Genomic DNA, 111708 nt, shown 5'->3' with positions numbered 1-111708 from the left:
GAATTTTGAATGCTTGCTCTAAAAAATTTCCAGTTGTCCTTATTTTCTGCTGAATCTTTCACCTTGGACTTGCAAACTTCAGGAAACTGGATACATTACAACGATTCCAATGATAGTCATTTAAAACAACAAACTCTGATGATTTCACCATCAGCGAATGGCCTCATGACCAAATCAGGCGAATTTAAAATCATCTTAAAAAACTACGTAAGTAACAACTCACAATATTGTTTTATAAATTTATTCATTTTACATAGATTTTTATATTATTATTTTACCTCTTAAGAATAATTCAATTCTCACTATATCATCATTCACTTATTCCCCCCGTCGAGAGCATGTGTTCTTTATTATATCAAACATAAACACATTAAAGAAAATTCACGCTGAAACCATTCCTTGCAACTGGCATTAGACAAAATTTCATATACAACTTGTGAAAAATGATTTGTTAATAAAATGTATTTACACTAATTTCATTCATAATTTTCTTATACCAATTGTACTTATCGTTTGCACTGGGTGCATACTCTAGTCCTACAATTAAAAGACCATCTTCTTTTACAGTGCTTTCAATTATAAATTCAATTCCAGGTAAAAGGATTACTGTATTTTCTACAGTCGAATGAGATTCTTCTATTGTTGCTCTCATATAGGGAGGGGGAAGCTTAAATTCATACAAAATATTTATAAATCCAGATGTTGGAGTTGTAGCCAATTTTAATGCAGATCCTTTACTTACTGAGGCTGTAGTAAATTTCTTTAAACTAATCCGTTTTCCAATTGTTAACGTTCCTTTAACAATTTCTTGAGGTTTGGATTCAAATTTGTATAATGTTTGGTCAAATCCTTCGTCTGGATCGTCCGATTGCCTTATTGCTAATTTATACAATGCTGTTTTCATTTGTTTCGCTTCAAATGTATCGCCTGTTATTCTCGTATATCCAGTTGTCGCAAAGTTTCGTATGGCATAGTAATCTTCAAATGTAGCAACATAACGTGCCTGCTGTTTGTTAAAATCTCTAATTATATTCTTTATTGGTTCTCCATTTTCAATTTGTTTCCTTTCTCTGTATGGATAAATTGAAAAAATTCTGAACGTACCATTGTAGACTGATAAATTATTAGTGTCAAGAGAGAATTGGTATCTTAATTTAGAAAGAAGAGGAGTGTTATCTATTATGTATTGTTCGCCCCACGCGGGAATTGTTAAATTTGTATTGTTTGTCCACTCTTCTACGAATTGGAGGCAAATGCTGTCTCCATCTGGGAATGTGTATTTTCCTATTGTTTTCAATGCCTGATCGTGTGTAAGATTTGCGCTCCTTGCCAAGGCTAGTTTTAAACATGCATCTAGATTCCATCGTTTTTGCATGCTACGTGCATGTCGTGGACAACCGACTAAAGATATTATATGTTCCGTGTGTGAATCACTATTACATTCTTTAATATTGTAGTCATGTACATATAATCCTTCAAACCATTTTCTTGAAGATTGAAGGTGATTGTTCGTTTCATACAATAGATGTGTAGGTTCTTCACCGTGTCCACTACTAGAAGTAATTTCAAAGTATATCTTTTCAACTTCTACTTCCGGATTTAGAGGTGCAACAAATATTTGTTTTTTAAATTGATAATCAGTTCGTAATTGTACAGTGTGATTATACAAATATGCAAATTTATAACCATAACCAGTATCTCCTTTGGTGTTTTCAGTTCTGATGAACAAATTTTTATTCCCCTTTTCTGGAATATAACCAATGACTTTATAATCACTTTTTTTAAATATTCTCATTTTATTGAAAATATTTATTACAAACGAAAAGGAATTATTAACAACCTCTTTTAAAGTATTAACGACGCTTTGCATTAAATCTACATCTTCTTCAGTCAGGTAGGTAAGATCATATCCAGGTTCTTCCATATGCAATACAAGTTTTTTCATAAGGCCATCAATATCTTTATTTGCTGCAGTAACATTATATTTCTGACTAATTGTTAAAAAGAGTTGGGCACTTTTAAATGTCGTGCTTATCGTTTTCAAAAAGGATCTTATGTCTGAGTTGGTCAATTGAGAAGAAATATCGTCATCCCCTTGATGCAAAAAATTGATTTCATTGAGTTCGCAGTAATTTTTGCTAACAGTTTCTGCATTTTCTGGTTTTTCTATGCATGAATAGAACGGCATCAAGGATAAGCCAAATTCTCTCCACCATTCACCTAGTGACAGATCTCCGCCTGAATACTTGAGATAAGATGTCAACCTTTGTAGTTTAAATGTCATAAAATTTTCCCAAAATACGTCCATGGACTGATTGGCAGACTTTAAATTTACTCGATGATACCGATGACTTAATAACATGTCAACACTCAGGCCAGTTTTTAGTTGAAAGTCCGTAGGATCATCAACTTCTTTAATTAATGTTGCCGTATAATTTTCTCGAATTAATGCATAGAAATCTGCATTCGAATTTTCTGGATAATAAAAAACAAACAAATCGTAAGACATTCGAGTATTATTATCAAAGACACCTGAAATTACTTTATCATCCGGAGCTAGTAATTGTATAACTACTTCGCTGTCATTTAAAGAACTTAACAAATTTTTTCTGAATAATTGCTGCATTACTTCCATATCATGAATTTTATACATTTCACCTATTCTATTCACGTTATTCATAAACTCTTGGTTCAAATTCGGTAATAAATATCCTTTTCCACATTGCGAGTGTTCTGGAAAGTATAAATATTCTTTGACATTTGTTTTTATTTCTTCCTCATTTAGATGTTTGCAGTGAATATCTAAAAGGTATCTAGCTATTGTCGGCTGACTCTTAAATTCTAATAATGCATTATGTAATTGATACTTGGTGTCTTTTTCAAATTTGTCTTTTATTTCATTAAGATTCCCATCTAGATATGAATAAAAATGAAGAAACGACACTTTCCAGAAGTTAACATCAAATAAGACATCTTTCACTTTTTGCTTGTCAAGATAAACGTAATAAAAAAGGGCTGGTAGAGCAAAAGCTTTAAAGCTTACGGAATGTATGTATGTTCTCACTGTTGAGGGTATTTCTTAATAGATGTCCAATTACCAAATATTGTTCAAATAATTTCTCTTGATCATAGGCAGCTTTATTGAAGTCCTGCGACTCAGTGTAAAAAGCAGTATTCGGTCTACCAGTTCGAAGGAATATAGAACCAGCCTGTGCGTAAATGTAATCAATAGACAAAATGTTAATGTCAGATTTAGTTTGAGGAAACAATGGCAGGATTATATCAGCAAATATTTTCCTCACTGCTAAACTAGAAAGTCTCGAATTCTCGCCATACTCATTTTTAAACCTCGCATTTTTTAGGCTAGCCACTATTTCCTCGAGCAAAAAATCTAATTGAAAACATTTAGTTTCTTGAACAACGTGAGCTAAAAATCCATAAACATTTCCATATTTGTCAAATACAAGAGAACTGACAATATATTCAAACATTGCATTGACAAAAGTTACATCGAAATTTTCATTATTTTTTTCTCCATATAGGTCACTGCCTTGCAATAATTTTCTTGCCAATTTGACTTTCATTACTTTATTATCATTATTGTCTTCCAAGTAATCATAGAGTGCGTTGACCACCGGGATTTGTTTATTTTGATCCTCTTCTATTAAAAACTTTTCAATAAATAAGAAGTCACTGAGTGAGTTCAAGTAACTAAAAATTGATACAAACTGCACGGCTTCCAATGGATTTGTATATAAAAATTGATCCATTCTTTAAAAAAGATTATTTTAATAGTATCTTCTAATTGTAAAAGTTCATAAGCATTAGAAGGAACTGGAGGTGCAAAAAGTCCATCAAGTTCAGATGCACTGGAAAACCTGTTAACAAAAATAAATTTATTTATTCAATTTGTTATATTTATGAACATATACGAGTGCATTTTATAAATTAAAAGAAACTTATTGTTTGAAAAAATCAAATCTCAATCAATCAAAAACTACATTTTAATCATTTTGAAGTAAAGTCGGAGTTTGATTTTTAACAGCGTGAAATGAAAAAGTTCATTTAATTAATTAAACAAATAGCATCTTTCTAACTTTATTACTTTTTTATAAATGCACTTCAAAGAAGAATACAATGACTTGTCAATGAAAAAAATTAAAAAGTACAAAATAGAATTAATATTCATAAAATGATTCGACAATGTTTATTATTTTTTTTATTAGTTTGGTATTTCAGCTTAATTTTAAATTTAAGAAATAAATACGGCACTCAGGGGTCTTCATGGTCGTTGATTACGAATTTGGTGTCAGAACTTCAAAATAGCAGATTCAATATGGCGGACATTGAAATTAAAAATTTAATGAATTTTAATAAAACATTGTGTCTATAGGAGCTTTAAGTTGTGATTTACCTAATGTATTAATTATTGAAAAGCTCTATAACTTTTTGAAACCTTTTATTTTAATTAGTAATAATTTATAAACAGTATAGATTTTACCTGACTTCAGTTAGCTTTTTTCAATTATTGACACAAATTTTTGAAGCATAACTTCACTTCTAACATGCTTATATATTAATCTACACACGCTGGTTGAGAAAAGTTTTATTGACACAGTTTTTTCTTATTTACTAAATTACGAAACTTTTACTATTTTCGATTATTTTTTTAAAACAACGTAATAAAAATAATTATTTTAATATTAGTTCTAGCTTTCTGAAACAAATATATAATACTTACATAGAATTTTGAATTAATATTAAGTTGGTTCATTTGAAATTACGTAAATCTCATGAAATATTCGTCGAATAAGAAAAATTAAGTTTTTCAATAAATCGATATCAATGAATTTCTTGTAACTTACTACTATTAATATTGTTAATTCAAATTGCAATATATTTTCAAAAAATTAAGTTTTTTCTATTATTAAAAATCTATTAGAGAAAATTAATCGAACTCGGTGGTTTTCGGAGTCACATAATTACAAATATGATGTTGACTTTTTTAATTTGAATTTAAAAAAAACGCCAGATTCGTAATAAACAATTTTAAAAATCCCTGAGTAACGAGCATCATGCGAATCCAAATATTTTAGAAAATTCGTAATTTTATGGTTTATAATTTTTTTTTAAACATTAGCTTTTTCATATTTTTTTAACCTTTGGCATATTTTTGAAAAATTTTAAACTTTTGTAGGTATCTATCTATCTATATACGTATATAAAATCAGACTTTTGTCTGTACATTGCTCAGAACTTTAAATTTCGCACATAATTATTCGTTGTATAGGCATCAAGGATTTCAAATATACCAATAAAAAATTTCGTGTATGTATGTATGTATGTGTGTGTGTCGGTATGTCACAGAATCTTTGTTCGCGCATCACTTAAAACCGGCTGGACCATTTGAAACCAAATTTGGCAGAATGTTATACCTTGGGCCAAGGAAGGTTTATAAATTTACAGATTTGAAAAATATTAATTAGAACCGGAGATATTCAATTTTTTCAAAAAATTCAAAAATCAAAAATTTTTTAAATTTTACATTTTTTTAAAAAATGCTTTCAAACTTTCTATAATTGAGTATAGCATGTTATTTAGTCACATTTTAGCAAAAAAATATATTATTAGTATTTAAATATATTATCAGTATTTTTTCAAAAATACTGTCATATAATTAAAATGTAAGTATAAAAATTAATGATTTCGAAAAATTTAAAAAATCGCAAATTTCTAAATTTTATATTTCCTAATGGACTGCTTTTAAACTCTCTATAATTAAGTATTACATGTTATTTAGTCAAATTTTAGCATAATTTTTTCAAAAATACTGTCCTATAACTAAAATGTAAGTATAAAAATTAATGATTTCGAAAAATTTAAAAAATCGCAAATTTCTAAATTTTATATTTCCTAATGGACTGCTTTTAAACTCTCTATAATTAAGTATTACATGTTATTTAGTCAAATTTTAGCATAATTTTTTCAAAAATACTGTCCTATAACTAAAATGTAAGTATAAAAATTAATGATTTCGAAAAATTTAAAAAATCGCAAATTTCTAAATTCTATATTTCCTAATGGACTGCTTTTAAACTATCTATAATTAAGTATTACATGTTACTTATTCACATTTTAGCATAATTTTGCACAAAAAAAATCCCATGACTAAAATGTAAGAATAAAAATATTTTCGATATCAAAAAATGGAAAAAATTATAATTGTTATTAATTACTATCAAGCTTAAGTCAGTAATATTTTTGGGGTCTCTGACTAAGATTTTGATGTCAAAATAATGCAGTTCATAATTATTTATCCAATTCATTCTAATAAAAAATTACGTTATTTTACTTTTAGATTAAACTTATAAAAGATGTTTTGAGCAATGTAAAGACAAAAGTTAAGCAGGGTCTCTATGTTTGTTTAAAAAACTTCCCGGCGGTGTCCAAATTTTACCCGGTTTTTTTTTTTAAACAAATTTAAATTTACTTGATTTTAAGTTTTAGCCATAAATAAATCTGCAGATGGCTGCAAAAATTGACTTATTTTATGAAAATACTCTTTTTTAAGAAATTATGTTATGTACCAGTCTTTGACGGGATTTAGTTTCTACCATAATAGATTTGACAGAGTGTCTACTAATTGCGCGGGGAAACCGATAAATAGCCGGGAATAATGAACTTATTCAAATAGTGATATTTTTCTAACAAAATAGTTCATGGTAACTAATTATTAATTTTTCCCAGTCAAATTTAATTCCCGGCTATTTCCCGGTTGGTAGACACCCTATAAAATGTATTACCAGAAACTAAAACCCGTCGAAGACGGGTCCGACAGCTAGTATATATAAATATTATGACAAATTTAAAATTTGATACTAGTCAAACTGACTGTAAATTTAATCAAAAATGAGAAAATATTTAAATATAAATTTCTTCAAAAACATGGGAAAAAGCAATTAATTCAAAATAAAATGAAACGCTGTTTAAAAAAAAATAATTTACATATTTAATACGTATCAAATATATCCAGTTTGAATTTGAGAAAAATCTAGTTTCAACAAGTTTAATTTGCATTCAGTCAAATCATATGTGAGTATACTACGCTACAATTGTTCTCTCTAACTTATAGATAATAAAATATTTGTATAACCTAATTAAGGCATATGTAATGTGTGTACTAACCCTATTATTAATATTTGTAATAATTTTATACTATGTAAATAATTCGATTATGGAACCAAAACAAATAACTCCTCTTTTTAATATGATTCGTTTCTCGTATCCCTTGGTAACGCCAAATTTTGTCAACTTCATGTTTTTATCACAATGTCAATAGCCATAATTAAAGATATAGTATTTTTATATTATTTATTTTTAGTACCTAAATATAAACTACTTAAAATTCTAATGTATAGTGGCCCATAATGGAGGAAGTGTTATAATTCATTTTAGATAATTTCAATTTTCGTTAAGTAATTGAAGTTAAAGTGTCAAAATCTGTGAACCAGGCCGAAAACCCTTATACAAGATTATATACACAAGAACTTATGCAAAAACAAGGCGCATGATTATTCCTCAAATGTCATTTGACCGAACTGCATTTAGCCGAACTGTTATTTTTACGAAATGTCAATTAATCGAATTAACATTTGTTCGAAAAAGCTCTTTGGTGAATTGTTATTTTCACGAAAACTATACTCATTTTTTAAAAATGTCAAACTTCCGAACCGCCATTCATGCAAATTGTCATTTTTGCGAATTGTCATTTGACCGAATCCCTTTTTTTTACGAATTTCCACTCTTGAAAAAGGTTATTTTTACGAATTGACATTTTGGCGAATTGCCAATTTGACAAATTTTCACTTTTTTCGAATTGTAATTTTTACCAAATGGCATTATTATGAATTGCCACTTTTACGAAAGATATAATTTTTACGAATCGTTATTGTTGCGAAATGTCATTTATCCGAATTGACATTTTAACGAAATGCCACTTTTGAGAATCGTCATTTTTACGAATTGTCACTTTTGCGAATCGTAATTTTTACGAAAATTGATACCGTAAATCTGTATGGGTATGGATACAAATTTACTATAGCATTTTTCGCAAAAGTGGCAATTCGTAAAAATGACAATTTGGAAAAATGATAATTCGTAAAAATGATCTTTTGCAAAAATGACAAGTCGTAATAATGACATTTCGTAAAAATGACAATTCGTAAAAGTGGAAATTCATAAAATTGCCAATTCACTAAAATGACATTTCACAAGAGTAAAAATTCACATAGGCTTCACATAAAGTGAATCTGGCCCTTTAAAATTATATTAAATAAATTCTCTACATTTTAAACTGTCTCATATGTGGAAACGCAGGGCATGCGTGCTGCCAGACTTACATTTCTGTAATGAAGAGTGAAGAAGGCATCTATCATACAAATTAAATTATATATTATAAAGAGTAATTTCGAAAAGGGCTCAACTTTGAAAATGGTTTTCAGAGTTGAGCCTCTTTCAAAATTTTATTTATGATTTTATATTTACTATATCCTTATATATATAATATATATGAGGTAGTTTTCATAAAATATAAGAATATTTTCAGGCAGAATTAGTGAATCGATACTATTAATATATAATGTATAATAAATATACATACTTTTTTAATTGAGAATTCAAATACTATTCTTGAATAAATTTATCACATTCCACATGTATATGAATGTTTAATAAAATTAAAATATTTACTCTTATAAAAATTTATTGAGCAGTTTTTATTTACTAAAAGATAACAAAATTATATAAATGTATATATTTAGAATATAATACAATATCTTTATTTGTTCAAGGAGAGCCATGAGAACAATTTTACAATGTATGACAGTAAAGCAAGATTCAATATTTCAATATTTTAATTAATTGCAAAATATAAATTAAGCCTTTAAAAATAAAAAAAATAAATAGGATCAATCAGTTTTTTTTTACAATTTTAGAAGAAATTAATATTTTCTAAAAACATTTTGTTATTGTCTGTCAATGTGTTATTTATTCACATCTTCTATAGTGAAGAACCCAAAGAATATTAGTAAATTACAAGTATAACATTTGTAAAAAAAATTTATAAAATTTATTTTAACAATATTCGGTAAATTTCACGTGTGAAGAAATGTATTGGAGAGAATTATTGGGTACCGAATTGGAGAAAATTATTCTAAAGTTATTCATCAATTTTATTTAATTACCTGGCAATGTTTATTATATCCGCCTAGTTCCTAGTATTACAAATATAAAAGTCAATATCTGATGTTCAGTAAAACAAATATAAATATAATAAATTAAATTGGGTCAAACCAGCTCAACTGTGTTAAAAAATTTCATTGATTTTCTAAAATGTTAAAACTTTTATGAAAATCTGTAGTTCACAACAAAACAAAACACTTTTTACCGTTTTTTGAAATTTGAAAATTTTTTTTTGCTTTAACAAAATATTACAACATTTTTTAAAAAAAATAATAACTCAAAAGCCGTTTACAATAAATTAATGACAATTACGATGTTTACACAATATTGTTCACTCTCTTCAATGAAAATAATTGCATGATTGTAAATTTAAAAATTTCGTATTTTTAATAACAATTTGAATTTTAAGTGTTTTACCCCTCCAATTGCAATTAAACTCATAGGAAGTGTACTAAAATTGACATTTTTAGGCATTTGTTAATTAATTATTGTTTAAATAATAAAAATGTCATCTTACAGAAAATGACCATAACATGTATTTATAATAGCTTTAGTTCATTAGTAAATAATATGAACTATAAAGAACTATTCATCTTCCAAATTGACATTTTTACGTACATTCCAAATTAAAGATACCAAATTTTTTTTTGGTGCTTCAAGAACAGATAAATAATTCAAATTGTTATTAAAAATATGGAATTTTTAAATTTACAATCATGCTATTATTTTCATTGAAAAGAGTGAACAATTTTGTGTAAACATTGTAAGTTTCATTAATTTATTGTAAACGTCTTTTGAGTTATTAATTTTTTTAAAAATGTAATATTTTGTTAATGCAAAAAAAATAACAAAAATTTCAAAAAACGGTTAAAAGTGTTTTTTGGTTTTGTTGTGAACTACAAATTTCATAAAAGTTTTAACATTTTAGAAAATCAATGGAATTTTTTTAACACAGTTGAGCTGGTCTGACCCAGGTGAAAGAAATTTAAATAAAAAAAAATTAGAGATAAGTGAAATAATGTGACAATCATCCATAAACTTGAAAAAAATAAAAGGGAGAAGTTTATAGTCAAAAATGAAAATAGAAACTCTTCTCCCTCCCAATTTGCAGAATCAACAAAATCTCGCGTCTTGTTTTATTTTCTTTTTTTTAAATAAACCACATTTTACAGCGATGTGAAGAAAAAACACCCTTTCGGGTAAAAAAGGAGAAATACTTTTAAGTAATAGTAGAAATTTATGTATTCTTGAAATATATGTACAAAATACTTTAAGAAAAATGTTTCTATCCACTTTTCTTTGGTCGTGAAAAAACTCGTGAACGTTTTTGTTTCTGTCGTGATGATTCTAATTGATGGATTTTCGAATAGAGATCCGCATATATTTCTTTTTGTTCTTCTTCTGGAATAGTTTTTCTGTAAATAGAGAAAAATGTATAAAAACTCTTTTTATTTCTACTTTTTTTATTACCTTAATCAGACAAGAAAATGCAAAATGTGATTGACAATACTTACCGGTACATTTTCATCAAATCATATTTCTCCCAAGGCTGAGCTGCATTCTTAAGTTTTCTCGTGCGATTTCTATTAAGAACAATTGATTCCGGCGTAATTCCTTTTAAACCCAGTAATTCATACTTCGATATCCATGGCGGAGGTAGGAGGGGAATTTGAATAGTATTCACTGGAACTTCCGTTCGACCGACAACAAATTCAGGTTCTAAATCAAATGGAAATGTGCTGTGTTCAAGTGCACAATCTCGAAGGTATAGTAACTGATCATCTAATCTCTTCTCCAATCTGAAAATATATTCAATAAATTAACAAGTTCCACAGCATTAACCCCTTTCTTTTTTTTAACAAAAGTAAATTACTTTAAACATTCCATTTTTTGAATACAAGGATCATAGAGATGGTAATCCATTTCCACTGGCTGACCGTCTACAACATTTCTAAGCAAAAATGAAGCTTTCAAACCACATCCTGCTCTGAAGATGCAAATGCCAACGAATCTGGTCAACTTTCCAGCAGCGTGAATGTCAGAATGCGTTACTGCCAAAATGGATCCTACATAAAACTCAGGAATATCTATTACTGTCCTCCTGGCTATCATATCGTTCCGTTCAAGTTGTTCCTTAATTGAATTTCTTCTTGATGCAAGTGGAAATGGTAAAAATTCTGGATATACGAATCGATATTGTGATGGGTGTGATTTTGATGATAAATCTACTTTCTTCTTTTGCTCTTCAATTTCTGACCAACTTGTATTCACATCTTTCCTATAATTCAATGATTCCTTAAACGCAAGTTCATCTTTCGTTGAGTGATCTATTTAAAAAAAACAAATTCAATAAATATTTAAAAAAGAAACATTCAATAAATATTCGAGTAGAAATATCCTTCTTCTACCCTCAACCAAATAATTTTTTTTACATTTCCATTGTAATTTAACCTCAGGAGTACAAAATAGTGTTATATTCAAAAAATGTGTGTATTACTTGAATTAGGTAGTAATCAAATTTAGCTAGAAAACAAAATTATAATTATAACCTATAATTCATTTTTTAATAGGATCGACTTTAACGAGCAAAAAAAGTCGAAAAAGTTGTTTTTATTTAATTCAGTTTTGTCTCAAAAATTTTATTTTGTATATCCCTGATTCTTCACTGATTTCTAAATTCAATTAATTAAAACTTGAATAATTTTATTGAATAAATATTTAAATACTTCTTATTTCTTTTTTCATAGGAAATAAAATTAAAAAAATTTCAACTTCTGAAATTTAATAATTACTAAAAATTACAACTATAACCCATCCAAAATTCAATTATTTTCTACAATTTTTAAGGGGGTCACACCGTGTGATGGGTTCAAAAAATCGAAAAAATTTTTTTTTCATAAATCACATCTACAATATGTATAGAATATGTGGGTAAACAGAATTTTTTATTTTTGATATCCTAAGAAAGTTACAGCACTAAGAAGACAAGGAGTTGCCAAGCGAACAATGTATTACTTAAGCTTTGATAGGCGTTTTTCTCAAAACTGTGTTTTTCAAACTGGCGTCCATGATATCTCGAAAACGGCTTGACCAATATCGCACAAATTTTTAGGGCGTGTTCAGCACATATGTGGCTATCGGCCGAACTAGGATAATTGAAAAAGGTCAACTTGTTTCTTTTTTATACAACAAAATAGACCAAAAAAATCACGTTTTTTTGAAAAAAAATTTTAAAGCAGCGTAAAAAATTCAATTTTTAATATTTTCAAATAATCCTAGTTCCGGCGATAGCCACATCCTCACAGATTAAGATGCCTTTTGATTTGTCGATTTTAGTTTATTCAATTAGTCAGTATCGTGGACGCCGATAGACAGCGTTTTTATGATCATCATCACTTTCCAGTTTTATAATTCGGAATCAGTAAAATATTTTTCCTTGCAAAAATTTTAATTTGTTGTTAAAATGGAACTGAATATATGGTAAAAATTTTAAGTCCTAAGTTTTCATGGTTCTTAAAAAGAAAATCCCAAAAAAAAACTCTTAAAAAACGTCTGCCACACGGGGTGACCCCCTTAACTAAACTTCATATCTCAATCAAATATCTATAGGTATTATTTTTTAATAATTTTCCGAAAGTTCTTTGAGAAATCAATTATTTAAATACAAAAATTGCATTTTTTATAATTGAAACTGTCCATTTTTCTTTTTAAAGATATTAAGGTAGAATAATTTCGAAAAATTTTAATAACAAAATTCTTAATATTAATTTTTTAAAAATATTTTAAAATAATTTTTGAAAGACAATAGTTTTACAGTTATACAATTAAAAAATGTCCAAAAAATTGAAATTTGGTAATATCTTTTAAGAAATAATTGATATTTGGTAAAATTTTTGAAAAAAAATTGAAATTTGATAAAATCTTTGAAAAATAATTTAGTTTTTGAAAACTATAAAAAAAATCAAATTTTTAAAGTATTTTAATTACAATTCTCCAAAATTTTAATAAGTCTAAAAAAGTCAATTTAAAAAAATTTTAATTTAAAAAAATTATGATAAAACAATTCTAAGAATTAGTTTTTTATAAATATTTTAATGTAATTTTTCGAAAATACTTGAATTTATAAAATGAAGTTTTGTATATTTAAAAAAACTAATTAATTTTTAGAAGAATTTTATTTAAAATTTTGAATATGAATATTTTCTCCAAAATGTTTTTTTTTATTATTATAAACTTGAAATAATAATTGAATAATAAATTTAAATGATTTTTATACTCACATGTTTGCAATCTTAGAAAGAATTGACTTTTACTTTTTAAATCTCGGATAAAAATTCTGCTAGCAAATGACATTTTTGTATCCTTTAGAATATTAAATAATCACTGTAACAAATAGTAATGAAAATTTTAGTTGGCATTGAGAAATTAATAAATTATACATAAAATTTTATTAAAATTTCGTTATAATTTCGAGGTTATAAATACTGAAATACACACAATGTACATGGAGTAAATATATATAAATTAATTTTCTCTTACATATAAGGAATCGAACTTTATTGTCAATTGGACATTTACAATGTCATTTTAAATTTATTCTTCACGATCGAGTAAATGCAAGTACTCTAAGAATAAATTTATAATATTTTTTTTTGTAAAAAAGTTTATATTTTGTTTAATTTCACTTCCATCAGGGATGGGAAGTATGAATCGAATGAACTTATAAGTCATGAACCATCAACATTTTGATAGATGTGTCACGACTTTTTAAAACGTCTTCAAACCGGAAGCATTACGGCACGGTCTGAAGTTGAAATTCTAAGGCTGGAGTCCCATGGTAGCGTTTTGCGTTGCGTTTTGTAACTAGGCAATGAGTGCAAATAGAGCAAACCTATATCTGTATCTCTCTCACACTCATTGCCTAGTTACAAAACGCAACGCAAAACGCTACCATGGGACTCCAGCCTAAGGCTGGAGTCCCATGACAGCGTTTTGCGTTGCGTTTTGTAACTAGGCCATGAGTGTGAGAAAGATACAGATATAGGTTTTCTCTATTTGCACTCATTGCCTAGTTACAAAACGCAACGCAAAACGGTGCCATGGGACTTGACCCTAAGTTGGCGTAAAAACATCAAAGCGTAAAGGTGCCGTCCCATGTCGGCGTAAAAACGTCAAAGCGTCGGCGTTAAAGTATGAGAGTGAACGAGATAGAGATATAAGGTTGTTTCTTTCACTCTCATGCATTTACGTTTTGACGCCGACGCTTTGACGTTTTTACGCCGACGTGGGACGGCACCTTAAATTTATGAGAGGGAAATTCATATCACTATCTCGTTCACTCACATACTTTAAGGTTGAGTCCACAATAGCACCTTGAACGGAACGTAAACGGGTAAACGTAACGCAACTTAGGCTACGTCCACACAACTTTTGGAAAAACTATTCTTGTCTTTTTCTCTCCTATGACAGAGGTAGACATAAGTTTGTCTCACTCTACATTTTTCGATTTTGGAAAACGTAAGAAAATATAGAGTGAGACAAACTTATACCTCTGTCATAGGAGAGAGAAAGACAAGAATAGTTTTTTCAGAAGTCGTGTGAACGTACCCTTATAAATTTCATTGAAATATTTCAAGATGAATACACGTAAGTTTATAGAATTAGTAATTTGTTTCTAAAAAGTTTAAAATAAATAAAGAAATAATAATAATATAGTAAATAAATAAAAAATATTAATAATAATAAACCTTATTATGTCTAATTTAAATTTTCCCGCCAACTTATTTCAAATATTTCGAATTTTGCATGAAATATTTCACTAAAACAAAATTTCATGAAATTTTACATTCCATTTACACGGTGTAAATGCTCCATAACCTTTTTAGCTGACATGCGACCGCACCCTAATCATCAAGCAGCAGCCATATGTTTCTCATATATATGAAGCGGTGTGACAACACCTTTAGCCCTCCTGCTGTGCATTTATATGTAAAAAAATTAAGGAAAGATGTGATGATACCCTTATACTATATTTCTGTGATTTTTGCACATTAGTCACTTTATTTAAGACTTTTTTTTATTAATAACACATATATATGTATAATTTGTATAAATTCTTAAAAAAAAGTAAAGGATTTACACTCAGTTCTTTGTGCATAATTTTTTATTTTCCTATATGCTTTACATAAAATGGTTGCAAATTTTAAATTAGTGACAGTCGACAGTGAATTATTAGTTAACCTGTAAATTTATATTTAATTATTAAAATTATTATGAAGTCTGGAATTACAATGGAGCACAGAGGGTCTGTTCTTTTGAATGCAGAAGAGAACAAGCAAGTTTTTGAACTAATTGGAAATCGTTGTTTGGTAATATATTTACTTCATTTGTTTACAAAAGAGAAAAAAAAAGTTGTCATTATCTGTCTGAAATTGACCTACATTTTTGACATAAATACACGTGATGTCATTATCTTTTCACTTTTGATTTCTATAATTTTTTTTTTGGAAAAATTATTTTACTTTTTCAATTGTCTGTTTTTTTTATTATATTTTCATTTGGTTTTGGAAAGGAAACGAACTATAATTTTTGTCCACACTTTGAACAGTATAATATTTTATTGTATTTTGGTTAATAATAATTTTCTTTAGTATACATTATTTTTGTTGTAAGAATAGAAATAAGAAAGAAATATAATTAAAAATTTAACTTTTAAAATATAATCAGTTGGAAAAATTTTTTATCAGACTGGAAATTGCTTTATTATAATTTTTTTTATCAACGTATCCTTATCTAATGATTGTAGACAATTGTTATATTTTAATAAACTAACGTACATACGATAGTCGATAACGATAGTCGAATGTACAGTAAAAGCTAAATTATACTTGAAGTTGCTTCGAAATAATGGAATCAACAATAATTTTATTTTTTACACTTACAAAACAGTTCTTTTTAATATATTAAGCGGATTTTCCTTTTAATATTTTTTTAAGAGGGATTCCTTTTCTATTAAAAAGAAAAATTTTATCAGTAGTTTTATTTATTCGTATCATCAGTAATTCGTTAATTTATTTATTTAATTATAATAACAATTTATTTATTTGGTACTAAAATTTATAAAATATTTGAAATTAAATTAAATTTAAAATAAAATAATATAAGCCTGCAAATAATACATTGATAGGCAGGTAGAATATATGAAAATAAGAACTAAATTTCTTTCATCATAATTTCTATATATAACCTTTTATCAATTTTTTTAATTTTAAAAATTTATGAGAATTAGATTCTATATTTTTTAATAAATTACATTATAGTTTTCGAATATATAAATAATTATTATAATTATCCAAAATGTTTAGTATTTTATTTAAATTTTGTATATTGTTTATTTTATTAAATTTATTTAATTTTATTTATTATTATAATTAATCATTAAATTTATCCAATATTATTTTATAAATAAATAACCCCCACCTTGCCCTTGAAGCGCAACATAGTTAACGGACATTATGAAAAATACTTTAAGTAAAGACGATTATAATTTTTTCAGAACTAAAGATAGATGATTCATTAAAAAAATGTTGTTCTGAGTGTATTTCTAACATATATGTCAACAAATAAAGCTTTGCGCTTATAGATTAAAAATTTCTATCTTTAAATCAAACAGTTCCGCGAATTTGCCCATATACTATTGAATTAGTCATATTAATTCAATGTCAAGCAATTTTTCTTAAACTTTCGATGTCTTATTATGTATGTAATATAACTGGATCGTATAAAGATTCTACAACTAATAAATAACTTAAATGTCATTTTATAAAAAGGCATATAACAGATTTCAAAATAAACAGAAGCTTTTTTCTTCAAATTTGGTTCATATAATTTCTACCCCTATGAATATAAATTTCTGCAATTTTGAACTCGAAATTCGCTTTTTTACTGGAGTTATGGAGGGGGAAAAAATAAAAAAATTATAAATAAAACTTTGAGGTTACGACTACCGAGTAATAAAGTCAGAAAATTACATTAAAAATCAAAAAACTTATTTTTCTCGGAAACTGATGGATCGACTTTAACCCTTTAACGCCTGCTGGACATATATGTCCCACTTACAAAAACCACTGTAACTTTTTTAAATATTAATATTTTTTAATCGGGTTTGACTTGTTTTCTTCAGAATCGGTCAAGGTACAAAAAAAAAAAAATAAAAGTAAAATATAAAAAAAATTGTAATATAAAAAAATAATAAAAAGTTTATGCAAATAGGAAAAATTGTTTAAAAAGTCCGTTAGCTAATGTAAAGACGCTAATGTCAAAGAAAACTTTTTGAAGCACACTATCTAAAGTTTTTTGAACCAGTGAATACAACAATTATTGTCCCAATTTTGAAAAATTCGCAAAAATTTAAAAATGTCGTATTCGAGATTGCGCCTAAAACAAAGAAAAAATATCACATTACCCGAACAGTAGAAACATTAATAAAAAGTTACAGTTTTAATGAGAGGGATATTTAAAAATTTGTAAATCCGTTTTTCAGTGTTTAGCAACTGGTATAATTCAATTGTACCTGACAGAACCTCCAACACATAACGAGTGGCTGAAAAGAAATACTGGAGTATTAACATTAATAAGGGACAACCCAAAACGAAGTTTTTTCCTAAGATTATATTGCCTGCAAAGGAAAGCCATGCTTTGGGAACACGAAATCTACAATGCCATAGAATATAAAGCTCCTGCTCCATTTTTCCAAACATTTGAAGGAGAGGAGAGCATGATGGCCTTCAATTTTGCAAGTGAACACGACGCATTTGTTTTAAGGTACATTTAAGGTTTATTAAACTAAACTAACGAATTGACTTCACTTAACTCCGCTGAGGTCTCATTTTGAAGGGGTGAGCGAGAGTAACAAATACATATGGGGCATTCCATGCCAAGTCGGAAATCATTTTGCTTTTGCATCTCAAATTTTTTTTTAATATTTTTTTTTAGTACTTCTTGAAATTAGCTACCTTGATTTTTTTCAAATTATTTCATAAAGCGGTTCAGGAGATACAGATTTTTGAAAAGTGACGTTTTCTACGTAATTTTTTTTTAAATGCTTATAACTCGGTCAAAAATTGATCAAATTGGACGTTCTTATAATGAAAAGTTTTGTTTTCACACGTAGTATTTAATAAAAATGTTTTTAAAAAATTTTTAAATAATTTACGATAAGATTTAAAAATTTTTTAAATAAAATTTCATTTTTAACAATGTATGTATCGATCAATTTTTTTAAAAAAATTTTTGTAAGAAACTAGCACTAAATTAACAAGTTTTAAGCCTTGTCCGATTGTGGGCAAACGGTGGGATCTATTTATTTTGAAATTTTTAATTTTTATATACGCAGTGGTTGCCAAATGCCTATCTTGACATTTGACAAAATCACAAATTTTTCACAGCAAATGTGTTTTCAGACTGAGTCTCTCCAAACTTAGCCTTCTTTCTGTGCAAAATTGTGATTTGGTCAAATGGCAAGTTAGGCCTACCGTTTTCACTGTGTATATAAAAATTAAAAATTTCAAAATAAACAGATCACATCGTTTGCCCACGTTCGGACAAGGCTTAAAAATTGTTAATTTAGTGCTAGTTTCTTACGAAAAATTTTGAAAAAATTGATCGATACATACATTGTTAAAAATGAAATTTTATTTAAAAAATTTTTAAATCTTATCGTAAATTATTTTTAAATTTTTTAAAAATATTTTTATTAAAAACTACATGTGAAAACAATAATTTTCATTATAAAATCGTCCAATTTGATCAATTTTTGACCGAGTTATAAGCATCTAAAAAAATGTACGTAAAAAACGTCATTTTTCAAAAATCTGTATCTCCTGAACCGCTTTATGAAAAAATTTGAAAAAAATCAAGGTAGCTCATTTCAAAGAGTACTAAAAGAAAAAAAATGTTTAAAAAAAATTTGAGATGCAAAAGCAAAATCATTTCCGATTTGGCCCTGGAATACCCCATATGCATGTTATTTTCCAAAAAACTACCCTTTTCGAAACACAACCCTTCAAAAAACGCGAAAAATGACAAAAATTAAAAAAAGGTATAAATTTAAAAAAACATTTTTTTTTGGCTTTCACAGTAACATATTAAAAATATTGTAAACTTTTTAGAAAAAAATTAATAACAAAAATTTACCTCAGGGTAAAAAAAATTATTGAAAACTACCCCCCAAAAAAAAACAATTTAAAAATCTACCAAATTCGCCTAAAATTTGTTACTCGGGGGTTTTCGGGATCGCTGATTACGAATCCGCTGTCAGTTTTTAAAAATTCAAAATGGCGGAACCAATATGGCGACAGAAAATTATAAAAATTCACCAGATTCGCGTGAAACTTGTTACATTGAGTAGATGATAATATGACAATAATTAATGGATATTATTTTTTTGATTGTTGAAAACTAAAGTCAGTATCTAATAAGTTATAAATTAGGGGTGGGTTTCAAGGGTAGGTGATGTTATTATTATAATTATCCATATCTGTGGAACTTTGAAATACTATTTTACAATTCAGAAGCACTTAGAATCCATTTAATTTTTTTTATTCATTCACAAAAACTTTTATTATTAAGGGGTGGTTATTTGACTTTAGGGTTGTTTATATATTTAATATCAATACTTAGTTATTACAGAAATATTATATTTAAGATAATTTTAATAAAATTTCTCTAACTGGTTGAATTATTTTTAAAAATTGTAATAAAATTTTTCTAAACAATTCAGTTGTTCTCAAAAGTTTTTAATAAAATTCTTTGTAAACAATTATTTTCAAAATTTTTAATTAAAATGACATACTTAAAAAAATACATTATTTTTACGACATTAAATAAAATTATTTTTAAAAATATAATTATTTACAAAAATTATAATAAAATTGTTTAAAAGAATTTAATTTTCTATGAATAATTTTAGTATAATTTAATAGAAAAATTATTAACTACAATTAATAGAGGTGTGCAAAAAGCTCGAAAAGCCGAGCCGGGCCGCAATTTTTTCGAGTCGAGCCGAGCCCGAGCCGGGCTCGATGTATCGGGTACCCGAAATTTTCGAGTACCCGAAACATTCGGGTACCCGAATTCACTCGAGTACTCGAATATTTCGGGTACTCGAATGAATTCGGGTAACCGAAATTTTCGAGTACTCGATTTAATTCGAGCTTTTAAATTAAAAAAATTTTTTTTTTGAAAAAAAAAAATTTAATTAAAAATTAATGTAGAAAATTTTGGATTTTCTCAAGGGCTCGAATCAAATCGAGTACTCGAAAATTTCGAGTACCCGAAAGTTTCGGGTACCCGAAAAATTCGAGTACCCGAAATTATTCGAGCCTTTTATAAAGCTCGGCTCGGCCCGAGCTCGGCTCGAGCTCGAACTGAATAGGCTCGGCTCGGCTCGGCTCGAAAAATGAAAAGCTCGAAAATACCCGCTCGAGCTTCGGGTTTCGAGCTTTTTGCACACCTCTAACAATTAATAATAAACACGATTATTTTAAAAAATTATAAGAAATTCTTCATAAAATTCAATTACTTGCAAAATTTTCAGTAAAAATTATTAAAAAAGACTTCATTATTTTCAAGAATGTTGAAATAAATTCTTCAAAACAATTTAATTATTTTAAAGAATTTTAATAAAAATTTTGACAAGAATTAAATTATTTTCAATAAAATTTTAATTACATTTTCTCGAAAGAATTCAATTATTGGAAAAAATGTTGATAAAATTCTTGAAATGAATTCAATTATTGTTTTCCAATTTTTTTTATAAATACTTTACAAGAATTCAATGATTTTCAGTAAATCGACTATTTAATTATTTCTGAAAATAATTGGATTCTTGAATAAAATTTTATTAAAACTTTTTTAAATAATTGAATCCTTGTGTGAAAATTTATTATTTCAACAAAGAATTGAATTTTTGTAAAATTTAAAAAAATACTTGAATTTTTGAGAAGAATTTGATTGAAATTGTATTTAAAGAAATTGAACTCCTGTGAAAAATGTACTATTTATTGATATTATTGAATTCTTTCGAAGGATTTTAAAAAAATGTTTAAAAATAATTGAATTTTCCCTGGAATTCAATTAAAATTGTATTTAAAATAATTGTATTCCAGCAAAAATTTCATTATTTCTAAAAATAATGGAATTCCATCAAAAATTTTATTATTTCTAAAAATAATTGAATTCTTGAATTGAATTTTATTAAAAGTTTTTTAAATAATATTGAACTTCTGTGAAAAATTCAATTATTTTTTTAAATAATTGAATTTTCTCGGAGAATTTTTACAAGATTTTTAAATATAATTGAAATTTTCAAAGATAGCATTTAAAAATAGAATTGAAAATCAGTGAAATTCTAATAAGAATTTTATTTTTTAAATAAAAATAGTAATTGAATTTTTCATAAAATTCCATTATTTTCAAATTTTTTTTATAAATAGGTATTTTACAAGAATTCAATGATTTTCAGTAGATCGGTACAAAGCTCATGAGAAAAAAATACACTAATTGGATTATTTATTAACTATTAATGTGCAATTAAAAAAATTGAAATTTTCGTAAACTTTTGAATTTAAGGTATTAAAATAAATTTTAGGAATGCACTGGTTGGCATACTTGAAGCGAAACGACAGAAGAAGCAAAAACGTGCATTAAGGTCTTCAGAAGCAACGGATAGCACAAAATGTGAGCCACCAGTAGAGTTATCATCGTCGTCTGGAAACTTATTCAATGGTTCTCCTTTGACTACTTCTCTTAATAAAAGTATATCAAATAGTTCTGTATTCGAAAAAAAGAAAAAACATCGAGAAAACGAAAAGAAACGTAAATTAAGAAAAGAAGATATTGGCCTTCCTCACAATTTCAGGTAAAATATGTTTGCAAGTACCTTTTTATAAGAACTATAGATTTTTAGTTACGATTCCTTTCTTTAAGTTTAAGTAAATCTAACGTGATATTTTTAAATTTTATTCCAATTTCTCTTTACAGACATGTTACTCATGTCGGATGTAATGCTGACAGCAAGCATTTAGAACTGGAATCAATTGATCCCCAACTTAAAGAAGTATTTACCACCGCTGGTGTGTCTGATAATCAATTAAAAAATCCAAAAATGAGAGATTTCATTTATGATTTTATCGATAATCATGGTGGAGTGCAAGCATTCGTGAAAGAAAATGCTCTACTGAATGTTAAGAAAAGTGAAGTTCATGATTCTAAACCGCCAAACGCCTTAGAGCCTCCACCACCCGTACCTCCACGAACTACTTCTGCTGTTATGTTCTCGTCGTCTAATAACGTAAGAATTATGATATCAAACTTGATAATACTTCTATCATCTTTTTACTTTTAAAATTTACATAAAATTCATTTACTTTTATTACAGTATATGTGTTTTCTTTTCTTCAGGGCCAAACACGAACAGCTCCACCATTACCTCCGTCAAAAACATTATCTCCCGCTACACCAAATGCTCCACCAGTTCATAAAGTATTACCAATGCGTCCTCCTCCCCCCAACACAAATTCCGCTGCATTTTTCCAACCATCTCAACCACCGCCACCACCTCCTCCTCCACCATCTTTAAAAGATGCTACTGCTGCCTTTTCGATTCCACTGCCTCCTCCATTACCAATTTTCAACGATGTTGAAACTTCAACTGAAAGCAGTAGGAAAGTCGAAAATGAATCAAGTAGCACAAGAAATAATATCAGTCAAGGTGAAGATTGCCGATCGATGCTCATGGAATCTATAAGGAGTGGTACTACGCTCAAGGTTAGTTTTCACTACATTAAAAGCAACTTAGTGGTAAACTATTTGTTCCTTTATTTTTTATATTTTTTTCTTCCAAAACCTCACACAGAAAATGGTAAATATTTGCAGCTTGATAATTATTTTACCTTTTTTAACCCCCTTAAGGACGGGAAGGCCAGATTTTTTTTATCGAAGATTCAAGGTCACTGTTCTCTGTATTCACGTATGGCAAAAACAGTGTTGCCACAAAAATTTAATTTTGTTTTTCCTTAATTTACAGACAAAATTTTCACTTTTTCCCTGACCCTAAAGAATATTCTGCGATTCACTCTAAAAATAATTAGATACTAAAAAAAATGTTCTATTACATTTATTTACGAATTTCTTTGATTTTATAATTATTCGAAAGCAACAATAACTGTTTAAAAAAAAAAAATATTTAATCATTATTATTTTTCCATGGGAACTAAGATTTTCAAAATTTCTAATTCGAACCTTTTGAAATTCAATAATTTAGGTATAAGAATATTATTATAAAACATGAAGATATCGATCACTCAGAGTCTTCGACTCGAAGTGATCACTTTCTTCATGTTTTATAATAATATTGAGGAGTAATTTTTCAAAAGTTGATAAATCCATTTTTCAAAAAAATTGTGATAAATATATAATTATTTAAAATATTAAAATCCTTAGAAATCAATTTATCACTGTTCTATTTAAGAAAAAAATTTATTACTAAAGAATTTTCAATATAAAAAATATTTTGGCCTAACCTTGATGATTTTTAATTTTAATTTTTTTTAATAGAGAAAATTTTCAAAACTTTTAAATTCCCTTATTACAATAGACTTTAATTAGAAACAAAGCGTTTTAAATAGAAAAAATATTCAAAAATAAATAATTTATTACAATTTTTCTACATTAAACTTAATTTTAATGGTTATGTGAGAATTGTTATTTGTTTTTTCTCGAAATGACAAATATGGATTTATCAGGTTTTTAAAACGAGACGCATGATTATTTTCCAAATGTCATTTGACCGAACTGTCATTTTACCGAATTGTATGGCTTCGTCCATAAATTACGTCACACTTTTTAAGGGGGGAGGGGGTCTATAAAAATGTGACTAATTGTGACAAAGGGGGGACCTTTTATTTTGTTATGTCACACTTTATACTCTATTTGTTATAATGAGAAAATTGTAATAAATAAAAATATCAAATATATTTCTTGTTTTTAAAATATTAAAAAATGTACTAATTATATAAGTAACTTTATTTATGTAAAATTAGATATTGACAGTGAATCATTTTGGAAAAATTTTTTAAAGGGGGGTTTACGAATTGTGACGTAATTTAGAGGGAAGGGGTTCCTTCAGATGTCACGTAGTGTGACAAAGGGGAAGAGGGGGTCAAAAATGGGCTAAAAACGTGTGACGTAATTTATGGACGAAGCAGCTATTTATCCGAATTGTTATTTTAACAAAATGTCACTTTTGCGAATCGCCATTTTTACGAATTGACAATTTTAGTAAAAGTCATTTTTGCGAAATATCATTTTTACGAATTGTCATATTTACGAATCGTTATTGTTCCGAAATGTAATTTTTACGAATTGTCATTTTTGCGAATCGACATTCTTACGAATTGTCACATTTGCGAGAAGTCATCTTTGCGAATTGTCATTTTTTGAATTTTCATTTTTACAAACTGACACTGTTGCGAATTGTCATTTTTGCGAAAATTGACATAGTAAACTTGTATACATATATAGATTTACTACAGCAATTTTCGCAAAAATGACAATTCGCAACAGTGACAGTTTGTAAAAATGAAAATTCGAAAAATGACAATTTGCAAAAATGACTTTTCGCAAATGTGACAATTCGTAAAAATGCCGATTCGCAAAAATAACAAATTCGTAAAAATGACAATTCGAAAAAATTACATTTCGGAACAATAACGATTCGTAAATATGACAATTCGTAAAAATGATATTTCGGAAAATTGACTTTTCGCAAAAGTGTCAATTTGTAAAAATGGCGATTTGCAAAAGTGACACTTCGTTAAAATAACAGTTCGGTTAAATGCAATTTGGTAAAATGACATTTGGGGAATAATCATGCGCCTTAAAATTCATATTTTCAAAGATTTTAATTTGAAACCTTTACAAAATTCAATTATTTATAAAAATTTATTACTTTTGAAAATTGCAATTATCAGTAACTTCTCTAAAATTTAATTATTACCTAAAACTTTAACTGAAATTAATTTTGAAATTAATTTTTATTAGAAAATTCTACGAGAATTCAATTATACATAATTTTATCGACAAATTTTTAAATAATTGAATTTTTCGATGAATTTTAATAAAATTTTAAAAAATAATTACATTTTTCGAGGAATTTGATTAAAATTGTATTGAAAATAATTGAAATTCTACAATGAGTTTTATTATTTATGAAAATAATTAAATTATTGCGAAGAATTTTTAAAAAAGTTTCAAACAATTATGATTTTTAGCGAAAAAATTTATGCAAATTCTATTTTTCATAATTGAATTCATTTGAAATTTTCATTAGTTTAGAAAATAATTGAATATTCGAGTAGAACTTGGTCAAAATTGTTTTTAAATAATTGAATTCTATTGGAAAATTTTATTAAAATAATATGTACTAATTATTGAATTAAGAAAAATTTTTGAAAATAATTTAAATTTTGCCATGAATTTTATTAAAATTTTTGAAAATAATTGAATTCTTGTGATGAATATTGTTATTTGTGAAAATAATTGACTTCCTCTAAATGATTTTATTATTTATGTAAATAATTAAATACCCGAAAAGAATTTTAAAATTTATTAAAATAATTGAATTACTGCGAAGAATTTAATACCAAATTTTAAAACATTTGATTTTTTCGAAAAAAGTTTGCAAATTTTGTTTTAAATAATTGAATTCATGTAAAATTCTTCCTTTTTTTTAAAAATATAATTGAATTTTATTACTTTTGAAAATAATTAAATTCTTGTGATGAAAACTATTAGTTATGAAAATAATTGAATTTTGCAACGAATTTTATTAAAATTCCTGAAATTAGTTAAATTTTGTTGAAGAATTTTGCAATTCATTTATATTTAAATGATTAAAATGTTGACAATTTTTTTTAGATTTTTTGAAAATAATCGAATTTTTGCGAAGAATTTTATTAATTTTGAAAATAATTGAATTCTTGTCATGAATATAGTTATTTATAAAAATAATTGAATTTTACAATGAATTTTATAAAAAATTCCTGAATATAATTGAATTTCGGCGAAGAATTTTGCTATATTATAATAATTGAAATGTTGACGAGAATTTTTTTTTAATATTTCAAAATAATTGAATTTCTGGACGGAATTTTAATATTTGTTAAGATAGTCGAATTCTTTCAAAGAATTACGTTAAAATTTTTTAAATTGAAACTAATTTCAACAGAATTGAAATTAAAATTTTCCAAAAAAATACTTCATTAAATGATTTATAAGTAATAACTTTATGACAGTTCTTCAATAGAATTAAATTGTTTAAAATTATTTTTTTGTCTCTTATTATCATCGGAATGTTTTTGGTGTCGCTGATTACGAATCTGATCTCGGGTTTTTAAAAATTCAAAATGGCGGATCTAATATGGTGGACAAAGTTTTTAAAAATTCGCCGTAGTCACTTAAAACTCGTTACTTGGGGGTTTTTGGGGCCGCTGATTACGAATGTGAGGTCGGTTTTTCAAAATTAGAAATGACGGATCCAATAAGTCGAACAAAGTTTTAAAACAATCGGATTAGCAAGAAATTCATTACTCGAGGGATTTTGGGATCGCTGATAAGGAATCTGATATCCGTTTATCAAAATTCAAAAAGGCGGTTCCTTTTTGGCAAATGAATTTAAAAAAAATTTTTTAATTGCAAAAGAAATTATCAAAGTAAATTAAGGAAAATTAAACGAAAATAATTATCAATGTACATGTGATAATTAAGCTACTTTTTGGGAGTAGTCAACACAAGTAAACTTCGTATTAAATACATAATGTGTAATGTTTATTATAAATTTGTATAATTTTTGTCAACAGAAAGTCACTAGAGAAGAAGTAAAACCGAAAGTTCAACCAGATTCAAGGAACGATCTTTTGTCTCAAATTCGGCAAGGAATCGAGCTGAAGCCGGTTTCAAATGAACAAAAACGTTCAACTGTATCAGTTCCTCAAGATGGTTTAATAGGAGCACTTTCAAGAGCATTGGCGGAACGATCAAGAGCTATACACAGTGACAGCGATGACTCCTTTAGTGATTCTAGTGAAGAAGATGATTGGGATGATTAGCAATATAAAATTAAATTAGAGTAATTTATAGTCTTCCGTTCAAACTATACTTTCTTTTAACATAAAATGTACTTTAAAAGTTTAATGGGTATGTAGATCGTGCACAATTGTTGAAAATTGTAAATAATTTGACAAATGAAAAGAATAAATGAATGATGAAGTCTTTTCTAAAAAAAAAGTTGGTTGGCTATCGACATGTCGTTTTATTTATTTGTTACCGCCATTTTTTGGGGTTTATATACTGAAATTTTGTTCACCTACAATTTTGTCATCGGTTAAAAAAGTTCCTGTGAATTGTAATAGTCAGCAGTGAATTTAAACGATTTTTTTTAAACAAAAAACATTAAATATTGTATTATTAAATAATAATTTATGTTATGTTTTGGAATTTTTCATATTTTGTCACTTGAGTGAAAATACTTACTTAAAAAATAAAAAGTGATAATGTCATTTTACTAAGAACTTTTGGCTTTTGTTATTATTTTGTTATTTTGAGTAGCTTTTGCTTCTACAACCTTTGTGTGACTGACGTCTGGATTAACTGATTTGTGAATTTTTTTGTATTTATCTTATTAATTACAATTTAATAGAATTTTTTGACGAAAAAATTTTAAATAATTGAATTGTTTTGTGAAATTTGATGAAAATACTAGATATTAGAAATAATTGAATTTCGAATGTGTTTTGAAAATAATTGAATCGTTTTAAAGAATTTGATTATAGTTTTTGAGAATAGTTTTTTGATTTGATTATAGTTTTTGAGACTAGTTTTTTGATTTCTATTATTAGCGAATTTAAAGTAGTGAAAATTCTAAAAAAACAGAAATAGTAGCTTTTAGTGGCTGAAATCTAAAAAAAGTTCCCAAATAGTAGCATAACGTAAAAAAGTAGTAAATAGTAGGTTTTAGTAGATAGGTGCGAAGCTTGACGAGGGCCAGTCTGATTAATTATTTTTCAATTCTCGTTACTATTTCCTATGATTATTTTCTTTGTTGCACATAAACAAAATTATAATTGTTTAAGATAAAATTTGACATGTATGTAATTAGTAAGTCTTAGTGCTTTGAAATTATAAAAAAATATGTGTGATAACTGGTACATCTACTCTATATTATTAATGCCCTCGTTAAAGCATATGACATCAGTTTTTGAAGCGATATATTTGATCTAAATATAATTTTTAATTTTAAATTAAACATAAAAATTTTTATTCATCACACAATCAATATTCAATGTAAATAAATAAATATTTATTTATTTAAGTACTTACCTAATTCATTAATTAAAATTAATAATAATAATAACAAACTAATTTTGGCATAAACCTGAATAAATATAAACAATGGTGTTAGTAATTAATTAACGAAATAAATTGTAATAAATTTATAATTGAGGCTCTGGATCTTAAAAGTGTCTTTTTAAGATCCGCAGCCTCAATTATTCAATATTCAAGAAGTAGTTTTTTTAAAAAAATTCTAAAGCTACGAAACTTAAATTGATTGCTCCCTCTTGGTTTGAAGCTATAGGTAATTTTTACTGACTCGCGGTAACGTTTCATTGATTTTCTACCGACAGAGTTTTGACGAGGAAGAATGTTAAATATTCTCATTTCTCCCGTTCTAGGGCAGCACATACTCCAAAAAATCATTTAAGTTTTATGAAAAACAGTAAACTTATTAAATATTTTTGTCAGACATATTGGATCCGCCATTTTGAATTTTACAAATCTGACTTTAGATTTATAATCAGCGACCAAAAACCTCTTAAGTATTAATAACAGTACCTACTATTAATTAGATTAAACAGAAAATTCAATAAAGCATATCATATAATGCAATAGGATTAGTTGAGTAAAAATACATATAAAACAGAAAGGGGCAAATTTGGCCAAGTTTTGTTTATAGGGTTTTTTAAGGGACGCTTAATGATTAATTGAAAAAAAGAACTAAGCCAGATCTTACTGAACTCATAACTTTTTCAATTGCTTTTCAAAAAAAAATCCATATACTATTTTTTAAAAGTTTTTATTGACTTCATGATTTAATAGATCTTTTTCTTGTTAATATTATGAATGATAAAACATGGGAAAGTGTTCTATAGAACTCATCGTGAGAGGACTCCAATTTAGAGAATGAAAATACTATCAAATTGGGGCTTTTTATAGTATTTTTACGAGCGCGATGTATTTCTAATTTTAATTTGTTAGTTTTTAAAAATAAACAAAGGCTACATTTCATCAAACTGATGGAGAAGAATAAGATTGACCTTCAGGATAAAAAAATAAATAAACTTCCCGAAGCCCACAGATTAATGCTATGTATATCAAACACACTTAAAAAATAATTTAATTTCAGGATTTTCGTCAAATTCCAATAAAATTTATCTTTATCATTTTCTAAGTCCATATTATAAGAAAATAGTATTTTAATTTATAAAAATTTTTCTATTTTCAAAGTTTAAAACAAAAAGACGTCTTTCAGACATCTTTAAAGATAATTGGTTGCAACAAAATCCCTAGATCCAAAATTCAATCAAGAAATTCCAAAATTATATTCAAATCACAGTAATTCAAATCTCAAAGTCACATAGTTATAATAATATTGATATATAAGGGTAAAAATTAAAAAATCGTTGAAATATTGTCCTGAATAAATAATAATTTGGTTGTTTTCTAACAACAATTCATGATTTTAAATACAAACATCTTACAGAGTACAATTTTTTCTACAATATACCACGTTATTTAATTTAATTTTTTATTGATACAACAGGTACAAAATCGTAAAAATACTTCCAAAATGTCATCGTGTCCTGTGTTCCTCTATATATTTTTATAACATAATATTGTTATATTTATAACACTAAATGCGAAATTTAAAGAATTTTTAACGTGTCCCTTGATTTGACATTTTTTAATGTCATCATGTCCTCACACACATATTTACCGGTTTTCAAAAATTAAAAGTTGTATAAAACTATGAAATAAATGAAGTACGATATAAATTTGATAATACTTGAGCATAGAGAAATGTCAAAATAAATTTAAAAATCAGTAAAATGATATTTTGATAATAAGAGCACATCTTCGTCATCGCGTCCACAACTTTTTTAAAGGCGAACATTTTTAAATGGTAATTAACGCATAAAAAACTCTTTAGTATATGTATATTATTTGTGTAAATGTCCAATTAAAACTCAATTCAAGTTTTCGAATAATAAAAATAAAAATTCATGTTTATTATTTTTTGTCATCGTGTCCCGTCCGACATATCTTTTTTTTAAGAGTGAAGTCAGTCGTTATATTTTGACCCATAAACTATTAATTACATGGTTATTATTATTAAAATGAAAGAAAAGTTACTTTTAGTCACAAAATACATTTAAGTTTAGATTACAAAAAATACGTTTATTCTCAATGATTTTTCACGTCGACGAGTAAAAAATGATTTTGTTTATTTGTCTCTATAGGAAGACTTGTTAGCAACCAAAAAAATATGACAATCAGTTTTTAATTCCCGACAATAATAAAGTATTTTGTTATAACAAAAGGAATATTCTCTTGATCCTTGACGCTGACTATTGGAAGAGAAATTTAAATGCATAAAAGCACGAGAAATTTTTAAAAGACTGAATTGTAGACTCCAAAAAAATATAAAAAATTTTTTATGATGAAAGTTAGATCGCCAATACTCCTACAATACAATTGATTATCAAGTACATAGTATTAAAATTGAAACTTCAAAAGGAGAAGATGGCCAGTCTTAACTCCGAATTCCGAATTGACGCTGCAAATGTTTGGCGAAACCTTCCAAGAATAGGATGTGATTTGTGATATTAAAGAAATTGACATCAAGAATTGTACATGTCTGCAACTTGATTCTTTATTCGATTTTAGAAGAATGTAAATTGCTATAATAATATCTTTCTTTTCTGAGATGCATGCGGAGATAAAAATAATAACTATACGCAGTAAATTTTTACAAATTGAGATTTAATTTTAAAAAAAGATGGATTATAACAAGAAGATTGACATTATTAATTAGGATTATATATATGCCGATTGGAATAAAATTTCAAGTTATTAAGACATACGTTTTAATTCGTTAAAAAATCAATTTAAACTTTTGCGTTTATAAAGTTAAATCTTCATGCTTGGGCAAGACAGAAAGTTTGCAAACATAGAATACAGAGCTAGGGATGAAATCGTGGGAAGTTTTGCAGCCGTTGACGCCATCACTTTGTAACGTTGCGACGCCGCAATATCGAGTTTCCGCCCATTTATGTTCTCACCTCCAAATACTACGTATAATTTCGACAAACGTAAGCTCTTAAAAGCTCGTGGATTTTTGCATTGCGATATTTTATATTAAACCATACCACTATATGTGATAAAATACGCTCGCATTAGACTTTGATAACCATTAATATATATACGTATATTCTTAGGAATATCAACTTAATCTATTATAGAGGATAAGTTGATCTCAAAATATAATACTTACATTTTCAGGTCCATATTTCGAATGCTGAGTGAGATAAAAACATTTTTCAATTTTAAATTAAAATTTTGTTAAAAATCTTTAAAAATAGGCAAAATTTCAGAAATTTTTTTTAATTCTATACACTCTAAAAAATTTCGTTGTTAATTTACAACGTCGGACGTTGGAAATAATTTGCTTCACGTCCAACGTAGTAAGTTTACAAGCTGCTAGTACGTATTAAAAAATAATCTGAATGCAATTTAACACGCTGATTGTAAAATTGCATTCAAGTTATTATGTTTTAATACGTACTAGCAGCTTGTAAACTTACTACGTTGGTCGTGAAGCAAATTATTATTTCCAACGTCCGACGTTGTAAATTAACAACGAAATTTTTTAGAGTGTACTAAATTTCCAAGTTTTTCATACCCTTTTTTAAACTCCATAATTTTTCAGGATTTCCAGGCTCTGTGGAAACCATGAGATAATATTTTGAAGCGACTTACTGCAAACTTTCCAGACAATATATTCTAGCAAGTTTACACGGCAAACTTCCTGTGTATATGATATTTTAAGCTTCCAAAAATCATTTTGAATTTTTTAAATCTGACTTCAGATTCGTAATCAGCGACTCCGAAAACCCCTGAGTAACAAACTTTATGTAAATTTGAGCAATTTTGAAAAAATTTCCGCCATATTGGATCGGCCATTTTGAATTTTCAAAATTTTGAAAATCTTACTTCAGATTCGTAATCAGCGACCCCAGAAACCTTTGAGTAACCAGTTTCAAAAAAATTCAATCGCTGGGTTTCTCGGGGGCACGAAAGGGTTAAATTAATACTTCCTAGATAGCACAACCTTTTTTAGCAAGTTTGCAATGTAAAGTTTAAAAGTTTCAATTTTCAGGGCTTAAACTAGGTCTGTAAATCCCGTAAAAGTCCGCAACTTTGCTTGAAGTGCGTAAAAGTCCGTTTTTTTTAAAAAAGGTTCGTAAAGTCCGTAATTTTTAATTGAAAAAGGAAGAAAAGTTCGTAAATTGTACGATATAATTTGGATAATTTTAGAGAAAATACAAATAATTGCAGAAATTCAATTATTTTCAAAAGTAATAAAATTCTTCGCAGAAATTTAATTATGTTCAAAAATTTTTTACAATTCTCCTCAAAATTTCAATTATCTTTAGAAATATTAAAATTCTTCTCCGAAATTCAATTATTTTCAAAAAATCTAAAAAAAATTGTCAACATTTCAATTATTTTTATAAATAAATAGCAAAATTCTTCGACAAAATTCAATTATTTTCAGGAATTTTAATAAAATCCATTGCAAAAATTTCAATTATTTTCAAAAGTAATAATATTCTTCGCAGAAAATAAATATTGTTCAATATCTACTATTTTCATAAAATTTACCAAAAGAATTCAATTATTTAAAAGAAAAAATGTGAATAAAATTCTACAAAAACTTTTAATTTTTTTCAAAAAATAATAAAAATTTCACAAGAATTTCATTAATAACAATTTTTTTTTATAAATTTCTTCGCAATCATTCAACTATTGTCATAAATAATACAATTTTTACGGGAATTTAATTATTTTCGTAAATAATAAAATTCTTTTTAGGAATTCAATTATTTTCATAATAGAATTTTAATCGAATTCCTCGAAAAAATCTTATTGCGAAGAATTTTATTACAAGACTTCTGAAAATAATTGAATCTCTGCAAAGATTTTTATTATTTCACGAAAATATTTAAATTCTTGTGAAAAATTTTATTAAAATTTCTGAAAGTAATTGAAGATCTGCTAAGAATTTTGTTATTTTTAATTTATGCCAATAATCTTATTAAAATTTTTAAAAATAATTGAATTCCTGTTAATTTTTTACAAGAATTTAATTATTTTTGAAAATTTTAATAAAATTCTTTGCAAGAATTCTATTATTTTCATAAATAATAAAATTCAATGGAGAATTTCAATTATTTTTAATACAATTATAATTGAATTTCTCGAAAAATGTAATTATTCTTAAAAATTTTATGAAAATTCGTTGATAGAGTTCAATTATTTGAAAATTTGTTGATAACGATTGTTTAGGGGAATTGAATTTTTGAAGAAACATTCAATTATTTAATAAATTATTCATTTTCATTTTATTTGTATTTAAATAATTGAATTCTAGTAGAATTTTTTAATAAAAATTGTTTTAAAAATGAATTTTATTTTATTTTCTAATATTTATTTAATTAAAATTTCTTAAAATTGAATAATGTAAACAAATGGATTTGAAAATTGTCAAAGAGCTTTTTTGAAAATTATTAAAAATAATCCATTTAAAGAAGATTTTTAGTTAAAAATTCTTGTAAATAATAATAATTGAATTGATAATGATTTTATCACTCGATAATTTTTAATTATTATTATAAAACATTTAATTTTTAGTTTTAAGTGATAAAATGTTCTCTTATTTTCCTCGGACTGATTATATTTTTGTCAGTTGGTCCGTAATTTTTAATTTTTGGTCCGTAAAGTCCCTATTTTTAAATACTTTCACTGCTTCGAGCCCTGAATTTTTTGTTCAAAAACATATATACTTTAGAGAACTATATGCATAAAATTAATTTTTAATTTCTGGATTTATATATATTTGATAGAAAATTAGGTAAATTAAAATATTTTGAAGAAAAATAGAATCACATTTTAGTGCAATTCTTTTGTAGGGGAATGAAAATAATTGCGTTGAAAGTTCATTCACCACATTTGTTTTTATTTGGACCTTTAACTGAAAGAGTGTTTTTATGCAGACCTTATTAATTGCTTGTAATATAAATCGAATTTTTCCCTCGATATATATATACCCCAGTCGTGCAGTGTGTAAACCCCCTAGCTGCGGGGAATCAAACCTTAAGTTTTCATGCCATGCCGAATGGGGTTACAATTACACTTCATTGTTCGTCAGTATCCATAAATAACTGTGTTTTCGCAGCTGATAGTCTTTTTCACCCTGGTTTCAAGTTCATACAAGTAGATCAATCAAAAATATTTTTTATTTCCCTTCTTGTTTTCATATCGTTTACATACAGGCAGATCATTTTCTTAATAATCACAAATAATAATATAATGTAATATATAATTTTTTTTTAGAAAAAAGAGGTAATGCACATGAAACGAAATAGTACATTGTATACATCACCTGCTATAAGAGGTATATTCATATGTACGTTACCATAGGAACATAATTATGCATTAGACAAGCCGATGGTTTGAATGAGCCATCGGATTTCTCACCGACGTGCGGTGCGTGTGAGGGCTCGATGAGAAGACTAAAATAAAATTAAAACATCTAATTCCCAAAATTTTCTCTTATTTTTAATAACTCCACTTACAGCCACAGTTTTTCGAACTTCGAAGGATAACAAATTGAGACCAAAAAACGATCGAAACGTTGCTCGGTTGCATCGAAACAATTTTGATACGTTTTTTGTCTCACCTTTATATGCTTAAAAAAACTGAGTATAAAAATAAGTGAATTTCCTTTTCTGCGGGCAAGAACTCATACATTTTCTTATTTAGTTTTTTATCAGCAAAACGATTGCCCAAGCTTCACATTAAAAAACGAGAAATTTTAAGCCGAAACGAAGATGAGTTCAATTCTTTTCAATACCGTTTTAATATTTTACGCGAAAAAAAATTTACCGGTTTGAAGATTTGAACCCACAAGTTTCAGTATTGGAGACGAACATATTTATCGCGCAGCTATAATTTTACTTGTAAACTCCAATATTTGCGAGGAGTAATTTTTCAAGACGATAAATTCATATTTTATTATTTCGAGAAAATTTAGGCTTCGTACTCGATAATTAATTTTAAAAAAGTAGCAAAAAGTATAGCTTAAAGACAGAAAAATAAACTAGTAAAAAAGTAGCTATCGAAAAATTAAACTTGACGACTCAATTTTTTTTATAATTTCTTAATTACATTCAAAAATAGAATAATTTTTTAAAATAAATATTTAAATTCCTATTTATTTGCTCTACAGGAATTAAAATATTTCAAATGATTTCATTGTAACGCATTTTTGAAATTTAACTATTTCTAAAAAATAAAAAAATTATTCTTTCAAAATTCAATCCTTTTTTTGTTGAAATTTATAAATATAATTATTCAAAACTTAAATCATTTTATTTTATTCAATTCTAAATCAATTCTTATTAGAAAGTTCTACGAGAATGCAATTATTTAAATACAAAAATAAATAATTTATGGAATAAATTTTAAATATTTCTTAAATTTGAATTCTTATAAAAAACTTTATCAACATTTTTGAAAATAATTGAATTTTTAAAAAGAATTGCCTTAAATTTTTGATAATAATTAAATTCATTCAAGAAATTTTTTTAAATAATTGAATTTTTTCGAAGAATTTTATTCAAATTTTTAAGAATAATTGCGTTTTTAGCGGAATTAATTTTAATATTAAAAATAATTGAAATACAGCGATGAGTTTTATTATTTATGAAAATAATTGAATTTTACAAAGAATTTTATTAAAATGCCTCAAAATAATTGAATTTTTGGGAATAATTTTGTTATTTATCGACATAATTGAATTCTCTCAAAAAATTATTTATGTAAATAATTGAATTCTTGGAAAGAATTTTATTAAAATGTAACAGAATAATTGAATTATTTAAAAAAAAATTTAATTAAAATTGTATTTAAAATAATTGATTTCTTTCGACCAATTTTATTAAAATATTTGAAAATACTTCCTCTATGAGGAAGTAAATAATTGAATTTCTGTAAAAAATTATAATATTTTTGTAAATAATTAAATTCCTCCAAAGAATTTAAAAAAAACAATTTTTTTAAATAATTGGTTTTTTTAGCAATTCCTGTAAAATTGTATTAAAAATAATTAAAATCCTGCGATGAATTTTATTATTTATGAAAATAATTGAATTTTTGAGAAAAATTTTATTAAAATGTTTAAAAAGAATTGAATTTCTGTGAAAAATTTTGTTATTTGTGAAAATAATTGAATTTTTTGATTAATTAATTTAAAATAGTATTAAAAATAAAAGAAATTCTTTGATGAGTTTTATTATTTTTGAAAATAATTGAATTCTTGCTTAGAATTTTTTTATAAACAATTTTTTTTAAAAATTGAATTTCCATAAAAAATGTTATTATATTAGTGAAAGTAATTGAATTATTGTGAAGAATTGTATAATAAATTGGTTAAATATTTAATTTAATTGAATTGAAAAATAATTATTTTTATGAAAATAATTGAATTTTTGTCACTGAACTTTAATAAAGTTTTTAAAATATAATTGCATTCTTGAGAAGAATGTAAAAAAATAGATATTAAAAATCATTGAATCACGAAAAATTGTTGAAAATAATTGAATCGTTTTAAAGAATTATAATTAAATTTTTAAAATTTTTTCCTATAAAATATTTTTAAATAATTTTTTTACTCCAACTGTTAACAAATTTAAAGTAGTGTAAATTCTCAAACATGGAAAAAAGTAGCTTTTAGTGTAACAAATAAAAAAAAGTATCCAAATAATGGCAAATCGTAAAACAAAGTAGTAAATAGTATGTTTTATTAAATGAGTGCAAGGCCTGGAAATTGAATTAAAAAAATTATAAAAAAAACTCTTAATAAATTATTTCTATAACAATGTATTTTATATTTAAGACGTTAACTGGCTATTCGACATAGACGTTAAATTTAAATTCTATTTCTTAAAAAAAACTACCATTTGAAACTATACCTATTAATAAATAGGTTTGAAAAAAATTCTCAAATAATCATATAAATAACTTGTTACAATATGTTCCAGTGGATACTAGTTGACATTCCCACCCTTCTGCTATAGAGTTGGAGGGTTAAAGTTATGGCTTATGAATTTGAAAATGCGTTCTGCAAACGTCACACTCTACATTTTTGACAATTTCGAAACAACTATAATTATAATATACAGTCCTAAAGATCAATTCATTAAATATTGACTTTTTACTTGAATATAGAGAATTTTTAAAAAAATTGCGAAATAACCGTTATAACAGCTAATAATTTGCTATTTTACATAAGACCAGTATGTTGCTTCATTTGCATTTAAATCAATATTACTTAATTATTTATACCAAGCAATTTTCTATATAATGAATATTAATTTATTATACATGGGAATTTTTTTTTCCATAAGTGACTTGACAATAAAATAATACTTCCAATAATTGCTAAAAATAGTCATTATTGTCAGGACTTGTATTAGTATTAATTAAAATACCATTTTCTTTTTTCCGTTCAGGAAAACAATGAAACTTATGTTAAATAATATTAGGGGTTCATCCATATATTACACGTTATAGTTTGCGGGATATATAAGAGGGGTCTGAGCGAAGTAACACGCTCTATATTATAACTGTATAATATAAATACAAAAGAAAAATAACACGAAGGGAGAAGGGAATTATAAATTTCCTAAAATATATAGCACATATCATTCGTGAATGGACCCTCCCGCTAAGAAGTGGTTGATTAAAATATATACAGATATTAAGCTGTTCACATAAAATTTCAAAAATGAAAAAAATATCATAACTAAAAATTTTTGTCATAGTACCAGTCATTTTACTGCACTTTTTAATATTAATACAAGTTCTGTCAAACCACGTCAACTCGGACTAAAATTTTTAAAGTTTTTTGTAAAAGTAAAAACCATTTTTCATATATAACAAATTTTTGCATCATTTAAAAAAAAATTAATAACTCAAAATTATTATGTTAGAAAAATGGGGACTATTTTTATTAAAAAAATGCTTTTTTCAATGTTTATAAATAAATAAAAAATAAATAAAAGCCTTTTGTAAAAAAATCGACCTTGATGTATATTTAAAAATATTGGTGTACCCTTCCCTTAATATGTTAAAATACGATTATTTATAGAGTGATTATATTTTGCAACTCAGATTGCAAACAAAATTTAAAGATTCTTATGATATAATAGAGAAACATTGTAGTTTTTTACACTATTTTTTAAAAAAAATTTTTAAAAAAATTTTAAAAATTGAAAAATTCTGTGAAAAATTAGAAGTTAGAATATCCCATAAAAATTATTTGTTAAACATTTATTAGACAGAATTTTCATATAGCTGATTTAATAAATTACGATTTTAAATTAACGCGAAATTTTAAGTAGTAAAAATTTTACTTTAAACAGAATATATGGTTTAGAATAAGTTTAGAATAAGAATTAAGTTTTAGAGCAAGTTAAAATGAAAAATTTATTTAAACTTGTGTTTTCAAAAAATCTAGTTTTTTTTGCATTTTTCTTCAAAAATGGTAAGAGTTAGCAATTATTTTTATAGAAATTTTGTTTTTCGAAAATTGATTAAATTTGCTTCAATATTGTTACTCAGTGGTTTTTGGAGTCGCTGATTACGAATCCGATGGCAGATTTTCAAAATTTTCAAAATTCAAAATGGCTGATCCAATATGGCTGACTAGATTTAAAAAAATTGCTATTTGGAGTTTTCAGTGTCGCTGATTACGAATTTGATGTCAGATTTTCAAAATTTATAAAATTCAAAATGGCTAATCCAATATGGCTGTCGTTTTTCTTAACTGTCAAAGATGAATTCGTATTAAATCTGCCATTTTGAATTAAAAAATTTTTCTAAATCTGTCATCTGATTCGTAATTACGACCCCAAAAACTCCCGAGTAACAATTTTGAAGCAAATTCAAGCAATTTTTGAAAATCTGGCCCGCCATATTAAATTTTCAAAAACTAACAACGGACTAGTAACTAATTCAAATTTAGAGAGTAACGGTTTTCTATTAGAAATATAATGAATACAACTGAATGGTACTTTTTCCACCTGTTTTCTTTTGATATAAAAAGAAATTTCGATATGATAACTTTTGAACTACATATTTGTCAAAATACATAATTGTAATTTTACATCCATGTACTTTGAATACAATTTTCGTACACATGAAAATATATCATTATATGTAGTTTAAAAATATATCTGTAAGTTGTTTTCACACCCTTCTGAAAATTAGTAGACACAGAAAAGATAGAGAAGAGTATATTTATATAGTTGAAAAGTGTCATTAGACCAGGTGTTGCACTCGATGATGTTACGTAGGGGTTCACCATAGAAAATCACTTATCCGTAGGGTGCTGCTTGATGAGTTGGGGTGTTTGATGCATTGGGGTGAGATTCCATCAGAAAAGCCCTTATCCTCCCTTTTGGGTACTCAAAAACCGCTTATCTGAATTAGTACAATCATCATGGGCGTGAAATATCAATAGAGTTTCAAAGGAAGTAGAACTGATCAAATAATTCCTAATTTAACAGGAACAATTGTAACGGACTGAAAAAAAACAACTAACATATTTTTATTCACCTTTAATATAGTTTGCATTCTCTCCATAACACACAAATCTAACATTTATAAGTATTATTGTAAATTAATTAAGATTATAAAATTAAGAATAATGTATCAGCTATTCTTCGTCAATAATTACTATAGTTTCCATCTATTAATTGTCCTTCATCACTAATATTATATTTAAAATAAATAGAAAATTTTAATTGTTTCAACGATTACATTAATCCTTTCGTGCCCCCGAGAAACCCAGAGATTGGATTTTGTTGAAACATGTTACTCGGGTTTTTGGGGTCGCTGATTACGAATCTGAAGTCAAATTTTTAAAATTTTGAAAATACAAAATGTCGGATCCAATATGGCGGACATTTTTTTCAAAATTGCTCAAATTTACATAAAACTTGTTACTCGGGGGTTTTCGGGGTTACTGATTAGGAATCTGAAGTCAGATTAAAAAAATTAAAAATAGTGATCCCGAAAACTCCCGAATAATAAGTTTCAAGCGAATTTGAGCAGATTTGAAACAAAATATCCACCATTTTGAATTTTGAAAATCTGACTTTAGATTCGTAATCAGCGACCCCGAAAACCCCTGAGTAAGAAGTTTTAAGCGAATTTTAGGAAACATTGAAAAAATAGATTTCGCTTTTTTCTTATAAATATTTTACCTTTTGTTTATAATATTATAATAATTATAATCGTACTATGTAATTTTTTATTTTTTTACAAATAGTAGTAACGTTCGAGATTAAAACAAGCTAAATTAATTGTTAGTTGGTTCAAATTTATAAGAATTATGTCAGATTCTTTAAGTGGGACATATATGTCCCGGAGGCTCAGAAGTGTTAAATTTCCGCCATGTGAAATCCGCTATTTTGATTTTTTAAAATCTGACTCCAAATTTGTAATCAGCGACCCCAATAATACAGGAAAACGAAGTGTTGTTAAAATATATTCACTAAATGTTAATTAAATAATTAGTTTATTACATAACTGTTTTTTCCACAAACAGTCAATGTTCTTCATATTGTTTAAAATAAATATTATTATTTTTTGTAATTTATTATTTTTTTAATTGTAGTAGAGGCCATTCGGAATAGAAAGGAATTTACCGCAAATTAATTGGTTGACTTTTATAAGAATTACATAAAATTTTCTAAGTGGGACATATATGTCCCGGAGGCACGAAAGGGATAAATACAGAACATTAATAATAATAAAATTTATTATTTTTTAAATTTAATAAAATTTAACATGTTCCTTAATATTACTTACTTTGGACATAAATTGGCCAAAACGGTTTGAGCACTACGGTGCTGAGGGCGAATTATAATGCTGACAGAAATAAATTAATAATTATAAAATACCGCTTTCAAAAAATAACATTAAAAATTATTAAAAACTAGCCAAACTATCCGCGCGCAAGCGCGCGGGAATGTTGTATGGGGCTGCTTATTTTAAACAATTTAAAAAATTTTAAAGAAATAATTATTTGTATAACCTAACAAAGAGATTTAACTAACTAAAATTCAAATAATTTCACTCAATGGTCTCAATTTAAATAGAATTTACATTACTAGACTTAAACTATGGCTAGAACAATTACAATTAGTATCTGGGTCATATTTTGCATTGCTTATTTTATAAAGCCATTTTAAATTAAATACTTTTTAAAGAAATAATAATTATTACACACTGAAAAAAGTTTTACTTGAAATAGCGATAAGTTTCTCTAGAATAACGAAAGTATTAATTAAAGCACTGAATAATTTCGCTACTAAAATGAAATCTGTAGTTCATCCAGCTAAATATTTTTTGCCGTGCATAACGAAAAAAGAATTAAATTAACATCAGATTTTCTACATTCAAAAAAAAAACGAATTCAAATAGAAATTAATCATTTTACAACTTAACCAAATTCACCCCAGAAATCACTGAATTCGATAATTTAGAAGAAAGTCAGACAAAAGCAGGGTTCCTACAGAATCTGAAAATCAGGGAAATCATGGAAAAGGCCTGGAATTTGTAAAAGTTTCTAAATTTTTTCAGTTTTCCATTTTTTCTCTTGAATAAAAATTCAAATAATAATAAAACTAAATGGCATAAAAGAGAAGAAAAAATGTTGAATTTTAAGAAATTCGATTTTTGATAATTTTTAATAATTTTTTATTTTTTTCCAAAGAGTCGAGACAATTTAATAAGTAAAGTATTTTCCAAAAGCACAAAAATAATGAAGCTAAATCCCATAAAAGAGAAGAAAAAATGTTGAATTTTAAGAAAATCGGATTTTTGAATTTTTTCGAATTTTTGATAATTTTAGATTTTTTACCAAAGAGTCGAGACAATTTAATGAGTAAAGTATTTTCCAAAAGCACAAAAATAATGAAGCTAAATCCCGTAAAAGAGAAGAAAAAATGTTGAATTTTAAGAAAATCGGATTTTTGAATTTTTGATAATTTTCGATAATTTTAGATTTGTTACCAAAGAGTCAAGACAATTTAATAAGTAAAGTATTTTCCAAAAGCACAAAAATAATTAAGCTAAATCCCATAAAAAAGAAGAAAAAATGTTGAATTTTAAGAAAAACGGATTTTTGAAATTTTTCGAATTTTTGATAATTTTAGATTTTTTTACCAAAGAGTCGAGACTATTAAATATGTAAAGTATTTTCCAAAAGCACAAAAATAATGAAGCTAAATCCCATAAAAGAGAAGAAAAAATGTTGAATTTTAAGAAAATCGGATTTTTGAATTTTTTCGAATTTTTGATAATTTTAGATTTTTTACCAAAGAGTCGAGACTATTAAATAAGTAAAGTATTTTCCAAAAGCACAAAAATAATGAAGCTAAATTCTATAAAAGAGAAGAAAAAATGTTGAATTTTAAGAAAAACGGATTTTTGAATTTTTGATAATTTTCGATAATTTTAGTGATAGATCGTCCAACATCCTTCCGGCAGGACGAAAAAGACTCAGGTGAGTCCCTCCGAAATCACTAAAGAAAACTAACATGGATTCAGATAAATAAAAAATGAAATATATCATTGGAAAGGTAACGAATCAAGCTTTCAGCGCATATAAATATCGAGCTTGTAAGTTCAAAACTAAGGGCTGGGTAGTTTGAAGAAGTTACATGTTCCAAAAATTCACATAATTTTTAGTCACAGAATGACGAAGCCCGGTCCTGCCGGCAGGACGCTTTTCGCTTTATTCAAGAGACTACCTAGCCCAGGTTTATAAATTTAAAGACTCGATATTTACATCATTTGAAAGCTTGTTTCATTACCTTTCCAACGATATATTTAGTTTTATATTTATCTGCTTCCATATTAATTTTATAGAGCAATTTCGAAGGGACTCGCGCCTGAGTATTACTCAAATATACTGAAAAATATTAAAAATGAATTTTTTTTTAATTAAAAAATTAGGTTTCATTCTTTGAACGTTTCTGAAGAGAAAGAGACTTGTCCGGTCAAAAAATATTGATTTTTGGGGATTTTACATTAAATTTACGAAAAAATGTTTTTTTCACTGTTTAGAAACATAGCAAGTTTGAAGGATTTGAAAAATGGTTTAATATTATTATTTTAAAAAATAAAAAATATGGATTTTTTCGTCTTTTCGTCTACTTTAATCCCAAGGAATGCCAGAAAAGAAAAGTTGAATTCCCTTTTTTTAAAAGCCTTTTTTTCGGAACGTCCTTCCGGCAGGATGGGCGTTTGGACGATTTATCATTAGATTTGTTACCAAAGAGTCAAGACAATTTAATAAGTAAAGTATTTTCCAAAAGCACAAAAATAATTAAGCTAAATCCCATAAAAAAGAAGAAAAAATGTTGAATTTTAAGAAAAACGGATTTTTGAAATTTTTCGAATTTTTGATAATTTTAGATTTTTTACCAAAGAGTCGAGACTATTAAATATGTAAAGTATTTTCCAAAAGCACAAAAATAATGAAGCTAAATCCCATAAAAGAGAAGAAAAAATGTTGAATTTTAAGAAAATCAAATTTTTGAATTCTTTCGAATTTTTGATAATTTTAGATTTTTTACCAAAGATTCGAGACTATTAAATATGTAAAGTATTTTCCAAAAGCACAAAAATAATGAAGCTAAATCCTATAAAAGAGAGGAAAAAATGTTGAATTTTAAGAAAAACGGATTTTTGAATTTTTTCGAATTTTTGATAATTTTAGATTTTTTACCAAAGAGTCGAGACTATTAAATATGTAAAGTATTTTCCAAAAGCACAAAAATAATGAAGCAAAATCCCATAAAAAAGAAGAAAAAATGTTGAATTTTAAGAAAATCAAATTTTTGAATTTTTGATAATTTTAGATTTGTTACCAAAGAGTCGAGACAATTTAATAAGTAAAGTATTTTCTAAAAGCACAAAAATAATGAAGCTAAATCCCATAAAAGAGGAGAAAAAATGTTGAATTTTAAGAAAATCAAATTTTTGAATTTTTTCGAATTTTTGATAATTTTAGATTTTTTACCAAAGAGTCGAGACTATTAAATATGTAAAGTATTTTCCAAAAGCACAAAAATAATGAAGCAAAATCCCATAAAAAAGAAGAAAAAATGTTGAATTTTAAGAAAATCAAATTTTTGAATTTTTGATAATTTTAGATTTGTTACCAAAGAGTCGAGACAATTTAATAAGTAAAGTATTTTCTAAAAGCACAAAAATAATGAAGCTAAATCCCATAAAAGAGGAGAAAAAATGTTGAATTTTAAGAAAATCAAATTTTTGAATTTTTTCGAATTTTTGATAATTTTAGATTTGTTACCAAAGAGTCGAGACAATTTAATAAGTAAAGTATTTTCCAAAAGCACAAAAATAATGAAGCTAAATCCCATAAAAGAGAAGAAAAAATGTTGAATTTTAAGAAAATCGGATTTTTGAATTTTTTGGAATTTTTGATAATTTTAGATTTTTTACCAAAGAGTCGAGACTTTTAAATAAGTAAAGTATTTTCCAAAAGCACAAAAATAATGAAGCTAAATTCTATAAAAGAGAAGAAAAAATGTTGAATTTTAAGAAAAACGGATTTTTGAAATTTTTCGAATTTTTGATAATTTTAGATTTTTTACCAAAGAGTCGAGACTATTAAATAAGTAAAGTATTTTCCAAAAGCACAAAAATAATGAAGCTAAATTCTATAAAAGAGAAGAAAAAATGTTGAATTTTAAGAAAAACGGATTTTTGAAATTTTTCGAATTTTTGATAATTTTAGATTTTTTACCAAAGAGTCGAGACTATTAAATATGTAAAGTATTTTCCAAAAGCACAAAAATAATGAAGCTAAATCCCATAAAAGAGAAGAAAAAATGTTGAATTTTAAGAAAATCAAATTTTTTAATTTTTTCGAATTTTTGATAATTTTAGATTTGTTACCAAAGAGTCGAGACAATTTAATAAGTAAAGTATTTTCTAAAAGCACAAAAATAATGAAGCTAAATCTCATAAAAAAGAAGAAAAAATGTTAAATTTTAAGAAAATCAAATTTTTGAATTTTTTCGAATTTTTGATAATTTTAGATTTGTTACCAAAGAGTCAAGACAATTTAATAAGTAAAGTATTTTCCAAAAGCACAAAAATAATGAAGCTAAATCCCATAAAAAAGAAGAAAAAATGTTGAATTTTAAGAAAAACGGATTTTTGAATTTTTGATAATTTTCGATAATTTTAGATTTGTTACCAAAGAGTCAAGACAATTTAATAAGTAAAGTATTTTCCAAAAGCACAAAAATAATGAAGCTAAATCCTATAAAAGAGAGGAAAAAATGTTGAATTTTAAAAAATTCGGATTTTTGAATTTTTGATACACGGAAAAAAAAAGTTCCCAGATATTTCAGGAATTATTTCCTAACTCTTGGATACGTGGTAACAGCTCTGAACTAGCGTCGAACATTCAATGGTAATCAATGAATGTTTGAAAGAAATTCGGGAACTGTATTAGAAAACGCTGTAAATAGTCCAATAGTCTTTTTTTCATTTCTTTCTCATGTAAAGTCCATGGCACTGGCCGCAACTGTTTCTGAAATTTTCGGGAACTCGTCAAGGAATCTTGGTGCGCAGAAACTGTGCGCACCAGTCTCAACGTCAGTAAGACTTGCGTGCCTTATATATTTATTTTATGCTGAGGTATTTAACGCTCCTGTTTAGCTCACGTGGATAAGACGCCGGACTTCTATTCCTCGGGTACGCGAGTTCTGTTCCAGCCGCCGTCGATTTTTCTCTCATATGGTTTTTTCTATTTCAGAAACTTAATAAAAAATAAAAAGTGTTATGTGACCTTCAAGGATAAATGTGTGTGTGTGTGTGTGCGGACGTGTCAAGGAGGGGAAGTGGGAGGGGGGAAGCAGAATCCATTTTTTCTTGCATTCGCCTAACTTTTCGATTTTCTTGAACAGTTCCCGACTTTTTCAAGAACAGTTTGCCGAGAAGTGGTGAAATAGTTATAATTTGTAGAGAAATAGTAAATGACATATTTAAACGAGGCAACCTTTAGTTCTCTGTGAACTACCCGCCGTATCCAAGAGTTAAGAACGAAGTTCCCGAATAATCTTCGAACTTTTTTTTTCCGTGTAATTTTCGATAATTTTAGATTTTTTACCAAAGAGTCAAGACAATTTGATAAGTAAAGTATTTTCCAAAAGCACAAAAATAATGAAGCTAAATCCCATAAAAAAGAAGAAAAAATGTTGAATTTTAAGAAAAACGGATTTTTGAATTTTTTCGAATTTTTGATAATTTTAGATTTTTTACCAAAGAGTCGAGACTATTAAATAAGTAAAGTATTTTCCAAAAGCACAAAAATAATGAAGCTAATTCCCATAAACGAGAGGATAAAATGTTGAATTTTAAGAAAATCGGATTTTTGAATTTTTTTTTATTTTATTTGGTAGATAAACGGGTGAAAAATACTCTTTACATAATATAATATACATATGACGGGTTCCACGTTAAGTGACCCAGGTCAAAATTTTAAATGTTTGGGATCGGGTAAAAATTTTGCAAAAACAGTAGTCCTATTAGATACAATTAAAGATACCAAATATTATTAATTTATTTAAACAAATATAAAAACTGGAGGGGGTCAAAGTTTAAATTTTTGGTCGAACATGGAATATTTGAAAAATTTGTAATTTCTTTAAAACAAAACGAAAATACGTTTTCTATTTTGGGTTTTTCTGCTGTTTTTCAACACTTTCTAACGGTGTAAACAAATGTATAGAAAAAAAATGTTTGACCTTGAAAAATTAAACTAAAAAATAAAATTTCATTTTTTCATCAAATGGACAGTTTTTATTTTTAAAAAAAAATTTTTATCATTAAGGTGAGGTTTTTTCCTAAAAAAAATGTATAGGTCAAAACGTGGGACAAGAACTTTTAACTGGTCAAAATAAACATTTACTTCTGCAATCCACCGCCCCTGCTCGTTGTTGGGCTATATATTGTTTATAACAATTGAAATAAATTATTTTATGCTTTATTTATTATCTGGTGGTCATATTGGATGAATTTAAATTTATTTAGATCATGTGCATCAACGGAATAAGAAAATAAACCTCCTTTTTTAAAAAAGTGTATTAATTTGTTAACTTTGATTTAAAAAAAATTATAAATAATTAAAATCTCCAAAATCGGCCTCGAAGGATGTCTTAAGAATTTATTCCCCTTTAATTTAAGACAAAGAACACTCAAATCGGTTAAAAATTGTAAGCTATAGACATTTTTTAATAGTAAATTGTAAAAAAAATTCCACTGTGGGACGGTGCACGGCAGAAGTAAATGCTTAATTTGACCAGTTAAAAGTTCTTGTCCCACGTTTTGACCTATACATTTTTTTTAGGAAAAAACCTCACCTTTATGATAAAATTTTTTAAAAAAAAATAAAAACTGCCCATTTGATAAAAAAATGAAATTTTATTTTTTAATTTAATTTTTCAAGGTCAAATAATTTTTTTTCTCTACATTTGTTCACACTATTAGAAAGTGTTGAAAAACAGCAGCAAAACCCAAAATAGAAAACGTATTTTCGTTTTGTTTTACAGAAACTACAAATTTTTCAAATATTCCATGTAAATTTTTGACCTGGGTCACTTGACGTGGAACCCGTCATATAAGTAAAATCTAGAAACTAAAAATTAAACATCGGCCAGAACAGAAAATTGTAATTAAAAATTTTCATTTAAAACAATTGCTCGTAAAGCGGCGACAAATCTCTCCATTTTAATATCAAAAAAGTCAAGGCTACTAGGACAAAGATTCGCTTGCCTACAGAGTCTAGTAATAATAGAATTCTTCCCATAATTTGTTCTATGTTTTTTAATATAAAACAAATTATAGCCTCTTAAGACTCTAACCGGAGTATAAAAATTAACCTGAGAGAGAATTCTAGGACAGTACACGATGCCGTTTATAATTTTAAACAAAAAAAGCAAGTCATTATATCGAAACCTTGTGTGCACCTTAGGAATTTTTAACTGCGAACGTAAAGCATCATAGTTATGGGAAAAAAATCGTAACCAATACCAAGTTGCCTAGCAACAAAGCGCAAAAAACGATTTTGAACTCTTTCAAGTCTAACAATGTGAATGAGGTAAAAAGGAGACCATATCACAGAAGCAAATTCAAGGATTGATAAAACAAAGGAATAATATAGAACTTTAAGGGAAACCAAACTTCTAAAATCCGATGCATTTCGTATAATGAAACCCAATAATCGAACAGCCTTGTTTACAACAACAGTAATATGGTTAGAGAAGGTCAAATCATCACTGAAGACAACTCCCAGATCTCTCACCTGGGTCACTCGAGTTAAAGAGAAATTATCAAGCTTGTAATCATGTTTAATAGTAACTTTTTTCTTAGAAAAAGAAATCACAGAACATTTATTAATATTAAAATGAAATTTACTACTAATACACCATTGATGTAGACGATCTAAGTCAGACTGAAAATTTATAAAATCATCATGAGAACCAATAGTCATATATAATTTCAGATCATCGGCAAAAAGTAAAAAAGAACAGAATTTAAACGCAGAATTTATGTCATTAATGAATAAAAGAAATAATAAGGGACCCAGGTGAGATCCTTGGGGGACACCAGAAGTTGCCGTAAACATCTCAGAGTAAACACCATCCACACGGACACATAGGCAATTGGCAATTAAGTAGCTTCGAAACCAAGAAACAATATTAGGACCAATGCCCAGTAATTTTAGCTTTTTAAGAAGAATTTCATGATCAATCTTATCGAATGCCTTAGCAAAGTCCGCGTAGACAGCGTCAACCTGATGACCACTCTCGACTGCAGAAACCAAACTTTCATAAAAAATACCAAGATTAGTAGAAGCTGATCTACCCCTAAGAAATCCGTGCTGCTCGTCAATAATCACTCCGGAAACAGATAGATAAAGTTCATCATAGATAATGCTCTCAAAAATCTTGGGGATTGTGCTGAGAATAGTAATTGGTCTATAGTTTTTAACATCATTTTTTGATTTATCTTTAAATACAGGAACGACTATTCCTATTTTCCACTGTTTTGGAAAAATGCATTCCCGCACGGACCTAGTAAAAAGTATATATAAGGGTTCGACTAGAGAAGAGCAGCACGACTTAATCAAAGCAGGAGGGATACCATCAGGACCAGCACCAACATTCACATTGCAAGACAATATTTTCTCAGCTATGTCACTTTTGTTAATATGAAAAGAATTAAGACAAACGGAATCGTGCACTTGAAAAGGAGTAGTAACAACATTACTATCATAAGCTTCGTAAACCGATTCAAAATAGGTTGCGAAAAAAGTACTTATATTATCACGATCAGTCGCAACATCACCGTCAAGTGTCATACAGTTTGGAATGCAGCGGTCGCTCTGTTTAGATTTGATAAATTTCCAAAAGTTTTTAGGACAATTAACAATAGATTGTTCGCTTTTACGAATATAAGCATTATAATAAAATGTTGAGAGAGATTTGCATTGAGTTCGTAATGTAGAAAATAACTGGTAATTTGAAAAGCTATTATTTTTCTTATAATGTAAATGAGCAATTTTTTTATCTTGTGTTAATTTCTTTAATTCACTATTAAACCAAGGTGGATAATGTGAAGTATTTGTAGCTTTAACAGGAACAAAAAGTTCAATAGCAAAATAAACATGATTATAAAAAATGTCAACTGCATTCTCAATATCACAACCCAATAAGCAATTAGACCAATCAACACTTTTTAGATATTCATTAATAGCAAAAACATTAGCGTTTAAAAAGTCATATTTAAGAGATCTTTCACGAAATTCAGGAACATCTGTAAGTTGAGGCTTATAATCAAATAATAAAGGGGGGTGAAAGATGTCAACCGGAAGTAGACTATCACTTGTCAAGTTTACTCCAAAATTCTTGGAGTCAGAAAAATTTATAAAAATCAGATCCAATAGAGATCCATGAGTATTAGTGTTATTATTAATCTGCACAAGATTAAGAAAGTCCAAGGTATCACTTACTGTGTTAATGATCTGACAATGTAAATTAAGAGAACCAGGTTTGGGTGAACAACATGGGTTATCATCACGTGACTGATTCCATATTGCATAAGGCATATTGAAATCACCCAAAACTATAATTTTCGCTGAAGGATAAATAAATGCCATTTCCTCTAAAACTTGACACATGTCAAAATATTGGTCAACAGTGGCATACGGCGGCATGTAAAAATTTCCCAATATAATTGTATCAGAGTGAGAGAGACGTGAGAGAGACGTAGAAGAGTTGATGTGAGAAGTCGATCGAGAAGAGTATTTGTGTGTTGCCTAAGTGCGTTAGAATTCGAATTAATTATTTAAAACAATTATTTGTACTTTGCCATTCTAATATAATTTTACTTAATAAAGAATATTAAACTTGTCTAAATCGAAATAGTGAATCTCTGTTTCTTTTGTAAACCACTCTTATTTCAAGGGAAATAAGAACAATTTAATAATTTTTAATAATTTTAATAATTATAAATTTATAAATTTTAATAATTATAAATTATAAAATAATAATTTTAATAATTTTAATAATTTTTGATAATTTTCGATAATTTTAGATTTGTTACCAAAGAGTCGAGACTATTAAATAAGTAAAGTATTTTCCAAAAGCACAAAAATAATGAAGCTAAATCCCGTAAAAGAGAAGAAAAAATGGTGAATTTTAAGAAAATCGGATTTTTGAATTTTTGATAATTTTCGATAATTTTAGATTTGTTACCAAAGAGTCGAGACTATTAAATAAGTAAAGTATTTTCCGAAAGCACAAAAATAATGAAGCTAATTTCCATAAATGAGAGGAAAAAATGTTGAATTTTAAGAAAATCGGATTTTTGAATTTTTTCGAATTTTTGATAATTTTAGATTTTTTACCAAAGATTCGAGACTATTAAATAAGTAAAGTATTTTCCAAAAGCACAAAAATAATGAAGCTAAATTCCATAAAAAAGAAGAAAAAATGTTGAATTTTAAGAAAAACGGATTTTTGAAATTTTTCGAATTTTTGATAATTTTAGATTTTTTACTAAAGAGTCGAGACAATTTAATAAGTAAAGTATTTTCCAAAAGCACAAAAATAATGAAGCTAAATCCCATAAAAGAGAGGAAAAAATGTTGAATTTTAAGAAAAACGGATTTTTGAAATTTTTCGAATTTTTGATAATTTTAGATTTTTTACTACAGAGTCGAGACAATTTAATAAGTAAAGTATTTTCCAAAAGCACAAAAATAATGAAGCTAAATTCCATAAAAAAGAAGAAAAAATGTTGAATTTTAAGAAAATCGGATTTTTGAATTTTTCGAATTTTTGATAATTTTAGATTTTTTACCAAAGATTCGAGACTATTAAATAAGTAAAGTATTTTCCAAAAGCACAAAAATAATGAAGCTAAATCCCATAAAAGAGAGGAAAAAATGTTGAATTTTAAGAAAAACGGATTTTTGAAATTTTTCGAATTTTTGATAATTTTAGATTTTTTACTAAAGAGTCGAGACAATTCAATAAGTAAAGTATTTTCCAAAAGCACAAAAATAATGAAGCTAAATCCCATAAAAGAGAGGAAAAAATGTTGAATTTTAAGAAATTCGGATTTTTGAATTTTTTCGAATTTTTGATAATTTTAGATTTTTTACCAAAGAGTCGAGACAATTTAATAAGTAAAGTATTTTCCAAAAGCACAAAAATAATAAAGCTAAATCCCATAAAAGAGTGGAAAAAATGTTGAATTTTAAAAAAATCGGATTTTTGAAATTTTTCGAATTTTTGATAATTTTAGATTTTTTACCAAAGAGTCGAGACTATTAAATAAGTAAAGTATTTTCCACATTAAAAAGTTTGACATTAAAAAATATATAAAAAATGCCAATACTTAACCCACAAAATTAAATTTTCAAAACAAACAAATGAATGCAGATAATTTGCTAACGGAAAGGAAACTTACGATTATTATAATGTATGTATATGTATATGTATATTTCTATTTTCTATCAAAACGTATAAAAAACAAAAGAATAACTATAACTAACTTCAAGTGTGGACAGAGATCCGGAAATCTGGAATCACGACGATTATTATATATAATGTATATCAGTATTTGCTTATAATTAATTCCGAACTTTCCTAAAAATTTATTAAAGATTTACTTGCAAACTTCGGAGTATTTACTTGCAAAGTTTAGTGACAATTGTGTAAAGATTTAAATGTCCCACTTCAATAAATGTTCAGGAAAGTTTCACGCTAAACATTTATTGAAATGGGACATTTAAATCTTTACACAATTGTCACTAAACTTTGCAAGTAAATACTCCGAAGTTTGCAAGTAAATCTTTAATAAATGTTTAGGAAAGTTCGGATTAATTAAAAGCAAATATACTGATAAGGATTAGAGAGAGAGCTGAACTATCAATGTAAACCGATTAGATTGTAAAAAATTGAAAAGAAATAGAAACATTTTTTTACAAACGGTTCGAAAATAAAAATATCCAGTTTGTGATACCCTCAAGCGAGATCCAATAAATGTAAGGTGGAATGAATTTTTTGATTAAACTGATCAGTTACATCTGATAACTACTAGGTTTCTTTTTGCTTGAATCAAGCGTTAAATTATTCGATTCTTTATAATCAAATTATTAGATCGTGGCGATAATGCATGTTTTTTTAACGTAGGTAAGGTTTATAAACGAATACAATAAGAATATACAGTGATATAGGGGATGGCTTAAAAAGTATTATAAGGTATAGAAGTACTTAAACGCTTATGTGTAGAAAAGGTCGCGTTAAAACGGATAAGATTTTAATCGTTTCGTTTCTAGCATAGGGATTCCTAATCACGTCTAGCCGTATTAAAAATGAATTTAAATTAATAAATTCATTTATAAATTTATCTAAAAATAAGAAAGAATTTAAACATTTACCCGGAAAATTTATTAAGAGAGCCAAAGTTGACCATTTAATTTACTTTTTTCAGAAACTCGTTACGGTTAAGTTACTTATTAAAAAAAGTATCTAAGTTACAGTTAAGTAAAAAGTAACTCATTACAGTTACAAGTTACTTACAAAGTGACTTAGACACTTTCAAAGCAACCCCAAACAGAACCGAAACTTTCTTAAAAATTTATTACAGATTTACTTACAAACTTTGAAGAATTTACTTGCAAATTTTAGTGAAAATTGTGTAAAGATTTAAATGTCCCACTTCAATAAATGTTTAAAGTGAAACTTTCCTAAAAATTGAAATAAAATTTTCGCCTAAATCTATATATGCGAAAATTTAATTTAAATATTCAGGAAAGTTTCAAGCTATAAATTTTCAGGAAAGTTTGACGATAAACATTTATTGAAGTGGGACATTTAAATCTTTACACAATTGGCACTAAACTTTGCAAGTAAATACTCCGAAGCTTGCAAGTAAATCTTTAATAAATTTTTATGAAAGTTTGGATTAATTATAAGCAAATACTGATATAATTTTTTAACAATTTTTTACTGTTTCTTTTCAAAATCGCGGTATTTTATATTTATATTCCTGTCAACATTATAATTCGCGCTCAGCACCAATATGGGACATACATGTCCCACTTAGAAAATTTTATGTAACTTTTATAAAAGTCAACCAATTAATTTGCGGTAAATTTCTTTCTATTTCAAATGAATGCTGCTACAATTAAAAAAATAATAAATTCCAATAAGTAGTAATATTTATTTTAAACAATATGAAGAACACTGACTGTTTATAAAAAACAGTTATGTAACAAACTTAATTTAATTTTAATTATTTCATTAAAATTTAGTGAATATATTTTAACAACGCTTCTTTTTCCAGTGGTATTGGGATTTCTGATTACGAATTTGGAGTCAGATTTAAAAAATTCAAAATAGCGGATTTAATATGGCGGAAATTTAACCCTTCCGAGTGGAAAATTTAAATCTTTACACAATTTTCACTAAACTTTGCAGGTAAGTTCTTCGAAGTTTGCAAGTAAAAATCTTTAATGAATTTTTAGGAAAGTTTCAGTGCTGTGTGGGCAAATACTGTTGGTTTAATAACACAACTGCACTATAAGATTCAAATTCGTTTTGTATTTTATTATTACAGAAGTTAGTGTTATCAAGAGAATGCTATAATATCAAGAAATGCATTAGTAATTTGACTTCTATTTTATTTTAAATTCATAGTATGTATGTTTGAATTATCAAATGTGTATTGCTTTTCTAAAAAAAAAGTTTTAAGAAATAAACATATTTTTGCTCTTTAATACCTATTTCAATCCTATTTCTCAACCAAAATATTTCACTAGAAAACATTATGGTTCTAGTTGTAAATTATGAATTATTATATTTTAATATATATTTACTTAATCCAATACAGAAATTACCCATACAGCACGGAAAATTTCCTGTAAGTTGAAATTAACTTGACTGCAACCTTCAGAATCTTTAGTTGCGAAGCTCATGAAACTTGAAGTTGTTCTTTAAATGTTTGCTGTTATTCAATGTTTGACGTAAAAGTTGACTGAACATTGCAAAAGAGTTCAAGAAGTTTTACGCTTTAATACAATGTTCAGTTAACTTTCACGTCAAATATTGAAAAACAGTCGAAATTTAAAGAATTAATTCAACTTTATTGAGCTTCGCAACTAAAGATTCTATGTAAATTGAATTCAATAGCATTGGTGCTATTGAACCTACAATTTTTTTTCTCAGTGTATAACTATTTTAAAACCTAATCTTAATTAAAGTTATAACTTCGATTAAATTGTAGGATTAAGGATGACAATAGATGTTCTTTTTTCAGGCATATCCTAATTGTACCTGCAGGTGATGCCCGAATCGATGAACCGGCTAATTCATATTGTGCGCCTTTTCACATCAAATATGCACTTTATGATTATTGTACAAATCATTTCACAAAATTCGCAGTTTATTCAGAAAGCAACTATAGGAGGATGAAAAACTATTATTGGCTAAAAATAACACTTCATTGTTGTACATTTTTGCAATATTGATGAGTACCCTGTGTGGAAAGGATTACAACTTTTCTTCCTGTTTTATAAAACAGGATGTCGAAGAAATTTACGAGTATCGATAAACCGAAACACGTATTAATATTTGAAGAGAATGTTTGAATTCTGATAACTATGATCCTATTTGCTCTTATTTTAAGTAAACCTTAAAACGAGTTAAAATTGCATAATTTTGATAATACTCTTGATAGTACGGTCTATAATTAATGAAATAAAAAAGTTATTATAAAAATAATAGCATCTAATCATTAATATATGACCCCTCTCCATGACGATATACATCATTTTAATGTCATTCTGATAGAAAATATATAGTTCGATTCTATAGTTGTTTGATAGATCAATAAAAAGGCGGTTCTGCATCCAGGACAACGCTCGAGCGTCTGGCATTCAAAACCCTCCGATTGGACGAATCAGGTACAAGTTCATTTTCAGCCCCTCCAGCATGGTTTCCATTTAATTCTGGATTCAGTTTCAGTATATAGTTAAACCACCTGAGCAATCATAACTTTTTGAAACGGGGTCGTGAGGGGAGACACATAATTAGTTTTGGATATGTTGCGATACTTCCGGTGCTAATGGAATCGACTGCTTTTTCGTTGGTTATTGAAATAATAAAATTGTGTTGCTAGTGTAAAAAAAATGAAGAAAGAAGAACAATTTTTATTAAAAGAAATATTAACATTTATTGTTGTGGGTACAATAAATAATAACGTGATCACGTGATTTGGAATCATTCGCTCAAATATTAACATTGCAATAATGTTGTCAGTGAAGAAATGTAAAAAAATGTCAGTGAAGAAATGTCGATAATGTTAATAAGACATGAAATAAATTTGTTTGCGAAGTTGTGGAAAAATTATTAAAAATCGCTTTACACTTTACCTTTTTGGTTTAATGAATGAAAGAAATATTTAAGTGCCATAATCGCGAACAATTATCAAGTGTTGATTTAAATCAGTGCTACACGTGTACAGCACGCGTTGTTATTTACAGGAATTTTTCGGCACACGTGCGACACGTGTCGATTATTTACCAGAACGTGCTTGAATGGCGTTTAAAGGGTTTCAAATTCTTATACTGGTAATACGAAGGTGAAGCGGATTAAGAAATGCCGTAACCATCGAATGTACAACTTTTTTAATACGAAAATATGAAAAAATAATGTGACAAATATAAAATTATTGGAAATCTATCTAGTCAGAGAATCCAGTCATTATTCATAAGTTTCTACTATAAGTAAATGTAAGATAATGTGATACACTTTTACTCAAAGTATTAAGTCGTAATTATAATTTAAAAATTATCGTCAAGAATTGAAAGAATTGGAAGCGGAAAGAGGAAATATTTCGAGACGAAATTCAAAATAAAAATTTACATTTATGAATATGAAAATGTATTCGGTGGATAATTTGGAATTGGATATGATAAACCGACAATATTTTTATGAAGCTCATAGTTTTTTGGGAAACACTGGAATTCCAGGCCTATCGACACATTATAATGCCAATAATATGACAACTCTTCCTACAATATCAGCACAAATATCCTCTTATCCATCAGGGAGTACGGGAAGTTCAAGTGGTAGCGATCTCTACTTCTATGATGAAAACAGTAGTGATAATGAAAGCGTTTACAGCAGTGATCAAGAAAATCGTTCAAGAGAGTAAGTATAAATACGAAATAATTTCCGATAAGAATACTGGATTAGAATGGAATTAAAAATCTGATGGTACACGTAAATGCGGAAAAGAAAGAGTATCCACAATATAAACATAGGTAAAATGACCTCCCTGAGCACCGAAAAGTTCCTATAAAGATTTATTAAATATTTACTTGCAATGTTTGGAGTATTTAAAAGCAAAGTTTAGTGACAATTGTGTAAAGATAGTAAATATTTAATAAATTTATTTGATTAAATGTTTTTCACGCAATCATTATATGAGTATTTCACAGTTTAATATAGTTTCTTTTCATATGCAACTAATTGTAAGAAAATAATTATACATAAATATACATTTATGAGGGGTGGAAAATACACAAAAATTGAATTTTAAGTGTGGTCATCATCTACGATTAAAGCACCTACAAAAATTATCATGGAGGCAGATTTAAGTGTGGGAAAAGTGCCGATTGTGACACCTTTTTCCTTTTGGCCATATTTAACGAAGTAAATTGACTGACGGACTTTTTCGCTTCGTTTTTTTTTAATTACAATTGTTCTTCCTTTATTTTTAAAATTAATTACAGGCTTCACACTCATCTACTAAAACCTACTATTTTCTACTTTTTTTACGTTATGCTACTATTTGGGTACATTTTTTAGATTTCAGCCACTAAAAGCTTTAATTTCTGTTTTTTTTTTACTATTTCCACTACTTTAAATTCGCTAATATTAGAAATCAATAAAATATTTTTTAAAATTATAATCAAATTCTTCAAAACAATTCAATTATTTTTTGAAATATTCGAAATTCAATTATTTTAAAAAAAAATTGATAAAATTCATCAAAATTCAATAATTTTCATAAATAATAAAATTTTTACAGAAATTTAATTGATTTAGAATATCATTTTCAAAAAAATTTTAAAAATCAATTAACAAAATTTGTATACAATTCTTCACAATAATTCAATAACTTTCACTAATAAAAACATTTTTCATGGAATTAAATTTAAAAAAAAAAATGTTTATAAAATTCTAAGCAAGTTAATTAAAAAATTCAATTATTTTCACAAATAAAGTTTTCTACAAAAATTCAATTCTTAAAAATAAAATTTCATAATATTTATTATATTTCCAAAAAATTAATTGTTTAAAACAATGTTTATAAAATTTTTATGAAGAATTCAATTATTTTCAAAAATAACAAAATTTTTCACAGAAATTCAATTCTTTTTCAACATTTTTCGCAACAATTCAATTATTATTATAAATAATAAAATTTGTCTCAGGAATTCAATTATTTTTGAAAATTTAAAAAAAAATTGTTCGAAAGAAATCAATTATTTTAAATTCAATTTTATTTACATTTTTTTGAAATAATTCAATTATTTTTTAAGATTTTAATAAAATTCTTTTCCGAAAATTGAATTGTTTTGAGGCACTTTAATAAAATTCTTTGCAAAATTGAATTATTTTCATAAATAACAATATTTATCACAAGAATTCAATTATTTTTGAAAATTTTAATAGAATTATTTGCAACTATTTAATTATTTTCATAAATAATGAAATTCATCGCAGAATTTCAATTATTGCTGATAAAATGTAATTGTTCTTAAAATTTTAATTTCAATTCCTCGAAAAAATCAATTATTTATTTTTTTTTTGGAAGAATTCAATTATTTACAAAAATATTAGAATATTTTACAAGAATTCAATTAAATTTTTTAAAAATAATTTAATTATTCTTTTAGATTTTAATAAAATTCTACCCAAGAATTCAATTACTTACATAAATAATTCTTCTAAAAAATTCAATATTATTGTCAAAAAATAACAAAATTATTCTCGAAAATTCATTTAAATTATTTATTTATTGACAATATAAACGGGAAAATTCAATAATTTTTAGGTATTTTAGTAAAATTCTTTGCAAATTCAATTATTTTCATAAGTAACAATATTCATCACAAGAATTCAATTATTTTTAAAAGTAATAAATTTTTTCTTGTAAATTCAATTATTTAAAAAAATTCTAATAAAATCTCTTGCAAGAATTTAATTATTTTGATAAATAATAAAATGCTTTTTAGGAATTCAATTATTTAAAAAAAAATTTTATAAAAATCTTCGTAAGAATATAATTCTTTTTATTAATAGTAAAAATTTCGCAAGAATTCAAATATATTTAAATTAGATTTTGCCGAAAATTAGTCGAAAAAAAGCAATTATTTAAAAATTTAAATATTTTCGTTAAAAATTAGGAAAAAGTCAGGAAAATAAAAAATATGGAACATGTTATTTTTATCAGTTTTGTGAACTGTCTAAAACGATTTTTTTTTAGTCGTCAAGTTTAATTTTTCGATAACTACTTTTTTAAGTACTTTTTCTAGTTTGAAAGATACTTTTTGCTACTTTTTAAAAATTAATTATCGAGTGCGAAGTCTGTAATTAAAATTATTTTTATAGAAAATAAATATCATTCGAAATGAATGAATCGAATTCTGCAAAAAAAAATTTCATTGGAGTTTCTTTTTATTTTGGAATTAAAAATTCTGAAAAGATTCAAAAATATTCAATTCAGATGAGTCCCAGTAAATTTTCAATTGAGAATAAGTTTCTCGTTATAAGAAAAGGTGGAATTGATATTTTAAAACATTTTATTGATTAAAATTGTTGTTCTATAAATGCCAGCTATGAAGAAAAATTTTCATTATTGCATTGTGCGCACAATCTGTTGGTAATTCAGACAATGTCCGTTATTTAATAATGAAGGGTGTTGACATTAACTTCAAAAGTGTTCACAATTCTCACCAAATACACACAAACTTGATGAATATTTTATTAATTTTTTTTATTAGAAAAATATTTAGGAACATGGGGTAAAAGTGGATTTGATTGTATATTCGTTCTAAGTACTTTATTTGTACCCCCTCAATGAACCTTTTTAGGATGGTAAATAAGACTCAAAAAGTAGGGGCATTTTACTTATGTTAATTGTGAATACTCTTAAAGACAATGAAACTTATGAAAATTTTAGAAAATAATTAAATTCATGTACAGTTATAATTATAATTTTTAGAAATTATTAAAATTCATAAATTTTACTCATTTTTCGTAAACTTTTATATGTTTTATATCTTTCCTGTAAAAAGGAAAATTGATAAACTGAAACTTGTGACCACTTTGAAAGTACAACATGAAACGATGCTCCATTTCTCCTACAATCGTCGGACTTGCGTTTTTCTCAACCGTCGCTATGGGTTTTTCGAGTCTTTTTTAAAAATTATGTTTAGGGGTCGTTCATATATTACGTGGACAGTTTTTTGGGAAGGGAGGGAGGGTTCGTAAAAAATTTACGACAAGGAGTGGGGGGAAGGGTCAAAACCCAGTAAAAAACCATATTATATTTTGTTTATCCTACTTTCAATTTTTTTAACACAGTTTTATTTAATTTTAAAAACATTTGTTATCAAAAAAATTATTTTCATATAGTACCAGGTCTCTGACATTATGACTTTTTTGACTATTTTTAACTTAATTTGAAAAATTTCTGTACTATAATAATTTTTAAAATAAAAGTCCCACATTTAAAATAATTTTCTCTTAAACCCTTAATTATAATGATTAATATAATTTTTTGAATGAGATGAATGTCTTTTGTAGTTTTTTAATATATTAATTTAAAGAATTAATTGGAAATTGACCTAGAAAATTCTTTAAATTAATAATTTCTTAATTTTTAAAGTCCCTGTTGACTATGGAAATCAGAGTAATTTATTGTTTCCTTTTCTAGACAAACACGTCTTATTCGACGAAATTCGGGTTCTGCCAAATGTTCTCGACAAATCATTCAACAAAGACAAGCAGCTAATCTCAGAGAAAGGAGACGCATGCAAAGCATAAATGACGCTTTTGAAGGATTACGAGCCCACATACCTACACTACCCTATGAGAAAAGACTTTCCAAGGTGGATACATTAAAACTTGCAATTGGATACATTAATTTCCTGAACGAACTTGTTAGAGCAGACAAAGGGAATGAACAAATAAATGGCAATAATAGTTTATCGGGAAGATGTTCACTGAGGGACGATGCTAAAAAAATTATAATTCGAGGTAAGAAGCAATATTTTTTAACATTACTTTCAAATTTTCTCTCCTACAACTTTAAATAACTATAATTACAATAATTCTTCAATATTTATTTACAGGCAGTGGTGTTAACTCTTTTATATCTCACTCACTTTCTTGGTCTCGAAAATCGGAAACCTCTTCCAATGGGACAATGTTTGCTAAAGTATGGACGCCAGAAGACCCGAGAATGACGAAATATGATGTAAATTACGAGTAACAAAATGTGATCAACAATAAAGATAATAAATTAATGTTTAATTATACATATCCTAAGAAATATGTAATATACTTCATATAATGAGATATTTATTCTGGCTACCTTTATTACAATTTTATTTTTAAATTCGGTCAGTATTAGTCAAAGAAAATATTTGTCAATTGAAAATTAAGGAACGAGAGAAGAACTTTTAAAAACAATAGAATAACAAAAATAGTTTTGAGTATTATGAACATTTTGTAGATGGATCTACCTTCTATAGTTTTATTCAGTTTGAAAAATCTGCTTTCAGAAAAGAATTTTATGGTTAAAATACAAGTATATTAATTACTATCAAGTTTAGTAGTATTTTTAAGGTCTCTGATTAAGATTTTAAAGTCGAATAATAATGCAATTCATAATTATTTATCCAATTCATTCAGTTTTCTTTAATTAAAAGAAGTTCAGAGACTTTAAAAATGGAGATGTTTTATAATAAATATTTTTATGATAATTTTCTATAATTTTAGATTTTCTACCAAAGGGTGGATACTATAAAATAAATGAATTATTTTTAAAGAGCACAAAAATAATGAAGCTAAATGCCATAAAAAAGAAGGAAAAATGTTGAATTTTAAGAAATTCAGTTTTTTAAATTTTTGCTAATTTTCCATAATTTTAGATTTTTTACGAAAGGGTGGAGATAACAAATTCAGTAAAGTATTTTTAAAGAGCACAAAAATAATAAAGCTAAATGATATAAAAGAGAAGAAAAAATGGTGAATTTTAAGAAATTCGGTTTTTTAAATTTTTGCTAATTTTCCATAATTTTAATTTTTTGTCAAAGAATGGAGACTATTAAATAAGTAAAATATTTTTGAAGAGCACAAAAATAATGAAGCTAAATGCTATAAAAAAGAAGAAAAAATGTTGAATTTTAAGAAATTCGGTTTTTTGAATTTTTGATAATTTTCCATAATTTTAGATTTTTTACCAAAGAGTCGAGACAATTTAATAAGTAAAGTATTTTCCAAAAGCACAAAAATAATAAAGCTTAATGTTATAAAAGAGAAGAAAATAATGTTAAATTTTAAGAAATTGGGTTTTTCGAATTTTTGATAATTTTTTATTTTTTGCTAAAAGGTGAAGACTATTCAAATAGTAATATTATAATACCGAAATAGCTATTGGTAACTAATTATTAATTTTCCGGTCAAATTAAATTTTCGGCTTTTTCTGATTTTCCAGATTGGTAGAAACATTGTTAAATGTATTGGTATAAACTAAAACCCGTCGAAGACGGGTACGACAGCTAGTATATAATAAAATTTGAACTTATAAATAATAATTTTCCTTCATTAGCCAATATGCCTCGGGCGGTTATTCATCGCTTCCTCTCCCGGCATAATTAATAACTCTGTATTAATACAGAGAAACTGTTCTAGAAAAAGTAGGAGCGACGTCCGGAACTTATTTTTTTTATTTGATTTGATTTATAGTTTCGAGTAATAATATAACGTAAATAATTTCATTCGTTTTAAATACAGTCGAATCGGTCGGAATGCAACTCAATTTTAAAAGTTTTATTACAGTAAACAATCCTTAAAGCTTAAAAAATTGTTGTATAATTTAATTCTGTAATATTTTTAAAATATTCTAAAACTAAGTGAAAATAATTGTTCTTGGATATTTTTGAAAACAAAAAAAATGTTGAAAATAAAGTTGCATTACGACAGGTTGGACTGTAGTTTTAATTTTTCAATTTTAGAGGTATAGATTTTGGGGGTTGATGGATTTACTTTAGCATGGAAATGAAGTCTGGCTAGTTAGTTGTTGATTTTATTTTTAATTTTCGTAAAGAATTGCAGAGTAATAATGTTTGTAGCGTGTAATTTGGTCAATTTTTCAAATAGGGGTAGTTTTTGGGGATTGATTGATTAAATTTAGCATGGAAATGAAATCTGACTAGTTAGTTGATTTTATTTATAATTTTTGCAAATGTTTAGCAGGGTTGGGATTTTTTAATGTGTAACGTTGTTGATTATTCACTTAGGGGTAGTTTTTTGGGGGTTAAGGTGTTAAGGTAATTGAGATTGTTTTTTTTAATGAAAGTGATTTTATATTTTTGTTATTAATTAATTTTACCGATGGTAATTATTCATTTTAGTTGAATATAATGGTCGTAAGAATTTCATAATTCGTCAATTTTGAGACGGTGAATTTTGAATTTGGCTACAAATAAAAATATGATAAAATACAAATTTCACGCAGCGGCAGATTAAGAATATGCTTTCAAGAATTTTTTTACGATACATCTTGATATTTTAAGTATATTAATTATTTTAATTTATAATTTGATTTTTTTAATAATAGTATACTCTTATAACTGAAAATTAAATAATTTAAAACGGTTAAAGCCCGAAACTGTCAAATTTAACCTTATTTTTTATGGTTATGAGTATATACGTTTAATTTGAATCTAATTACTTATTTATAAAACAATATTAAATATTTATTCCAATAACTTTAGACATAGTTCTTAATTTTTTTTTATTGATTTTAAAGAATACTTAGTTTTATTTTTGCAGATTATAATATATTTTGACAGTGTAATATGTATAATAATATGGTAAGCGAATTTATCCTCATTTAGGGGTAAAGTCGCTCACAACAAAACGGCTTATAAATAGTTTTCTGAAATATTTTTTAATTTTTTTACGCAGTAATAGGAAAGATAAAGAGTTATTAGAGATGATATATTTTCAGTGCCAATGTTTATTTTTATCATTAATTAATGTACCTTATTTACCTATTGATTATGTGATGCAGATATTTAAAAATTTTCTTAATATTAAAGTTATAATTAAAAATACTGTGATGCCTGGAGGATTATGCTACTAGATCGACTTTGAATGATAAAAAAATAAAAATAAATTACCAGCTATACTATATAAGTTATGATGAATAATAATACAAGCCTCAAATAGCGGTCGATATATTGACCACAGGAACTGATAGGGTTAATAACCGATGAAGCAAATTATGTTTCAAATAAGTTTTATTTTGAAAGTTTATAAAAAGTTTATAAAAATATCCAAATTTGAAGGATTAATAATTATTTTTTACTGAAGTAATATATTTTGAGTCCCCCGCTTTTTTTGAATAATCGATTTTTTTACATAGAAAATCGCTGGTCGGGTCAGAAATATTACGATTTGCAAAGGGTAGACCGATTTTTGCGAAACTTGATAAGATCATAATTAAGACATCTTTTCCCCAAATTATTATTTTTAAAAAATTCAAAATGTTACAAAATACGCTATTGTGAATTTTAATATTAATTTTATGACATTTTTAATATCCCGGAATCTCCTACTTAAATTAAATCTTTTTGGTTTTTGCATTTCTTAGTTTTCTAATCTGAAAAAAGACATACACAGCTGGAATCGGTATTTCTTGCAGAGCTAAAAGAATTGTTAAATTTGAAATAAACAAATAATATTTTTTTAATAAAACGTTTTTTATATAGTTAAAGAGTGTCTTTGTTAAACTAAAAAAGATCTAGATCAGTAAGATCTATAGATAGATCGTAATTGTATTGTAGTTTTTGGAGGCGTCAGTATAACAAACTGTATTAAAAAGAACTATGACAGATTAGTTAGTCTAACTGTAAAATATAGTAATAAGTACAATTTATTACAGTAAATTTAATTATTAAAAAGTTATTGTAACTATTTGTAGTCAGTTATATTAACTGGTTCATTTAGTTATAGTAACCAGTTTTCATATAGTTCCGGAAGGCGCAGTAACGATTTATAGTTACAACTGTAAAAAATAGTTAAAGTATCTATATAACTTCTAGCGGTTGTTTTTACTGTATATGTAGAAATAGAAATTTTTAATTAAAATATAGATAAATATAAAGTTTTCGTATTTTTACTTTTTGCTTGAGTTTAATAAGTTCAAATAATTTTGTAATTTATTTTAATTTTTTACCTACCTTAAACAATTAAATATCAATCAAATTCTTAAAATCTGTCCGTAATTGATGCACTTACTCTATCAATTTTCACTTCGTTAAAATGTAAAGGATACATAAAAAAACATATTTTTCATTTAACATTACGAAGATTATATTGATAATTTAATTCGCTCTTTGACCGATTTGGCGATTAATAAAATTTTTTTGTAAGGCTGTTTCACTTGTGATGTCAGAGTTATGGTATAAACAAATTTACATCCGCTTTTATCATTTTTATGATTTTTACTCATATATTGGACGTGGAAAATGATTGTTGACATAAAATAAAAATAAACTGTGTTTTGTTAATTAAATTTTGAATGTATTTTATTCAATTGCATATTGGTATATTCTTTTAATTTGTGATTAAATTGATTAAATGTTACTTTGTAGGTTAGGGATGTTTGTTTATTAACTTGAATGTAAAATATGAATTTAGTAAACAAACACCCCTAACCTGAAAAATTTTATTTGATTACAAACTCAGAGAATCTACCATAATCCAATTGAGTCAAATATACATATAACACACTTAACCATCAACACATTTTATTTTTACTTATGTCAGCAACTGATTCCCATATATGTTTAAAATGTGAATAAAATTAACAAAGGTGAATACAAATTTTTCTCTCCAAAAAATAGCATTGTTTCGTCTGTTTCTTGTCGCTCAGCTATCTGACGTTACATCTCAAATTGAAACAGTGAAATTGGTAAAATTGATGTTGACACTTTCGTTACTTACATATACATTCCGAGCTGATTTTGGTCTCGTCGCACTGCTTTTGCAACAAAAGATCATTTCAACGATTTCAACGCTTCCAAACGAAGCTTGTCAAGGGAAGTCCAGGCAAGTTCTTCTTGACATAGGTATATACAGTAAAGAGTAAAGGCGATTCTCCAATACCAATTTCCATGTCGACCTCGACTTTGACTGGAAGGCAACTGTCGCCAACTCTGACAAGTAAATTTATCGTAATTACATGTAACATTAATTAATTATTAATAATTAATTGATTTATAGTTAATTAACTAATTATTAATTAATTACATTAGATCGAAATCAATCATAATGAATTTAATTGTCACAGTTGGCAACAGTTGTCTTTAAGTCAAAGTCGACTGCGCGTGCGCGTTCGTCGATCAAGTGAGGACCAGGGATGGGTAAAAGTGTTTTTTTCGGAGTTTTCTACGTATAATACATAAATGACGTATAATACGTAGAAAATTGTAGAAAACCTGGTATTATACATGTCCAGTTCTGCGCATGCGTACAAACCTCACAATAATAATAAAAATCATATGTTTGATTATTTTTTATTTGTTTCCTGGTTTTCATTACTAAATTGTTGCTAAAAATACCAAGAAAAAACCAAAAAAGGTTACATATAAGGTAAGTTTACAAAAAAATGCGTATAATATATATTTATTGATTTTTCATATGGTTTTTTACACACATTTTTTCATAACTTGTATTATATATTTATATAGAACAATTTTAAAAAGACACGTTAATTTATTATTTATTTGAAAATAAACGGGTTTCAAATAAACTTTTTCATACAAAAGTACTAAATTATTATTATAGCTGTATTTTGCAATGTTTTGTTGCAAATAGGACACAGGGCAACATTTTTCCCTTTATTATTTTTGGGAATAAAACACAATTCCTCCCAGGAATTGTGTTTCGGCCTTCCACCTCTTTTGTTAATTTTTTTTTATTTTAAAAAAAGCAATATTGTACAACAATCACTGACACATGGCCTGGCACATGGAGATGTATAACCTATAAATGGGTCTGGCGGCAGCAGACAACCTGACCTGACCACGAACAGTTAGAACTTTGTTTGTGTGCTATTTCTTTAAAACATAAATTTTAAAAAAACTTTTCAATGTTAATTAATAAATTTTTAAATTGAAATTATGTTTAAAATTTATTTAATATACTATTAAAATCACATGTTTCTTGTCTAAAATTTAAAAATCCCGCGCGTCACGCAATGTATGTAAAATACATGACATACGTAGAAAACTAAAGATGTATAATACCACGTATTATACGTGTAGAAAACCAGGTATAATACATCATGTATAATACGTACCCATCCCTGGTGAGGACATGAAAATTGGTAAAAGTCGTAAAAGTAATATAGTTAAAAATAATTGAGGTTATGTTGCCTGTCATATTAAAATATTGTAATTACATTAATTTTGAATGCTTTCGAGCTGAAATTTTATTAGTTTCCTTATACTTTTCATACTCAATGATGATTCAATACAAATAAATATTCCATGATAATAAATAAAAATAAATAAAAGATTTTTGAGTTTCTATCTATAAGAATTCTTACGCAAAACATATCCAAAAATTGGCGTGGAAAGCAAGAGTTGCAACAAACTCAGTGTAACAAAGTACTAATTATAAGTTAAAATTCCTAAAGTGAGTCTATGATAGTATAATAAAAACCTGTAAATAGTTTTCCAAAATTCGAATAAGTTATTAAAGGTCAAAGTTATTGGTAGCGTTATAGTAAATAGCCAATAATTGCTCCCAATCGGATGAACCGATTTTAATAAAACTTGGAGGAGAGCTTAATGAGGAATTGGAAAGTTACTTTATTTAAACAAATTATATTTTTTAATTAAAATTTTGATCATTTATCTAAAGTAGGTACAATTCCTCATTAAGTTCTCCTCCAATTTTTATTAAAATCGGTTCATCCAATCGCGAGTATTTTTAGTCTTTCTATTCATTAATAAAGTAGGTAATTATTGAGGTACGTTTCATTGCTATCAAATGATTCTTTTTTTAATGTTTAAAAAAATTCTGGTTTAAGAAATAATTTGCACCATTTCTATTTCTCAATTACAATTTTGTAATAAAATTTCAATTTTTTTTTAGAAATAAAAGAAAAAACAAAATCTCATCAAGTATTTTCTACAAATAATTTTAAAAGTTTGCATAATTTCTGGTTGTTATTCTCACGATTTTCTAACAAAACTTTCAGACTTTTGAGAAATAAATGAAAAAATTAGCACAATATCTATTTTATAATCAGAAATTTTGTAAAAGTTTGTCTTCAACTTTAGCGTACAGTTATTTGAACATATTTCGAGAATTGAATTAAGAGAGAGGTTTTATAAATTTCGTATACCAATTATTACATGATCACTATTTATATTTATCTGTATTGAAAATACAGAGATAAAAAAGGTGTTGTTTTTTCATATCGAAATAAAACAATAAGAAGCAATTGTACATACTAGTAATATAACTGTTATATCGAAAGAAAATTACATTTTTATTACGCATACATATTTTTTTTTTAATGCTGTATCAAATTAAAGACAAGGCATATTTTCTGTGCTTTTGAACATGTGTCACTTTCATTGACAATCCGCTTCTGTATTTATATACTATCAACATTTAGCATTGTAATTTCTTTTATATTGCATAAATAATAATTTTGTATGTTATATAAAATTTAACAATGGATAATTCAAACATAGTTCTGAAATATTTATTAATATTTTCCTTTTTTTCGTTATATTCTTACATGTGTATTATTTAATGGCAACTGCTTAGTGGAAGCTGATTATTTAAAAAGAAAATGAGTAAGTGAATAATGTGTTTATTCAAAAGAATGATGTTTAAAAAAAAGAAGTATAATAATTTGGAAAAATGTAAAATTACATTTTTTATTTCAAAATCTATCTTTAAGTTGTAAATTTAATGTCTCACTTGTTGCAATAATATTTAAGATTCGGTAATATTTACAAAGTATACTTCTTACATATTCGTTACAATTATCAAGACCACCGACTTCAAAGTACAATATTTAGATAAATTTTATAATTAATATTAATTTTGTACTGCATACAAAATGAGAAAAGATATTTTTTTAAATGCTTTTAAAATGTATATATTGTGAGTGAAACAGATATATTTTGTGAAAATCATCATACTCTGATGTTCTTGATTTAAAAACGTGCCACTAACATTTGAAATCTGAAAACACTGGAAAATGTTATACAGAACAAATTGTATTTCTCATGTAAACATTACTAATCAACGAGTACTCTTATAAAAATTTATTTCAAAATTTTGAGATAAATTCCGATTTTTAAAAAATCTTATTCAAAATACTCTTAAGAGTATGTCAGAATTATTTCAATTTTTTACGAAACTTCACAAGATTTTGACATTCCCTTAATAATAAAATTATTCCCTTTCAGGAAATTCATTGTATTCGATCCCTTGTTCGAAAGAATTAGAATTTACTTCAATAAAAACCAATGAATTCAATGTTTATTTTCAAAAATAAATAATTATTTAATTGCAATTAAATATATTTAATTATTTAAAACAAATTATATTCTTAAATTAAAGAGTAGATTAATCGAATTTACTCCAATTCTTTTTTTTTTCTCCTCAAAAATGTAAATAGCGCGTTTTTAACTAAGAACAAAGAGAGTGAAATGATGACATAACAATTATTTTGTGTGTACTGCATGTATCGGCTATTTACAAAAAATTATAATAATATTGAACAATATTCACGTTCAACATTTACGTTTAAAAATAAATGTGAATATAAAAATTAATCGCAAAACTTGATTTTTTTATTTTAACATATAAAAATATATATATATATCGGAAATACATTATAAATAAAAAGACTCAGTAAAAATGGTTTTCAATAAATAAACCAAAAAATTATTAATTAGAGAGAAAAATAATTTAAAATAGTTAAATTCTCTCTTCATAACAGACTAAAAAATTCTCATTTACAAATTATTGTTTAAATGAACATTTTAATAATAAAAAAATAAAAAAATAAATAATTTTATAATAATAATAATAATATTATTATAATATTATTTATTATAATAATATTTTATAATAATAATTTTTTTAATAATTTATTTTTTTAAATAATAAAAAATGATCTGTTTAAATAATGTAAATTAATAAAAAAATTTCCAAAATACTTAAAATTAAATTTATCTTGGCATAATTATTATAAACCATTTTTTATGAGCTCTTGAAAATAAAATAATTAAAGAAAGAAACACTTACATTTTAGAATTACTTGAAGTAGTCTAACCGATAATAGAATAAATTTGAGGCCACAGTTGCCATGACATTATGTCTTAATTTTGTTTCTTTATTTATATAAAAAATGGCAGAAAATTAAATTCCGAATGTTTTATTTTTAAAAAAATCAATTTTTCGAATAGGAAAGAAATTTCCAAACTTCATACAAAATTGAAAAACGCAATTAAAATGAAAAAACTTGTTAAAAAAAATTTTTTGTTTTTTTTATTGATATACAAAGTTTTTTCCAAACTCTTTTGATTAAAAATGAAATTAAAATTACATAAAGTTCAAAAAACAAAAAATGTCTAAGAAGAAATATTAAAAAATTAATATTTTTATCAAAACGGGTTCAGAATATAATTTTCCGCAGTAAAAAGTATTTTTTTATTCAAATTCCCATTTGAACATTTCGCCACTCGCATAAATTTCATGACATTTAGTAATTTTAAATTTTACTGATCAAAATTATCATGAATTTAAAACACAACTTGTCAGAGCAATAATTATGGCGAAAGTCACCACAAGAAAGAAATGTTTCTCGTCATTAAATTTGAAATCAAGTGGATTAGCGATTTGACAGGGAATGCGAGTGATGATGATTCAGTTGATCAAAGTTTTATATTAATAACACTTTTTTTCTGGTATAATACCGAGAAAATATGTAATTTAACAAGATTTTTGTAACAATTTCTGAAAAGTAACATTTGGGGCTTCCACGAAGCAGGCCGAACGTCTACGTCTAATTATGTGCAACTAGACGGGAATATGATTATAAACTATGTAATAAATAGTATGATAATGTCATTTTAATTAATTTATAAGTGTTGGTTCTTTTCTAAATCTGTGTGTATACCTTCAGGCATCGATAACTTTGCTGGAATTGAGTAAGCGTTATCGATTATTAAGGACATTGCAAAAACTTCTAATTTTCGCTAGGCGTTCCGACACCTTACTCAGAGCTTCTTCCATTATGTTTCTCAATTTAGGTAAGTCTGGCATTCGATCACAAGACTCAATGTTTAAAAGGTCCGTAAAATATTTTTCCCAGGCGTCCCTTTTGGCATATCTTAAAATAAAGAAAGAAACATTTTTCGGTATTTTGTTTTTTCATATCAATTATCGTGAAATCAAATTTCTTCTGGTTCAGTATATTAACTAACAGTTGAACTTTTACAAGATCTGAGAAACCCACAACAGGGTTGCCACAAAAAATTTATTTTGTTTTTCCCTGTCTTTTCCCTGATTTCCAGACAAAATTTTGATTTTTTCCCTCACCCGAAAGAATATTCTTATTTACTCTAAAAATTATGTATTAGATACTCAAAAAAAAAATTCTGTTACATTTATTTACGAATTTCTTTAATTGTAAAATTATTCGAAAACATCAATAACTTCATTTTTAAATAAACATTTAATCATTATTATTTTTTATAGAAATTAAGATTTTTAACAAATTTTAAATTCAAACCCTTTTGAAATTAAATTACTCATAATAATAAATCAATTCAATTATTATTTAAATAACTTTTGAAAAAATTCTTCGAGAATTTTCAAATCCATTTGTCTACAATTCAATTTTACGAAATTTCGATTATTCGGAAATTCTTCAATTAAATATATATTAGAAAAAAAACTTCAAATAATTTTAAAAAATATTAAATTAAACTTTTTCAAAAAAATTCATTTTACACAATTGTTATAGTTAAAAGTATGGAAAATTCAAATTTTGAAAGATTTAGATTTAAAACCTTTTCGAAATTCAATTATTTCTAAAAATTAACGCTATAATGCTTTTAATATTCAATTATTATTTATAATTTTAATTGAAATTAATTTTTAAATCAATTTTTATTAGAAAATTCTTCGAGAATTCAATTATTTTAATATAAAAATAATTAAATTTATTGAATAATTGAATGTTTTTTAACCCCTTAACTGTTTGAGGAAAATACAACATAATTGTCCCAAAATGCCCAGCAGAATCTGATACTTTTTCAAATAGTATAATATATTTAAATTATAACTAATTATTCAATTATTGTAAAAAATATCATTAATGACCCTTATAATGTCTTATAATATTGATATAAAGAAAAATATCTATTAACACAGGTTTACAAATTAAAAACTTTTTTTTGCCAATCGAACAAAACAATTTTTTTTCGAATAGTAGGTGTTTTTTGAGTATGAAAATCATAGTTTTAATTTTTTTCCCTCGCGCAGTTTTTCTGTAGCTTCAAATTTTGCATTTTCGAGGTGCGACGCCACTTAAACTTACCTGTAGGAAAATTAGCTTGTCAAAATATAATAAATGAGGTATCATTGGAAAGGTTATTAAATTACCTTTCGATCCATAGGTCACAGAATAAAATTCAACAAAAATTGAGAGAGTTACAGTCGATTAAAGATGAAATTTCATGACAATTTTGATGATTTTTAGACATTTGAGTAACTTCTACTATCTTTTTCTACATCAAACAGGAAAGAATGTTTAGGTTTTAATTTTGTTATTGATAGACAATATGATTACAAAAATTTTGAGCCCATGTGGACCTCGATTGGATTAAAAATGACAATTCTACACTAAATTTAGTGAACGAAACTACTTTCTTCATTTCTAGAATCCCATAAACATTTGCAGCAAAAATTGAAGTAATAAAATTTAGTTAAGCTCTAAAGTTACTAAAATCACTAATAAAGGATTTCTGAAATCGTAGATTTCGAATCCAATGTTAGTTTTCTAAATTTCAAAATGGCGGATCCAATATGGCGGACAAGTTTTGAAAAATCGATTAAATTCGTCTTAAATTCGTTACTCGGGGGTTTTCGGGGTCGCTGATTACGAATCTGATGTAAGATTTCAAGAATTAAAAATGGCGGATCCAATAGGTGCGAATTCGATGGATTTTAAAAAACTCGTTCACCATTATGAATCCATCCTTTTCAATTTTCGAAATCCGACATCAGATTCGTAATCAGCGACCCCGAAAACCCCCGAGTAACGAATTTAAGACGAATTTAATCGATTTTTTAAAACTTGTCCGCCATATTGGATCCGCCATTTTGAAATTTAGAAAACTAACATTGGATTCGAAATCTACGATTTCAGAAATCCTTTATTAGTGATTTTAGTAACTTTAGAGCTTAACTAAATTTTATTACTTCAATTTTATTGTAATCATATTGTCTATCAATAAAAAAATTAAAACCTAAACATTCTTTCCTGTTTGATGTAGAAAAAAATAGTAGAAGTTACTCAAATGTCTAAAAATCATCAAAATTGTCATGAAATTTCATCTTTAATCGACTGTAACTCTCTCAATTTTTGTTGAATTTTATTCTGTGACCTATGGATCGAAAGGTAATTTAATAACCTTTCCAGTGATACCTCATTTATTATATTTTGACAAGCTAATTTTCCTACAGGTAAATTTAAGTGGCGTCGCACCTCGAAAATGCAAAATTTGAAGCTACAGAAAAACTGCACGAGGGAAAAAAATTAAAACTATGATTTTCTTACTCAAAAAACACCTACTATTCGAAAAAAAATTGTTTTGTTCGATTGACAATTTCACTGTAAACCAGTGTAATTTATATACAACGAATTTTAATAAAATTATTAAAAATTTTAATTGAATTCCTCGAAAAATTAAATTAAATTTTTAGAGAAATTCGATTAAAATTGTATTAAAAATAATTGAAATTCTGATATGAGTTTTATTAGTTAAAAAAATAATTGAATTCCTAAAATGAATTTTATTATTTATGAAAATAATTGTACTGCGAAGAAATTTATAAAAAATTTGTAAATAATTGAACTTCTGTGAAATTTTTATTATTTATGCAAATAATTAAATGTTTCCGTAGAATTTCATTACAATTTTTTTTGAAGTAATTGAATTCTTTTGGAAAATTTTATTAAAATAGTAGATATTGAAAATCATTGAATTGAAGAAAATAATTGAAAATAATTAAGATTCTGATAAACATTTTATTAAAATTTTTAAATAAGATTGAATTTCGGAGTAGAAGTTTAATTCTTTACAAAAATAAACAAAATTTTAACGAGAATTTAAAAAAAATTTTGAGCATAATTAAATTTTTGTACAGAATTTTATTACTTTTAAAAATAATTGAATTTCTGCAATCATTTGTAACTTCCCTAAAATTCAATTTTTTTAGTCTTTAATTAAAATTCTTCTATAAATCCATTATCTTTAATAATTAATTAAATATCGTGCCTTCATTTGTTACACTTTCAAAATATACGAAAAACCTTTTCATTTTTTAAAATGACGCCTGAAAACTCAAAAATTTTGGAAAATTTGATATTTATGGTTCGATGTACCATTTTTCATAAATTTGTCTTGAAAATACTTACTGGGGGATTTTTGCCATTTTCATACAGTTTTTCCACAAGTAAATGGAAGAATGCATTTTCAAACGAATTCGACTGAGTTTTTTTAAAATTTCGTCCGCCATATTGGATCCGCCATTTTGAAATTTAGAGATCTGATATCATATTCGTAATCAGAGACCCCGAAAGTTTATAATCATAAGGTTGCCGTATATTTTTAAAATGTAACAATTACAGGGTGGCCGCAAAATTTTATTTTCAAAATTCCCTTACTTTTCCCTGATTTCCAGTTTTTCCCTGACTTGCGGCCACCCTGAATTGTGTTCACGATTTATGGAATTATTAGCTGTTGAAAACATTGTTTTACATGTAAATTTAGAAATTTGTAAAATAAAAAAAAAGCTTTAAAAATCTTGCAATTTTTTCTTTTTATGTAAAAAAAAATTTTTAAATAATTTTTTAGATTTTTTGACTTCATATTCGAGTAGAAGACACTCTAATATGAGTCAGGCTCCATGAACTGGTTCCCTGTTTCACCAACATTCATGAGAATTAAAACCAATTACACTTTCTTGTAGCTATTATTGTAAGTAATGATATCCTAAAAGGATCTAAAAGAAATTTTTAAATTAAAAAAGTTCTAAACAATTTAAGTTTTATACACCATTTTTTAAAAAAATTCACAGTTTCTAGAGCTTATATTAAAAAAATATTTCAAGACTGGGATTTTATTGACAAATATATGTACTTTTAAGGAATTTATGTTAACCCTCTGCTGATGCTAACTTATCCCCACTCTATCGCCAAAGAACGTAACTCCCATAGTCCCCACCAGGCGTCCAGAATGACGATTTTTGACGATAACGGTCGTTAGCATCAGCAGAGAGTTAAATTGAAAAATATTATTTTTTAATGCAAAATTCGGTAATTTTTTATAAACAAATAGAGTTATTTTAGTGTTCCAAATCGAAAAATAAAATTCCTTTAAGATGAATTACACATCAAATAAATAAATTTAAAAAATAATTCACCACAATGTTAAAGTTTTGAAAAAATCTAGACTTGAAGCAGTAAATCTGATCACAGATTCGTCTGTAGAAAATAAAAAATATAAAATACGGAAAAAGGCTCCGATTTTTCAAACAAAGAATTAGTTTAAAATGAAAAATGTGATTTACCTGGGAATTTTGGAGTTTATAAACCAGCGACCTCCTGAATTTGAAACACGCATGTAACTACCGAAAAGTAGACAATGACTAGAAGCAGCTAGACAATACAGATCAGTCTGATAAGTCCACGGTTTTCCTGTTTGCATTTCAATGCAAGTAAATTCTTCGGTCTTAATGACTTGCATGAATTTTGTATTCTCTGGGAACTGACTCATGTCAATACTACATCCAAAGTCAATCAACTGAATTGTCGGTCTTGCATCTTCCGTTGGCCTATGAAGCAGAAAAACTTATATTATTCACTCTCAAATTACAATGCTTCATTATTATAAATGCGAATAAAAACTTACAAATGCATGAGAAGAAAATTGTCTGGCTTAATATCTCCATGTATAATTTGACATTTATGTAAATATTCGACAATATGTAACATTTCAATAGTGAAAAATATTGCTAGAGCTTCGTGTAGTGGCTTTCCTGTCGCTACTTTCACCTGATTAGTCACTGATAAGAGAGTTCCATATTTCGAGTATTCAGAAACTAAAACACTACTATTATCAGCAACATAGGCAGTTTGAATGTCCATAAATCCACGTAACTGAAAATTACAGAAAATTCCAGTAGAAATCGCTCAACAGAAAATTAAATTAAGAATGTAGTCTGGTGTTTGAGGTGCAAAGTGCAATTAAATTTTTAAAAAATAACCCCAGATTGGTAAACGTCATGAAAAACCCCCCAACATCAATAACTAAAATCGAGTTCTATACGTTTTTCTTTCAAAAGTTATTAGGTAAATTATTCAAAATAATAATAAGTAAAATAAAATTCATAAAATCTCCACTTGAAAGAAAGACTTGTGACCTCGGTGTCATCTTTGACTACAGACTTTCTTTTAACAGGGTTGCAACAAAAATTTAATTTTCTTTTTCCCTAATTTTTCCCTGATATCCAGACTTCTTCCTGACTGATTTTGCCTTTTTCCCTGACCCTAAAGAATATTCTGATTCATTCTAAAAATTATTAAATACTCAAAAGAAAATGTTCCGTTACATTTATTTACGAATTTCATTAATTGTAAAATTATTCAAAAACACCAATGACTTCATTTTTAAATAAATATTTAATCATTATTATCCTTCCGTAGAAATTAAAATTCTTCAAAACATTCAAATTCAAACCTTTTTGAAATTAATAAACTTTAAAAATATTATTGTAAAACATGAAGAAATGGATTACTCCGAGTCTTCATTTCTTCATGTTTTATAATAATTAAACTTGACCAAGTGATAAAATCATTATTTTACATTATAAGAATATTATTACTGTAACTTCTTTAAAATTATTGTCATCATTTCAATTCAATTATTATTTTCTAGAATTTTTCACTAAAATTCTTCTTGAAATAAATTATTTTTAATAATTTTTGAAAAAGTACTTCGACAATTTTCAAATCCATTTGTTTACAATTCAATTTTACGTAAACGATTATTCAGAAATTATTAATTAAATAATTAAATAATAAAATATATTAAATATATTAAATATATTTAATAATAATTAAATAATTTATTATTAATTAAATATGCATTAGAAAATAAAAACATTAAATAATTTTTAAAAATTTCGATGAAGCTTTTTGAAGAAAATTAGTTCCAAAGAATTTTTAATTGAAAGTATGAAAAATTAAGATATTTTATTTGAAGCCTTTACAAAATTCAATTATTTCTAAAAATTGTAATTATTACTAAATTCTCCAAAATTCAATTATATATCTAAAACTTTAACTGAAATAAATTTTTAAATCAATTTTTATTAGAAAATACAACGAGAATTCAATTATTTAAATACGAAATTAAATAATTTATTTAATACTTGAATGTTTCTCAAAAAATTGAATTTTAATAAAGAATTTTATAAAAAAAATTTTTAAATATTACATTCTTTTGACGATTTTTAATACAATTTTTAAGAATAATTTCATTTTTCTAGAAATTCGATTGAATTCCTGGGAAATTTGTATTATTTATGATTATAATAATTAAATGTTTGGATACAATTTTATTAAAATTTTTGTTTAATAATTGAATTCGTTTGGAAAATTTTATTAAAATCGTAGAATATTGAAAATCATTGAATTAAGAAAATTTTTTGAAAATAATTGTAATTTTGCCATGAATTTTATTAAAATTTTTGAAAATAATTAAATTTTATTATTATTTTATTTTTCAATTATTTATGAAAATAATTTAATTTTGCAATGAATATTATTCAAATTCCTGAAAATAATTGAATTTTGTCGAAGAATTTTGCTATTCATTTATATACAGATAATTGAAATGTTGGCGATAATTTTTTTTTTTTAGATTTTTTTGAAAATAATTGAATTTTTTCGAAGAATATTATTAATTTTGAAAATAATTAAATTCTAATGATGAAATATTATTATTTATGAAAATAATTGAATTTTGTAATGAATTTTTTACAAAATTCATGAAAATACTTGAATTTTGTCGAAGAATTTTGCTATTCATTTATATACAGATAATTGAAATGTTGACGACAATTTTTATTTTTTTTAGATTTTTTTGAAAATAATTGAATTTTTTCGAAGATTATTATTAATTTTGAAAATAATTGAATTTTTTATAAAATTCCTGAATGTAATTGAATTTTGGTAAAGAATTTTGCTATTTATAAAGATAATTGAAATGTTGATGATAATTTTTTTTTTTAAATAATTAAATTTCTGAAAAAAAATTTGATATTTATTAAGATAGTTGAATACTTTCAAAGAATTGCGTTAAATTTTTTAAAATTGTAACTAATTTCAACAGAATTGAAATTAAAATGAGACAAACAAAAAGACAAAAAAATTCAGAATTTTCTTATAAATTCTAAACATTTAATTTTTTCCAGTATTTTTAATAAAAATCCCTGATTGTACGACTTCTCGTTACCCATTTATGATCCTTTTTGGATCGCAGGATCTTATGTTGTAAATAAATAAAATAAATAAAAAACTGACTCTCGTCGAAACTAGAATCAAACAATTTCATTGAAATTTTTATTTTTAACTTTTTGTTAATAAAAACACGATTTTTGTGGTTGTTTGTTCAATAGCCCACAATTTTATTGTTTATTGACAAAAATATTATATTCTAGTTCCGACGACAGCCTACCACCCATTGCAGTTTTACATGCAAAGTTTCATTTAAAAATAAAATAAGGAGAATATAGTTAATTGTTGAAAAGTCCTGAAATATACCTTAGAAACAGGCCCGAGCACCAGACTACTCCCTTGCAAAGTGAATAATAATAATAATAATATAATAAAAAAGCAAACCATGTAAGGATTCGTAAGACGAGCCTTAATTTCTCGAGCAATATAGAACTCCCAAACCCAAGCAGGTTTTTGAGTTTTAAGGGCAACGGTTTGTCTTGTTTGTAAATCTACGGCTTTAAAAACTTTTCCATACGTTCCTTTTCCAAGGCACTTATCCAAGTCATATGCTTGATTTCCTGAGAAATAAAAAGAAATAAATAAACAAACTAATCTCTACAAATTGTTCATTATGTAAATAAAAATTTTTTGTTTGTTATATTTACCAAGCGTAATCATAGTGGAAGGCACAAATTTATTTAAATTGCAGTTCAATCTTACGTAACCTTCCGCATGTTGAGATTGTGGGAACTTGATTTTTCTCAACAGGCCAGCGATTAAATTCTTATCAAATGGATTAATATTACCCTCTGGTAATTCAAAAACTTCTTCTTCCACTTCTTCCATTGGTTCTTGCTCCTCATATTCCATTGTATTGACTTTTTCATCACTTATTTCGTTATTGTAAGGTTCATTATTCAAATTGAAATTAATTGATTTTTTAAGATCGCAATTAATTTGAATTTCCGATGTTATTTGATCGACGTTCCGTTGAACAGTTCGTGGACTTTGAGCATGAACTGCTTGAATTTTAGCTCTCATGTTTTGATCATAGGTTTGATTCGCTGCTAGTAAAGTATCATTCGACAATAAACCTAGAGGATGGACGTTAGTTTGTTAGTTTATATATTCTAGCGAGAATATAAAAAATTTGTCATCATCATTCAAATACAAACCTGGACTAGATGTTTCTTTAATGGTTCCAAGGTCTTCTCGCGTCAATGTGAAACCTAATGTCGTTGTTCGAGTGTGCATGCTACTTCCTGAACTGCTGGAAATATATTCTTTCGTTGACTCCATGATGACACTTAGCTTGTCATCGGTATCCGCAACTTGAACCTCTGGTATCCTATGAAGGTCATTTTACTTTCTTTAACATATGGTTCAACTTAAGAAATGTTTACAAATTAATTAAGTACTTTTGGTCAAGGATACATTATTTTAAGCATATTACCACATGGGAACATTCTTTTTAATATAGTGCATACGCCGTTTTTCATTTTGTAGGTAATTTAATCATTAAATTCGTTATTAGAAAGTGTTCTAAAATTCAATTGCTTAGCGATTTTTTGTCATCTTGAATTCTAGGCAACAATTTTGGACATTAATGTGTAATGAACTAAAGTAGATAATTTTGCCAGTATTTTCATTAATGTTAATATTAATTTTAACAAATTGAAAAAAAGTAGAAGAATCAAATAACTTTTGATGAAGTAACCAATTTTAATAAATCAAAGAGAAATTGAAACTCTTATTTCCCGCAGGTTAGAGAAAATATTTTGAGAAAGTGAAAAAAACAAATGCAATAAAGAAAACTTAAAAATATTAAACTGGAGGAGCCAAATTCATAGATCTGAAAGAACTTTGTTATTAGGCGGAAAAAGAAAATAAAAAAACAAATGAAACATCCAGACTTCGAACTCGAAAATTAATTTTAAAAAAGTAGCGAACAGTAGCTTCCAAACTAAAAAAAGAAATTTAAAAGTAGCTATCGAAAAATTAAACTTCATGACCAAAAAACTCCTTTTAGACACTTCACAAAACTGCCAAAAATTACATTCCATATTTTTTATTTTCCTCACTTTTTCCTAATTTTCATCAAAAATATTTACTTCTTTCCTATCCTACTGCTAATAAATTGAATTCCTGCAACGAATTTTATTATTCATTAAAGAATTTAAATATTTATGAAAATAATTTAATTCTTGCGAAGAATTTTATGAAAATTTTTAAATAATCGATTTCTTTCGACTAATTTTTTATGCAAATTCTAATTTAAATAATTGAATTCATGAGAAATTGTTATTATTCATGAAAAGAATTGAATTCTTACGCAGCTTTTAATAAAACATTTTTTAAACAATTGAATTCTGTTTGGAAATTTTATGAAAATAGTAGAATTGAATTGAGAAAAGTTTTTAAAAATAATTAAATTTTACAAAGAATTCTATTAACATTTTTAAGAAGAATTGAATGTCTGTGTGACATTTTATTAATTTTTTTTTTTAAATAATTGAATTCCTAAAAAGCATTTTATTATTCATGAAAATAATAGAATTCTTGCGAACGATTTTATTGGAATTTTTCTAAATAATTGAATTTCCAAGAAAACATTTTTTACTTTGAAAAATAATTTAATTCTTGTAATGAATATTGTTATTTATGAAACTAATTGAATTTTGCGAACAATTTTCTTATTTATGGACATAATTCAATACTTTCGAAAAATTATTTATGTAAATAATTGAATTCTTGGGAAGAATTTTATTAAATTATCTAAAACAATAATTAAATTATTTCAAAGAAATTTAATTAAAATTGTATTATAATTGATTTCTTTTGACTAATTTTATGCAAATTCTAACTTAAATAATTAAATTCCTGAGAAATTTTTATTATTCATGAAAAAAATTGAATTCTTGCGAAAATTTTTACAACAAATTTTTTAAATAATTGAATTCTTTTTGAAAATTTAATGAAAATAGTAGATATTGAAAATCATTGAATACCTAAAAAGCATTTTATTATTTATGAAAATAATTGAATTCTTGGGAACGATTTTATTAAAATGTCTCAAAATAGGTAAATGAATTTTCGGAAATAATTTTGTTATTTATCGACAGTTATTGAACTCTTTCCAAGAATTATTTATGTAAATAATTGAATTTTTGGGAAAAATTTTATTAAAATCTAAAAGAATAATTGAATTATTTCAAAGAAATTAAATTAAAATTGTATTTAAAAAAATTGATTTCTTTCAAACAATTTTATTAAAATATTTGAAAATAATTGAATTCCTGTGAAAAATTCGAATATTTTTGTAAATAATTGAATTCTTCCAAATAATTAAAAAAAAACATTTTTTTTAAATAAATGATTTTTTTGAGGAATGGAAATTAAATTTTTAAAAATAATTACACTTTTTAGCAATTTTTGTAAAATTGTATCAAAAATAATTGAAAACCTGCGATGAATTTTATTATTTATAAAAATAATTGAATAGTTGCTAAGAATTTTTATGAAAATTTTTAAAAATAATTAAATTCCTCAGAAGAATTTTATTAGTTTCGATAATAATTAAATTATTGCGAAAAATTTTATTTAAAAATGTTGAAAAAGAATTGAATTTCTGTGAAAAATTTTGTTATTTTTTAAGATAATTGAATTCTTCATAAAAATTTTATAAACATTGTTTTAAATAATTAATTTTTCCGAAATTTAATAAATATTATGAAAATTTTATTTTAAATAATTGAATTCTTGTGGAAAACTTTATTTGTGAAAATAATTGAATATTTCGATAAATTAATTTAACATAGTATTAAAAATAATTGAAATTCTTCGACGAGTTTTATTATTAATGAAAATAATTGAATTCTTGCTTAGAATTTTGTCAACATTTTTTTATAAAATTGAATTTCCATGAAAAATGTTATTATTAGTGAAAGTATTTGAACTATTATGAATAATTGTATAAAAATCATGTTAAATAATTGATTTTTTCGAAATTTTTTTGAAAATGCTATTCTAAATTAATTGAATTTGTGTGTAAATTTTATTATTTATGAAAATAATTAAATTTTTGATGAATTTTATCAATTTCGAATATTGTTTGAAAATAGTTGAATCGTGTTAAAGAATTTGATTATAATTTTTGAGAATAGTTTTTTGATTTCTAGTATTAGCGAATTTAAAGTAGTGGAAATTCTCAAAAAGAAACAGAAATAGTAGCTTTTAGTGGCTGAAATCTAAAAAAAAGTACCCAAATAGTAGCATAACGTAAAAAAAGTAGTAAATAGTAGGTTTCAGTAAATGAATGCGAAGCCTGTAACATCTTTATAAAATGTTCCTCAGTATCATAAAATTACTGTCCCAAATAATTTTTGAAGAAATAGTTATATCAATATTTTTATGACAGTGTCTTAACTCATTGTAATAAGTTACGAAAAACTTTAAACTCGTTTTTCTAGAAAACACATTTTTGAAAAAAAGAAGACACTTTTCTTAAAATCTACAGAATCGATTTTAAAAAACCAAAAACCGTTCGATTTTTTATCTAAAAAACAGGACAACAAACCTTAAAAATTCTACGGGGATAAATTGACCCAAAAAGACATCATTTTTTCGATTTTTTGAGAAAAATGTGTATAAAAAATAGTAAAATTAAAAAAAAATTGTTTTTGAGGTTTGTTGTCTAGAAAAAACCCTTATGAAAAGAATCCCGTTTGAATTTTTGGTTGCTTGGTTTTGTTTTTGGTCTTAAGTCCCCGAAGGTTAAGTAGATTGCCCGGAAACTGTCCCCGAAAAAGGTACCTTTCGGAAGACGCCATCTACAATTACGAAAATGAACTAAAAATACTCAAACATTTTTTTTTTAATTCTCTTCTTGTAATATGTAACAATATCCAAAAGGAATTTTTTAAATAATTATAATACCTTTTTTACAATAAGAGTTTAAAAAAGTGTGTTTTTTTTACCAATTCTGTACCAGAAAATCCCTTTAATTGCTAAAACTGGAGTGACTTTAAATGTTAAAAATATTCGGTGAATGTTCTGTATAGATACGAATAGAAATTTTGTTATAAAAAGTTCCAAAAACTCACGTTGGAGGAGGGCCACCATCTCCATGCAACTGATGTCGTTCCTTAACTCTGTAGGACTCTTTAAAGTGATTAATCGGTGTTGAACTGGTGAGATGTGTATTGAATGCCTCTGTAATGCACGTTTCATTCTCCACCGCCAATGGTGCAGTACCAAGTGTTTCATCCTCATACAAATTTTCTTCCTGCTTCACCATATTCTCCTCAACAGGACCATTGTACTCAACACATAATGCGTTCTCCTTATTCTCAGCGCTTTCCAGGAACTTCAAGTCCCGTCTGTTCATACCAGGCGACTTTATGTACGGCAATTCGGTAGGCATCTTGTAAGACTTGTTAGACTCCGACTCTGGATCCGTGTAGGGCGAGAAGTGCAACTGTTTCTGAGGTTCGATGGACGGCAGCGGCGATTGCAAGGCCGGAGAATATTGCTGATACCCCATATTGGCAACTACGTTGCCGTACATGTGATGTTGTTGATGCTGTTGATGCTCCATGTGCTGCATGTGTTGGGACGTGTCGTGTAATGACTGAATGTGAGATGTGTGGTGTTGCATGTGAATGTGATGTGAGGGAAGCAGTTGAGCTTGATTGTGCTGAGGCTGAACGTGTAAATGTTGTTCCATGTGTTGTTGATGTGGGGACTGCATGTGAGATGTATGATGAATGTGTGGCTGGTGTATCGATGTCTGTAACTGATGTTGCTGAACGTGCGATTGCAGATGAGGTTGAATTCCTTGTTGATGTGTTCCCATATGCTATACAAAAAAAGAATAATAAATAGTGAATTCCTTCCATACTGCTTGGAAATTGGTAAAACTCAGGGTGTCTAACAAATTAAGAAAGATCAATTAAATTAAATCCCTGACTTTTCCATGACATCTTTTAAAGGATTCTCTGACATATGGACCAATTATTACTGGACCAATTATTAAAAATGTAACCAGTCTGAGTCAAATAAAAGAACATTTTACTTAAAACTAGAAATTAAATTTTTTCATAACTATAAAACATGAAGATATCGATGACTCCCGGAGTGACCGAATTCTTCATGTTTTATAATAATTAAAGATGACCGCATAATAAAATCATTATTTTATTCTATAACAATATTGTTACTGTAATATTTTCAAAATTATTTTCCTCATTTCAATTCAATTATTATTTTTTACAATTTTTTAACTAAAATTCTTCTTTAATTCAATTATTAGCAACTTCTCACTCACATTTTTACAATAAAATTAGCAATTTTAAAAAAAATAGACGTAAATATTTTTAATTCAAATTTTCTTTTTATAAAAATAAAATATGAATTGGAATATACAATTTTAATATTATTATAATTATAATAATCATATATTCTGACATAGGGAATTCAGGGAAAAGTCAAAAATTTTTATTAAAAGTACTGAAAAAAATTTAATTTTTAGTATTTATAAGAAAATTCTGAATTTTTGTATCTTTTTTCTTCGACTCAAACTATAAAATTACCACGAATTCTAATACAAAACCTTCAATTTTTTTAATTTCTTCTTTAATAACATAAATCTTGAACAACTATCATCAAATAAATAAATTATTTAATAAATAATTTTACTTAAATATTTCAAAATTAATTCAATTTTAAAAAAGCTGTGTTTACAATTTTCATAAATAAATGAACTTCAAACGGTTTCAATTTGAAATTTTATAAAGTTTTAATCTTGAATGAATTTAATTAGAAATTTTAATGAACTTAGATTTTTGAAAAATTTTAATAATTCAAAATCTTCTAAAATTAGTTAAATTTGTCAATATATATTTAATTAATTATTAAAAATAATGGATTTATAAAAAAATTTTAGTTAAAAACACTAAAACAAATTAAATTTTGAAGCAAAATTGCAAATGATTGCAGAAATTCAATTATTTTCAAAAGTAATAAAATTCTTATCAAAAAATTTAATTATGTTCAAAATTTACAAAAAAATCTCGACAAAAGTCTAATTATTATCTTTATAAATAAAAAATTCTTCTTCAAAATTCAATTATTTTCAAAAATTATAATAAAACTCTTGTCAAAAAAAAGTTCATATTCATATTGTAAAAAAAAGTTCAAAAAAATTTTTGAAAAAAATATAGTTTCTGCAAGAGATTTTGATAATTTTCAAAATAATTGAATTTTTATTACGAATATTGATATTTATAAAAATAAATGAATTGTATTAAAATTTAAAAACATAATTCAATTTCTGGGAAGAATTTTGTTATTAATCAAGATAATTCAATGCTATCGAAGAATTGCGTTAAAACTTTTGAAATAATTAAATATAATTAAAAAAAAAATTCAACTAATTTTAAGAGAATTGAAATTAAAATTTAAAAAATCATAATTCTGTAAAATTGTTAATTAAAAGTAGGAAAAATCAGATTTTCAAATATTTTAATCAATTTTTATTAGAAAATTCTACGAGAAATCAATTATTTAAATATAAAACTAAATAATATTTAATGTTTCTTAAAATTTAATTTTTACGAAGAATTGTATTAACAACTTTTGAAAATATTTAATTTCTTTTAAGGAATTTAATTAAAATTTTAATGAAATTTATTAAATTAAAGAATTTTATAACAATTTTTGAAAATAATTTAAAACAATTTGAAGAATTTTATTAAATTTTTTAAAAATAATTGAATTCTTGAGAAGAATTTTTTCTATCTATTTATAAAGATAATTTAATTCTTGACGAGAATTTTAAAAAAATTTTGAAAATAATTTAATTTCTGAAAAGTGTTTTATTGCTTTGCAAAAGAATTGAATTCTTGTGATGAATGTTGATATTTATCAAAATAATTGAATTTTAGAAAAGAATTTTATTAAAATTCCTTAGAATAATTGATATGCATAATGGGATGAATTTATGCGATTTTGTTGTTTATCAAGCTAATTGAATTTTTTTGCAAAATTACTTAAAAATTGTTGAAAATAATTGATTTTCTGCGACGAATTAAAGGTTATTTATGAAAATATTTGAATTATTGCAACGAATTTTATTGTTTTATTGAATAATTAAATGTTTTTTAAAATTGAATTCTTTCCTCAAAACTTTTAATAAAATTTGTAATAATAATTGCATTTTTCAAGGAATTAATTTAAAATTGTATTAAAAATATTTGAAATTCTACGATGAAAATAATTGAATTCGTAAATGAAATTTTATTATTTATGAAAATAATTGAATCTCTTCGCTGATATTGTATGAAAAAGTTTTTTCTATAATTAAATATGTTGATAAATTTTATGAAAATAGTAAATATTGAAAATTATTGAATTGCCAAAATCTTTTGAAAGTAATTGAACTTTTGCAAAGATTTTTATAAATTTTTGAAAATAATTGAATTTTTGGTGAAAAATTTTGCTATTTGTAAAGACAATTGAATTCTTGACGAGATATTCGTGAAAATTTTTAAAAATAATTGAATTTCTTCGAAGAATTTTATTAATTTGGAAAATAATTGAATTCTTGGGATGAATATTGTAATTTATGAAAATAATTGAATTTTGTGAAGAATTTTATTAAAATTCCTAAAAATTATTGAATTTCTGTGAAGAATTTTGTTATTTATCAAGATAATTGCATTACAACTTTTGTAATAATTAAATAATATTAAAAAAACAACCAACTTCTAAACATAATTGAGACTTGACTTCACCAAAATACTAATCTTACAAATTTTATAAATTTCACGAAAGAATTCATCAATCATAAATTTCAAGATTTGAAACTTTCAAAACAAAAGTTTTCAATTGAAAGTTTCAACAGCACTTTGCTAAATTTGGTGTAAATTCATCATTAAAAGATAAAAGAAAATAATAGAGGAAATTTAGGGGAAATTTTCAAAATAGGGTACGTTTAGGGGTAAAAATTAAAAAAGGGGACTTTTAGGGAAATAGGGGACAGACTGTGAAGCCTAAAGTAGAAAAAATGAAAGTTTTCATATTAGAATTTGTGGTAATTTCTATAGTTTATAGACAAAAAAATGTAGAATTTTCTTATGAATTCTAGAAATTGAATATTTTTTCAATACAAAAAAACCCAATAACTTTAGAAAACCACAATTTTCCAGGATTCCGATAAAAATTGCCTGACTTTTTCAGGTTTTTTAAAAGTTTATAAATTTCCCTGACATTTCCAGGTTTTACAGATTTCTAGATTGCGTGGCAACCCCGTGTTAGACACCCTGTTAAAACGAAACTTTTCTACTCACTTGCACTTGATAATGATATGGATTGTGTACAGCGTGACCTCCGAAAGATTGATGCTCTTGACTTGTGAAGGGACTGTGGTAAACTTGATTATTTTCCTGATCATTGTATGTTTGTATCGGTACACTATATCCCTGGTGGTGTTTACTGGTGGACATGGCGTGTTGTGTCATGGAGCTGTCCATATGAATATTAAACGATAGTTTCTCCCTTGTATCCGCCATTCTGTGATCCAGGGGTCTGCTGATCATTGGACTGTTATTGCTGGTGTTTGGCGATTGCCACAATTCTTGAACAGCGGACATTGCTTCCTTCGTATTCACTGTCAAACTCTGACCCAATAGGTGTTCTTCAGACGCGGTGCTAGAAGATTGTTGATTCAAAAAACTGGAAGACTGTAACTTCTGCTGTCTTCTTAATTCCGCTTCCATTCTCTGCGCTTCGATTCTCTCAGCTTCTATTCTCTCGGCTTCTATCCTCTCAGCTTCTATTCTCTGAACTTCCATTCTTTCAGCTTCCATTCTCTCGGCTTCTATTCTTTGAACTTCCATCCTCTCGGCCTCCATTCTCTCAGCTTCTATTCTCTCAGCTTCTAGCCTCTCCGCTTCTAGTCTTTTGTATTCTTGTTTTTCGGCTTCGTATCTCTGCTGCTCTAATCTTTCAGCCTCTAGTCTCTTGAATTCGAGCTGTTCCGATTCGTATCTGAGTCGTGATAATTCTTCCCGTTGTTGTCTTTCGTGATTTAGATGATCACTGTGATGTCTCGCTATCTCAAGTTGCTCGAGTTTCTGTCCTTGATTTGGAAGCTGATGCTTTCCTCTACTGTAAAGCTGATGATGCATCTCCTGTTGGACTGATAGTTCGCTTCTGTTTATTTCTTGTTGACCAAGTTGACTTTGGGACATTTGATGATGATGCTGCTTGAATGATTGCTCGCATCTGTTGGAGTAGCGTGTTGAAGAATTTTTTACGTCAATATTCAAGCTGCTATCTTTTTTGAAATTAGCATTTCTATATAATAAAACATAAATTTTATTCAACACTCCTAATTGTTTTCAAATACCTAGTGTTTTTTTATTCTAATATTTTACTTTCTCATTTTTGAAATCTAAATAATTACATTATACGTTTCAATTATGAAAGCGGAAACTTAAACGCACAATGAATTTCGTCAAGTTGTATAAAAACAAATTGACAATTTCAGTGCGCAGACTCTTGTTAAAAAAGAAATATTCTTATACATACCTCTCGAGATATTGCTGAGCCCTGATTTCTTCCATACTTCGATCGATATTATTAGCGTATACTAATTCTTTGGGGTAGTGTGGTTTCAGTATCACATTAGAATTTGGTGGATCCGACACGTAAACTGGAACCTTAGGATATTCCTCGTATTTACTGCCATCGTAAAATGGAGTATGATTTGGAAACAGTTTCACTTTTTCTAAACTAAAGTCATCATCTGGTTGATCTTCGTGAACTTCATGAAACAAACAAAAGTTCAAATTTTCTGTCAACATTTTTTAATTAAGGTTCCACTTACAGTTTCTTAAACTACGATTAATTGATATTGAAGAAATTTACGATTGTTAACTAGTTGAAATTCCTTTGTAATTTACGAATTGTCATTTATGCGAACTGACATTTTTTCGAATTATCATTTTTACGAAATGTCACTGTTACGAATTGCAGGGTTGCCACTCTTTTGCTCGTTTCAAATTCCCTGACTAAGTGACTTTTCCAGGTTTTCCAGGTTTTTAAAACTACATTTATATTTTACAAAATTGTTAATTCTAACCTTTTTGACATTAAACAACTTATAAAAAATTGTTATAAAACATGAAAATATCAATCACTCCGAGTCTTCGACTCGGGGCAATCGATATCTTCATGTTTTATAATAATTAAAAATGTTGGACTGATAAAATCATCATTTTATACCTATTATAAAAATATTGTTACTGTAACTTATTCAAAATTACTTTCATTATTTTAATTCAATTATTGTTTTCCACAATTTTTAACTAAAATTCTTCTTTATAAAGTGTAAATTAATTATTATTAATAATTTCTGAAAAAATTTCTTTCAACATTTTCAAATCCTTTAGTTTACAATTCAATTTTACGAAATTTCATCGATTATTCAGGTATTCGGATTTGAGACCTGCTTTTCAAAACTCAATAATTATTATCTAAAGTTTTAACTGAAATTCATATTTAAATCAATTATTATTAGAAAATTCTACGACAATTCAATTATTTAAATACAAAAAAAAATAATTTATTGAAGAATTTAATGTTTTTTAAAATTCAACTCTCCTTCAAAGAATTTTATCAACAAATTTTTAAATAGGTAATTAAAATTCTTTTGACGAATTTCAATAAAATCTTTAAGAACAATTTCATTTTTCGAGAAATTAGATTAAAAATGTATTAAAAATAATTGAATCTCTGTAAAAAAATTTCATTGAATTGAGAAAAGTTTTTGAAAATAATTTAAATTTTGTCAAGAATTTTATTAAAATTTTTGAAAATAATTGAAATATTGCCAAGAATTTTATTTAAATTTTTGAAAATAATTGAACTTTAGAGAAAAATTTTAATATTTATAAAAATAATTGAAATTTCGACTATAATTTTATGAAACTTTTGACCATAATTGAATTTCTGCTAAGAATTTTATTACTTTAGAAAATAATTGAATTCTTGAGAAGAATTTTTTAATAATATTTCTTCTGAAATACCTAAGTATTTTTAATACAAAAATAAATAATTTATTGAATAATTGAATGTTTCTCAAAATTAAATTCTCATAAAGAATTTTATTAACAAATTTTTATATAATTGAATTCTTTTGACGAATTTTAATAAAATTTTAAGTAAAATTACATTTTTCGAGGAATTCGATTGAAATTGTATCAAAAATAATTGAAATTCTGCAATGAGTTTTATTATCTATGAAAATAATAATTGAATCCCTGTAAAAAATTGTATTACATATATATTTATAAAAATAATTGAATCTCTGTAAACATAAATTGAATATTTTTGAAAATAATAGAATTATTGCGAAGAAATTTATAAAAAAATTTCAAATAATTCATTTCTTTTGGAAAATTTTATTAAAATAGTAGATATTGACAATCATTGACTGGAGGAGAATTTTTGAAAAAAAATTGAATTTGTTAAAAAGAATTTCATTAAAATTTTTGAAAATAATTGAATTTTGGAGAAAAATTTTAATATTTATAAAGGTAATTGAAATTTTGGCGATATCTAAATTTTTTAAACTTTTGACCATAATTGAATTTTTGCGAAGAATTTTATTACTTTTGAAAATAATTGAATTTCTTTGATGAATTTTAATAAAATTTTTAAGAATAATTATACATATATTTTTCGGGAAATTCCATTAAAAAATTGTATTAAAGATAATTGAAATTTTGCGATGAGTTTTATTATTTATGAAAATAATTGTAAATCTATAAATTTTTTTATTATTTATGAAAATAATTGAATTATTGCGAAGAAAAATTGTAAAGGCAACTCTTTTAAAATTGAATTAAGAAAATTGATTTAAAGAAAAATTAGATTTCAAGAATAAGCACAATAACTTTAGAAAACAATAATTTTCCAGGATTCCAATCAAAATTCCCTGACTTTTCCAGGTTTTTTCAAGGTTTATAAAAAGTCCCTGACATTTCCAGGTTTTCCAGGTTTCCAGGTTGCGTGGCAACCCTGATTGAATTGTCATTTTTGCGAAAATTGGCAGTTCGCATAAATGACAATTCGCAAAAATAACAATTCGAAAAAATGACTTTTCGCAAAAGTGACAATTCGTAAAAGTGCCATTTCGTAAAAATGACAATTCGAAAAAATGGCAGTTCGCATAAATGACAATTCGAAAAAATGTCAGTTTTCTCAAAAGTGACAATTTGTAAGAATGGCGATTCGCAAAAGTAACATTTCGTTAAAATAAGAGTTCGGATAAATGCAATTCGGTAAAATGACAGTTCGGTCAAATGACATTTGGGGAATAATCATGCGCCTCGGCAAAAAAAATATTAAAAATTTGTTTTTTTTACCGAATTAACCTTATCCCCCCCTCTTAAATAAACAGTGAAAAATTATTGTTTAAAATATGAATTTAATCACATTGAAAAGTGCAAATGTTGTCAATTGATTTCTTGCAATTTTTAACAAGATAGACTTGAAACTAAATATGTTAAAATAATTTTATATACCCAGGTCTACGAATATTATCATTATTCTTATTTCACAAGATTATAATATTAAATTCAACTATTTTTTAAGATAACTTTACTTTTATGAATTCATCAAAATAATTATTCATTTTTAAACAGAATTTAAATAAAGTAATATTGTTTTTATATGGGAATCTTTTATCAGAATGGAATAAAGCTGCTGTGTCAATAAGACTTTAAATTATAGTAATAATAATTTTATATCACACTGGATAGTTTAAGTCATATTTTAAGAGACGACGTTCAGAACAAGCATAACTTGTCTATGCTAATTAACAACCAAAGTATTATTTTATATTTTTAGTTTTGGTAATTTTAAAATTATTATAATCGAATTTAATTAGAACAAAAATGAAGTTTCTGAATTTTCTTATTGCTTCCGAAAAAATATAATTTGAAAAATTTGTTTGAATTTCACGTTTCTCTGGAATGCTTTAACTGAAATCCTTACATTTTTTGAATATTAATAAAATAATTAGGTATTTATTCATTTAATCAATTAGTGTAAAATCTTTTGAAACTAATTCATCGTATCAAGCACTAATATTTCCAACAAAAACCAAGTAAAAAGTTATTGAAATTATCAAAATATAAGCATTGTTATCTAAACACTCTAAAAATTATTTTCACACATTCATTTCGAGTCTGGTATTCGTTATTTCACTCTAATATGATGTGCTAATTTATAAAGTGAATTTCTTTCCAATAAAGTGCTTAAAGTCTCTCATTGTTTGCAGACACATTTCGAAGTTGAATAAAAAAAATATGAGACACTTAAAGATTAAAATTTCGAGAGATTTGTCCATATATCTTCGAAATTATTAAAAATTAAAACAGAGAAAAATAAAGTGTTCACCTTTAAAAGATGTCTTGACACTGGATGATATTAAAGGACACTTTTTGAAGCCAGCGTTCCACGGACCAGGTTTAAGAGTGTTTTCCTTATGTATATTTGCTTCAACAGGCACATGAACCAAAATACTGGAGCCTTTTCCATCATTACTAAGTGCGTCATCCTAATACAATTAAATTGCATTAGAAAGTGCAAATTACATATATAGATTATATTATCTTCGTTAAATAGAAAATTATTCTTACCTGATATATTTGTACTCTAGAATTCTGGTTCGTGCTGTGACTGGTTGCGTCACTTTGTGGTATTACACCTGGCATATGACCATGAATGCGATGACCAGTTCTCACACTACCGACTTTTCTCCCAACTTTTATTGCTTTTAACGAACTGAAGGCTTGACGTTGTTCGGTAAAAGACACTTCATGTCCTTCCGATCTGCCGAGCATCTTACGTGCTACGGCCAATTGAAAGTTTCTACAAACAATACATTCATCAAAAATTAATTTATATTCATCCTGTTTTAAATTGCGATAAAGATGTAAATACACTTTTTATACATATATGGTTTAAAATATCAAATATATGAATTCTAATGACATAAAATCAATCAGATGTTAATTTATTAAACTCTTCAATTTTTAACAAACTGATTGTAAATACTCGTAAATTAAGGTGGATCAAATTGCAAAGAGGAATTTTTTTACATAAAGGTGTATAGCAAAAAAGTAATCTTTTGCTATACAAAGAGAAAAAAATCTTTGTTTTCTCATCAAAATGGAATTTTAAGCCCTCGAAATTTTTAAAAATATTTATAATTTTTCTGAAATTGATGTATGACGCACCCCAGTAAAAGAGACCTTACAGGTTATTTTTAGGTAAGTCTTTGCTTGATTTAAGATAAATTTCTAATTATCTAAAATGTTTTGTCTATAGTTACCAATGCGTAGAGAATTGCTTAGATAAAAAAGAATAATTACTTGTGAGCACAATCCAATTCATCAAGTGGTTCGGCTCGAGTAGTTAAGCCCATAAGGTAAACTTCGTCTGCTCGTTTATAGTCTTCTATTTGCTCCAATTCAAAAGCCCAAGCTCTATACATATCAGCCACCATGGTTCCAATTCCATTATTATGTAATAGTTGATATAACTCTATTGGGTTCTTTTGCATACTTATCTAAAGTTGATTGAAAAAACGAGGATGTAATGATTAAACTCCCATTGTCTTTTGTTATTTCAAAAACAAGTGGGTCAAACTATTTTATTTCAATTGGTGTAATTACGACTTTTTCAAAAAATTTCAATAATCTGCGGAAATATTTTTGTTCATTTATTTCATTATATTTGATTTGATACCAATAAGGCGAATTTAAAATGGTAAAATATTCGTTTAATTAGATGAATATTTTTTGTGGTTTGTTAATATATTAATTTAAGTAATTTTTAGGCCAATTTTTTTTTAATTGGCCTAAAAATTACTTATAAATTAAAATGGGGCGCATGATTATTCCCCAAATGTCATTTTTCCGAAATGTCATTTTACCGAACTGCACTTTTGCGAATAGTCAATTTTGCGAAAAGACAATTTTGCGAAATGTCACTTTTGCGAATTGTCAATTTTCCGAAAAGTTATTTTTGCGAATCGCCATTTTTTCGAATTGTCAATTTTCCGAAAAGTTATTTTTGCGAATCGCCATTTTTACGAATTGTCAATTTTCCGAAAAGTCATTTTTGCGAATTGTCATTTTTACGAAAAGACATTTTTGTGAAATGTCATCTTTGCGAAAAGAGATTTTTCTGAAATGTCATTTTTACAATTAGTCATTTTTGCGAACAGTCATTTTTGCGAATTGACATTTTTGCGAATTGTCATTTTTGAGAAATGTCATTTTTGCGAATTGTCATTTTTACGAAAATACATTTTTGTGAAATGTCATTTTTGCGAAAAGTCATTTTTGCGAAAAGCCATTTTTGCGAATAGTCATTTTTACGAATTTCCATTCTTGCGAATTGTCAATTTTCCGAAAAGTCATTTTTGCGAATCGCCATTTTTACGAATTGTCAAATTTCCGAAAAGTCATTTTTACGAATTGTCATTTTTGCGAAAAATACAATAGAAACTTGTAGGTATCTATAAATTCACTATTGTATTTTTCGCAAAAATGACAATTCGCAAAAATGACTTTTCGGAAAATTGACAATTCGTAAAAATGGCGATTCGCAAAAATGACTTTTCGGAAAATTGACAATTCGTAAAAATGACAATTCGCAAAAATAACAATTCGTAAAAATGGCAATTCGTAAAAATGGCGATTCGCAAATGTGACATTTCTTAAAAATGACAATTCGCAAAAATGGCAATTCGTAAAAATGACTTTTCGCAAAAATGACATTTCACAAAAATGTATTTTCGTAAAAATGACAATTCGCAAAAATGAGTTTTCGAAAAATTGACAAATCTTAAAAATGGCGATTCGCAAAAATGACAATTCGCAAAAATGAGTTTTCGAAAAATTGACAAATCGTAAAAATGGCGATTCGCAAAAATGACTTTTCGGGAAATTGACAATTCGTAAAAATTGCGATTCGCAAAAATGACAATTCGCAAAAATAGATTTTCGTAAAAATGACAATCCGCAAAAGTGACATTTCGCAAAATTGGCTTTTCGCAAAAATGACTATTCGCAAAAGTGCAGTTCGGTAAAATGACATTTCGGAAAAAAGACATTTGGGGAATAATCATGCGTCCCATTAAAATAAACAAATTTCTTTTTTTTTGCAAAAGTCAAAATTACACCGAGTGAAATAGAATATTTTGACCAAAGTAGAAAAAAGTACGTACATAATTGATCCATAAGCGAATATATCTTCTGTCCTGGTGATATTTTGTTTCTTTTTCAAAAGCCGCAAGGCATTCCTGTAATAGTCTACTAATATGAGATTCTTGTCCACTTTTTGGATAACTTTGTTCCATCCAAAGTATGTAGTCGTACCAATTTTCTAAAGGATCATCGCCAACGTAATTTTTAATTGCCTCTTCGTGCACTCTAAATCAAAAAAGTATACATGAAAAATAAATTTAAAAGTATTATAAAAAATTACACAGGCATACATGGTTCTTTCATTTTTGATATTGGAGTTGTTTCCAATACAATTTTGTCCCCTAAACACGATCCCGGTACTTAAAATTGCCTGGCACGTCAGAATTTTGGGGTAAAAATCTAATAAAACGTGATTTTTGATGTTTTCCCGATATTTTTTCTCCTTAACTATGAGCTTTTAAGTTTAAGCATAAAATGTGAATTTAAAGCCCCAGATGCGTAAGACCAAAAGAAATAAAACAATTTGAGAAAAGTGGGGGTAAATATCCCGAAAAGGGGGTCTTCAAAATATCTTTTCGATTTAACCTGACGTGATAGAGACTTTCATCAGATCTTAAGTGAACAATGAAAAATAATTGTCTTCCAATGAGAATTGGACCCTTTGATATTGTTTCTCTGATAATGACAAACATTTTTATTTTTTTATTAAAAAAAATATTTCTTTAATTAAAATTCAATCCCGTATTATTATTTTCATTACTACAACCATTGTTTACATGATTCTTTATGTTTTTTATTATTGTAGATTATGTAAATGCAATATTATAAATAAAAAACCAAACGGTCCGGTTTACCCCAGGGGGTGGTGCAAACCGGACCGTTTGCAAAATTTTTTAAAGTTAACACAGCAACTAAACAATAAAAGATAAAGTATAGGTGTCTCTGGGAAAAAGTCGCGCAATTAAATGATCTTTCAAACAAGCCATCGAAAAATAAAATCGGTTGATTCGTTTAGTTACAAGAGTCAAAAAACCGTTAGGGGGTCCGGTTTGCCCCACTCTCCCCTATTATCTAAAAGTTTAACTAAAATTAATTTTTAAATCAATTTTTATTAGAAAATTCTACGAGAATTCAATTATTTAAATACAAATGAAATGCAAATAAATAATTTATTAAATAATTTAATGTTTCTCAACAATTGAATTCTCATAAAGAATGTTACCAACATATTCTTAAATAATTGAATACTTTTGACGAATTATAATAAAATTATTGAAAATAAGTACATTTTTCGAAGAATTCAATTAAAATTGTATTAAAAATAATTGAATCCCTGTAAAAACTGTTATTATTTATGAAAATAATTGTATTGCAAAGAACTTTATAATAAAAATTGTAAATAATTGAAGTTCTGTAAAACTTTTATAATTTATGAAAATAATTAAATTTTTAGTAGAATTTTAACAAAATTTTTTTTAGAAATAATTGAATATTCTTTAGAAAATTTTATTGAAATAGTACCTAGATTTTGAAAATTTCTGAATTACAGAAAATTTTCGAAAGGGAGCGTTCACAAATGATGTCACGCAATTTTTGGAGATTTTCGACCCCCCCCCCCCTCACCCTGCCACGCAATTTTTGCAATTTCACATGAGAAAAATACATTGTGGCACGTTTAGTAAGAACCCCCCCCCCCCCCCCTTCCCAAAAAGCGTGACATCATTTGTGAACGCTCCCACAACAACTGAAATTTAACCAAGAATTTTATTAAAATTTTTGAAAATAATTAAATTTTTGAAAATTTTATTGTTTTTAAAGATAATCGAAATTTTAACAAGAAAATTAATTAACTACAAAAATAATAAATTAAATGTTTCTTAAAATTAAATTTTAATGAAAAATTTTATCAACAAATTTTTAAATAATTGAATTCTTTTGACGATTTTAAATAAAATTTTTATGAATAATTACATTTTTCGTGGAATTCGATTAAAATTGTATTAAAAATAATTCAAATTCTTCGATGAGTTTTATTATTTATGAAAATAATTGAAATCCTGTAAAAAAAAGTTTTATATTTATGAAAATAATGGAATCATTCACTGAAAAAAAAGTTCTAGTTGAAATTCCCAAAAAACCGGTTTTTAACAAGAATTTCGTGTCATATATGTATATATATATAGGGTATATATATATACCCTAACCAGAACTTTTTTTCAGTTTTGCGAAGAAATTTATAAAAAATTAGTAAATAATTGAATGCCTGTGAAATTCTTATTATTTATGAATATAATTAAATGTTTCCGCAGAATTTTATTAAAATTTTATTTAAATAATTGAAATGTTGCCAAAAATTTTATCAAAATTTTTGAAAATAATTGAATTTCGTAGAAAAATTTTATTACTTTTGAAAATAATTGAAATTTTGACAAGAATATTTAAAAATTTTTGAACACAATTGAATTTCTGCATAGAATTTTATTACTTTTGAAAATCATTGGATTTCTGCAATCATTTATAACTTTTTCAAAATGCAATTTTCTTTAGTGTTTTTAATTAAAATTCTTCCATAGATCCATTATTTTTAATATTTAATTAAACAAATATGTATATTGAAAAATTTAACTATAATTTCAGAAGAATTTTAATTACTAAAATTTTTCAAAAATCTATGTTCTCTATAATTTCTAATTTAATTCATTCAAAATTGAAAATAAAACAAATTAAAACCTTATGAAGTTCATCTATTCACAAAAATAGTAAACGCAACTCTTTTAAAATTCAATTAATTTTAAACATTTTAAGTGTAATTATTCATTAAATAAGTTATAAGTAATAATTTTATGATGTTCTTTAAAAATTGAGTTATTTAAAAAAAATTATTATCAGAAATAGAAGAAATTAAAGGTTTTGTATTAGAATCCATGGTAATTTAATAATTAACGAGGGAAACAAAAAAGGTACCAAAATTCAGAATTTTCTTATGAAAAAATGTCTTCTTCTTAAATGACTTCTGGCTCAGTCAACTGTCAGAACAAATTATGAAAAAATGTCAGCGATAAATTTCATAGTCAAAATTGACTATTTTTTTTAATGACCAAAACAATTAATTGGCCGGACAATTTTTTTGAAAAGTTTAAGTCCTGCTACAGAAAACAAAAAATTTTCATGATCTATATAATATAGACTTTGGAAGTACATGAGATTTTCTTTTTATATCAATTTTTGTGAGTAAATTAATCGATTTTTTGCCAAAAAATAAACAGTAAATTGTTTATAAATAATAGAGTTTACATCCAATTAAAAAATCCATATGTACTTCCAAAGTTTATAGTATATAGATTATGAAATTTCTTTGTTTTTCGATCCAGGACTTAAACTTTTCAAAAAACTATTCCGGCCGTAAAAAATTGTCAATTTTGAATATGAAATTTATCGCCGCCATCTTGTTATATAATTTTTTAAAAAAATTCCCACGCTTTAATATGTATTTAATAAATCCTCCAAAAAGAAATTCTATTCCATTTTTCATTTTCTCAAAACAAATAATCAAAGATAGGTCTCTTTTTCTGCTTTTAGAGTGGTGTTCCTCCTTTAGGAGAAAAAATATTTTGAAAACACTCAAAAACACTGTTTTTTGGATCTTTACGCACATTTTTTTTAAAATCCTGACGTGCTAAGCAATTTTGAGTACTGGGATCGTGTTCAAGGGGTAAAATTACATTGACAACCACTCGAATATAAAAAATAGAAAAAAGTCGAATTTTGCAAGTCTGTGTTATTATCGTATAAAAATGATTCCTACTGTCGTTCTTGTAATAATAATTGTTGAGCTTCAGCATCTTCCTGTGCTCGGAGTGCAGTGCCCAACTGTGCAACATTCCGACCATGTCGTAAAGGTTGTATATTTTCTTTGCAAAGAGCTATCACTGTCGCTGGATCCATTATAAATATTTTAAGTCTATACAGTCACCTGAATAAAAATAATTAACAAAAATTACACCATTATTACCAGTATTTCCAAAGTACTGACAGTAATCACTTATTTATTTATTTTACAATCCCGTCACAATATTTTGCAAAATGTAATCGTAAATTGTTAATTATGAATTTAAAATTTTATTTTTCAAAAATAAGTAAAATATTCGAACTGAGCGAAAAAATAAATTCGCGGAAGTATAAAGTTCCCTATTAATGCATTAGCCAAATGCAAAGTTTACAAATAAACAAAAACAATCTGCAGACATTTAAAAACACACCGAAAAATTAAAATTCACGTAAAGCGACTAGTTTATAGCACAATTAAATATACACCACAAAATCATGACTGTTTGAAATTAATTAAAACTTTGTGCATATAATAAAAAAATTAAGAACTAGACTAGAACAACTTGTTTAGTAAGCAAATTGGACCTGAAATACAATTAAATTTAATGTGCAATTAGCAATTTTAATGTTTGAATAAAAGTTTCGCAATGAGCAATAAAAATATCGTATTTATAATGTTTGGAGAACTCACCAATTCTTGACATAATATCAATGATAGCAGTGTTCGAATACACCAGAGATTTTTTTATAAAAAATTTGCTTAGAGTAATTGCAATAAGGACGCCGAGAATAGGTTAGGTAGATTCATCAACGGCCATCAAGCCATCATCGATAAACGGCTGATTCTTGTCTTCTGCTCAACGGTGTTTCAAAACTTGAGGATTGGCAATATTTTTAAACGCGAATTTTTTTTCTCAATTCTTAACAATGTTAAATGTCAAAATTTTTTCAAGTTTCAACTTGATTTTCGTGTACACAACTAAACAACTAATTTTTTTTTTTTTACTAAAAAATGAACAATTTTAGTAGAATTTCTCTTTAATGTTTCTATAGTAACAAAGCAAGTAGAGGCCAAAAGCCAACGTAGAATATTATACTTGGAAATGGGGTGGTAAATAGAAAGTGTGTGTTTGAGAAGGACGGGTATATGCTTTGTCCTTCTTTAACTCATCTTTTAGGCTACGTTCACAATAGGCTCCTTTTATGTCCTAATGCTGATTCTGCACTCACTGAGTCGCCCCGACTTTCCGGAACGAATTGCATGAGATAGACAAAGACGGAAACTGTCGCTGTCTTTGTCCTTCTCATGCTAGTCGTTCCGGAAAGTCGGGGCGACTCACTGAGTGAAATACACGAGATAGAAAAGGATAGAGTACGCTTGTGTCCTTTTCTATCTCACGCACTTCATTCGCGAAGCTATTGTGCTTGGGGCTTAATATAGAAACGGCCCAGAACTTTACGCTCTCGGTGGCTAATTTTGGAAGCAGCGTTGTGATCAGGATTCGAGTCATTGTCCCTACCCCGACAGATGCTAGACCCGTCTATACAATGTTGCGTTTACAGAAAATTGGTCTATATAGCTACTGTGCTTACATTTTACTTTAAGTTTATGTGGAATGCTGTTGTTCATGTTTTAACATTTTGTAAATATAAATTGTGCTCCGTTTTAGGAAACATTAAAACCAGCCAATGTAATAGAACATTGCAAAGAGCTTAGAAATGAAAATGTGTCTTTTAGTGAGGTTTAATTATTGTAGGTACACTTCGATCTTGCTGTCGGTTAACTCTGTATTTGGCACTTGAGAGATTCTTTACACAAATGGAATTAAAGGCACGTCAAAATAGATAATTCAAACAACAATGTTGCTATGTTTTGTCACACAACACATGCCTCCAAGTGTCAAATGAACTGTGATAGCTGCGATGGATTGCAGAGATGACCAACAAGTAGAACGATAGAGAAGAAAATTGTGATATTGCACCGAATAAAGAGGGACTTATTTAATTGTGTCAAAGTTTATCGGAAAATAATCAGGGATAATCATGATGTCATCGTCGGGACAGAGTAGTCGAAGTAGTCGGGCTGTACAAATTAGTTCAATTTTCCAAAAGTTGCAAGGTCGATTTACGGACGCAATGACACCACCGAAACTGTCGACGGACAAACGCATGCTAGACAAGACTTGGAAATTAATGGACAAAGTCGTTAAGCTGTGTCAACATCAGAGGATGAATTTGAAGAACTCTCCGCCATTCATCCTCGATATACTCCCCGACACTTATCAACGACTGAGGTTGATTTACAGTAAATATGAGGATCGCATGCATATGCTGCATAATAATGAACATTTTTGTGTTTTCATAAACAATCTGATGCGAAAGTGTAAGCAGGCAATCAAACTTTTTAAGGAGGGCAAGGAGAAAATGTTTGACGAGACTTCACATTATCGTAGGAATCTCACGAAACTGAGTCTCGTCTTCAGCCACATGCTCTCGGAGCTTAAAGCAATTTTTCCGAATGGTATTTTTGCTGGTGATCAATTTCGCATAACGAAGTCGGATGCTGCAGAATTTTGGAAGGAACGTTTTGGTAACAGGTATATTTTGTTTTCTGTCTCTTTTCTCTACTGGCTAAACAGGTTTACAAGGATCAGACTTCACACTTGATAATTAATTTTAAAAAAGTAGTTATCGAAAAATTAAACTTCACGACCAAAAAACTCGCTTTAGACACTTCAAAAAACTGACAAAAATCCCATTCCATATTTTTTATTTTCCTCACTTTCTCCTAATTTTCATCAAAAATATTTACTTCTTTCTTATCCTACTGCTAATAAATTCAATTCCTGCAACCAATTTTATTATTTATGGAAGAATTGCAATATTTATAAAAATAATTTAATTCTTGCGAAGAATTTTACGAAAATTTTTAAAAATTGATTTCTTCCGACTAATTTTATGCAAATTTCAATTTAGATAATTGAATTCCTGAGAAATTTTTATTATTCATGAAAATAATTGAATTCTTACGAAGATTTTTACATTATTGAATTCTTGGGAAGAACTTTATTAAAGTCTAAAAGAATAATTGAATTTAATTAATATTGTATTTAAAATAATTGATTTCTTTCGACCAATTTTATTAAAATATTTGAAAATAATTGAATTCCTGTGAAAAATTATAAAATTTTTGTAAATAATTGAATTCTTCCAAAAAATTAAAAAAAAACATTTTTTTAAATAATTGATTTTTTTGAGGAATCGAAATTAAATTTTTAAGTATAATAACATTTTTTGAGTAATTCCTGTAAAATTGTATTGAAAATAATTAAAATCCTGCAATGGATTTTATTACTGATGAAAATAATTAAATAGTTGCTAAGCATTTTATAAAATTTTTTAAAAATAATTGAATTCCTGAAAAGAATTTTATTATTCCTTAAAGTAATTAAATTCTTTTTGGGATATTTTATGAAAATAGTAGATATTAAAAATCATTGAATTGCGAAAAGTTTTTAAAAATAATTAAATTTTACAAAGAATTTAATTAAAATTTTTGACAATAATTGAATGTCTGTGGGGAATTTTATTAAATTTTTTTGAAAATAATTAAATTCCTAAAAAGCATTTTATTATTTCGAAGAAGAAAATTACTTTTGAAAATAATTGAATTCTTGTGATGAATATTGTTATTTATGAAAATAATTGAATTTTGCCAAGAATTTTATTCAAATGCCTTAAAATAATTGGATTTTCGTGTATAATATTATTATTTATCGACATAATTGAATTCTTGAGAAGAATTTTATTAAAATCTAAGAGAATAATTGAATTATTTGAAAAAAATATAATTAAAATTGTATTTAAAATAATTGATTTTTTTCGAAAAATTTTATTAAATTATTTGAAAACAATTGAATTCCTGTGAAAAATTCTAATATTTTTGTAAATAATGGAATTCTTTCAAAGAATTTTAAAAAAAGCATTATTTTATAAAAATTTTCAAAAATAATTGAAAGCCTGCGATGAATTTTATTATTTATGAAAATAATTGAATTATTGCAAAAAATTTTATTAAAATGTTTAAAAGAATTGAATTTATGTGAAAAATTTTGTTATTTTTGAAAATAATTGAATTCTTTATAAGAATTTTATAAACATTGTTTAAAATAATTAATTTTTTCGAAATATAATAAATATTATAAATTTTATTGTGAATAATTGAATTTTTCTGGAATACTTTATTTGTGAAAGCAACTGAATTTTTTTATTTATTAATTTAAAATATTGTTATATAATTCTTCGATAAGTTTTATTATTCACGAGAATAATTGAAGTTTTGCTTAAAATTTTATCAAAATTTTTTTTAAAAAATTAAATTTCCATGAAAAATGTTTTTATTAGTGAAAGTAAATGAATTATTGTGAATAATTGTATAAAAATTTTGTTAAATAATTAATTTTTTCGAAATTTTTTTGTAAATACTATTTTAAAATTAATTGAATTCCTGTGGAAATTTTATTATTTATGAAAATAATTGAATTTTGGATGAATTTTATCAATTTTCTTTGAATAATTGAATTATTTTGCAAAATTTTATTAAAATTCTAGATATTAAAAATAATTGCATTTTGAATATTTTTTGAAAATAATTGTATAGTTTTAAAGAATTTGATTATAATTTTTGAGAATAGTTTTTTGATTTCTAGTATTAGCGAATTTAAAGTAGTGGAAATTCTCAAAAAAACAGAAATAGTAGCTTTTCGTGTCTGAAATCTAAAAAAAAGTACCGAAATAGTATGTTAAAATATTTATTAATTTTCTTAAAATGAGTGTAAAGTGGAGAAGCTGGAACTTTGGAAATATTCAGTTCTTTATAAATTTAGAGTTACAAGAGTTCTGATCAGATTTCTGCAAACCCCTCCCCCCCCCCCATCGATTTATTTAAAAACTTATAAAATTTCTTTCTTAACTTGATAGAAAAAGCTATAAGACTTAAAAATGTCAAGAAAACATATTTTTGGTACATTTATGGTTACAAAAGTTCAGTAAGCTTTTTCGTAAACTTTTCAAAAGATGTACATGGATTAAAATTGGTAATCAATAAAATTTGTTGTTTCAGTACATTGGTTCCATGGAAAATATTTAGACATGAATTAAATCAAGTTCATCCAATTAGTTCTGGCCTACAAGCCATGGCTTTGAAATCTACAATAGATCTTACCTGTAACGGATACATTTCTAATTTTGAATTCGACGTTTTTACCAGGTGAGTGAATTATTGTTGTAATATTTTTCTATTTATTGATATACCGGCTCACAAATTAATTATTCTTTTTCAAAGAATTAATGTAGAATAAAATTTGAAATTCTCAGATTATTCCAACCGTGGTCAACATTATTGCGAAATTGGAAAATCTTGGCAGTAACACATCCTGGTTATGTTGCGTTTCTTACTTATGACGAGGTAAAAGCAAGACTACAGAAGTATTGTATTACGAAACCGGGAAGTTATGTTTTCCGATTGAGTTGTACGAGGTTAGGGCAATGGGCAATTGGTTACGTTACATCCGATGGCGATATTCTTCAAACAATACCACACAACAAAAGTCTGTGCCAAGCGCTGCTCGATGGGTATCGAGAAGGATTGTAAGTTCACCTGATGTTTCATTATTTTACTTCTGATTACTTAAGGACGTTCTTCTTTAAATTGTTTCTGACTAAATCCTAAATTGTATATTTTCCAATAAAGTTATTCCTACAAGGAAAGAGAGGTTGATTAGCATATTGTATAGATCTGTATTGGATTCGAAGAACGTCCTTCAGGAATAAGATGAAATGAATTGTTATTTATTATTATAAATAATGTAAACTTGGGTGTTAGTTATTTATATCCAGATGGTCGAAACATAAATCCAGACTTAACATGGGCTGTCCAACCTACCCCAGAGGAACACATTAAAGTGACGGCCGAACAATATGAGCTCTACTGTGAAATGGGCAGTACGTTCCAGTTGTGTAAAATTTGTGCCGAGCATGACAAGGACGTTAGAATAGAACCTTGTGGTCATTTACTCTGCACACCGTGTCTTACAGCTTGGCAGGTAGCAGTATTTATACTCTTTTCCTTTACTTCTAGTTTCAGTATATCTCTGAGGGACAAATTAACACTTTTTGTTTACTTGTAATATTGGCCTCACCCTTTTAGAAATTTTATTTTTCTTACAAATTGGTGGATTTTGAAATCCATACATAATTTGGTAGAAAATATGTTTTTGAATACACAAAAAAATTTCCAAATAAAAAAATTGATTTTCATAATTTTTTAAGCATTTTAAAAAAAAAAATTTTTTAAAACTGAAAATGCTAAAAAAAATACCATTGATATTCAATTTTTGTATATGGAAATTCATTTATTTATTTTTTAAACTAATTTCAAATCATAATTTTATTCTAATTTGTTTGTATTTTATATTTTTCATATATGAAAATTATGATCTGAAATTAGTTAGAAAAATGAACAAATTAATTTCCACATACAAAAATTGAATATCAATGGTATTTTTTAGCATTTTTAGCCTAAAAACAAAGATTTTTTTTTTTGAAAAAAATGCTTCAAAAATTATAAAAATCAAATTTTTTTATTATTTCGTAATTTTTTTATGGATTTAAAAACATATGTTCTACAAAATTACACATAGATTTCAAAATCCACCAATTTTTTAGAACAATAAAAATCCAAAAAGGGTCAAAATATTTTCTGAACGATTTTATTTTATGATCATTGAATTTAAATTTAAATTTATAGTTAAAAATATCGGTGTACCCTATCCTTAAATGCTTCAAAATTAATTGAATTTTAAAAGAATTGACTTTTCAATTTTCACAAATAGATGAACTGCAAAAGATTTCAATTTGAAATTTTATAAAATGTCAATTTTGAATGAATTTAATTGCAAAAATTCGATTATTTTCAAAAGTAAAAAAAAATCTATACAAAAATTCAATTATGTTCAAAAATTTTTTTAAAATCTCGTGAAAATTTCGGTTATTTTTAAAATTAATAAAATTCTTCTCCGAAATTCAATTATTTTCAAAAAATTTTAATAAAATTCTTGACTGTATTTCAATTATTTAAGGAAAATTTTAATAAAATTCTGCGGAAACATTTAATTATTTTCAAAAGTAATAAAAATTCCACAGGCATTCAATTATATATTAATTTTTTATAAATTTCTTCGCAATGATTCCATTATTTTCAAAAATAATAAACTATTTTTTACAGGGATTCAATTATTTTCATAAATAATAAAATTCTTTATATAGATGATTTTTTTCTTCCGTTGTTAAAGTTTGTAAATTCTTTTTTGGAATTCAATTATTTACATAAATAATAAAGTTCATTGCAGAATTTCAATTATTTTTAATACAATTTTAATCGAATTCCACGAAAAATGTAATTATTCTTAAAATTTTTTATTACAATTCGTCAACAGAATTCAATTATTTAAAAATTCGTTGATAAAGTTCATCGTCAGAATTCAATTTTAAGAAACATTTAATTATTCAATAAAATATTTATTTTCGTATTCAAATAATTAAATTCTCGTAGAATTTTGTAATAAAAATTAATTTAAAAATTAATTTCATTTAAAGTTTTAGATTATGTTAAAATTTTTTAAAAAATTCTCTTAAAAAATTTTAATTATCTTTATAAATAATAAAACTCTTTTCCGAAATTAAAATATTTTCAATATAAAATTCTTGGAAAAATTTCAATTATTTTCAGGAATTTGCGAAAAGAATTTGAATTATTTAAAAAAATTTTTGATGAAATTCTAGTCAATTATTTAATTACTTTTATAAATAATAAAAATTTTCTAGAAATTGATAATTATTTACAAAGTTTTTATAAATTTCTTCACAAATATTCAATTACTAAATAGTAAGTCATTGCTGAAATTCAAATATTTACAAATTTTTTATAAATTTCTTCTCAAATATTCAATTACTTTTATAAATAATAAAACTCATCGAAGAATTTCAATTATTCACAAAAATAAAAAACATAAAAAACATTTTAAAAAAATTACTTTCATAAGTAATAAAACTCATTGAAGAATTTTAATTATTCTTAAAAATATTTCTTAAAATTCGTTGAAAGAATTAAATTATTCAAAAATTTGATGATAAAATTATTAACGAGAATTCAATTTTAAGAAATGAATATTTCTATTAACTAATAATTTATTGAATAATTATTCAATAAATTATTTATTTTTTATTCTATTTAAATAATTGAATTCTCGTAACATTTTCTAATAAAAATTAATTTAAAAATTAATTTCTTTTAAAATTTTAGATAATAATTGAATATTAATATAGCGTGGATTTATAGAAATAATTGAATTTGGAAATATGGTTTCAAATTAAAATCTTTAAAAATCTGAGTCTTTAAAACTTTTTACTAAAAATTCTGTAGAGTTAATTTTTTTGAAAAAGTTTAATTGAATTGTTTTTTGAAATTATTTAGGTTTTTATTTTTTAATATTTATTTAATTGAAGAATTTCCGAGTCAGAAACTATTGATTAGTTTTTATTGTTTGATTTCAATTTTGTCAGAAACTATTGAAAATAATTGATTTAAAGATGAATTTTAGTTAAAAATTCTAAAAAATAAAAATTCAATTGAATTGATGAAAATAAGTTTGAAGAATTTAACGCAACAATATTCTTATAATTATAAAAAAATAATTTTATCACTCGATCAACTTTAATTATTGTTTATAAAACATGAAGAAATTGATAAATTTTTTTATGTTTTATAATAATTTTCTTATAAGTTGTGAAATTTCGAATAGCATAAAATATTTTTCTAGAGGAAAACACTGTTACAAAAACAGTGAAATAAGATTAAAATTTATGTAAAATAAAAGGATTAATAGCCGTTATGAAAATTGAAATAACGAATTTGTATTGTTCTTAGGATTCGGAGGGTCAAGGATGTCCATTCTGCCGAGCAGAAATCAAGGGCACGGAACAAATAGTAGTAGATCCTTTCGATCCCCGAAGAACTCACAGGTCCGGGACTCATTCAGCGACAACAAGCAATGCATCAACGCCCACGAGAGATCTCGATCCCGACACCGAGGTATCCGAGTAGAACTGTTTTTATCTCTCCTGTTTTTATCAAATGTGCCCTTAGTATAACGAAGTACCAGTTTATGTCTCAGTTTCAATAGCACCACTCGTTTTATCTTTGTCAGTCCACTATACAACTAAAACGACATATTAATCATTTCGCAGCCATAGAAACATCATTTTTATTATCCTATTCTATTCTAATTATTAATAATTATTTCATCGAAATGTTTACATATCAATTCGCGATTCCAAAATCGAATGGCTCTCCAACTAAGTTTTTTTTTTTTCTTTTTTGGGTATTCAAAATAGTGGCTTTATTTCTTAGTGTAATAATGATTGGTGATTATACTCTTATTTTTTATTACCTACTTCCAAAATATATATCGTTAATATTTCAACTTCACAGAAGTACGATTATTGCCAACAAATTATTTCATCTTCTATAATACAGACTAATGAAGAAATAACTAATAATAAGAAATACATTTAAAAAAAAGTGGCGTTTTTTCGAATTACTTCACCTCAACCGTTTCAGCTTGAAGAAATTCTTTTCAAAAAAATTTATAAGTAACAAATATTACGCGCTGAACGCGATATTCAATTGATTATTATTATTATTATTATTATTATTATTATTATTATTATTATTATTATTATTCTGCAAAATATTCCATTTTTTATTTTCAAATTTTAATTTTTGAATAATTTCATGATCGAAAATTTTAAAAGTCACTTATTAGTACATAATTAATTATTATTGTTTATATTTTCAAAAATTTTAATATAATTCTTCGCAAGAATTCAATTATTTTCGTAAATAATAACATTCTTCGGGAGAATTCAATTATTTCAATAAATAGTAAAATTCATCGCAGGAATTTAATTATTTTCAATAAAATTTTAATAAAATTTCATGAAAGAATTCAATTACTTTCTAAAATTTTAATAAATCCATTGAAACAATTCAATTATTTATTTAAACAGTAAAGTAATTGCAAAAATTCAATTATTTTCAATTATTTAAATTTTTTCCTTCTCGTTATTTAAAATTTTTTTTTCTGTATAAAATTCCTTCGAAAAATTTATTAATTTTGAAGATGTTTAATAAATTTCATGAAAAATATTCAAATTATTAAATTACCTAAAATTCAATGTTAATGAAATTTCTCGAAAGCTTACAATTATTTTCTAAAACTTTAATAAATCCTTTGAAATAATTCAATTATTTTTTTAAGTAGTAAAATGTAAATTGAAAAATTTTATATTTTCAAGAATAAACATCAATTTTTGAAATGATTACAGATTCAAAATTTAAAGAATTTACTTATTAAGTACATAATATTATATATTCGTTTATTATTTAAAAAAAAAAATTTTCTCAAGAATTTATTCTCATAAATAATAAAATTCTTTAGAGCAATTTAATTATTTTCAAGAATTTTAGTATAAATTCAATTATTTTCAACAATTTTGATGAAATTCTTATTAAAAAAATCATTATTTCCAAAATTTTTCATACAATTCCTTCAACAAATTCAATTATTCTCAAAAATTCAATTATTTTTATAAATTGTAAAATTCTCCACAAGAATTCAATTATTTTCATAAATAATAAAATTTCTTCAAAGGAATTCAATTATTTTCATAAATAATAAAATGTTTCGGAAGAATTCAATTATTTTCAATACAATTTCAATAAAATTTCTCGAAAGAATAAAATTATTTTTAAAAATATTATTTAAATTTAATTATTTTCAAGATTTTTAATAAAAAATCAATTATTTTCAACAATTCCGATAAAAAGTTCTTTGAAACTATTCAATTATTTTTATAAATATTGTAATACTAATCACAGGATTTCAATTATTTTTAGATACAATTTTAACAAAATTTCTATATAGGAAAAAATTCAATTATATTCAAGATAATTTTAATAAAATTTTTGTAACAGTTTCATTATTTTTAAAAATTGTAAAATTTTTAAATAAAAAATTTC

The 111708-nt window shown here is 25.8% G+C and overlaps 5 protein-coding genes and 1 long non-coding RNA gene across 8 annotated transcripts; 4 read left to right on the top strand and 2 right to left on the bottom strand.

The window, feature by feature from the left end:
• Positions 1–10464: 10464 nt before the first annotated feature.
• LOC122512295 (39S ribosomal protein L19, mitochondrial) lies at positions 10465–13959 on the bottom strand. The gene is made up of 5 exons (XM_043628051.1): positions 13780–13959; positions 13521–13623; positions 11114–11567; positions 10755–11039; positions 10465–10655 (listed from the first exon to the last, which is right to left on the bottom strand). Exons 2-5 carry the CDS (start codon positions 13591–13593, stop codon positions 10526–10528), a joined length of 942 nt encoding a protein of 313 aa, XP_043483986.1. The 5' UTR covers positions 13594–13623; positions 13780–13959; the 3' UTR covers positions 10465–10525.
• A 1280-nt stretch (positions 13960–15239) lies between these two features.
• Positions 15240–27585, top strand: LOC122512330 (neural Wiskott-Aldrich syndrome protein-like). Its single transcript, XM_043628101.1, has 6 exons — positions 15240–15608; positions 17783–18063; positions 21890–22159; positions 22282–22591; positions 22702–23067; positions 27159–27585. The coding sequence occupies exons 1-6, from the start codon at positions 15513–15515 to the stop codon at positions 27405–27407; spliced, it is 1572 nt and encodes a 523-aa protein (XP_043484036.1). The 5' UTR covers positions 15240–15512; the 3' UTR covers positions 27408–27585.
• A 28776-nt stretch (positions 27586–56361) lies between these two features.
• On the top strand, positions 56362–61983 carry LOC122512292 (pancreas transcription factor 1 subunit alpha-like). Its single transcript, XM_043628046.1, has 3 exons — positions 56362–57533; positions 61330–61652; positions 61748–61983. Exons 1-3 carry the CDS (start codon positions 57250–57252, stop codon positions 61885–61887), a joined length of 747 nt encoding a protein of 248 aa, XP_043483981.1. The 5' UTR covers positions 56362–57249; the 3' UTR covers positions 61888–61983.
• Positions 61984–67047: 5064 nt separating this feature from the next.
• On the top strand, positions 67048–67736 carry LOC122512291. The gene is made up of 2 exons (XR_006302610.1): positions 67048–67280; positions 67621–67736. It is a non-coding gene; the product is annotated as an uncharacterized LOC122512291 (long non-coding RNA).
• A 3851-nt stretch (positions 67737–71587) lies between these two features.
• Positions 71588–101663, bottom strand: LOC122512290. 2 transcript variants are annotated; one of them, XM_043628044.1, is made up of 15 exons: positions 101260–101663; positions 100546–100713; positions 96761–96965; positions 94899–95095; positions 94164–94395; positions 93922–94081; positions 90046–90280; positions 88803–89811; positions 84558–85312; positions 80631–80803; positions 80121–80549; positions 79858–80033; positions 76865–77112; positions 76524–76787; positions 71588–72054 (listed from the first exon to the last, which is right to left on the bottom strand). In XM_043628044.1, exons 2-15 carry the CDS (start codon positions 100683–100685, stop codon positions 71880–71882), a joined length of 4398 nt encoding a protein of 1465 aa, XP_043483979.1. In that variant the 5' UTR covers positions 100686–100713; positions 101260–101663; the 3' UTR covers positions 71588–71879. The 2 variants fall into 2 exon arrangements, with proteins under 2 accessions (XP_043483979.1, XP_043483980.1); XM_043628045.1 differs by having other exon boundaries at positions 88803–89739.
• Positions 101664–102088: 425 nt separating this feature from the next.
• On the top strand, positions 102089–110110 carry LOC122512331 (E3 ubiquitin-protein ligase CBL). Of its 2 annotated transcripts, none has more exons than XM_043628103.1 (5): positions 102089–103165; positions 105691–105837; positions 105945–106217; positions 106453–106672; positions 109555–110110. In XM_043628103.1, the coding sequence occupies exons 1-5, from the start codon at positions 102612–102614 to the stop codon at positions 109729–109731; spliced, it is 1371 nt and encodes a 456-aa protein (XP_043484038.1). In that variant the 5' UTR covers positions 102089–102611; the 3' UTR covers positions 109732–110110. The 2 variants fall into 2 exon arrangements, with proteins under 2 accessions (XP_043484038.1, XP_043484037.1); XM_043628102.1 differs by having other exon boundaries at positions 106453–106675.
• The last annotated feature ends 1598 nt before the right edge of the window (positions 110111–111708 follow it).

This window comes from Leptopilina heterotoma, unplaced genomic scaffold (genome assembly GCF_015476425.1).
Source record: "Leptopilina heterotoma isolate Lh14 unplaced genomic scaffold, ASM1547642v1 Lhet_97, whole genome shotgun sequence".
Lineage (NCBI taxonomy): Eukaryota > Metazoa > Arthropoda > Insecta > Hymenoptera > Figitidae > Leptopilina > Leptopilina heterotoma.
This window is presented reverse-complemented; position numbering and strand designations above follow the sequence as displayed.

Excerpts from the sequence above, each read along its gene's own strand:
- LOC122512295 (XM_043628051.1), bottom strand. The coding sequence starts at position 13,593 with ATGTCATTTGCTAGCAGAATTTTTATCCGAGATTTAAAAAGTAAAAGT. Across the intron at positions 11,568-13,520 it reads CTTTCTAAGATTGCAAACAT|ATCACTCAACGAAAGATGAA; the intron begins GTGAGTATAAAA and ends TTTTTTAAATAG. Across the intron at positions 10,656-10,754 it reads GATTTGATGAAAATGTACCG|AAAAACTATTCCAGAAGAAG; the intron begins GTAAGTATTGTC and ends CTCTATTTACAG.
- LOC122512330 (XM_043628101.1), top strand. The coding sequence starts at position 15,513 with ATGAAGTCTGGAATTACAATGGAGCACAGAGGGTCTGTTCTTTTGAAT. Across the intron at positions 15,609-17,782 it reads TAATTGGAAATCGTTGTTTG|TGTTTAGCAACTGGTATAAT; the intron begins GTAATATATTTA and ends TCCGTTTTTCAG. Across the intron at positions 22,592-22,701 it reads TGTTCTCGTCGTCTAATAAC|GGCCAAACACGAACAGCTCC; the intron begins GTAAGAATTATG and ends TCTTTTCTTCAG.
- LOC122512292 (XM_043628046.1), top strand. The coding sequence starts at position 57,250 with ATGAATATGAAAATGTATTCGGTGGATAATTTGGAATTGGATATGATA. Across the intron at positions 57,534-61,329 it reads CAAGAAAATCGTTCAAGAGA|ACAAACACGTCTTATTCGAC; the intron begins GTAAGTATAAAT and ends TTCCTTTTCTAG. Across the intron at positions 61,653-61,747 it reads TAAAAAAATTATAATTCGAG|GCAGTGGTGTTAACTCTTTT; the intron begins GTAAGAAGCAAT and ends ATTTATTTACAG.
- LOC122512290 (XM_043628044.1), bottom strand. The coding sequence starts at position 100,685 with ATGGATCCAGCGACAGTGATAGCTCTTTGCAAAGAAAATATACAACCT. Across the intron at positions 95,096-96,760 it reads TTCGCTTATGGATCAATTAT|ATAAGTATGCAAAAGAACCC; the intron begins GTACGTACTTTT and ends AATCAACTTTAG. Across the intron at positions 76,788-76,864 it reads AATTTTCTTCTCATGCATTT|GCCAACGGAAGATGCAAGAC; the intron begins GTAAGTTTTTAT and ends TCTGCTTCATAG.
- LOC122512331 (XM_043628102.1), top strand. The coding sequence starts at position 102,612 with ATGATGTCATCGTCGGGACAGAGTAGTCGAAGTAGTCGGGCTGTACAA. Across the intron at positions 103,166-105,690 it reads AAGGAACGTTTTGGTAACAG|TACATTGGTTCCATGGAAAA; the intron begins GTATATTTTGTT and ends TTGTTGTTTCAG. Across the intron at positions 106,676-109,554 it reads GTCTTACAGCTTGGCAGGTA|GATTCGGAGGGTCAAGGATG; the intron begins GCAGTATTTATA and ends TATTGTTCTTAG.